Source organism: Euleptes europaea, chromosome 3, assembly GCF_029931775.1.
Source record: "Euleptes europaea isolate rEulEur1 chromosome 3, rEulEur1.hap1, whole genome shotgun sequence".
In the NCBI taxonomy this organism is placed as follows: domain Eukaryota; kingdom Metazoa; phylum Chordata; class Lepidosauria; order Squamata; family Sphaerodactylidae; genus Euleptes; species Euleptes europaea.
The window spans coordinates 37,108,073-37,252,251 of NC_079314.1; the positions used below are offsets into that span (position 1 = coordinate 37,108,073).

General features: G+C 46.3%; 1 protein-coding gene across 1 annotated transcript; it reads left to right on the top strand.

Annotated features, from left to right (window-relative positions):
- Positions 1-27,027: 27,027 nt before the first annotated feature.
- LOC130475505 (mitochondrial peptide methionine sulfoxide reductase-like) lies at positions 27,028-92,387 on the top strand. The gene is made up of 6 exons (XM_056847291.1): positions 27,028-27,108; positions 54,945-55,013; positions 56,420-56,539; positions 67,127-67,231; positions 74,323-74,429; positions 92,070-92,387. Exons 1-6 carry the CDS (start codon positions 27,036-27,038, stop codon positions 92,238-92,240), a joined length of 645 nt encoding a protein of 214 aa, XP_056703269.1. The 5' UTR covers positions 27,028-27,035; the 3' UTR covers positions 92,241-92,387.
- The last annotated feature ends 51,792 nt before the right edge of the window (positions 92,388-144,179 follow it).

A 144,179-nucleotide genomic window follows, 5' to 3' on the forward strand; every position in this document is an offset into this window, starting at 1 on the left:
AGGGTATAATGCCATAGAGTCCACCTCCAAAGCAGCAATTTTATCCAGGGGAACTGATATCTTTTGTCTGGAGATCAGCTGTAACAGCGGGAGATCTCTAGGTGCCACCTGGGGGTTGGCAACCCTATATACATTGCAGAATATTTACAGGTGGTAACATACATTATTCTGGGAAACTCTCAATCACCCTTCCTCCAAGGAGCTCAGGGCAGAATATAGGATTGCCTATGTGCAGGGAAGGGCATCTTGATAGGGTTGCCAACCTCCAGGTACTAGCTGGAGATCTGCTATTACAACTGATCTCCAGCCAATAGAGATCAGTTCCCCTGGAAAAAATGGCTGCTTTGGCAATTGCACTCTATGGCATTGAAGTCCCTCCCCAAACCCCACCCTCCTCAGGCTCCACCCCCCAAAACCTCCCACCGGTGGCAAAGAGGGACCTGGCAACCCTACATCTTGATCAAGATCCACCCCTACCCCAAAACCTAGAGCTGTCCCTAACCTAGGTTTTTTTTTGCCTCATCAAAGTTTCTAAACACACTGCTGGCTTTGCTATTTTGTACACATTTTGTACACACAAACACACACACATTTCTATCAACCATATCTCTAATGGAAGGCGAGGCAGCTCCTGCTTTTCCCACCAGCCACTTTTGACTTCCTGCCTGCATTTCCGAGAGATTTGCCTGGGGACTCCCTACAAAATAACCACTCAATTGTTAATGGAATGGCTTGATGGGATGTCAGTGGCTTCAATAATTTCTCTCTGCAGCTCTCTGTTTCTTCCATTTGTTGCAAACCCTACAGCAGAGGAGTTAAAATGAAGGTTTTATTCCAAAGTTGCAATGTATGTACATTTGTCTTTAATGCTCAGGGAAAGGAACCAAAGCAACTTTTCTTAGAAAGAAAGAAAGAAAGAAAGAAAGAAAGAAAGAAAGAAAGAAAGAAAGAAAGAAAGAAAGAAAGAAAGAAAGAAAGAAAGAAAGAAAGAAAGAAAGAAAGAAAGAACTCCATTCCATTTAGAACCTCCTTGCTTGGGAGAATGGAACAAGTTTTGTTTTCAGGCATAACTGATCAAAGTATTTACTAGATTTAGCAAGCTTCTCTCTGGTTAGAACCACTTAGGAGAAGAATGAATGCAAGATGCCCCATTCAAAGAAGCCAGTAATTGGAGTATATTGGAACTTGCATTGTCTGAAACCCACTTATATGTTATCTTGAATGATTCAATCACCTTGGGGCACAGGAATGCCAGAGGAGAGGCTCCCACTTCCATCCAACTAGAAAGAGACTGGCTTGGCCAGATTAGGACCTGTTGCCATAAAAGACAGGGTATCATTATTTCTGCCTTTCCTGCATACCTTGAATTTCTAATTGAAATGTTTCTGTCCTGCTTTTCTCCCTAGTGGGAAACTCCAAGTGGTATACATTTAAAAAAAAAAGACAACTTAGACAAAGGGGTAGGGTTGCCAAGTCCCTCTTCGCAACCAGTGGGAGGTTTTTGGGGAGGAGCCTGAGGAGGGCGGGGTTTGGGGAGGGGAGGGACTTCAATGCCATAGATTCAATTGCCAAAGCGGCCATTTTTTCCAGGTGAACTGATCTCTGCTGGCTGGAGATCAGTTGTAATAATGGGAAATCTCCAGCTAGTACCTGGAGGTTGGCAGCCCTATAAAGGGGAAAATAATGTTACTTCAACATGTGGGATGGCTGGCTCAGGGCTATGGGCCAAGAGACAAGGAAGGGCCTTTTGGCTGTTTTTTTATTACTTTAGTTTTGTTGCTTTGATTTATATCCTACATTATCTAGATATGTTCAGAGTAAGTTTGCTAACTGGCAAGTTTTCCCCTGCCATGACTGGTCCTATTCCTCCCCCATCTTTTCTGCATGGTTGACAGATCAGGGGTTGTATAAAAATGGAAGGAATAGGGTGTTTTTTTGACTGGTGGAAAAGGGTGGCCATGGGGTGGGCTGTGGGAAGGACCCTTTCTAGACCAGAGGAGAGGACTTCACAGAAGAGATCCCCCCCAACGGTTCTCCAAATGTCCCCCATTTCCTTATTGAACCACATTAAAAGAGGGGTTTCTTCTCCTGATTTGCTCTCCTCCCCCCATTTTTCATGCTTCTGTTTATGACCAACTTTGCTTAAGGATTTGTTTGCCTAATATATATATAAAGATGGTGATGAACGGAGTGAGTTATTGATTTCAAGGGAGAAAGATTGGCAGGGAGAGAGCAACCTGTTGTACAATACAAGGGAATAGATCAGAGCCCCTTTGAAAATGTTTCTTTCCCTCCCTCCCTCCCTCCCTCCCTCCCTCTTTCTTTCTTTCTTTCTTTCTTTCTTTCTTTCTTTCTTTCTTTCTTTCTTTCTTTCTTTCTTTCTTTCTTTCTTTCTTTCTTTCTTTCTTTCTTTCTTTCTTTCTTTCTTTCTCTCTCTCTCTCTCTCTCTCTCTCTCTCTCTCTCTCTTTCTCTCTCTCTCTTAAACCTGCTTCCCGCTGCTTCCAGATTTAGGTCAGGCTCGCTCACTGTCTGATGCCCACAGCAAATCCTGCTTTCAGACCTATTCGATTAAAAATGCAGGAAAGGCGGGGGGGATTATGCCATTGGCTTCCCTGAATCCCTCTTTCCCCCATCCAGCTGCATAACTGCACATCTGGTGTTTGCCACGAAAAGAGCCTGAACTCAGTCCAACCTGGCAAGAGGAGGCAGAGTTGGACTAGCTGCGAAGGCATTCCCGACATTTGCCAACAGCAATTTCCCTGCTTCTGCACTTTTGAAACTCTAGGTCTTCGGGGACAAGATCTGCAGATGCGGCGAGGCTGCAAATGGTGATCCTAGCTGACGCACCTCTACTGCAATGGTAGCCTCCCACTCTGGTTTTAGATCATTGCCAAAGTCTGCATTTGGCCCCCAGATCCTCTGAACAGCTGTAGCAAAAAAAAAAAAAAATGCTTCGGAGACTTTGTACTCTGAAGCATCTTCGGGTCAGTGAACTGGAAGGCTGCATCCTGATTGGCTGCCGGTGATGTCATGGCTCTGCTCATGTTCTGCCAGAGTTCTAGGGCTCTCGCTGTTATTTCTGTGCAGGCCCTTGGTCGTAGAGAGCTGCCTCCTCTCTTTCCTTAGCATGGTGCCACGTTTGGGTGGACTGCAGGTGCTCTTCTGCCACCTTAGATCATGTTTCTTCCCTATGGGACACGTTCAGAGCCCAGGGCTGGGAAGGACTCTTCTGCTTGCAGAGGCTAGTTGGAGAATATGCAGGACAATCACTGCTAAAGGCTGAGAAACCAGGCAGGGATGCCTGGGTTTGGCTTCCTAGTAGCATTGAGAAGTTATTTGCATGCACCCACCCCTCCCTACAGTGACATCCAGTGCATTGTATGCTGCTGGAAGGAATCGATTTTAAAATGTCTTTGTCTTTAAGGTGTAGTTTAAATGGGGAAAGGAGCCCCGTGGCGCAGAGTGGTAATCTGCAGTACTGCAGTCCAAGCTCTGCTCATGACCTGAGTTCGATCCCGACGGAAGTTGGTTTCAAGGTGCCGGCTCAAGGTTGACTCAGCCTCCATCCTTCCGAGGTGGGTAAAATGAGTACCCAGCTTGCTGGGGGTAAAGGGAAGATGACTGGGGAAGGCACTGGCAAACCACCCCATAGAAACAAAGTCTGCCTAGTAAACGTCAAGATGTGATGTCACCCCATGGGTCAGGAATGACCCAGTGCTTGCACAGGGGACTACCTTTACCTTTAAACAGGGAGGGGAATTAAAGTGGTGACATGCTGAAGTGGAAGTGGGCTGTGACTTGTGAAAGCTCATATGGAAATAAATGTTAGTCTTTAAGGTGCCACTGGATTTTTGTTTTATTTTGCTCCTCGGCTAACTGCAGGTGGCAGATTCCCATTTGGAACACTTCTTTGCAGACAGAATTTCTTGCAAGAAAGCTGGCAGAGCAGAAAGAAAGCTTTAACTCCCCACTCCCCCGCCTCCGCCTTTGCTTCCTGTGCTGGTTTTATTTCTGCAGGGAGTTTTTAACATAAAGGAATGATCCAACAACATGTGATCTTCTACTCATAGTCTGACATGGTATAGTCCATTCCACCCTTGCATGGGTATACCAGGCCTTAAGGGGCAGTTTCTCCACACAAAGAGCCGAATGGTGTCGTGCAGGCTGAACCCCTGCTCAAGAGCAACTGTGGAGTCATCTAAATGAATAAATAATGGCCATTTATGTTCTGCTTTTCTCCCCGCTGGGGACTCACGGTGGCTTACACTGTTCTCCTCTCCTCCATGCTATCCGCACAACAACCCTGTGGGTAGGTTAGGCTGAAAGAGTGTGCCTGGCCCAGGGTCACCTGGTGAGCTTCCATGGCAGACTGGGGATTGAAACCTGGGTCTTCCAGACTCTAGTTTGATGCTCTAACCACTACACCGTGCTGGTTCTTTGCCTGCTATGTGGCTCTGCTTGAGAAACAGCTATCTTATACTGGGCTATGGCTCATTATCTCATTACAGCCACAATGATGTGATGGTTGACATTGGGTGAAAACCAGGAAGAGCCAGGTTCAAATCTCCACTCAGCCTGTTGGGAAGGAACCTGCAACGACAGAGGTGTGCCTCATGGGGACAGCCAATTTGGTGTAGTGGTTTGAATGTCAGATGAGGCTCCTGGAGACCCAGATTCGAATCCCCTCTCTGCTATGGAAGCCTTCTGGGTGACCTTGAGACAATCACTACTTCTCCTCTCAAACATCACGTTTATTTCTATCGCAGTTGCCATATGGGGTGTGGTTGTGTGAGTGTGATGTGCACCTAATGAGCATATTTTGTGATACAATTAATGATGTCCAAGCACAGAGGCTCCTGCCATGTTGTGCATCTTGTTAGTTGTGTGTGTCGTTAGCAACCTATTTGGCTTTCTCCTTTCTTTGGAGACCTTTTGTGATTCTTTTTTAAAGATGTATGCATGTGTAGCTTTTAATTATATTACACAGTCTATGGTCATATTTGAAGCCATTTTGCAAAAAAGGCGGGAAGGCATAGTTTAAATGAATAATGGTACACAATTTGGAAATGTTAATAAATGGAGAGTTCCTGATGCATCAGAAATAAAGCCAGACAATTCAGTACTCCCAAAAAACATGGAGACATTTGGATTAGGAGAATTTCAGAAGCATCTTTAACACAAAACAAAACAAAAAACCCTCTTTCCAGCCACAGATATCCTTTTGCAAGGTTCCAAAGATGCACTTATACTAAACCCTTCACCAGACCCCACTTCTCCACTATTTCAAAGGCTATCTCCAAATAGTCAGCAGCTGCAAGCCTGTACCCCAGTGCTGATTCTCATCTTTCAGGGGTCCTCTGAACTTTTAAACCCCAAACTGGCTTGTTCTCCTCTGCTGGACAGTGATCTCCCTAAAGCGGGAGAAACACCAAGGGGCTATCAAGTAATAGGGGAGCTTATAAGTGCCGTTGCTCATGTATCGAAAAGGGCTGACCTAATTCTTCAGCCCTAGCTTCGATGGGATCTAAAGTAGCTTTGTAAAACGATTCCCCTTGACAGATGACATGTTTGTCTGTTTTGCATTGGTGATGGTTGAGAAGTGGAAACTTTCAGGGTAGTGTTCAAGGTCAGGGCTAAGAATAGCCCAAAATAATAGAAAATCCTCTTTGTTCTGAAGAAAAGCAGCAAGTAATCCTGAACTGGAAGCCTAAGCTCTTTGACCTTGACCATCACCAGAATTCGAAGACCGTTGCCTCCACTTTCACACACGACCCAGCTCTGTTGTCTCCAAAGGACGGGTTCCAAAGAGGGCTGGGCCAGAACCGGGCACCTGGAGGACTGGAACTGGACTGGAGGACCTATTCTCTCTAGTATCAGAGGAGCATGCCTATTATATTGGGTGCGGTGGAACACAGGCAGGATGGTGCTGCTGTAGTCGTCTTGTTTGGGGGCTTCCTAGAGGCACCTGGTTGGCCACTGTGTGGACTTGATGGGCCTTGGTCTGATCCAGCAGGGCCTTTCTTATGTTCTTATGAACTCCTCCCTTTGTGCTACTGGGTAGGGGTTTCTGTTCCAGAATGACTTTGGGGATCTCAGCCAGAGTGGCTTCTCCAATGCCCTTGATCATGTTATGTGAAAGGAGTGGGACTGCAAGACTGGGACTAAGTTTTTGTGCAATTGGAGCATGTGGAGTTTCAGAGGAAGTCGGGCTGCTTCTTAAAAATAAACAGATGAGGAAAAGTAGAAAAAGAGCAAGAGTCCAGTCGTACCTGAAAGACTAACAAAATTTCTGACAGGGTATGAGCTGTGGCTCACGAAAGCTCACACCCTGCCAGAAACTTTGTTAGTCTTTCAGGTGCAACTGGACTCTTGCTCTTTTTCTACTGCTACAGACAGACTAACACAGCTACCCATCGAGACAAGAAAAAGGAAGGCTAATAAACAGAAAATGAAGAACACTCTCACTTGCTTTGTCTTTCCTTCCTCTGTGCTGTTCTCCGTCATTTCCCTTTCCTTTACTCTGTCTTCCTTCCTTCCATCCATTTAGAAAAAGGTCTAGCCTGTGTGCTCAATCAATCATTTATTTTACAGTCATTTCTCCAAAAAAAGAACAGATCTAATCAGAAATAACAGAAATTTACAATAAAAACAGTATCAATCAGTCAAAGAATGCACAAAGTAAAATATATCAATAAAATCCCATAACTAAAAAGACAAATACGCTAGTTTCTAAAACTAGCCTGTGTGCTCATGGGTTGGTGAAGAAGGCAATGGCTGTGAGAACAGCGAGCAAATAAAGGTTAGAGCGGACCCTGGTTTGGGCTGACTGTGAAGCAGACATGGCATGAGAGCCACGTTCCCTCTGATTCTCCGGGCCAGTTGGTCAAGGTAGCTCTACACAATCTTTCTGGCCCAGGCTGCCTCCGTGCCACTATTCCCTGGGCCCCACATCCATCTATCTCTGATCTGGAGTGACCCCTTTGCTCCTGGCCTTGGAGTTTCTCTGGCTCTGTATGCCTGCCCTACTGTACTGAGTGCTTCCCTGTTTTCTGGCACTTTTTGGCTTCCTGAACAATAAAGTCAGCTTGCTGCTGAAAACGAATGGTAATGTGGTGGACCTCCAAGATCTGATTCAGCTTCCTGTGTATTTCCCCCCTCAGTGCCATGCTCCCAACAAATGAAGAACTACGTGTCACATTCAGTTCCCTGATCATTTTGTTTTCTTTTTCCAAATGCTGCTGCCGGGGCTGCATTTTGGTACAGATGATGACAGGCAGGGGAGGGGAGAGAGAAATACCATCTATACCATGGGTTTTCAACAAGGGGGAATTCCCCCCGAGGGGGGTTTTTGGGTTCCGGGGTGGGGGAATTGGGAGTACAGCAAAATGTGATGTCCTGTAGATGATGTACAATCTGAAAAATTGTAGTTTTTTTTAATCTTGGGAAGGGGGGAATAATATTCTGAACAATGGTGAAAGGGGGGAATGGAGCAAAAAAGGTTGAGAACCACGGATGTACAGTAAAAAAAGGTAAAGGTCCCCTGTGCAAGCACTGGGTCATTCCTGACCCATGGGGTGACGTCACATCCCAATGTTTACTAGGCAGACTTTGTTTACGGGGTGGTTTGCCAGTGCCTTCCCCAGTCATCTTCCCTTTACTCCCAGCAATCTGGGTACTCATTTTACCGACCTCGGAAGGATGGAAGGCCGAGTCAACCTTGACTGGCTACTTGAAACCAACTTCTGTCGGGATCGAACTCAGGTCGTGAGCAGAGCTTGGTCTGCAGTACTGTACCCACATTTGGTTTCCTGATGTGGGGGGTAAAAGCAGTTCAGGAATGCATTTGTCATTGGGAAGGTAGTAGGAGAGGTGAGCATCACATTTTATTGGTGTAATTATTTATTTTTTCTACAACGGGAACCCAAAGTGGCTTACTGCACAGTTCTGCTCTCTTTCATTTTGTCCTCACACAAACAACCCTGTGAGGTTGGTTAGGCTGTGTGTGACTGGCTCAAGGTCACCCAGCCAGCTTCCATGGCAAAGTGGGGATTTGAACTTGAGTCTCCCATATCTTAGACTGACACTCTAACCCTACACTATACAGTGACTGCATTTTGAAGATGGGAAAAAATATTTTTTTAAAGATTGTGGAATTAAATGTAAGGTGCAGTTGTCAGGGTTGCAACTTGGAAGAACCTAAGTGAACTCGCTGTGTGAGTGAATTCTTTAGCATTGATTTTATTTTGTTTTGCCATCAAGTCGCCGCTGACTTATGGCAATCCTGTAGGGTTTTAAAGGCAAGAGACATTCAAAAGTGGTTTGCCATTGCCTGCCTCTTGGTATTCCTTGGTTGTCTCCATTCCAAATACTTGCCAAGGTCGACCTTGCTTAGCTTCTGAGAGTTGATGAGAGTTGATGGGTTATCCAGGTCAGGGCATCAATTTGATGGTCCCCTATTAATCTTTAAGGGTACTTATAAAATATGAGGTTGAAAGTTTACTGTGACTCTACAGGAATGTGGAGAGGCCAGTGTGATGTGCATCTGGGATCAGAATCCAACATCCTGCAGCTTTCATTTAAATACAGAAAAGCAACTCTAGCATTTATGGTTCTGAAACTATGTGGAGCAATACCTGGTGAAATTGCAGAAGTCTGAAGAGATGCCAAATAAAAGTTCCACCAGTTGGCAGGCATGGCAGACACCTTCAGTGTTCTGTATTGTGCTTACCCATCTATGAAACCAATGGAATCAGAACACACAAATTATGCAGATGTGCTTGATTTACACAATCTATGCAGGATGCAAAATCCTGTTTTTCTTTTTGCAGAATTTGTACTACTCATTTAGAATTTTAATTTTAAAAATGCATATACTGCATAGGTGTTGGAGTATCCCTAAGAAAAGGATCCTACTTATCTGACTGTACCCATGATGCCCCCTCCTACCCTCCCTCCCTCTCCCCCTCTCCCTCTCTCTCCCTTCCTTCCTCCCTCTCTCCCTTCCAATATATTACAATGATAAAGCTGCATGTGGAAGGAAGGACAGCTTGGCCTGTGGATTGAGGGGTTGGTTGTGAGCTATGAAAAGGGGATAGAAGTAGGGTTTCCAACTCCAACTTGATAAATTACTGGATACCAGGGAGGGAGATCAGTGGGGATATGATGCCATGGACTCCACCCTCCACAGCTGCCACTTATTCCAGGAGAACTAAGATATGTAGCCTGGAGATCATTTGCAATTCTAGGAGAACTCCAGGGCCAATCTGGAGGTTGACAAACCTAGAAAGAATTCATAAGAATATGTCTTCCACTAAGATCAAGTTGTTCGGTCCGGCTGACCCAGTATTTACTCTGATCTGGCATGACCTCTGGCAAAAAGAAGTTATTTTAATAGGAGAGATCAAGGATTGAACCTGGGGCCTCTGGCATGCATGTTATTACTGAACTACATCACCCCCCCAGGCTGCCTTTTCTGGAGCCCCAAAATGTCTTCTAAGGGGCCTGCCAAGCCTCAACAATAGGAGTAGAGTGATTCTACTCCCAAAAGCAAGAAAAGGCTTTAACTGGACTTTGTGCAGCACCTACGGTGTTCAGACAAATGGAAGTGTTGCGTAATCTCACTTTTTATCCCTTTTCTCTGAGATTGCCAAGTATTATTAGCAGAGAACAGTCACAGGAGGTGAGGACAGAAGGTCAGCCAGGGCCAGGGTGTGGCTTTTCTGCTTAGCTGGCACACTGCTGGTATGGAGGAAGGCAGGCATAGGAGAGTCAGAAAGTAGGTCTTGCTGCTTAGAGCTGCTGCTTCCAAACAGAATACAACAATTCTACACATATATAATCAATGCAACTTTTGATCTAACCTACCCCTCAAGGAGCAAAGGGCAGCGTGCACAGCTCTCCCTTCCTCATCAGAGTTTCACAACAACCCTGTGAGGCAGGTTAGGCTGAGAGGTAGTAACTGGCCCATGGTCACCCAATGTGTTTCATGGCAGAGTGGAGGATAAGAACATAAGAAAGCCCTGCTGGATCAGACCAAGGCCCATCAAGTCCAGCAGTCTGTTCACACAGTGGCCAACCAGTTGCCTCTAGGAAGCCCCCAAACAAGATGACTGCAGCAGCACCATCCTGCCTGTATTCCACAGCACCTAATATATTCGGCATGCTCCTCTGATCCTGGAGAGAATAGGTATGCATCATGACTAGTCTCCACTTTTACTATTAGCCATGAATATTAGGATTTGAACCTAGATCTTTCCACTATGGTATTACACTACACTTGCTCTGAACAATAGGGTGATCTTTGTCCACAAGGTGGGAAGGGCAGATGTCCAAGTTCCCCTTTGGGACACAATGCAGGAAGCTTGAAAAGAGTATGTGTAACTTCTGTTTCACATGAGAAGCCACTCTGAGTTTAAGGAGTGTCTCTGGGGGATGGGAGATGATTTTTAATTATTTAGTGATTAAATTTATGTCCCACCGTTCCGCTTTTTAAAAGCACTCATGCCAGCAGCTTAAAAACCATGAAAACTAAAATTCCGGTAAATATATATATATATATCTGGGTTGAAGGAAAAGCAAGAGTATTAACAGGAGCTCTCCATGGTGCTGAAGTACCTGAGCCAGTTATAAAGTTTTTGTCTGCTCGGGGCAGGGATAAATGAGTGCTGAGAACCTGCCCTGCACTCGAGAGAAGGTCAGAGAAGCAGAAATAATGATTTTTGGATGAAGGGAACAATGTCACCCAGATTCCCATTCATACTTGCATGTTTTAGAGAACATTTTATTGCGAAAAGCCAGGTAGTTGATCTAGTAAAGGATATCTTCTCAGTTGTAGAAGAAGAGTTGGTTTTTATATGCTGACTTTCTCTGCCACTTAAGGAAGAATCAAACTGGCTTACAATCACCTTCCCTTCCCCTCCCCACAGCAGACACCTTGTGAGGTGGGAGCGGCTGAGAGAGCTGTGACTGGCCTAAGGTCGCCCAGCTGGCTTAGTGTGTAGGAGTGGAGAAACAAATCCAGTTCATCAGATTAGCCTCTGCTGTTCATGTGGAGGAGTGGGGAATCAAACCCAGTTCAGATCACAATACACTGCTCCAAACCACCGCTCTTAACCACTACACCATGCTGGTGTTAGGTATTCTGCCTCTATCAAATGATCAGCATTAATATTACAGGGAAAAATATTGCAGAATTTTCCTGCATAGAGCTGCTCTACTTTACATCATGTCTTTTCAAATTCTCATCTGCTCATTTACTTTTCTAAGACAGAAAAGAAGTCAGGACTCTTGTGTAGGATATTGAGGGACATTTGTTTGTACATAAATCAAATCATTACAAAAAGATGAAAACCCTTATGTCCTCTGAATTTTAGAGATGCTTCAGAGGTTATCTTTTTGGGAGAGGGGTATACTCAGGGCAGAAATAGAGTTGATCTTCATGAGGGGGAATTCAAAAGCAGTACTAACTGCTATACCACATTGGATCTTCAGTGTGAACCCATAAAATACAAGGCCAGAAAGGCTCTTGATGCAGTCACAATTCAATGCAATCCTCTTTGAGTCTCAGTGAGAAAGGAGGACTATAAATAAATAAAGCGATGTTCCTGATTTCATAAATAAATAAAGTGATTGTTCCTGAGGGTAGGGGCTGTGGCTCCATGCTTGGCATGCAGAAGGTCCCAGGCTCAATCCCTGGCATCTCCAGTTAAAGGGACTAGGCAAGTAGGTGATGTGAAAGACCTCTACCTGAGACCCTGGAGAGCCACCCCCGGTCTGAATAGACAATACTGACTTTGATGGACCAAGGGTCTGTTTCAGGATAAGGCAGCTTCATGTGTTCATTGCATGTGGGCACATCAGTAATGCAGACAAAGTGAAGCACATGAATCAAAGGAATGTAAAGAGTGAGCAAGTGGCACAAGATCCAATTCTAGAATGACTTTTGGAATGGCAGAATCAAGGAAGTGCAGAATCCAATGCAAATTCTGGAGCAATCAAATAATGAAAGCAGAGCATCCTTAACATGTTCTTGTTTGCAGTACTAGCCACAGATTCACTGGTGTGGAGAAAAGTACACATGGCTCCACGGTGGGCCACAAATCCCTTGTCCGACTGACTTGTCAAATGTTGGGGAGATGTCAGTTGTAAATAATGCTCAGATGTTTAAAGCATCAATTGATTGGAACTGTAACTGAGCGATGCACACAGGCTAATAATCAAATATCAATTAAGTGATTAGGAAATGGTATTCTAAAACCATTGTAATCATTAGTATAACTAAAATGTGGCACAGGTTAAAATTAAAGGAGCAGTATTCAAAAAATGGTGCTCCACTTTCATCTGAGGATGCCAGCTGCAGAACTTCTAAAAGAAAAGCATAGAGCAATTGAGACAAAGATAATTTTAAAATGCTGTTAGGTTATATTGAAGGGAAACATTGATTGAACATGGATTCCTGCAAGGCTGGGCTGTGGGAAAGGGGGACATAATGTGTTTTCACTACCAGATGATTCACAAAATAATTAAGAAGCCATCACTAACACATTGCTTTTCACTATATCTAGTAGTAAATTGACTGGCTCCTTTGTGAATGCTGAAAGCAGTAAAAGTAGGGCCACCCATAGACAAGTTCTGGGGCTCTACCTTGCCTCCTAGATCTGAGTGATAAACTAAGTCATCTGTAATTTCAAATGTCTTCTGAAATAGATGCATTTTCAAGTAATTTTCAATAGGGGTTTTAAGGCAAAAGACTAACAGAGGTGGATTGTCTGGTCAGCAAAAAATATTTACTTGATTTATACCTTGCCTTTCTTTCCAGTGGAGACCTAATGCAGTTTGCATTGTTCTCTTCTCCTCCATTTTATCCTCACAACAACCCTATGAAGTAGGCTAGGCTGAGAATGTGCAACTGGCCCAAGGTCACCCAGCAAGCTTTCATGGAAGAGCGGGGATTCGAACCTGGAGGCAGCCTGTGTGCATGTCAAGTGCCATCGAGTTGCAGCTGACTTAGGGCAACCCAGTGGGGGTTTCAAGGCAAGAGACTAACAGAGGTGGTTTGCCATTGCTTTCCTTTGCATAGTGGCCCTGGTATTCCATGGTGGTCTCCCATCCAAGTTCTAGCCAGGACCAACCCTGCTTAGTTTCTGAGATCTGACGAGATCAGGCTAGCCGGGCAGTCTACGCCTTGTAAATTCCTTGCAGTGGTCAGATTCAAGCTTCTTGACTTGTGGCCAAAAAGGGACCATCTCCTTGAACTGGTGGTGAGTCCAACAACTTCTCCTGTATAATGCAGTTCAGTATAATGCAGTTCTCTGCTTTGGTTAGACCCTGAGAAGAGAGGCACAGCTCTTAAGGTTTTCCATCCCCACTGTGCATCGGTTCTTTATAATTAGTAAAGTAGGAATAGCACCTTTTCTATTTTGCTCATCTGTTGAACACTACTTTGGTCATGTATGGTTGTTTTTTAAAGGCAGGAAGTTGTGCAAAAACCCTCCCCAGACCTCATCCCACCCCCACTCCATGTACACACTCTGGGGAGTCTATTTTGACTCTTTACTTAATGTGGAATTTGCACATGGAGATGTGCCATGAGGAGTTTTCACAGCTCTTTAGACTCGAGAGGCTGGAGCTGGACAACTTTGACAATAGGGACTGCTCCTCCTATGCAGCATCTGGACCATAGAGCACAGAGGCAGGCAGCAGTTTGATCATGGCAGGGCCTGTGTGGCTGTGTGATGCAGGCTTTGAGCTCCCCCCCCCCCACAGGTCAGTTTTCTCAGCAGAGCTGTCTCTTTAAGTAGACTTGCCACTGCCTGACAAAGATGAGCAGAAAGAAAATGGAGGTTCCTCTGCAAAGCGACATCTTCTGGGCGGGCTCAGGGTCCCTTGGCCTCCTTCATGTGTTGCAGGAACAATTTTTTAAAAATCTGACCATCATGACTTTGCTTTTAAAAATAGGCGGTCATTGTCAAGCCAGAGTTAAGAACTGAAGAAGGGGCCCCTTTAACAAATGACTGCAAAACCTGAAAATGCATGTCCCCCCAATTCAAACTGCCATTAGCCTATCACCCACCATGTTGCATTAAAACACCAACACACAACCGCGAATTTATGATATTGAGTCTGTGGGTACAGGGCTAGAGTAAGACAGATGACGGATTGTATGCAGAATGGGACAAGGAATGATCACAGAAGGGGAGGACGGTGCAGCGCTTCTGGATCGTGATCTAGAGCACGAGGGAAGAACACTAAAAAATGGCACTGACAAAAGGGGAAGAGGAATCTCAGTTGTAGTGGGTTCCTCAGCATGCATGAGACAGTAAAGCCTGCAAAAAAGGAGTGGGCTCAGAAAGCACAGGAAGCCCCACAGAGGGGACGGGAATGGGAAGGATCTGCTGCACAAATGTGTGGGACTTCCGTCACATCAGAGAGGGGGGCAAATAAAGAGTGGCTGTGCAGACACACCTCAGCACACCCATCCGAATGAAAGAATCAAAGCTGGACTGAAGACAGGGTCACAGTGCATGCAGCAGGGAGAGAAAAAAAAAGCCCTCTGTCTGGGAGAACTGATCCAGCATGTTTAGAGACGCTGCTATAGGTGTGTCTCTCTGGAGGTATGTGGCGACCCCAGCCATATACAAAAGAAACCTATAGCCAGATAGTGCCTCGATGGCCCATTTGTCACTTGGCGCCAGCTCCGACCCCACTGAAGTACCGGCACACATTTCCCCCCTCCCCCTCCAACCCCTCCCCCCCATCCCCCCATTTGTACTTGAAACAATAGGGCATTCATTAAGGACAGTGTATAGCCATTTCTCCCAACTCCCTTCCTTTTGCTCTCACTCCCCCGCCTCCCCCCACCCCAACCCCCCCTGCATCATAATTACCTTAATGTTTGAACTGCAGAACACTCCAAGCTGTTTCTTCTTGGTGGAGAGGGAGCAAGAGAAAGAGAAAGAGAGAAGGGAGGGAGGGAGGAGACAGCGACTCACAGACAAATAAAACCCAAGTGAGAGAATGATCTTAGCAGTGAGCTGATGGGTGACACCCAGGGTGTCAATGTCGCCTTTCCAACCAGAATGAGGCCACTACCCCTGTTAGGTATTCTCCCCCCCCCCATGTGTGTATAGTTTTAACCCTTGTGTGACAAGGCTCCGAAAGCATCTTTTGCCAGCTTATGCCAAGGTGGACTGAGATGACCCTTGAGGTCCTGGAAAGGGGAGAAGGAAACCCCCAAGATGCTGAGGACATTTTGATTGGCTTGCAAGCCAGTGTAGTGGTTAAGAGCGGTGGTTTGGAGCGGTGGATTCTGATCGGGAGAACCGAGTTTGATTCCCCACTCCTCCGTGTGAGTGATTGACGCTAATCTGGTGAACTGGATTTGTTTCCCCAACTCCTACACATGAAGCAAGGTGGGTGACCTTGGGCTAGTCACACTCTCTCAGCCCCACCTACCTCACAGAGTGTCTGTTGTTGGGAGGGGAAGGGAGGGTGATTGTAAGCCAGTTTGATTCTTCCTTAAGTGGTGGAGAAAGTCGGCCTATAAAAACAAACTGTTCTTCTTCTTCTTCATCCATAGCTCAGGGTTATTATGACATGCACCGTGCACTCTCCAGGGCAGCAGGGCTTTTGGGACATCCAGTGTATCTGTTGTCTGACAAAAGGGGCTGTGTTGAGAAAGCTTGTTAGCTAGTGAATGCAGCTGTTATTATGAATAATGTTATAGTAATACCAACAGCCTTGGTGCTGAGTGACTCAGAGAAACAGTTCAAGGCCATGTAATCCTTGAGTGATGTGTGGAAGGTTTATTCATACCATCTTTCAAAACATACATGAAAGGTGGGAACGACACAGCAACGAGCAGTGAAAATAATCCAGGGTGGGGAAAGGTTGCAACTATGAGTGAAACACAGTAAAACTGTGAGATTGTGGCTTGATAACAAACAGATTTCACATAAAGGAAGCAATTCTTCGTTTAAACATGTTCAGACAACACGGTGACATACATTTGGCAAGGCCCATTTTAAAACTGCGTGCCTCCTCAGCATTATGCACAGGAATCTTGGCCTGATACGTCTCTCCCCTCCACACCCACACCCCTCACCCATAACATTCAGCCTGATGAAGAGTTCTGTTGAACTCAAAAATTCGCACACTATTTTGTATCATTTTGGTTGGTCATCATAAAAGGTGTTCCATGGATTGTGTACATGGTTGTTGTGGTGAGGATACAATGGAGTTGGAGAGGCTGATGTTGTAGACTGCTTTGGATCCGTATTAGGCAGGAAAGCAAAGTCTAAATATCTGAATAAAAATAATAAATACGATTATAAACTGTGAAAAGCACAAATCCATTCCTTTCAACTGTAGTAAGCTTACAAGTCAGTTTCTATGAGACATAAAAAGGGAATGACAGCCAATGCTCTATTTAAAATGCACACTGGATTGAATCCAGTGCAAAAGTTCTGCTTGCACTAGAGCTCTTGCACAAGTACATTTAGCCTGGAGAGGAGATGTGATATGATAGCCATCTTCAAGTATTTGAAGGGCTGTCATATAGAGGATGGTGCAGAGTTGTTTTTTGTTGCCCCAGAAAGTTGGACTAGAACCAGCATGTTTGAAATTAAATCAAAAGAGTTTTTGGCTAAACATTAGGGAGAACTTCCTGACAGAGCGGTTCCTCAGTGGAACAGGCTTCCTCGGAAGGTGGTGGGCTCTCCTTCTTTGGCGGTTTTCAAGCAGAGGCTAGATGACCATCTGTCAGCAATGCTGATTCTGTGAACTTAAGCAGTTCATGAGAGGGAGGGCAGGAAGGGTTGCGTCAATGTTTGGCTCTCGTGGCCCTTTCTTACATGCCCAGGGTAATACTGATCACCACTTTGGGGACAGGAAGGAATTTTCCTCTACGCCGGAGTGGTCAGGGATGTTGTCTGCCTTCCTCTGGGCATACAGCGGGGGTGGGAGGTAGCTGTGAATTTCCTGCATTGTGCAGGGGGTTGGACTAGAGGACCCTTGAGGTCCCATCCAGCTCTATGTTTCTAAGTGGAAACACAAGGAAAAGACCACAATAGCTGCTTACACTGTCAGACTTATTGTATCTCCACTTGCAGAAGATCTTGTGCAACCAGTTTCTGGGCATGTAAGTAGGAAAGTACTAGGTGTTGCATACAGTCTTGCCCAAATGGAACCGCACTAAGTCCACTTATGTTTCTGCTTGTGCATTGCTGGGTCCGAGCTATTTTTCTCTTGCAATATAATCTGGAAGATAGAGAAAAGCTGGCTTTGTTGCAATGGAGTGAAAACCGGCACCATGTACTAGTAGTTGGAGTGTCAGAATAGGGCAGGGGTGGGGAACCTTTTTTCTGCCAAGGGCCATTTGGATATTTATAACATCATTCATGGGCCATACAAAATTATCCACTTAAAAATTAGCCGACCAAGCCCCAAGCAGGCAGCTGCCCCAGATGACCCCCCTTGTGCGGGCAAGCAGGCAGGCACCCAACCGGTGGCGCACTCGCCCACCTGTGGCACAGGATGGTCTGTTGTACCAGCCGGATGTAGCCATCCAGCTGCACGCCGGAGTTGCTCCTGCTCCTCATGGTCGGGGCAGGATTCTACAGCTGGCTTCTGCTACCTCCGCCTGCAGGGGTGAATTGAGGACACACTGGCTAAGAACTTCCCTCCCCCCCCCCGCGGGCATTCTGGCCCTGCTTCTGTGGAAGACCCAGATTCAAGTCCCCACTCTACCACAGGAACTTGATGAGGACCCTCGGGGCAGTCACACACTCTCAGCCTAACCTACCTCACAGGGTTTGTTATGAAGATAAAATGGAGGAGAGAAGAATGATGTAAGCTGCTTTGGGTGCCCATTGGGTGTCCTTGGGAAGGACAGGTGGGGTATACATAAAGTAAATTAATTAATTTCTGTGCATGAAATGAATTAGGGGAACCTTCCTTTGGCTCAATTGCAAAACAACTGTTAAATCAAAATTACCCCCAAACCTCTGGCTTAGGGTTGTCAGGTCCCTCTTTGCCATCGGCGGGAGGTTCATATCATAAAATTTTATTGCGGTCTTTGACCAGTATAACAAAAGTTATAACAAAAATTTAACAAAGTTCCAGATTTAAAACAATGATTCAAAACAATGGAAGAATAAAAGTCTACAGCTTTACAACGGCTTTACTATCATTCCCCAAGTCTTATGTATCCCGAGGCAAAATTTAGCAACCCCAGTGATTTTTATCGGACAATACGTTTTCCAATTTAATATCATTGGATTTGTCCAGAAAGCCATCAAGCACAGGATGAAGATATTTTAATCTGGCCTCCTTGTGATGTGGGCATCTCAGAATAATATGCTCATCGGGAGGAGGTTTTGGGGGCAGAGCCTGTGGAGGGTGGGGTTTGGGGAGGGGAGGGACTTCAATGCCATAGAGTCCAATTGCCAAAGCGGCCATTTTCTCTATCGGCTGGAGATCAATTGTAATAGCAGATCTCCAGCTAGTGCCTGGAGGCTGGCAACCCTACTCTGCCTTGATTATCCATGCATTCTCCACAGTCTCGATTCCGAAAAGGAAAACAAAAACCAAACCCAGTGCATAGCTACATTTGCTGAGCACGCCCAAAATATGTGTTGCCATGACAACTGGATTAATGAGCATTGAAGCAAAGGAGAGGTCCAACTACAGACTTTTGGGATGGAGGGAGAATCTGGAGCATGATTCTGAAGTCATCTGCAGGCAGCAAGACCCCTTGCACCTTTGCTGGAATTTGGATTTGGCTCTACTATTATAAAAAAGAGGTGAACCCTCCTTTCTTTCCTGGTGCCTGTAGCAGGCCAGGATGGAGGCACTGAATAACTCCTGTGTAATATAGTTAACGGGTATTTTCTATGGCAGCATGTTCAGATTTGTAGTTGCTTGAGAATGTGGATTCTGTACTAGGACTAGGGTTGCCAACCTCCAGGTACTAGCTGGATAGCTCCTGCTATTACAACTGATCTCCAGCTGATAGAGATCCGTTCACCTGGAGAAAATGGCTGCTTTGGCAATTGGACTCTGTGGCATTGAAGTCCCTCCCCTCTCCAAACCCTGCCCTCCTAGGCTCTGTCCCCAAAATCTCCAGGCATTTCCCACCCCGGAGCTGGCAACCCTACTGAGGGTAGCAATAACGCACAGTACATGGAAGAAGTTACAATTTAAAATTGCTTATTGTTAGACCAAAATCATCTGGACAACGCGTGATCACTTCCCATATATGAACAGAAGGATGTGCATGTGTGCTTATAATAAAACAACCAAATAAGGCTAAAAGAAGGTGGACTTTTGTGACCCTTTTGTGAACGTTGTATAAAAGACCTGAGAGGGTGGATGTTTGTAGCAATTCGGGTGTTTATAACCCTGACTTCACCTTTGTTCGAATAAAGCATTTTTTAAAACCTTTTTTCTTTATTTCTGGAATCCAGCTGGTTGTGTAAATTGGGAGTGACACACGCCAGGCCAGGAGCCTAGCTTATTTGGACTACACACAGAAAGAATTGCCTGCAGCCAGGGTGGAGTGTGGACCCCTCTAGTTACTACTCACTACCTTCAAAGCAGTCGAAGTTGCGGAGAAGACACTGTGGATACATGCCAGTCATGTGAAGAAGGCAGCCCTGCTGCCTGATGCTGAATCAACAAAGGGAATCCCAGGCCCTAAATCTTAGGGTTGCCAGATCCCTCTTTGCCACCGGTGTGAGGTTTTTGTGGCGGAGCCTGAGGAGGGTGGGGTTTGGGAAGGGGAGGGACTTCAAGGCCATAGAGTCCAATGGCCAAAGTGGCCATTTTCTCCAGGTGAACTGATCTCTATCAGCTGGAGATCAGTTGTAATAGCGGGAGATCTCCAGCTAGTACCTGGAGGTTTAGTAAATGAAACAGCACTTGGCCACAAGCGTATAAAAAATCACAAAAGGTACTGAATACTAAACATATATTGTACCTGGAGGTTGGCAACCCTAGGGAGGCAGCATTTTCTGGATTCTAATTAAACTTTTCTCCTTGCGGTTACTTTGCTAGATACTGTCTACCGCTTGTCTACTTGAACACTGAATCTTAACTTCTGCACAATGGGTAGGCTTGCCAGGCCCTGTAGCTCCACCGGTGGGAGCTTTATGGGGCCACAGCCATGGTGCGCAATGCGCCCACACGCCTTGAGCGGCACATGTGCACACACACCACGATGTGCCTACATCACTTCCAGGTTTACCCGGAAGCGACACGGACGCTCTAGCGATCTCGGCCGAAACTCTATGGTTTCCATAGAGTTTTAGCTGAGGTTGCCAGAGTGTCCGCGTTGCTTCCGGGTAAACCTGGAAGTGACGCGCGTGCACAGTGCGCGCGCCTGCATGAATTGCTCGCCAGCCCTCAGCTGGTTGGCAGGCAGCCCAGTGGATTTGTGGGATTTTACCCGCCACCACCGGGCACTTGGCAACCCTAACAATGGAACCAGATCTGGACAGCATTATGCACATAGAGATTTCTTCCCTTTGCATGATCCTTGCCATTTGTCATGTAAGGCATGTGGTGTTTTTAAGCCCCATACAGGAGAAGAATGTGCTAGATTTCCAGTGCAAGACAACGAGATAAATAAATGAACAAACGAATGAATGAATAAATAAATAGTTAGTTAATGCCAATAACACACACAGTGCTATAGAGACCTGTAAGGAGAAATGAGAGAATGCACAAAGATAATCAAAAGAGCAAGAATCCGCTTTTTTTATTAAGATCCTAAATCAATGCACTATATCCCTATTTTCCACCCACTGAGTGACAAATCTCTGTTGGAGCTTAGTGGTCCCCCCCCCACCAAAAAAAGAAACCCCAGTTGTTTCCTCTATATTACACTTTGAGCATGTTGGTTTGTGACCTAAATTGCTTGTGCCGGGATTTTAATTCATTCTCAGCTGCAGTAATCACTTGAATTTAAGATTCTCTTCCCCCTCCCCTCCCTGAGCAAGCAGTTTTACCCTGCAATTTAATCCACAATACCATTTCCCCCGTTGATGGATCCTTTTAATGAGACAGGCACTCCCACTACAAAGCACCCCTTCCTCCCCCATGGAGTTTCCTTTTATGTTTTCCATGCCGTTTTCATATTATTGGAGACCCTAATGAACAGGGAGCTGTCTGGCTCGGCTGCCATTTTGTGGGCCACAAAGGAGAGTTTCATTCCTTCATCTCCGCAGTCCTTGTAAATGTTTTTCTTTGTGGATTTATCTGATTTATTTTCCCCACCTCTGCTTTTCTTCTAGGTCTGATTGGTTATTCTGTCTTTGAGGAAGAAGAGAAAAGGGAAGGGCCATGGGCTGGGTGGCAGAGCATCTGCTTGGCATGCAGAAGGTGCCAGGCTCAACCCTCGGCATCTCCAACAAAAAGGATCGGGTAGGAACTGATGAGAAAGACCCCTACCCTGAGACTCTGGAGAATTGCTCCTGGTCAGAGTAAGCAGTACTGATCCCGACAGACCAAGGGTCAGACTCCATAGAAGGCAGTCTTGAGAGTTCATGTGAAAAGAAACTGGCTGAGTCATTGGGGAGGGGCTGTGCCTCAGTGGTAGAGCATCTGCTTGGCATGCAGAAGGTCCCAGGTTCAATCCCTGGCATCTCCAGCTGAAGGGACTAGGCAAGTAGGTGATGTGAAAGACCTCTGCCTGAGACCCTGGAGAGCCGCTGCCGGTCTTAGACAATACTGACTTTGATGGACCAAGGGCAGCTTCATGTGTTCATTGCAATTAAGGCTATTGAGGCCCACAGATTAACAAGGGTTAACTCTGCCCTCTCACTGCCATCCAGACCCACCCAATCCAACCATTGTATGAAAGCAAATCTCATGAGTTGGCAAGATCCATGGGCCCCCAGGGTGATCAAGAAATCTGATGCAGACCTTCATTGGACATGTGGTATGATTGCTTGGTCTCCCAGGTCTGTCTCATTAAAGACTGTGATTGCATTTACTTGGCCGTTCCCCCTTCCCACACCCAACACTAATCATAATGCTTGCACAGAGTCTGAAACCTAGGTGCATGTTAAGCAGAAATCATGCAATGTAAGAGCAGGTGTGCTGTAGGGGTTAGAGTGGTGGGTTAAGTGTTGGAGACTCTGGCTGGAATCCCTGCTCTGCCACAGACACTTGTTGGGTGACCACGGGCTATTCACACACTCTCAGCCTAACTTACCTCACAGGGTTGTTGTGAGGATAGAATGGAGGAGAGGATGATGATGTACGCTGTTTTGAGTCCCTGTTAGGGAGAAAGGTGGGGCATAAATGAAGGAAATAAGTAAATACAGTAAATGGACCAGAACCCATCAGTTCTGTGGCCTACAAATCATGCCCTCCATTGGCATCATCATGGATTCTCCACCTAGAGGCCCTCACTCACATACCTGGGTGATGCCAGATCCTTGCCCAAGCATCTCCAGTGCGTTCTTTCCTGGATGCAAAGCACATGAAGAGTTGTACCCACCCCAAGACTATTTCTGGCCCACTCTCTCTATCTGGTAGCTGTGGGCTGTTGAGTTCTTTTAGATTTCACCCCCCCCCCCTTCAAGGGAAAAAAATCCATCAAAACAAAGGAGCGATGTGCATAATTAATAGGCCAAATGGAAGTGGGGGAGGAGAAACGAGAAAGCTGCGAGAAGGGGGGGTCTCCCTTTTTTCTGTGTGCTGACAAGAGTGTTATTAAGCACTCACAAAGAATCCTTATTAAATGCCTTTTGACATCAAGTAGGAAATTATAGGACGTGTGCTTTCATTCACTCAGGTGACAATTGAGCACAGGCTGCTACATGACTCTCTCTGTGTAGTGGGGGAGGGGATTGTAAAAAGGCAGTGAAAGGAAAGCCAGAGATGGCAGCCTTGTCAGGCTCCAGGCTGTGGTTCAGTGGCAGAGGGCATGTTTTGCATGGAAAGGGCGGCATGGTCAATACCCGGCATCTCCATTCAAAGCGGGGGTCAGCAACCTGTTGGTACCAAAGGGTTAAAGTATCTCAAAATTCAGAGCAAGCGATCAACCGAGATCCAGTGTAAGAAAGCCTGTTTGCACATCGGAACTATACAGTGTAGCATTACTGATAAATGACATGTGGGTTCCTAATCCATCAAGTTTGCACAACCCAACCTGGATGTCGCAGGTCCTTTGTTAAGAAGGGGCACACATGAGGTCTCACATGAGGGGCTGTGGCTCAGTGGTAGAGCATCTGCTTGGCATGCAGAAGGTCCCAGGTTCAATTCCCAGCATCTCCAGTTAAAGGGACTAGGCAAGTAGGTGATGCAAAAGACCTCTGCCAGAGACCCTGGAGAGCCGCTGTGGGTCGGAGTAGGCAATACTGACTTTGATGGACCAAGGGTCTGATTCAGTATAAGGCAGCTTCATGTGTTCATGTGTTCAAGTCATAAATATACATAGGAGCACCCTGCACAATTGTTTTAGTGCGCTGGCACAACTCTGCACTTGGATTCCTGGCAACTCACCACCAGTAGCATTTCCCTTTCTGTAAAACATCTCTATGAAGTCCTTTAGAATCATAGAGTTGGAAAGGGCCATACAGGCCATCTAGTCCAGCCCCCTGATTAATGCAGGATCAGCCTAGACTAGAGCATCCCTGACGAATGTTTGTCCAGCCTCTGCTTAAAGACTGCCAGTGAGGGGGAGCTTACCACCTCCTGAGGTAGCGGATTCCACTGTCGAACAACTCTTGCTGTAAAAAACTTTTTTCCTACTATCCAGCCGGTACCTCTCCGCCTGCAGTTTAAACCCATTATTATGAGTCCTGTCCCCTGCTAAACAAAACTGGCAGGTTACAAAATAAGCAGTGCAAAAAATCTATCCAAGAAACTAAATACAAATGCTGCTACAACAATACACATCCACAGTGACATACAATAAATATGCTATTACAACAATTATTGATCTATTCATATTCCTTCATTTTTCCAGTAAGGCAAAGAAAGTTCATAGCATTGAGGGGGAAAAGGGCTTCACAAAGAACAGTTTCGTTAATGAGCCCGAGGTGAGTTTAATATACAAAGTTAGTGGTTAAGGGTTCGTGTAATCCTCTTATCTCTATTGCAGGAAAGTTATCCACAAAAGCTGTGTATTGGAGACAGAAGACGACTTGGCCATCTAAATTGGAGTTGTTTTGCCACGCCCACGAGTTCCTGGCTTTTCAGTTCTCCTCCAATGCAAAAATTGTTTACATTCATAAATTCCTCAGAGTCTCAACATTTTACTGCTTCTCCATTGCCAGAGTTCTGGTCCTCCTCTTCTCCAGACTAAACATTCCCAACTCTCTCAGCCTTTCCTCATAGGGCTTGGTCTTCAAGCCCATCAGAATTTTTACCTGACATTCCCTTCACATCCTGGTTGTCCCAGCGTCCCACCTACCCTTCCAAGAGTCCTTAACTTAAAGATTTGCTTCTCTTTTTAAAAAGAGCTCTATTTGGTTCCATAAAAAGACACACCGGGCCCTACAGCCATAGGCTGCAAACCTCTGTCTGAAAGCATTTTGAGGGCTGCAGAAGACTCTTCCTTTTGGAGAGCTGCTGCCAGTTCAAACACGCAGTACTGCAGTCGGCCGACTGATGGTCTGCTTCAGTACAAGGACATTTTATGTGTGGGGAAGGGGCAGTGACGATGGGAGACTTCATGCAGAAGGTGCCAGATTCAATCCCTGACATCTCTAGTGAAAGATCTCAAGAGAAAGCAAAGACCTTTCTCTGCCCAAGACTCTGGAGAGGTGCTGCCAGTCACAGTGGTTAGACTGTAGAACCAGGACTTGGGTGACCCAGCTTCAAATCCTACTAATCATAAAACTCACTGGGTGACCTTGGGCCAGTCAACTGTCTGGGCTTAGCCTACCTTGCAGGGTTGCTGTGAGGATAAAATGGAGGAAGGAAGAGAATCCTATACATTGCCTGGAGTTCCTTGGAGGAAGGGCAGGATAAAAATGTACCAAATAAATAAGTAAATGATATTGAGCTACCTGAACCGCTGATCTGACTGTGTATGAGATGATGTTAAACATTCACCACTGGACTTATGAAGCATGTTCCTAAAATTCCTTTTTTTGGGCAATGAAATAAATCCATTAAAAGTGCTTTTCAGCCAGTGTTGGTTGCGTATGTGAAAAACAGAAAGACTCAAACATGCTCAAACATGAAGTTTCTGACATGAAGTACAGGAATGCCCTTTTCAGACACTGAAGGTGGGTAGAACAGATGCAGGGGAGGAGCAAGATTTGAGTGGCAAGCCCTGACTTGATCAATGTGTGGTCCAGACTGTTCAGAGAGAGTCCTACATACGCATGCTTGTATGCACAGATTCTGCTTCCTTCATTCCCGTGAATGTGGATCCCCTGTTCGGCTTTCATTCTACCACACTGCATGTGTGAAAAGGCAGTTCTGAATGCACCAGGTTCCCGAATCAGCCCATGGCCATATGGGACATGGTGATGTAGAACTGCACCCCCATCCACCCTGCACCCTGTGATGCTTGTGTGATTCCCTTCTTAGAGTTGAAATGTGAGGTGTGAGAAAAAGACAGAGATATCTAATGCACTTTTAAAAATCCCTCTCTTCAAGGAGCTCAGGGATGCGTATATGGCTCTTACTTTCTCCATTTTGCCTACACCACAACCCTGTGAGGTACAGACATCTATTTAGCTGGCCCAAGGTGACACAGAGAAGAAGAGTTGGTTTTTATATGCTGACTTTCTCTACCAATTAAGGGAGACTCAAACCGGCTTACAATCACCTCCCCTTCCCCTCCCCATAACAGACACCCTCTGAGGTAGGTGGGGCTGAGAGACTGTGACTAGCCCAAGGTCACCCAGCTGGCTTTGTGTGTAAGGAGTGGGGAAACAAATTCAGTTCCCCAGATTAGCCTCCGCCGCTCAAGTGGAGGAGCAGGGAATCAAACCCGGTTCTCCAGTTCAGACTCCACCTCTCCAAACCACCGCTCTTAACCACTACACCACACTGGCTCTCTCGTGGCTGCATGGGGATTTGAATTGGGTCTCCTAGCCTGGCATATTTTTGTTGGTTCTAATAAAAAAGTAAAGGGGGGGGGCTGTGGCTCAGTAGTAGAGCATCTGCTCTGCATGCAGAAGGTCCCAGGTTCATTCTCCACTCTAAAGGGATTAGGTGTTAGGTGAGGTGAAAGAACTCTTCTGGAGGCCCCTGATAGCGACCCGGACAGACTCCGTATAAGGCAATTCCATGTGGTTTTATATTCCAGAGACAGGCAGATATAGGATAATTCCTGACCAGCAGAGAGGCTGAATGCTCCGATCTCTCTGAACATAGGGTTGCCAATCTCCAGGTATTAGCTGGAGATCTCTTGCTATTACAACTGATCCCCAGCCGATAGTGATCAGTTCACCTGGAGAAAATGGCCACTTTGACAATTGGGCTCTATGGCATTGAAGTCCCTTCCCTCCCCAAACCCCGCCCTCCTCAGCCTCCGCCCAAAAAACCTCCTGCTGGTGGCAAAGAGAGACTTGGCAACCCTATTTATTTGGAAGGGCCACTCTCGGAGTTCAATGGGGGAGGAAAGGTGCCTATGGCCATTGATGCATGGGAGGTTTTGCCTTCGACTTGAGGTTCTCTAGATGCACATTTCCCCCATCCACTTTCTCATAACTCAACAATAAGCCCCCAGGCAGAGTTTTGAGAATCCGGATGGGGAAAACGCGCATCTAGAGAGCGGCAAATCCAAGGCAAAACCTCCCGTGCGTAAATGACCTGGGATTCCAGCTTGAACGTCCCGCCCGCGTGGAAAGGCGGCTGGTCAATTTCCAAGTCGCCACTCTCCGCCCTCTCCCAAGCTCCATCCGCCCCCCCAATGTGATCTGGAAGCAAGCCCCGCCTCCCGCACTGACGTCAGAAATGCCCCGCCCACCGCGGGACTCTCTGCCTGTAGCCGGCGCCGAAGGGGGGAAGAGGCGAGCTTGTTGCACGTGGAAGGCGGCAAAGGGGTGCCTGGCTGATCTTCGCGGCGATGCCCAGCAAAACGGACCTGCCCAGCCGGGAGGAAGCTCTGCCGGGCAGATCCGAGGCGGTCGTAGTGTCAGGTACTCGCCACGCAGGCTCTGCTTCGGTGTGGCGGAGCGCTTGGGTGTATCGCGAGGCGGGCTTCGGGGTTCGCTTTTCTGTCCTTTCCGCCCTTGCAGTCCGTGCATCCCGCAAGCCTCTGGCCCACGGGCGGGGGAGAGGTCCCCTGGAATGACTTCGGAGCAAACGAGCCCGGGATCGAGCTGCGCGTCGAGCCCAGTTTGGCTGGAAACACGACTTTCTCTTGCACTCGGGGTGAAAACGCCTGGGAGGTTTTGCTTTGGGTTTGTCGCTCTCTAGATGCCCATTTCCCCCCATCTGAATTCTCCAAACTCTGCATGGGGGCTTATTGTTGAGTTTTCAGAGTTTGGATGGGGGAAAATGTGCATTTAGCGAGGGGCAAATCCAAGGCAAAACCTCCCGTGCGTTTTCGCCCTGAGTGCAAGAGAAAGTCGTGTTTCCAGCCAAATCGAGACAAACAAACAAAAAAAGGCGCCTGTAACCTACAGAATTGTTGCTATGCAGCTTAGAAGATCTGGGGAAGGGGAAGGTTTTCTGCAAAGTCGTCCTTGTTTTCTGGAGCCTTCAAAAGTTGACCTTTGGAGCTATTCACAACTGGGAACGCCAATAATTTTTTAATGTGCCTTTCAGTTGCAAAAAAAAGAGGCTAAAGGGCAAAGCTCTGTGTCATCCTTCTCTCTGCCTAAGTGTGGTTAAGTCAGTGTGGTCTAGTGGTTAAGAGCAGTGGACTCTAATCTGGGGATCCTGGTTCGATTCCCCGCTCCTCCACATGAGTGGCAGACTCTAATCTGATGAACCGGGTTGGTTTCCCCACTCCTACACACGAAGCCAGCTGGGTGACCTTGGGCGAGTCACAGCTCTCTTAGAGCTCTCTCAGCCTCACCTACCTCACAGGGTCTCTGTTGTGGGGAGGGGGAGGAAAGGTGATTGTAAGCCGGTGTGATTTTTCTTAAAAAGAGAGAAAATTGGCATATAAAAACCAAGTCGTCCTCCTTTGAGATGCGCAGAGGTCAAAGTTCGCACACATTGATCTTTTGTTCACACCAATAACAGGAGTTCCATTTCAGACTGGGGGTGGGATTCTGAGCAGGGCCAGCTCTATAGATGGAGGAATGGAGAACCAGATATGTAAGCCGGAGTTCCTTGAAGGGAGGGTGGGATAGGCAGGCTGGCAAACGTGGTATGGTAATTAGCGTGTCAGACTTGGATCTGAGAAACCCAAGCTGAAATCCTCAATTGGCCGTGGAAGCTGACTGGATGATGGGCCAGTCACACGCTGTCTCAGCCTCACCTGCCTCACAGGATGGTGGTTGTGAAGATAAAATGAAGGAGGGGAGAATGGTGTTGTAAAGCCACTGGGGAGATAAGCAGGGTATAAAGGAAGAAAACATGTTAATTAAAACAAAGGGCTTAGTAGAAGCAGTTGGGCCCTGGCAGTGGTAGTGATCCAGAATCCGGTGAGTTATGGGGGCAAAAACAAAGAGAGAAATGGCTCATGCCTCACATGAACACATGAAGCTGCCTAATACTGAATCAGACCATCAAGGTCCATCAAAGTCAGTATTGTCTACTCAGACCGGCAGCAGCTCTCCAGGGTCTCAGGCAGGGGTCTTTCACATCACCTACCTGCCTAGTCCCTTTAACTGGAGATGCCGGGGATTGAACCTGGGACCGTCTGCATTCCAAGCAGATGCTCTACCACTGAGTCACAGCCCCTCCCAAACCACAGCCTCACTTTGTCATCCTACCTTGATAACAGCCAGATTTAACCATGTAATCCTAACCAGAATTACACCCGTCAGTGAGGTTAGAAGCGTGTAGCTTGGTTCAGGATTGCACAGTTAAGTGTGACTGAGCAGTTCTGTGATCGGGGCAGAAGGTACTGAGTGAAGGGTTTCACTGATATGGATGAAACTTTTAAAGACACTATTAGGGTTGTCCCCCCAAAAAATTCAGTAAATTTCGAGTTTGGGTTTATTGGGCTCGATTTTTTCAGTAAATCTGGAATAAGCCAAATACCCATACTGGTAAAGGGTATTTCAACTTTATGGGTTTACTGAAAAAAATTGTGTCCATTTTAGTCTATGGGGATTTTTTTGAAGCTCCTGTGGGGGCATTTTTGAAGGTAGAGTCACCAAATTTACAGCATAGCTGTAAGGGACTCTCCTTAAATGGACACCGAAGTTTGGTGAACGTTGGGACAGGGGGTCCAATTTTATGGGCCTGCGAAGGGGTCACACCCATCCTCCAGGCATTTGCGAGCTGAGCTATCCATCGGTTTTTAGGTTCAGAAGTTCAGTGTTGCTGAGGACTGGCGGAAAGAGCCAATTGGCAGGCTGGCACCTCAAAGTCTGGGGGCTCCTTTCCTATCTGGGGTGCATAGCATGATGTCCATGCAAGTTACCTTCCAAACTGAAGTAAACAGTTTAAACGCAAGAAGATTAAGGCACGGAAAACATTTCTTTTGGTGGCAAATGACATCCTGTGAACAGTCCTTTATATAGTAATCAAAAATCTGATTTCAAGAGATGGTCACAGTGCGGGGAAACGAAGATTCTACTCAGGGTGACCTTCAGTTTGAGAGCAAGTTTTCGGAGTGGGGGTGATATCAGAGCCAGCTGAAGGCATGACCAAGGCAGCTCTTGTGAAGATTGCTCATCTGCGTGGGTGAGGAGTCTTCTTCAGAAGCCTGGTGGTCAGCAGCTGTAGAAGCTGGCATTTTTTAGTCGGAGGGTATATCCATCCAGATGGGACTGGGTGAGCCCCGTCTTTTAAAATGACCCTTCCAGAATAGTTTTGTAAGACCAAGTTGGCTCCGGTTACACGACCCTTACCTCAAAACCAGTCAAAGATAGAAAAATGGGAGAAAGCACAGAGCTGTGCATTTGAGCTAAGGCGAATAGCCGAAATCCAAGAAAGCCGAATATCTATTTGGCTTTTTCGGGAGGTGTGTATTCGGCTTTGGGCAGATTCCCAGGTTTTGGTATTTGGTCTACCCAAAACCTGAATATTGCCGAAACGGCTAATTTTGGGTTTATTTTCTGTTTGGGTCTATCGATATGCACAACCCTAGACATTATGAATCACAAGCTACAAAAGCAACTCAATACATGTATTATGTTTGGACTGAGCTGCCATCAATATGTGGATGTGTTTTACATGGGGCTGGCCTTGAAGATTGTCCAGAAGCTACAGCTGGTACAATACGTTGTGGCCAGAAGGTTGACTGGAGTGGGTCATAGGGACCACATCACTCCACTCTTGTTCCATTTACACTGGCTCTCAATTTTCTTCTGGGCCCAATTCAAGGTGCTGGTATTGACCTTTATAGCCCTGTATGGTAAGGGGCCAGCATGCCTTAAGGACCGTCTTCTCCCATATGAACCTACCCCTCAACTCCGGTTATCTTTGGAGGCCCTGCTTTGGGTGCCCCTGCTAGATGAGTGGCAACCTAAGAAAGGGCCTTCTTGGTTGTGGCACCAAAACTTTGAACTTCCCTCTCCAGCAAGAATCGCTTGTCACCCTCTATTATTGTCTTCTGCCAGTGGGTGAAGACTTTTATTTTCTTTTGTTTGAACAGTTAGATTAGAGTCCAGTAGCTCCTTAGAGACCAACATCATTTTTGGGGTATACGCTTTTGAGAGTCAATTCTCCTTTAATCAGATACAAGTCCGAATGGAAAGTCCTTATATGCCAGTCAGAAGGTGGGAGGGGGTGTTGCAGAGGTGGAACTCAGGATGTAGAGGTCCAATAAACATTGTAATCAGCTTGATTAGAGCAGAGGAGAAATGCTTAGGGGCAAAAAATTATTGTCTGTAGTGAGAGAAGAAATCTGTGTCCCTGTTCAGCCCTGGCAGGTCCATTGTTCTGAATTTGTGAATGTACTCAAGGTTGGCAATGTCACGCTTTAATCTCCCTTTGAAACTTCTCTGTTTGGGGACCGCTGTTCTTTTTTCAGGTATGGAATGATCTGGAAGATAAAAAGATGTTGTCCCAATGATTTTTGAGTGCTGTGTTTTTAAAATAATAGATTTATACTCATTTATTCTTTTGTGGAGGGACTGACGTGTTGGTCAAATGAAACTATAACTCTGTTTTCACCTAATTGTTTATTTTATATATACTTCATTTTAAATACTGTTTTAATGCTGAAATGTTTTGGTATTTGCTGCCTTGGGCACCCTGATTGCGTGGTAAGGTGGCATAGAAATGTTTTAAATCAATAATAAAGGAAGTCAAGGAAACAGGACAAAGATATATACATTTTAAAGGGTTCAATCACATGAAAGAGCACTAGATACATGAATAAAGAATGGTTTCTGCAAAAGCCTTGTTACTAGTCCTCATGAGAAGACATGAGGGCAGGGAAGGGTGCATTGCAAAGCCAGTTAGAGGAAAATACCTACAGCAAAAACCTTACTAAAATATTTAGCAAATAAATGGCCTTAGAGGAATTTCCACCATCTCATCTTCTTACTGGTTTCCTAACACCCAGTATTAGTCATGATGGCAATATGGAACCTCCATGCTCAGAGGCAGTGTACCAGTTTCTGAGGGCATCTGTGGCCAAAGAGCATTGCGTGAACCCTGCTTGTGGGCTTCCGGGAGGCATCTGGTTGGCCTCTATGGGGAAGAAGAAGAGTTGGTTTTTATATGCCGACTTTCTCTACCACTTAAGGAAGAATCAAACTGGCTTACAATCACCTTCCCCTCCCCACAGCAGACACCCTGTGAGGTAGGTGGGGCTGAGAGACTGTGACTAGCCCAAGGTCACCCAGCTGGCTTCATGTGTAGGAGTGGGGAAATCAATCCAGTTCACCAGATTAGCCTCCGCCACTCATGTGGAGGAGTGGGGAATCAAACCCAGTTCTCCAGATCAGAGTCCACCACTCCAAACCACTGCTCTTAACCACTACACCACTCTGGGAACAGGGGAGTGAACTAGATGCACTTTTGATCTGATCCAGCAGGAAACTTCTTGTGAGTTGGCTGTCTTCAGTTAAAATTGTTCTTGGTTCTCTTCTTCACATCATGCATACAATTTATGGAATTCACTGTTGTGATGGCTGCTAGTTTAGATGGATAAACGGGGCAAGAGAAATTCCCGGAGCTATGTGGCCATGAAAGCTGAACGGGACTTCCAGGATGGGCTTTTCATCTGATCTAGAAGTTCTCTTTGCGTTCTTAATTCAGCCAGGGCTTTCAGGCAGTCACTTGGAATTGATTCTTTCACAGGCTAATTCTGTGTCCCAGTTTGAGATCTGATAGAGGAGGCTCTTCTAGTAAAGCTTCCGGTTTCTTCTAACCTTGCTCATAATGACCTAACTTTTCATTATCTGTTGAGTCTTAAGAGCATGCGTGCAGCTCTGTACAAGCGATAGGGATGCTAATAGTCATTGTGAGATCCACATAACTTCAGATCTCAGAGGCACAAAGAAGTAGCATATGCTCCCTTCTGGTGATAGGTATGTATGTTTTACTTGCTAAGTGATGTTTACAACAACTTGACCTTGAGTTTATGTTCTGCGCATTGCAGGTCACTACCATTGGCCATCAGATATCACTATGGGAGAGCTCTATCTTTATGTTTTTTTTTTTTTGCACTGTATGCTTCCTGTATTCTTGCTCTGGATCCAGTGGGTAAGTGGCTGTATGTGTGGCAAGGTGGGAGTGTGTGGAGGCTGCATGCTGATTTTCCAGCTGTTCTTCCCCAAGAGAGTGTCATCCCTGTTTAGATTCTGAACATGTGCCAAGGGCCTGTGCTGTGGAATGATGCCCTAGCTCCCTGTGTGCTGATTGGGGATGGGGTATGCTGCACTCTCCATGGCAACAGATAGCGTTGCTAGGAGACAGCAGATGAATAAAAGACTGGGAGGGATGCCCGGCGGCCTTCCTACCCTCTCCTCCTCCTCCTCCTCTTTGACTCTCTCCCTCCCCAAGTGTTTTTAGAGCATAGATTATTCCTGAAAACATAGAAAAAAAGAATTGCAGGCGTTCTATAGCAGCACCAGGCGATGGAGGATTTGGGAGACATTTGGAAGGAGAGGATATTCTTCTTTTCCCCCCACATCTGTTGTGTAAATGAGGGATTCACTATTTGATGCCCTTCTGCCAAGAGAAACAGAGCCTAGTGGTAAGGCAGCCTGCTTGGCTCAGATTCAGGGGGCAATCCAGATGAAGATGCATGAATATTCTCTTATTCAAGCACTGAGTTGAGTTAAGATAACTGACTGATAGGTTTGGCTACAATTTTCTGGGGGAAAGTGCCTGGGTGAACCGTACACCCAAATCTATGCTCCATACTCTTTGTGAAAAGGTACTTGCACTAGAATGGGACTGAGGGCAGAAGACCACATGAAGCTACCTTCTGCTGTGTCCGGCCTTTGGCCTGTCAATGTCAATATTGTCTGCTCTGACTGGCAGCTGTTTTTGAGGGTCTTTTGCAACACTTGTTACCTAGCCCTTTTCACTGGAGATGCTGGGAATTGAACCCAGGGTTTCTGCATGCAAAGCAGATGCTCTGCCACTGAGCCACAGACCTTCACTGGAACTGAGAACCCTCAGGGTGCCCTGGAGAGCTGTGTAGAACCAGTCTATAGACTGGATTAGTGGTGCATCTACTAACAATGACAACAGTATAGGCTTCCCCAAAGTCATGCATTCATATTGAGCGCAAACATTTTAATTCTGCTTCAGGGAGTTTAGAGCATGCATAGTCCTCGTGCACAGCCAGTGTGGTGTAGTGGTTAAGAGCAGTGGTTTGAAATGGTGGACTCTGATCTGGAGAACTGGGTTTGATCCCCCACTCCTCCACGTGAGCAGTGGGTGCTAATCTGGTGAACCGGGTTGGTTTCCCCACCCCTACACACGAAGCCAGCTGGGTGACAGCTCTCTTAGAGCTCTCTTAGCCCCACCTACCTCACAGGGTGTCTGTTGTGGGGAGGCGAAGGGAAGGTGATTGTAAGCTGGTGTGACTCTTCTTTGTGGTAGAGAAAGCTGGCATATAAAAACCAACTCTTCTTCTTTTTTATTTTTCTTCTTCTTCTCTTCTCACAAGAACCCTGAGAGGTAGTTTAGGCTGTGTGAAAATGACTGGCCCAAGATGACCCTCACATAGCTGCTTTTTAAAAAAACGGGTAAGCAATACAGTCCGGCCCTGTGTGTATTTTTCAGAGAAAGGGGGTACAGACTACATACAAGATCTTTCTTTGTGCATGCATTCAGTAACTTTTATGTTTCATTCAATACGTATACAATTAAATGTGTGATTTATCACATGTTTCATCCATGAAGATAGTTTCAGAGGATAGCTGTGTTGATCTGCAGTTGAACCGTTAGATTTGAGTCCAGCAGCGCCTTAGAGACCCACAAGATTTTCAGGGGATGAGCTTTCCAAAGAGCTTTGACTGTTGAAAGCTGATCCCCAGAAAATCTTGTTGGTCTCTAAGGTTCTGCTGGATTTGAATCTAAACCTTTTATCCAGGTACTGTCCTCAGTGTTCTTTTTAAAGTGGACACATGTTGGTTCCTTCTTACAAACAGATGTCTGTGTGTACCCACATAATGAGAGGTCGTTGCTCAGAGGCATCCGCTTTGCATGCAGAAGGTCCCAGGTTCAATCCCCGGTACATCTAGTAAAAAGGATCAGGAAGCAGGTGATGGGAACCAGGGGTGGTTTTAAGTAATGGGCAACAGGGACAGCTTTCCTGGGCTGCTTGCTGGGAGGAATGACACCCCACACACACACACACACACACACACAGCCCTGCTGCTCTGATGGAGGAGGGTAGCCAGCTTGGCAGCAGCAGCTCCCACCCACCTTACAAGGGGTAGAAGAAGAAGAGTTGGTTTTTATATGCCGACTTTCTCTACCACTTAAGGGAGACTCAAACCAGCTTACAATCACTTGTTGCCTCTGCCTGGAGCAGTACCATCTGGAAAAGGACCCAGAGTTTCTGGCATACATGGACTGATGTACAGGACTGGACAGAAAGGAGTGTGCAGGACTGAAGTAGAACCTTTCCATAGGCATGCAGTGCTGGATGTCAAGGACAGGAAGTGCCCTAGACTCCATCTTAGAAGAAGTCTCACTCCACTGGAGAAAAGAACCTCTTCTCTTCACCTTGCCACCCCCAGAGCTGTGGAAGGACGACACCTACTCAAACAATAGAAGGACTTTGCTACGTTTTGCATAGCCATCAAGTTGGCTCCTCTGTCAAGATCTGCCTGACAACTGGAGAGAGAACAATGACTGTTCCCTCTCACCCCTTGCATTCCTTTCCTGGGACAGCCTGACAGCTGGCTAATCCCATCTTGTAGATCCTCTCCCCGCCCTTACTTACACCCAGCTAATCAATGGCTGATATCAACTGGCCATCAAATCTCTATGGCCCCAGCTCCTGTCTTTTCTTTCTATAATATTCCAATACTTGAGAAGCAACCAAACCTTTGTTTGAGTGGCAATGACCAGTCATTCTCAGCCATCATTAGGCGTTGCCAACTGCAGGGAGACCATACCTCCTGCTCCTCCTTTCATTGGATATAAAATATCTCCTTTTGCCACAGTAGCTGGCTGCCATTTACACAAAATGTAAGCTCTGTACCTGGAGTGCAGTCCTTTTTCCCCTTCCCCCTCGTGCAGCTGCCATTCTGGAACCTCGTTCTGCAGGAAAGGTGACTATGAACCACTTGTGAATCTCAAACCTTTACTTTCTTAGCTCTGTGTGTGTGTTTTTACCCTATTTGATTACTTTTAATAAAACCCTTAAAATTCATAAAAGCCGCCTCATTATTGGGTTGCTCGCCATCTGGCTAGCTCACCTAGGGGCAGAATTGGTTAAAAGGTCCCCTCGCTAGCCTCTTGCATAGCTCTATCTAGTCTCCAGCTAATTTCCCCAAATAAAGGAGACCCCCTGTGTCTGGCGTAACAGGGAAACTCAAACCGGCTTACAATCCCCTTCCCCTCCCCACAACAGACACCCTGTGAGGTAGGTGGGGCTGAGAGAGCTCTAAAAGAGCTGTAACTTTCCCAAGGCCACCCAGCTGGCTTTGTGTGGAGGAGTGGAGAAACAAATCCAGTTCTCCAGATTAGACTCTGCCGCTCCAAACCACTGCTCTTAACCACTACACCACACAGCCAACCATCATAGGGCAATCAACCATCATAGGGGAGGGGCTGTGGCTCAGTGGTAGAGCATCTGCTTGGCATGCAGAAGGTCCCAGGTTCAATCCCCAGCATCTCCAGTTAAAGGGACTAGGCAAGTAGGTGATGGGAAAGACCTCTGCCTGAGACCCTGGAGAGCTGCTGCCAGTCTGAGTAGACAATACTGACTTTGATGGACCAAGGGTCTGATTCAGTAGAAGGCAGGTTCATGTGAAGCCTTGGTTTGTGGCCTGCTAGGCCCTTGAGAATTCCCTTGTTTTTGTGGTCCTGTGGGCGGGCAGGAAAAAGGAGGGAGGTTGTGAACCATTAAAGCTAGCTCAGAACTGAGCTCAGAGAAAATGAACTATTCTCCATCCCCAAATCACCAAATTGCTTAGTTGATTCAAAACCCTGTTTCCCAGCTCTTAAATTGTTAGATTCCATAGCCCCCTTTCCCTGCACCTAGCCTCATCAAACCTCAGATTCTACTTTGACAGTGTCTGAGGCATCTCAGTATATCCTGCCAAAGGGAGTCCATTGAGGACCTCATAGCTCAGAGTGCCAAGACAAGGCATGCACATTATGCTAATACTTTCTACTTGCATGATGTTCATTTATCTTCATCTGTGGTATCATTCCCAGATACATCACTGGTTGGATAGGCAGTGATGTTGTAAGCTATCCCAATAATAACAAAAAAAAATTAAAACCCTGAATGTTAATGTAGCACTGGAAGGGCAGGTCAGTGTTGCCAGCTTTACATGTGAGCTCTGTTTATTTTGCAAGTTTATGTGTTACCTGTGACACCCCTTGGGAGGCAGAGGAACATCACAGCCATCACCTTCCATAAGGATAAGGTAGCCCCCTAGCCCTCTCTCTCAGGCTGTGAGGGCTTCTTGTTGGGATTCATACCAACTTCACATATACACTGATGGGATCTGTGCTGCCAGTGACAGACCAAGAAAGGGATCTTGGGGTGGTAGTGGATAACTCAATGAAGATGTCAACCCAGTGTGCAGCTGCTGTGAAAAAGCCAAGTTCCATGCCAACTGTATTTAGACAAGGAATAGAGAGTAAAACTGCTGCTATGATACTGCCCTTGTACAAATCTATGGACCACACTTGGAATACTGTGTAGAGTTCTGGTCACCACTCAAAAAGGATATTGCAGAGCCTGAGAAGGTGCAGAAAAGAGCAACCAAAATAATTAGGGGACTAGAGCAACTGCCTTACGAGGCGCGGTTTAAACGCTTAGGGCTGTTTAGCTTGGAAAGAAGGCGGTTAAGGGGGGAGACATGATAGAGATCTATAAAATTAGGCATGATATGGAGAGAGTGGACAGGGAGAAGCTTTTCTCCCTGTCTCATAATACTAGAACGTGGGGTCATCTGCTGAAGCTGGAGGGTGGGAGATTCAAATCAGATAAAAGGAAGTAAGTTAAACTGTGGAACTCCTTGACCCAGGATGATGTGATGGATGCCAACTTGGAAGGCTTTAAGAGGGGAATGGATATGGTAACAGAGGAGAGGGCTATTCATGGCTACGAGTAAAAATGGGTACTAGTCATGATGCATACCTATTCTCTCCAGGATCAGAGGAGCATTATATTAGGTGCTGTGGAACACAGGCAGGATAATGCTGCTGCAGCCGTCTTGTTTGTGGGCTTCCTAGAGGCACCTGGTTGGCCGTTGTGTGAACAGACTGCTGGACTTGATGGACCTTGGTCTTATCCAGCATGGCCTTTTCTTACGTTCTTATGTCTAATACCCCCCCCCCGACCCATCTCCTCCTTTGGGCTTTCAAGCTGCCCTGTGGCCTCTTGCTTGGCGCCTTCCAGTCTGGACTAATTAGGCTGACATTAAAGAAATGTGGGTGCTGACCTTGTCGTCCTCAGGTGGCATGGGCAGAAGGGGTGACGGCCGCAAGTCCTCGGCTCTTGCTTGGGGTTCCCCAGACCTGCAAAGCGCGTCTTGTCTTGCTGAAGCAGGATCAGGTCTCTGGTTTGAGGGGGGGGGGGTCACTGTCCCACCGCCTCTCCAAAGACCTGCTCAAGGCAGCTGCTCAAGGAAAACGTGGGAAATAGCGTGAAGGGCTTTACGGTTGGCAAACCATCAAGAACCCCGGGTTCATACAGCCTGTTTAGCAACTTTCAGTCAACCGTCAGCAATATTTGTGGCAGCCGTTGGTGATGGGTGAGAAGAAGGTTGCCCGTTGACGGCTGCACCCTGGGCCTGGTGCTCTGCCAAACTCACCACCCCAGTTGGCTGGCTGGCTTGCCCCTAAACTTGGGCTTTGGAGTGTGTGTCAATACAGAGTACTTATACCTGTAGGGAGATGAAGGACTTTGGCCTCTGCTGCAGGAAGTTCTTCCTGTTTCAGACTTGGATGCACCCCAAAAATGCCAAGACCCCATCAAGGGATGGGCTGATGCCCTTGGAACAAGGTGCTCTGCATCTCACAAATTTTATGAATTATGTGACTTGGCTTGCCCAGAACTGGTTGCTTCAATAAGGCGAACACACCTTTTGTTTTCCCAGAGCAGGGCTGTGAAATAATGGGGAATTAACTAGCTTAGCTTCAGCTAGAACAGAATGTGCTTCAACTGCATGGTGTACATTGCTAGCAATTTATAAAATGAGAAAACAATATGTTGTTTATAAGGCGTGTGTACTCATATATATAAAAAATACAACGGAAACGGAAAAATTCTTAAAAACCTGGTGTGAATTCATGTAGCCACAAATTTAAGGTAACTTGGTAATATGGCCCTGAACGGTGTTGATTTAAAAAAAAAAAACACCCTCATAACCCTCCTTCGTGGATCAGATCAAACATCATTCCAGTCCAGTATTCCTTCCTCACAACAGCCAGCCAGATACTCTTAGAAATCCAGCTTGGTGTAGTGGTTAGAGTGTCAGACTGTGATCAGTAGGGTTGCCAAGTGCCCGGTGGTGGCGGGTAAAATCCCACCAAACCAGTGGGCTGTCTGCCCGCCAACCACCTGAGGGCTGGCGGGCAACGCGTGCATGCGCACCTGCGCAATGCGTCCACATCACTTTTGGTTTTACCTGCAAGTGACGCGGATGCTCTAGTAACCTCCGCCGAAACTCTATGGAAACCATGAAGAGCTCCCGCTGGTGGAGCGAAGAGACCTGGTAAGCCTAGTGATCAGGGAGATCCAGGTTCAAACCCCCGCCCTGCCATGGAAGTTCCCTGGGTGGCCTTAGGCCAGTCGCATGCGAACACAGAACATAAGAAAGGCCCTGCTGGATCAGACCAAGGTCCATCAAGTCCAGCAGTCTGTTCACACAGAGGCCAACCAGGTGCCTCTAGGAAGCCCACAAACAAGACGAGTGCAGCAGCACCATCCTGCCTGTGTTCCACCACACCCAAATAATAGGCATGCTCCTCTGATACTAGAGAGAATAGGTATGCAGCATGACTAGTATCCATTCCAACTAACAGCCATGAATACCCCTCTCCTCCATGAATATGTCCATTCCCCTCTTAAAGCCCTCCAAGCTGGCAGCCATCACCACATCCTGGGGCAGGGAGTTCCACAATTTAATTATGCGTTGTGTGAAAAAATGTTTCCTTTTATCTGTTTTGAATCTCTCGCCCTCTGCTTTACCTACCTCACAGGGTTGTCATGAGGATAAACTGGAGGTGGGGAAAATGATGTACACCTCCTTGAGCTCCTTGAAGGAGTGACAGGATAAAAGTGTACTATAATAAACTTGCAGAAGCAGGAATGTAGACCAAATACTTTAAAGATGAAAATTTTGTTAAACAAATAATTCGTTTAAACTATCAGAAATTTTAATTTTTTAAACATTCGCAACCATGTCCAGCCTACATACATATTCTTACATGTTAAGTAAAATTACCTGTGGGACCTCCTCTCCCGATACACCGCCAAAGAACACTTAGCTCTGCTGGAGAGACCCTATTGGTGATCCGTGGCCCAGAAAGTATCTGGCTGATCTCAACCAGGGCCAGGGCCTTTTCAGCCCTGGCCCCAGCCTTGTGGAACGCTATGCCTAGTGAGATCAGGGCCCTGTGGAATTTAAAACAGTTCTGCAGGGACTGTAAGACTGAGCCACCAGGCATATGGTTGAGGGCAGTGATGGTTTCCATCCTGCTGTTCTCTCTCTCTCTCTCCTTTTTTCTTTTGATTGGGAGTTGCTTTTATTTGGTTGAGATCTCCCTCTGAATGGCTGCCTGACACTGTTTATACTGCTTATAGTTCAATAGCGGCGGTTTTTAAAATGATGTAAATTGATATTTAACTGTATTTATTATATGGTTTTTTTATTGTATTGTATCTTCTTGTGAGCCCCTCATAGTCAGGGATTCCTGGTCAGGAATGGGTGGCATACAAATCTAATAAGTAAAAAATAAAATAAATCAAAAAACATGTTCTGTTGTAAGTCTTGTGTGCGGATAATTAACAATAAGACCAGCACATAATCCTGGAATGCACAGGTGACCCTTCGCTGCTTTTCCAAACCTTGGGAAACATTGACACGTTTACAGCAAACAAATCCTTTATCATTTTAAACATTTGATGTTTTACATTCCTAAAAGCCTTCATGAAAGCTCTGTGGTTGCTTGCCCCAGCAGCTAGTATCCAGAGGTGGACTATTCTTGAGCATGGAGGTCCAATTTAGTCAGCATGGCTAATAGTTGTTGATGGACCTGTCCTCCATGAATTTGGCTCATCCCTTTTCGGGCCATCTAAGCTAGTGACCATTGCTTGATTTTGTGCCAGTGAATTCCGTAAGCATGTCTTGTCTGAAGAAGTGCTTTTGTCTGTCCTGAATCTACTGCCCAGTCAACTGGAAGTGAATTATGGGAGAGAGAGAAAAGGTTCTGCCTGACTCTTCTCTTTCTCTGTACTGTGCACATTTTTATAAATCTCTGTCATGCCCTCCCCCTTAATTGTCTGTTCCAAACGGAAAATCTTTAAACTCTTTAGCTTTTCCCCTTAGGGAAGGTATGCCAACGACTTGTTTGTTTTTGTTGCCTTTTTGTGCCCTCTTTCTTCCTCTTTACGGCACTCACATCATTTTTGGTGGGTAATTCACATACAAGCATACTTTGGAGATATTGCGGGTTTGGTTCCAAACCAACACAATAAAGCAGATATCGCAATAAAGTGAGTCGCATGAATTTTTTTGTTTCCTGGTGCATATAAAAGTTACATTTACACTATATTGTAGTCTATTACAGGTGTAATAGCATGACGTCTAAAAAAAAGGTACTGTAATAATAATTTAAAAGTTTGAAATAATGTGTGAATTACCAAAATGTGGCACAGAGACACGAAGTGAACGCATGGTATTGGGAAAATGGCTCTGATAAACTTGCTTGAAGATGTAATATCTGCAACGCGCAATAAAGCGAAGTGCAATAAAACGAGGTATGCCTATACCAAATGGGCTCATAACAAGTTTTCGTGATGTCGTTCTTTTTAAGCCAGTCATACAGACATGCCCTCAGTTATACTTGGGGAAGGCCAGTACCATGTGAACTTCATTCATGTGACTCTTGAGAGACCTTTTCTGTTGAAGCAGCATATCCAAGGACAGCAACGAATCCCTTTCAACCCCATTCCTAATATGACTCCTTCAGTCAGGCAAAGGGATGCTTGAGCCTTGGCAAGTTTAAGAGAATCCTCCTGCCGTTGCATATTTATTTATAATCCGCTTTTACTTCTTGCTTTCCCACCAGAGTCTACAAAACAGCGATGTTTGTAAACTGTTTATGGGGGATGGGGCTCACTGCCTGACCAGGTTTTTCTAGTGGCCACTATTTAGGATTATTGAATACCATCCTGGTTTATTAATATACGGAGTACAGAGTTTTAATGAAGTTTTAAAGTATGTTTGAATCAATGATTTATGATCGCATTGTTGTAACCAGCCCTGAGCCTGGCTTTCTGGGAATGAGGGCGGGCTATAAATATAAGGACTAAACAAATAAAGAAATAAGTAAAAGGCAACATGGTGTTAAAAACCAAGTTTTTTTTTTTAAGTTTAGAAACCATAGCATAAATGGACCTGTGAGAAGAGAGGTGGATCGGGAGAGACAGAACAGAATGGAAAGCATCATTTTAAAAGACTGAACTCAAAAACAAACAGAATTCAGAAACAAAATATAAATTAAAATGGTGAAAAGCAAAAAGCAACCCCCCAAAAAACCTTCTCACAAATGAACATAAGGGACAGGGGATGTAGAAGGAATGAGGAGCAGATGGGTGAATACACGAAGGTACCTTAGAGTGTTGGTCCATCGAGGTCCGTCTTGTCTATTCTGACTGGCCAGGGGTTCTCCAAGGTCTCACGCAGGGGTCTTTAACATCACCTCCTACCTGATCCTTTTAACTGGACATGCCAGGGATTGAATGGCCCCTACCCAGTGGAAGCCAGGATAAATGTTGCCTACAATTTGCTTTTGAGGTCCGTGGGTGTGGAAGTGAGGCCAGCAAAAATCTGAAAACTACACCATTAGTCTATTTCTTCCTTGTTCTGTTAGTCAACACAACTCCACTTTGGGAGGGTCCATGGCTCAGCGGCAGAGCATCTGCTCTGCATGCCGAAAGTCCCAGGTTCAGTCCCTGGCATCTCCAGAGAGGATCTCAGGTAGGATGTGTTGAGGAAGACACTTTTCTGTCTGAGACCCTGAGGAACCATCTCTGATGGATAATACTGAGCTTGATGGATGAACAGTTTGTCTTGATATAAATCAGCAGATATTCCTGAACACCAGATATAGTTCCAAACATCTTTCTTGGCCGGGGCATGGTGCAGTGGTAAATCACATGCTATGCATGCAGAAGGCCTCATGTTCAGTTCCTGATCTCAAGCAGAATGTGGTGGGAAAGATCTTTCTCTTCCAAGACCCCTGGAGAGCTACCTCCGCTCAGCTGTAGCAGGGAAACTGTTGACAGGGGTCTCATCTTGGCTCATAAATCCTCCCATTATTGTCCCATTCATAACACCCCATTCAGAATAGAAAAGTTCTGGTCCTCTTCTGAACTGTCTGCTATTGAATACAAGTGGACTTCTTACAGGTGAGACCCAAAGTTACGGGGCCACAACAGAAATGGCCCTGCTTTGATAACTGAATCTTGAGCAAGGGCTCATTACTGTTGTCTTGGGGTTGCTAGTGGCCATTATGCCTCTCCCACAATTTTTGGTTTCCATAGTTGTAGCTTTTGTCCTTCTCCCAGACGTATCAGTGATTTGTATGGAGAAAGGAGGTGAGTCCGCATTCAGGCAAACCCACTGCAGAGGGGGCAAACTTGTCACCGATGCACAAGGCCTGTTGAAAAGTGACTGTCCTAAGGAGGAGGCCACATATTAGTTTGTGAGTCAGCATTCATGTATGTGTATTTCGAGATGAGAAGAGCTTTGATGAGAGAACAAGGTTCTGGCTCTTTTATTACCTAGCTCGTAGCAGCTTCTCGCCCTTCCCACTTAGCTTATTCTGAAAGCTCAAATTTTGAGTGCCAGCTCTGAACTCCTGTTTCTTGTGTGTGTGTGTGTGTTTTACAAGAAGCCTCAAAACGGCATACTGAGAAGACACGTGTGTTTGCTGTCTCTTCATACCTTGCCATTTACTGCCTCTGTCTTTCATTCTCCCTCCTCCCTTCTTTCTCTCTCTGTCCCATGATGCTTTGCACCTCAGCAAGCTGATGCCATATAAAAAGAGCGGCTGTTCTGCTACCCGCCACGTTCTCCTGATGGCAGAAGGGGAAAAGAACCTGGCACCCTTTGGAGACGTAAGACGCCAGGCTTCTGGCAGCTTCCACCTTGTCTTGTCTTCTCTCTCTTTCTTTTTCTCCCCTCCTTTCTTGACATCCAGAACCTCCTGAGGGTAGAGGGCATGAGGCGGACATCCACGAGGGTTCGGGCGGGTGCTGGCCTGAAGGAAACAGGGAGCCGCGCACCAAAGGGGGTAAGCTCTTCCTTGTCCTGTTCCTTTATTTTTAAAAAATAATAATAAACTAGTTGCTCTGAATGTTCGGGTCTGGCTACTTCTTTGTTGGCTTGCTTTCTGGTTCTGCCAGGCAGGCGAAGCTGCCAGTGAAAGAGGAGGGGCGGGAGAGGGGTAGCGTAGAGACACTACAGTTGGGATGGAGGTTGGCAGGGAAGCCGTGAGACAGAGGGGGAGAGAGAATAAAGCTGGCATAGGCTGGAGGTCTGCCAAGGATGCTTGGCAGACATGCCATGGAAGGCTGGGGCAGTGTGAACGTGGCACTGTGTATTGGGGAGGGAGGTGGGGAATTGCGAAATGCAGAAGGGTCGAGGTTGGGAGTCGATTGTAGACTACTAAATTTTGTGTTTGTTTTTTTAAGATGGCAAATCATTTCATTTTTGATTTTCCTCCCCTTGTGGATATTGCTAGGTTCTGTTTGTTGCTTTATTTTCGGTGGAGCGGGGAGTTGCATTTGGGGGAGCGCGGCAGTGCCTATGCTGATTGAATTGAATCCGGGCCAAGGAAATTATGTTGCCTGCTTGTCGCTCAGAAAAAGGGGGGAGAGAGAGAGAGAGACTTAGAAGAATCGTCTGTGAGCTGCCAAGCTGCCTGGCCACCTTGGCAACGAAACCTCGAGCGGATCCAAGCGGGCCTCCACACCTTTTGTCTCCTCTTGGGTATCTGATTTTTTTTTGTCCCCCCGGTTCCCTGCGTGCCTTCGGCTTATTCATTTGGGGGCTCCGTAATGGTGCAGCTTGCAGAGTCGGCCATAGGTAGCTCGAGACAGGTAGGAAAACTAAGCCAGCAACCTCTGTTCTGGGTCTTGATCATCTCAACTGAGCTTTTATTGTTGATGCTTGTGCATCGCAACCTTTGTGATTCTGTTGAAGGGGTGTGTTTGGGGTGTGAGTTCTATGTGGGGCTTGGCTATCACTGAGTCCTACTTGACAAATGCTACCTTAAAACCTGCTTTGTTCTATCTTGGGCAGCATTACCTCCTTCCCAGGTTTCCAGACTTCTGCACGGGGGGGATGTGTGCATGCTTTGCTACTGCAGAGCTTTTGAATTCGGTATCATGACTCCATTTCTGTGTAAATCTCCATTCGGCAGGCCCCGGTTTTGCACCTTTCCCTTTTGACTTGGGAATGCCAAGGCTAGGGAGTTGGGCAAGGCAGAGCCGCAAACATGGCTGTTATCTTTGCAGTTTCGAGATTGCCAGTGTGTTTGCAAATGGTGTCGAGTGGGTGTGGTCCAGGAGGCCAGAGCAGGAGCTGAGAAGGGGCTCGCCGATAGAGGGCACCTCACACAGGCTGGGACTCTTGAATGCAGGCTTGTGGTACAGGGAACTAGGAGAGGAGAAGGGAGGCAGGGCTGTGCCTTTAAACTTTGCTGCTGGCGGTGGCTCACTCTGGAGCTGGGTGTGCAGCGGCTAGTTGGCTTGCTAGAGTGTGCAAACGCTATCCTGTGAGAAGAAGCTGAGATGATTTAGAAGGATGATTTCTCTTCCTACCAAGCTTGGTTTTAAGGGTTATGGAGAGGCTAAGTTTTTAGGGTTACGGAGAGGCTAAGGCGGTCCTTGAGGCTAATCAAGGACCTCCTTGATTTCCTGGTGTTTCTTTAACTCTGGTAAACTATTATCCTGGCTTTGACATCCTTGGGGGACTACCTAAGTATGCAGAAACTGACACCTAAAAAATGGTCTTCTGAGGACACGTGTTTTGGGAAACACCGATTGTTGAGAGCAGTCAGGTGTCCAGTAAAGGAAGGTGGGCAATTGGTGTGCTCGAGGCTGTGAGAGTTTATATAATTTTGGAGGTGGGGGGAGATGGGTAGGTGAAACGTTTTCCACAGTATTAATTCTTACCCCCTGCAATTCAGCCAAAGGAGGAACAAAAACACCCTTTTTGCATTTAAATAATATAACTAGGCCAAGCTCAACCAATTTACCTGTCCAAACACAAAATAATCCCAATGGAGTAGCCATGTTAGTGTATTGTAGCAAAACAAAACAGAAGTCCAGGGGCACCTGGACTGATGACTTTTATTCCAAATACAAGCATACTGTGCATACTCCAGTACAGTTTGCATCTAGTGGTGATTAATTTGTTCCTTAAAAACATTTTAATGGAAATTTTTAAGGACAGTTATCTTAATGCCTTGTTTTGAAAGCCTGCGGCCCCGCTGCTGCAGGCTAAAATGAATACCCTGTACCACTAGTGGAGAGGAGTTTCTAGTAATGTGAAACTGGGTGGGTGTTCCGGTGGGGAAGGAGGGAGCTCAGGCTGTGATTCTCGGTGTGAGCAAGGGCTGTTGCTAGGACAGAGCTGTGGACAGGTATGGGCCAACAGGCTGATCCTGGTTGCAAGAGCCACAGCAGAATTTAAGTTTCCCTGTTCAAATCCAGTATGCCCATTGCGCAAGATATAATTAGAGCCCTTAATTTGCATTTTTTCTTTAAAAAATATAGACTTTGTGCCATTTCCGAGGACTAGCAGAGAGAGAGAACAGGGGTAAGGCCCTTAGGATATTCGATGTAGAGCTGAGTAGATTCTGTTCAGGAATCAGGATTTCCAGGGTGTATCCAAATTGGTGCCAAAGTACCATCCCCAACCCACTGCTTCAGATGTGGCATTGTCTGTGCTGCATCCTGAGGTCAACAAGATTTCTTGTTTTCCTGTTTGTTGCTTCACATATGAGATTGAATCCAGCCAGATTCTTTACTCAATTTCACCCAGTTCCCTTCTGTACTATAGCCTCATATGGCTTTTGTACATGGAGATAGCATGATTCTCAGCAAAGACTTTTTGGAGGGTCAAAGATAATTCCTTCTTACTTTTTCACCAGCAAAAAAGCTTGTTGGATCCAGCCCCACAGAGTTTTCTTTTTTGTCAGTAAAGCAAAAGCGGGGACCTCGTTCGAGAGATTCAGAAGCCCTTACAAAACCACGTAGACGTTCCAGTGACACTAATAAAATATATTCCACCATTTGCTTTCATGCTGAATTCTTGTTCGAAGTTCATTTGGAAGAAAACAGTGAGTTGGATCCAGCACAACATTACTGACAGCATAAGGACTTTTGCTGGGGAAGTTCAAATTTCCTAGCTCACACCTCCAGTGGTAACCTGAAATGCCCCTTGGAATCCTGTTCCCAGCTAGGGATGCCAGCCTCCAGGTGGGACCTGGGGATCCCCTGGAATTAGAGCTAATCTCCGGACTACAGAGTTCAGTTCCCCTGGAGAAAATGGCTGCCTTGGAGGGTGGGCTCTATGGCATTGTACCCCACTGAGGTCCCTGACCTCCCCAGGCTCCATCCCCAAATCTCCAGAAGTTTCCCAACCTGGATCTGGCAACCCTATCTCCCCCCCCCCCCCGGTGACCAAGGGGGACCTGCCAACCCTGGCCGTTTACGCATGGGAGTTTTACCTGAGATTTGTTGCTCTCTGGACTCACACTTCCCTGTTGGCAATCTATGCACCAGCAGTCTCCAAACTCAAATCAAGTCCCTGACCTTTTAAATGCTGCTTTGTAATTGGCTTACTTTGTAGTGCTTACTGTGAGAGAAAATCCCCCCAACCCAATTGCTGCATAAAAACGCATTTTAAAAACAAAAACAAAAAAACAAAAAACAGAGCAATCTGAAAGGGGTGAGGAGAAATCCAAGCCTCAGTTTTAAAAAGCCTTTCTTCTGCTTGGAAAGAACTCCCAGGAAGCATTTGAATCCCCGCCTCTTTACACGCTAATTTGTAATTAGCTGTGAGAGAAACCAAGCTTTCATGTCCTGAGCTTTGCCTAATGCATGGAGATTTCACCTGGGCTATGCTCAGGTAAGATGGAAGAAATGGGTTAACAGAGGAATGGGAAGTCCCAGGATTTGGGAGGGCTGGCAGCGAGGTCATCTCTAATGGACGGAAAACTCATGTGTAACTCCAAGGGACAGCCAAGACAGACCAGGGGTGAATGTGAGTGAAAGTACCCATGCATAAACAACCACTATTCCAAGGAGAGAGGGAAACCCCAAAAACAGGACTTGGAGGGGGTACGCATTCAAGGCGGCCAAGGGAGGGGGGAGCTGAGGATGTTACACCCTGTGAGCACGTTCTTGCATGCACAGAAACACTGCACTAGATCCAACCCAATATCAGAGCAGAAATTTTCTTCCTTCTCCACCCCCCCCCCCTCGGCCTCTGCTTTACCCTTCTTCCTGTGCTATTAGATACTTTTTTGTTTCTTTTTAAAATGCTGAATTTGTGCAATGGTATTTATTCATAATCAATATACAGCTTGTTAATTCTGCCCATTTCTTTCAGCGTGTGTTCACGTAGCGACCTTGTGAATTCACCTCAAGGTTCTTCCCCCCCAGCACATTTTCCAGAATATTGCACAACTTGCAAGGTTGTATATAGGCCCTTGTTTGCAACTGTACAAATTCAGCATTAATATGGAGGGGGGGTGTAAGGAGAGGAGCGAATGGTTGGATCACATGGGTTCATTTTGCTAACAGCACTGCTTTCCTCTAATGTAAAGATCCTTCCACTGATACCGGAGGCCCTTTCTTCTGTATCAACCTGCCTGTTCCCCGAAACCAATGAACGGGGCTCTCTTGCAGCTCTCTTACCTTGTCTGAAATAAGATTGTTGGTGACTCAGGGAAGGTCTTTGCAGCTGCTATCCCTGGTTTGGGAACGGCCTTTCTCAGAAAGTGGGACTAATGCCCTCTCAGACCTTTTGGAGAAAATTGAAAAGAAATCTTTTGTTGTTGTTGTTGGTGGTGGTGGTGGTGGTGTGTGTGTGTGTGTATGTGTGTGTGTGTGTATGTATGTGTGGGGAGAAACTGCGAATTCAGTTACCAAAAGAGGCAGGAAGCTAAGGAAATGGTGTGGGAAAGTATGCCAATGAACTAAGTTTCTTGCTTTCCAATATTGACCCTTTTGTTTCCCGGAAAATGGCACTTTATGACCTTGCGGCCAGGGAAATCAGGGCAAAGAAATGAGGAAAGGAACCAAACTGGTGTGTTTTAGTCTTACGACTTTTAATGGTTTTATATATATATATATTTTAAGTTGTTGCAATATTGATTGTAAAGGCCTATGGCCATGCACAGTAAACATGACTGTCTGACTGGTGTTGAGAAGTTATGAATTTGGGTGGTCAATTGGAAATGATTTTAGGATCCTTAATGTTTTTGTAATGAAACCGTTTATCCGTGGAAAAAAAATTAAGCCAGCAGTAGCCTCCAAGCAGCAGCATAGTACTAATCCCCAAAGTTGTTATGCCACAGAGAAAAACAGGACTGGAGATGCCTCAGGAGCATCGTCACTATGTCTTCCCAAGCAGTGGTAGCTAAGCTATTTAGAGGTTCCAGCCTTCCAGGTATATGATGTAGTTCTGCAGGAGCTTAGGAAAGTGCTGAATGTTAAATTTCAACTCCCTGACAATCTCAACGTCCAGTTTTTTGAATAAAGATGAGGACAGCTGTAGCTGCAGCTATGTCCAGTGGTTGTCTGTGCCCTGAGTATGTTTTTTGCCTTTCCCCATGACTTAATGAAATCGGAATGAATTATGCAAAATAAGAATGAGCATGGAGCTCTTACAAATTTGCATAATTTAGGAAGGCACAGAACTTGGATGGCCTTTGTGTTGAACAGCATACACAGTTCTCTCTTCCCTCATTCTATCCTTGCAACGACCCTGTGATGTTGGTAGGTTAGGCTGAATGAGAGTGACTGGCCCATGGTCACCCAGGGAGATGCGTGGGGTAGTGGGAATAGTATCTGGTTTGCACTGGCTAACCCGCCCAGTGGCTTTTGCCATTTTGCCATGTGGTAACTCTTAACATTTAAAGAATGCTAGAGGCATCAGATGACTGCTCAAGTCGGCGCACCAGAAAACTGCATTGTGCTGAATTGTGGCTGCACTGTGGCTGAAAAACATAATAAAACTGCATTGTGGCTGAAAAGCATCATAAAAGAAGTGGGAAATGTAACATGCCTGCTGACTTGGCAGCCACCACTTGGAAACTGCTTTGTGGTTCAGGTCAGCATTTGGATGTGGAGTTTTGGATAGGGTCCCTGAATCACTGGCAGAGCATTTGCATGCAGAAGGTCTTAGGTTCAATCCCCAGCATCTCCAGTTAAGGAGAAGGAACTTGACTAGAGGACCTGGAGAGCCACTGCTGGTCAGAGTAGACAATATTGACCTTGGCCTGACTTAGTATAAGTCACCCTGCTATGGCTCAAAGATAGATTATATGTTTTGCACACAGAAGGTCATAGGCTTAATCCAAGGTATCACCAGTGAATAAGGTCAGGTAGTAGATGATCTGGAAGTCCCTGGAGAGCAGCTGCCAATCAGAGTAAACTGTATTGACCTTGATGGGCTCATGGGCGGCTTCAAGTATATTCAATAAGCATAAAGGTAGAAATAGAAGTGTTTTTCGGTTTGATTGGGGAATCCCATTGACCTCTGTCTGATCTGCTTTCTGGGTGGCCCACCAGCCAAAAGAGAGGGAGGGTGGCACAGTATGATGGGTGGGGCTGGCCACAGTGGGTGGGGCCTGCTGTAAATAGGATTGGCAACCTCCAGGTACTAGCTGGAGATCTCCTGCTATTACAACTGATCTCCAGCTGATAGAGGTCAGTTCACCTGAAGAAAATGGCTGCTTTGGCAATTGGACTCTATGGCATTGAAGTCCCTCCCCTTTCCAAACCCCGCTCTCCTCAGGCTACACCCCAAAAACCTCCTGCCAGTGGCAAAGAGAGACATGGGAACCCTAACTGTAAATCTGGCAAAGCTCCTAATTTAGACCTATATATAGTGCTATATATAGTGCCCCATGGCGCAGAGTGGTAAGCTGTAGTACTGCAGTCAAAAGCTCTGCTCACGACCTGAGTTTGATCCCGACGGGAGTCGGTTTCAAGTAGCCAACTCAAGGTTGACTCAGCCTTCCATCCTTTCGAGGTCGGTCAAATGAGTACCCAGCTTGCTGGGGGTAAAGGGAAGATGACTGGGGAAGGCACTGGCAAACCACCCCGTAAACAAAAGTCTGCCTAGTAAACATCGGGATGTGACGTCACCCCATGGGTCAAGAATGACCCGGTGCTTGCACAGGGGACCTTTACCTTTTTTATAGTGCTGTCAAGTGTTTAATGTGCTGGACTTTCATGATGATGTTGCTGTAATCTTTCCAACAACCCTGCTAATTAGATCAATATGATTATTCCCATATTGCAAATGGGGTGTCTGTGTTTTGGTGGCTGAGAGGAAGCAGCTGGCCTAAGATCATGCAGTAAGTCTGTGGCGGAACCAGGTACTTTTGGATTCGTAGCCACCGAATGAGGCCAGTTCTCCTCTGCAAAGTGCTTCCTGATCCTACCTCCTTGGCTCTTCTTATGTCTCCTTCCCCCCCTCCATTAAGTTTTCCCCAGTTGGTTCTGTTCCCATTGCTCCATTAGCCTCTGGAAAAAAAATACCCTTGCTTCCTGCTGCACATGCAATCGTTCTGCCTCTGGAATTAGCCTCTCTCTGCTGATCCATAATGAGCTGCGGCGCTTAAGGACATTAGAAGAAACGGGAACATCCGAGGCTCTCTGGACACGTTTACGGCTTATGTGCAATCATTCCCCTTTAGCCCGCTTGAGCTCTTCCAAGCTAATCTTCAAGGGCAGTTTGGTGCACCCCCTCTGCCCCACCCTTCACCTCTGGAAGTCCCGCCTGCCGTGCTACAGCCAGAGTATCTATACACGTAGCCAGATCCATCTGTTGGGGTTGGGAGCAGGGGAGGGGGAGGTGCCTGAGCAAGCTGTCCTCACACGTGATATTGGGAAGATGCTTAAAATAGAGATCTATAGAGAAAAGGGGGGAGAAAAGACAGAGAACAGCCTTAATCTGTGAGAGGGAGGAACATTGTGTAAGTTTGGTGGATGTCCAGTGATGTTTGTTTGTGGATGCGTTTCTGCAGGAAGGCTGAATTTCTGGGTTGAACTGGCTGCTCAGCTATGGTTTTGGAATATCCTGCTCCATAAAGACAGATTCAAGATCCACACCTTAGAGCCTGCATTGTATAACGTTATCAGTTGCTGTCTTCTCTCCCTTAGTGCAAGAGTTGCCAACCTCCAGGTACTAGCAGGGGATCTCCTGCTATTACAACTGAACTCCAGCCGATAGAGGTCAGTTCCCCTGGAGAAAATGGCTGCTTTGGCCACTGGACTCTATGGCATTGAAGTCCTTTCCCTCTCCAAACCTCGCTCTCCTCAGGCTCCACCCCAAAAACCTTCCGCCGGTGGCAAAGAGGGATCTGGCAACCCAAATTAGTGCCCCAATTTCTCCCACCTAAAGTAGGCTTTAAGATCTATGGGCAGGGATTTTTTTTTATCACTTCTGTATTCTGTACAATACATAAGTATCTTTCTACCATTCTGAAAATCAAATATTAGTGGTTGACCATGCTGTGCCTTCTGGGGAAAAGAGGTAACAAAGGGATATCTTTTTAAGCCTGCATTCAAACATCTTCTCTGGCCCCAGCATCTGATCATCAGGAGTCTACTGCCTCTGAAGAAAAAGTTTCCATTTTGACCTAATAACTAGGGTTGCCAACAGGCCTGGGGGAAAATGTCCTGTCCTTTTATTAGTGGTTTTAAAGTGTGGAAATGGGCAGCTGAAGCTTGTCATGGCATGGAGGTCAATAACACTGTGTGGTAAACAACATCCTATTAAGCCTCTTTTAAAAGGACAGGAGGACATTTTTTCTCCAGGGAGTTGGCAGCCTTACTGATAGCTATTGACAAGTTGTGGCCTGTGAAGAATGGGAGAGGGGTAAGCAACTGGGAAAATCCCTTCCAGCCTAAATGTCACATGAACACACGAAGCTGCCGTATACTGAATCGGACCCTTGGTCCATCAAAGTCAGTATTGTCTACTCAGACCAGCAGGGTCTCAGGTTGAGGTCTTTCACATCACCTACTTGCCTAGTCCCTTTAAGTGGAGATGCTGGGGATTGAACCTGGGACCTTCTGCATGCCAAGCAGATGCTCTACCACTGAGCCACTGCCCGTCCCCTAAAATTGATGCAGCTCTTGAATTTTTTTTTTTTTTTGGCTGTCAAGATACAGCCAACTTACAGCAACCCCATAGGGTTTTCAAGCAAGAGACATTCACATATGAGGGGTTACCGCACTTGTATTCCCAGCAATGTATTAAGAGGTTGAAAATGTTATAAAAAATACTGTTCGCACTTTGTTTGGCCCCTTTAGCTGTGAAGACGTCTTCCAATCATTTATAAGCCATGGTATCCAAAAACCCGTTTAAAGCGATGTTTTTTATAACATTTTCAAACTCTTAATACGTTGCTGGGAATACAAAGTGCGGTAACCCCCATGGTTTGCCATTTGCCTGCCTCTGCATAGCAACCCTGGGCTTTCTTGGTGGTCTCCCATCCAAATACTTACCAGGGCCAACCTTGCTTAGCTTCTGAGACCTGACGAGATTGGGATAGCCTGACCCTTTTCAATGTAGGCGCTTAAGCAGGCCAATTTCTCCATGTCCCTCCTTTTCTTTTACCACTTCATCTGACTCTTGGCTGTCCTCAAATTCTGAGGGCTATGAGCATGCTCAGTCCTAAGCAGGCCTTTTAAAAAGGAGGTTCTTTAATTAGAAACTGATTTCCCCCCCTTGCAGTAACCCTGATTTTGTCTGTAGATAAGCTCTTTTACTGCATGTGGTGATGGACATTGGCAATGACACTGGTAGGAGTAAGCTGCTGGGACGAAAGAAAAAAGTTGGAAAATGTCCACCCAGATCTTCCCTTCCAGTATTCCAGTCAGTTCTGAGTTCAATGCCCCTTCTCTTCACACACCCCTTTCTCAGCTGCGCTCCACATCCGGTGCCTCCTGGCGCATGGTCAGTCCTCCTCAGGCCATTTTGTATTTTCCCCCATTGGGTTAATTAGCAATTATTATTTTTTTTGCATACCCAAGGAATTTTGCAAGTATGTAGCAGTCTCTTTCTTCTCTGTGGTTAGCTTGGTTTTTCTGCTTTCATAGGTGGCAAAAGCTAGCTACTTGGTTATGAAATGTAGTAAAATAAAACAACGGTTGTCCTGTTCCAGTCCTGTGGCAATGAATTCTGTTAGTCAACTTCTTTTTGTTTGTCCGGAATGATACTTTGGGGGAAAACAATGTTCTCTGTTCAGTGGGCCATTCATAATTTTATTTTAACCTGTTCCTTTATTGCAAAGGACAAAAGGGGTCGGGTCACAGCGGGAACAGAATTTAGGGACGAGCAGATATGGCTATTTTTGTGTCTTTTTCAATTTTGTTCAGATCTGTCTGTGTAATGAACAGGGAAAGGCTAGTCCTAAGCACTTGGGGGCCCAAGGTTAGAAGGTGGATGAGGGGACTACTGTTTGGGGGGGAACTCCCAGAAGTCATAAGGCTGCTGCTGATCTTATTGTTCTAAAGGCTCCTACGAAATGTGGTGCCTTATACCCGGGCTTGAAGCTGTCTTCTTGCTAGCTGACTCCCCTTCTTTTCCAGCTGACTCCTCTTTTCAACTGACTCTCCTATGCATTTTTTTTGTCCCCAAAACACCTTTCCCGTGGCTTAATGTTCCACTGACCCACTGCAAATTTCCATGGCGGGATTAGTTAGGAGATGTTGTGATATTCAATCTCTAGAAGACTTGGCAAAGGGGTTTATGAATCTTTCTTCTCCTTTCAGCCAATCATGCTGCCAACAGAAATCCGATGTACCCACCATTCCCAGAAGGAATGCAGATGGTGATGTTTGGTGCGTGGCTTGTTCTTGCTTTGTGGCCAACTTTGAATATGATTCCACCCCCCAGCTGAGTTACATTACTGACTGTCCTGGATTCTTGGCCTTGAACAGAAAGTAAATTCATTCTGGCCACTCATGGACAGAAAATTGATCAGGATAGACATTTTCTGATTGATGATCTCTGTATTGGACATAGGCTGTATTGGATCATGATTCTCTCCTGTTGATTTTTTTTTAAAAGGTTCCCATTTTTTGTCTAATGGTGACTATATGTCTACAGTGATGGTGACTAGCTGAAATCAGTGTCTTATTTATTTAGATATATTTATACCCCACTTTTCTCCCAAAGAGGGCCCCAAAGCAACATCAGTCCTCCATTTTATACTCATAACAGCTCCCCTGTGAGGTGGATCAGGCTGAGAGAGGAAGCCCAAGGTCCCTCAGCAAGCTTCCATGGCAGAGTGGGGATTTGAACCTGGGTCTCCCAGATCCTAATCTTACACACTAACCAGTACACATGCCGCTTCGCTCAACCAATGAGAAACGGTACTTAGGCTAACACCAAGAGATGATGGTGCATTATAGCAGCCACTGATAATTCTTTTCATTTCCTTACAGTACCCTAATAAACGGAGAAATAGTTATGTTTCATTGTAGAAAACTACCCCAAGTGAACACTGCCCTTTGGCTATAATATAAGATGTACGAGGATTTTGTGTCCAGTGCCAGAGCATGTATGTTGCACGCAGTGTGTCTCGGGTCTGGCCTACAGTGCAAGGAAGATCTTTCTATGACTGATACCAAGGAGAGCTTTTTCCAGTCAGGATAGACAGTACCAAGCTAGATAGACCACTTGGTTCATATAGACTTTGTCCATGTGATTGGAAGAGAGCTGACACACCATTTCATATGTTGGAATGTACCCGATATGATTCTTATCACTATCAATGGATTACCCCTATTTTAATCAAATTACCTGCCCCTGTAACAAAAGATTACATAACAGTCCCCTTTTTGCTGGTGGATCAAGATCCAAGAACAACATTGGTGGTGGCCAAGTATCTCTCCACCATATTTTCCTTAAAGAAATAAAGGTTCCCCATTTCCTGCTCAAGACCTTTGGTGCATGGGAGCTTGAAAAGGAAAGGAAGGATAGACCAATTTGGTATAAGGCAGCTTTGTATGGACTACTCTACATTTGGTTTTTCCGATTTAATTAATTTTAATTGCTTAGCAGTAAACAAAAGTTTATTGATACGGAAGAGGTAGACACCCCCCTCCATTTTACAATGAAAATGTTTCATTAAAATTAGGGACAGTCCCAGGTGATATATATTCCCAGCAATTCAGAATCTGTGAGCTTCTCCGTAACCACTTTACACTAAATGTATGTTTCCTTTATCCACTGTTCTTCCCAGGCATGGGATGTTTCTGGGGAGCAGAGAGAAAGTTCTGGCAGATGTCAGGAGTCTTCTCTACACAGGTGGGCTTCTCAGGAGGCTTCACCCCCAATCCCACTTACAAAGAAGTTTGCACTGGTAAGTATTTTCTGTCTTCCTTGGGGAAGGTTCTGGGATGTGAGTTTCTCCCTCAGGTTATCTATGAGGTAGCACCTCACCTTGTGAAGGCTTGCTTGCAAGATCGTTAGTATGATGTTCAAATGGAGGCAGTGTACCTCTGAATGCGAGTTCTTGGGAGGACAAGAAAGAGCAGGTTTGTCCTTCATACCCAGCTTGTTGGCCTTCCAGAGACAACTCGTTGTCAACTGTAGGTAACAGGATGTTGGACTAGATGGCTCCTGAATCTGATCCAGCAGGGCTCTTCTTAAGTACATGCGTTTGGTATGGTCAAGGCTCCATGGCCTTGTTGGGTGCTATCTGAGCTTTCCTATTTGGATGTGGAGCATCTACAAGAAAGTGGGGGAGAGGAACATTGGCTGATGTAAGGCAGCATGGCCTTGTGTTAGCATCAGAGTGGCACATGGCTGCCCCATTTACTTCAGCTTGCTAATGCATTTATGGGTGATGTTAATTCCGCCCCCAACCTGGATCCCTCAGAAATAAGAACAGACGGTTTTGCAGCTTATCTGCAAAAACATTTTGAGTGCGGGTGCAGGGGATTATCTGTCTGCAAGAAATATTATCTTTGTTTGTTGTCTATGTTCTGGGTATTAACACAGTTCAGCTGGGGAAGGGACTCAATCTCTCTCTTTCACACAAATGCACTCATAATTTTTTAAAAAAATGAAACAGAGTAATCTGAACAGGCTTGACTTGCCTCCTGGTGGATTTTGCATCCATGGTGCTGTTGGATGCGGCCATTTTATATTTCATGTGTTTTGAGCACATGAATTTCCTGGGGGTCCTTCATTGGTTGCTGGTGAACAGTGCCTCCCCCTCAAGAAACCACCACATGGGAGCAGTTCACGAGAGGCTGACTTTTCCTTCCAATGCCTACATGATAAAACATTCATGTGAAAACACTGCTCTGTATTTAAATCACTAGTTAGTGTGTTGTAGGGGGGAATACTAGTAGTTGTTCAATCTTACCAATACCACAGAGTTTGAGAGCCAGCATGGTATAGTGGTTAAGAATGGTGGTTTGGAGCTGTGGACTCTGATCTGGAGAACCGGATTTGATTCCCCACTCCTCCACATGAGCAGCGGAGGCTAATCTGGTGAACTGGATTTGTTTCCCTACTCCTTAACATGAAGCCAGCTTGGTGACCTTGGGTTAGTCACACTCTCTGAACCCCACCTACCTCACAGGGTGTCTGTTATGGGGAGGGGAAGGTGATTGTAAGCCTGTTTGATTCTTCCTTAAGTGGTAGAGAAAGTCGGCATATAAAAGCCTCCTCTTCCTCCTTTTCAAGATCATTTCACTGCCATTGTGTGAGGGGCCTGCTGATTCTTCTTTCTCAGACATTTTTTATTTATAAAACTTCTGTCCACGAATCAGCCCTTCATGCCTTCTTCCTAGGTAGCAGGGTAGTGGAAAGTTTTATAGGTCCCAAGAGGCTCACTTGGGCAGACATACATCAGAGGTCCAAATTAGGAGTTGTTCTTACTTGTGAGAGAATGATGTGGCAGGACCCTAAGGTAGGTGCATGGACCGTACCACTTCAGATGGCTAGCAATGAATTTCAACTCCAAACATTCCTTTGCGTAAAAAACAACAACTCCATGCTAACTGAAAACTAACACAGCAGTGAGAGAGGTTCTTATCCCCTCTCTTCACTTTCTGTTTTGCTTCATTTATTCAACAGAAATAAAATAAAAGCATTGCAAACCATGAGCATACCCATGCAAAACCTACAAGAGCTAACTGGAGGGAAAGGGAGGAAGTTTAGATAGAGTTTAGGGAAGGGTGATATTTACCAGTCTTGAAGAGACGTCAGCGCCGAGGAGGGAAAACAACCAGGGTTCTCAGCGAAAACAAACAAACAAAAGAAGGTCCCCAACTTTCATTTTGTCAATGGTGAGCCAGTAGTGGGAGCCCATTGCATAACTGGGGACCCAACAGCTGGAACAAAACCTGAGATTCTTGGGGATAACTTTACACCCAAAAAGTGTACAGACAGAAGAAATAAGATGCTTCTCGAAGCAGATTGGGCTGCAGTGAAACGATTCACGATCTGATTAGTTGATCAGTAAGATAACAAGGATGGGGGGAGTTGGGGGTATTGGTTACCCCTTTGACAAAGTTTATGGCCCACTAGAATAACAAGCTTAGTTATAGGATGCCCATTTGTTTGGGTCTTAATTCCTGAGGAGACACAGTGAGGGAAATAAATGTATCAAACTCCGCAGATCCTGTTACTGTTTGTGGAAGGCCGAATGTAATTCCCTGAGAGTGTTATTGCCTTAGGATTGGGGTGGGTGGGCGTTGAGCTCACATTTATTTCCCCCCCCCCAAGCATGGTCTCTCTTTGAAGTATTGTGAGATGGCTGTGCAGTGTGTCCTCTCCCCCCCCCTTACAGAATGCACCCTAATTTACTATTTCCAACTTTGGTAGAGGCCAACTTTAAGCAATAACATAAAACAGGATGTATAGCTCCCTCTGGAGCCTCAGTGAAGGGATCCCAGCTATGCATTATTGATGCATGGTCAGTTTAGCCTCCTTCATTCCCTGTTTCAGCCAGGGTCAAGTTTTTGAAAATACACTTTCTCAAAGTATTTTTCTTCCCAAAAAAGGAAAATAAATTCCTTTTCGGCTCAACCCCGTTTCAACCTTAAACAAACTCGGCTTTTCCCATTCCTCTTCTTACCCGAGTCCAACCGTCTTTCCTGGGTCAAACCAGATTGAAAGAGCGTGCATAATGCCTGCCTCGCGTTGAGCTTCCCACCCCCCTTTCCAAACCCCTCTTCTGTTCTGTTTGCTGACAGCCATATAAGGGAAGCATAGAAGATTGGCTTCTCTCACAACCAATCACGAAGAAGTGTGTAAAGAGGCAGGGAGGGATTCAAGTGCTTCCTTTTAAAACGAGGCTTGGATTTCGCCCGCCCACCCCCGCTCTTTCAAATGGCTCTGTTTTTTGTTCTTAAAACTCTTTTTTATGCAGCAGTTGGGTCTGGGGGGAAGGAAATGAGCCAATAACGAGGTGAGCCAATTACAGAGCAGCAATGAAAGGGGTGGGACTTGATTTGAATTTGGGAGACTGCTTTTCCCGCTCTGAAGGAAGGCCATCTTGATCTTTGGGTGTTTCTCGCCCATTGCTAGGGGTAGGCGGGACTAAACTAACAACTTCCTGTCTCCTGGCGAGGAACGCCTCCCCTTCCAGTTCTTCTCCTGCCTTCGCTGGGGTGAGAGCGTTGCAGCCATAGCTGCTGCCTAGATCTAGTGAAATTAGGTTAGAATAGATCATTTTCCTTACCTTGTCGTATCCAATCGCTTTTTAAATTTAAGCTCCTGGCTGAGCCGCGGGAGAAGAGCTAAGCCGTGGGAAAGAGGCGGCAAACGAAATGGCTGCTGGAGAAGCTGCATCGGAGGACATTGAGCTCCTTTCTGATGCAGATCAAGAATTGGCCTTAAAATCGGATCCCGCCGTTAGCCGGCCTGGCGGACTATCGGAGAGGGAGACCGAAAAGTCGCCGCTGCCATCTACTTCAGCTGGAAAATTGCTGAAGAAAAACAAGTCTAATGGCGGGGGGAAAGGCAGCAGCCGCAAGCGCCAGCTTAAGCAGAGTTCTTCTTTGACCTCTAAGGTCCCCGCCGGATTCTTCTGTGCCTTTGGATGTGGAGCCCAGGATACCTACAGAGGGTAAAGTAACCTCAGAAGGGGGATCCTGCAAGAACCCCACGCTTGAACAGGTATATAATATGATAGAGGGCTCCATGGAAAGACATGTTCAAAGGCTCCAGTCTCTGGAAGATAAGGGCGGAGAGAGCGGAAGTCTTCCTGATTGCTCCCACCAGCCGTGGCCTGATTGGCCACACCAGCTGTGGTTTCCGGCACTCATGGGGCTCTCCACCAGGGCACCTTGACAGATTCCGACATCCTCGGATCTCCTTCTACAGTGACCAATGATTCATCCAGGATGGTTTCAATTGACCGCTTGGATGTGGAAAGGGCAAGGCTCTTAGCCCTTGGTCTTTCCGTGGAGGTGGTGGGGACCAGCCAGACGTCCTTCTACTACAAGGGTATATCAATACACCTGGAAAGTCTTCTCCAGGTGGTGTCACCGGAAGACAATCAACCCTATCTCTCCTAAGCTACCTCAGTTACTGGACCTTTTACAGAATGGTGCGCAGCAGGGCCTTAGAGCGGCAACCTTACAAACGCAAGTTACTGGACCTTTTACAGAATGGTGCACAGCAGGGCCTTAGAGCGGCAACCTTACAAACGCAAGTGTCTGCTATTGCCTCAGTCTGTCTGGATATTGATGGGATTCCTCTGTCGTTGTATCCTCAGGTTAAGACTTTTATTAAAGGAGTAGCTCAATCTACCCTTCCGGTGACTCACCGCTTCCCTACCTGGAGACTGAACACTGTACTTTCTGCTCTAACCAAAAGTCCCTTCAAATCTATGAGGGAAGTTCCCTTATGATTAGTAAGGATGAAGACCTTATTTTTAGTTGCCATAACCTCTGCCAGGAGGGTTTCGGAATTGGGTGCCCTCTCTATTCGCAAGGACATGTATCTTTCACAAAGATAAAGTCGTTCTACATACTGATCCCTCGTTTACCCCCAAAGTGGGTTCCCGGTTTCATCAGTCTCAGGGGCTTCACCTTCCTTCCTTTTGTCTTAATCCTTCTACTCCCAGAGAGTGGAGTTGGCACACCTTGGACTTGCGTAGAGCTATTCATATTTATATATCTAGAACTGAATCCATTAGGAAAACAGAATTATGTTTATCTCCATTTCTGCACCCAACAAGGGACTTCGCATGTCCCAACCATCTATCAGCATGTCCATTAGACAATGCATCAGAGAAGCCTACCTAGCCAGTGGTCTCCAAGTTCCGAATGGGATCACAGCCCATTCACTACGAAGCGCAGCAACGTCGGCCGCATTTTTCAAACAAGCCTCAACCAAGAGATCTGTAAAGTGGCTACTTGGTCCAATGTGACTACTTTCATTAGACATTATCGAATCAATACTATGGCATCCGCTGACGCAGCATTCGGCAGACGTATTTTACAGCATGTGGTGGAAGATGATGAGGACTGAGTTCCCACCCGTTATATCATTGCTCTTGGAGATCCCAAAGATCAAGATGCCCTTCCTTCAGAGCGGGAAAGGTATATTGTTTACTCACTGAGAAGGTCCTTTCCGCTCTGAAGTAGAAGGGCATCTTGCCCACCCAGAGATGGCAACATCATCTTATAAGGGTGGACTGAAGCACACCAAACTAGCCTACGGATTCGTTTGGCCTAATAATATTGTAGCAATACATATAGATTGGTTCTAAGTTTATCGTTCAGTTTATTGTTGTTTGTACTCCTTGTCTGTGAGTGCTTTCCCCTGTCTCTTTAGCTTGCTGTAGAATAACTGGAAGGGGAGGTGTTCCTCGCCAGGAGACAGGAAGTTGTTAGTTTAGTCCTGCCTATCCTTAGCAATGGGTGAGAAACACCCAAAGATCAAGATGCCCTTCTACTTCAGAGCAGAAAGGACCTTCTCGGTGAGTAAACAATGTACCTTTCTATTCATGCCTCCATTAGCACAGGATTTTATCCCTGATCATTCCAGCCAATGCATACAGTTTGACCCAACCCGGGTTACTTTGATCCTGGCTGAAACAGGGAATGAAGGAGGCTAAACCGACCGTGCATAAATGATCAATATCTGATCCGAGACCCCCTGCTCATGGGGTAATAATCCCACCCACCCCCCACATGAGACAAAACAATTCATTGTTTTTTGTCTCATAAAACACAACTAATTAGGGTTGAGGATCAGCACCCCAACTCTATTTGTCTCAGGGCTATTGTATGATTAAAATCCCTCAAGCGTACTTTTGGGAGTTGAGATGTGTGGTGCAAGGGAAAAGAATAAAAGAAGAAAAACAAGAAGAAAAATGAAAACTATTTAACCCAAAGAGAAAACGTGTGATGTAATTGAACAGGGAGAAGGAAGTATGAGGAAGTGCGGACAAGAGTCTGCCTCCTCTTTTGCTGTTTCTTTGTATTGACTCCTCTTTTGTTATGACAGCGATGCTGGCATTGATATAGAAAAGGAAAAGGATCCATTTTCCTGAGATGGGACCTAGTTAAAAAGAGAGTGATGGAGGGGTTGGCAACAAGTTCTCCTTGCCTGCTTTTATTGTAAAGTGGGCAGAGGAAAGGAAAAGAAAAACCACTATGTCGAAACTAAGCCCCCTTTTTAACTGTTTACTGTCTGTTGGAAAGAACATGAGATTTATGGGTAAAAGGAAAGAGGTTTTCAAGTGTTCCTTACAACTCTAACAATTATGTCCTAAAAGATTGTCCTAAAATAAAATGGGAAGAGCCCCATAGCACAGAGAGATAAGCTGCAGTACTAGCTCTGCTCACAACCTGAGTTCAATCCTGACGGAAGTCGATTTTCAGGTAGCCAGCTCAAGGTTGATTCAGCCTTCCATCCTTCCTAGGTCAGTAAAATGAGTACCCAGCTTGCTGGGGGTAAAGTGTAGATGACTGAGGAAGGCAATGGCAAACCACCCCATCTGCCTAGTAAACATCGGGATGTGACATCACCCTATGGGTCAGTAATGACCTGGTGCTTGCACAAGGGACTACCTTTACAATAAAATGGTAAGTATTTACCATTTACCTTCAAGTATTTGAAGGGCTGTCATATAGAGAAGGGTGCCAAGTTGTTTTCTGTTGCCCCAGAAGGTTGGGCCAGAACCAATGGGTTGAAATTAAATCAAAAGAGTTTCCAACAGTTAGAGCGGTTCCTCAGTGGAAAAGGCTTCCTCGGGAGGTGTTGACTCTCCTTCCTTGGAGGTTCTTAAGCAGAGGCTAGATGGCCATCTGTCAGCAATGCTGATTCTATGACCTTAAGCAGATGATGAGAGGGAGGGCATCTTGGCCTCCCTTTTGGGCATGGAGGGTGGGGGGAGGTAATTGTGAATTTCCTGCATTGTGCAGGGGGTTGGACTAGATGACTCTGGTAGTTCCTTCCAACTCTATGATTCGATTATTCTAAATACACACAGGGAAAATTGTGCCTGATCTTGGCAAGATGCAAGAGGAATGACGGTTAGTGTGGCTACTTGCCGCATGATCAGATTAAGTCATAGCCAGTGAGCTCTGTTCATTTTTTCGGGGGTCGGGGGAGAGATTACACCTTTGCCTTTCCCACACTTCTTCATGTATTCATTAGGAATCTGTCTGGCAATACTCGGATGTCTCTCATCCTGCCAATGAAACAGATATTTTATTTAATAGAGTCGAATGGCCTTGTGAGATATCTGGGGCAACAGCCCTTTCTGCATGGTTTTGCTGCATTCTCTTCCCCACAGAGTCTTTCTCCTCCCCGCTCTCCAGTTGGTTGGCTGAAGATAACAGGAGGCAGCAGACTTCTCTATGCACATACTGTGCCGGCCTAAAAACTGCAGCAGAGATGCATCTAATTATAACCCCTTTCTGGGATTAACCCTTCCCTGTCTTGGCTGAGACTCAACACACAGGCAAGCCAGCCGCCACCCTCTTGCTTTTCAGACTGGGTTGGAGTTGGGAGATATTGTTCCTTACCTAGGCACCGCCTTCTCTTTTTAAGGCAGTTTGCGGTGGGATTGTGGGAAAGGCTGTATTGCTAGGACCCGTTTGCATCATAGGAAGGGGGACCCGGTTGTGGTCATATTGAAGCCACTGTTAAACCTACAAAGCTGCCTTCTACTGAGTCAGATCGTTGGTCTATCGAATTTAGTACAGTCTGTATGTTGCTCAGTATTGGCTGTCCAGGGTCTCAGGCAGAGAAAGACATTTCACAACACCTGGTACCTAAGAGCCTTTAATTGGAGCTCAACCTGGGACCTTCTGTGGGTGAAACATGTGGAGGAGGAGGAGGAGTTCATTTTGATACCCCGCTTTTCTCTAAGTTAAGGAGTCTCAAACCAACTTACAATCACCTTCCCTTCCACTCCCCACAACAGACACCCTGTGTGGTAGGTGGGGCTGAGAGAGTTCGGAGAGAACTATGACTGGCCCAAGGTCACGCAGCAGGCTTCATGTGGAGGAGTGGGGAAAACAAACCTGGTCCACCAGATTAGAGTCCGCCACTCATGTGGAGGAGCGGGGAATCAAACCACTTTCTCCAGATGAGAGTCCACCATTCTCAACCACTAGACCACGCTGGCTCTCAGACAGAGTCTCTGTCTCTAATCTGAATCCCCAGCACAGGGTGAGCTTCCCCTTTCGGCAAGGTGCTATAAGGGCACACAGGACTGATTTCCATGTTACGACAAGAGGACAGATGCATTGTTAGAAACCAGTACCCCACAGCATCTCCTGGTTACTGGTACATCAGCCATAAGGGATTCTGTCTCATTCAGAGGCATGGTTGATGATTCTGCTTCATCCACGTGCATGGCTGTTTTGATCCCTGCAAAATGTTCCAGGGAAGTTTATCACCCAGGTGCTGGTAAGATGGGGAATCAGGGGGAACCTCTAGGTCTCTTTCTGCAGCGCAGTGCATTAAGTTACTGTCTGTCGAGCCTCTGCTTCAGGGCACATTTTGGTCTCTCTGATAAGCAGCTTCTGAGAAAGACGGCCAGAAGAGTGGAACGGGCTCAGATCCAGAGTGTATGAATGACGCTGAATCTATTCTGTACTCTCCGTTTCCAGATCCTTGGCTTTGGCTCTACACAGCAGCGTAGGGCTGGCCCAGGGCCTCTGCCACCCTGGTATGCAGTTCCTCCTCAGGTTCAGCAGAGGGCAGGAATGCACAGCTGTCCTGAGTCGGTGCATCGGGCTTACCGAAGCAGGCCTATTTGGGACTGCAGCTGCAAATCTCTCTGCCGCAGGGGAGCGTGATTTTTTTCCAGGGCTCATCTGGCACATGGGTGGGGTGGGGTGCAGGGCACATTACGCGCACCTCAACGCTTTGCAGTCGGTCGGGGGGGGGGGCTTTCTCGAGAGCCTGCGAGCTCCGCTTGGGTGGCCCTCTGCCCCTTCTTCTGCCTTGCAGTACCTGAGCTGGGGAGGCAGGCAAGGACTGGCTTGGCTCTCTGTGTTCTGCCATTGGTTTCCCCCCCCTTGGTGAAACATCCTGCAGCCCTGGCTGTCCCCTCCTTCCTCCATCCCCCCTCCCCACATAGTATACATATAGGACACTTCACAGCAGGCACCACTGGATGCTCATCAAGGCGCACTCTCTCCCCCTACCCTGTTGCCCTCTTTTCTCCCTAATTACTGCGCGAGGGCCGGTGCATTGGCTTGAGCAAAATTAACTAGAACGCTCCAGGGAGATGCTTCGGCAAGACATATCTCCAGTTCAGTGGTGGGATTGCTAGCGTGGAAATAGTTCTCCCTTCCCCCCCCCTTCTCCCCCATAGCGGAGATGCAGCAGAAGCAGCCAATCAGAGATGAGACTCTGGGTTAACCCTTCCAGTGCCGTCTGCAGTGGGTCGCAGCCCAGCTCGGAAGTGTCGTTCAGAGAATCTGTTCCAAAATGCTAAGATAGTGTTGCAGGGGTTTCTGGTTTTTAAACACATTGGTTTGAAACAATCACTATCTAACCTTTTAAGCAGTTCAGAGTCTTGACTAAGGTAATACTGACAAGGACCTTGTTATACATGCCTGTATGAATCCCATTTTAGGGATGTGTGAGACTGATCCGAGCATGTGCAAGAGAGAGGGAGAGCTGTTTTCTCAGTGGTCTGTGGCTGAGATGGATGCTTTTGATATCCGGATCTGGCTCAGTAGTTTGGGTCTGAGTCTTTTAGTCCTAGTCCTAAATAGGTAGGGAATGGCCAAGCAGTTCATTACAGGAGAGATATCCCAGAGGTTTTCTTTAAAAGCAGTTATGGGATTTGGATTGTTGCTGCAGCTTTTTAAAAAATTCTCTACTCCTGTCTCCCACATTTTCTCCCCTACATCTGGGTTCTGAACAAAGCAAAGACAGATACAATATGGAGCAATTTCTGTTGGGGGAAGCATCATGAGGGAGAAGGGTTTGAACTGAGGCAGTCTCCTCATGCCTTGATCCAAATTGGGAGCCCACCTTCCCCCCACCAGGAGATCATTTCAGAGCTCTCACTCGAAAGGTCTACAGTAGTGCAGCTACCTTAGTTTTGATGGGACTTACCTTCAATTTTGTGTGCCCTTAGGGTTGTTGTCTTCATTTGGTAGGCCATATTGGTCCTCTGTGTGGCATAACTGAGTTGCTGAGAGCATGCATTCAAAAGTGAGAGCCTTAACGACATGTGATGTTTTCCCCAGGGACATCCGCAGGTTGGGCTGAGAGATGTGCTCTGGAGTTCCATGCTTCATGGGTGCACTCAAATCCAGAATAAAATAAAATCCAGAATCAAGAATGGCAACTGAGCAAAAGAACCAGATTTGGCCTGCCTCTTCTGATTCCAACAGAGATGGAAAGAATGACGTATCTCGCTATTCAAAGGGCATACGGAAATATCTGGCTCCCTAAATGTTAGGATATCAGCTAATTACCATCTCCTTTCTCCACTCCCAATTCCCAGGGATGACTGGACATACCGAAGTAGTCAGGATTGTGTTTGACCCACAGACCATCAGCTACGAGGACCTTCTCCAAGTTTTCTGGGAGAGCCATGACCCCACTCAAGGTAAGACCTAGCAGCAATGGAAGAGCCTCTCTGCCTAGGCTAGATCCATGTGAATGTCAGTCATCAATGGTTACACTAGGATATTAAAGGAGAGGAAACTGAATCTCATTATTGGGGCATCGCTGGCTTTGGTTTCCTGCTCTGCCTCATGTACCAGACATAACGCAAAACCCTGACTGCTTAGTGTGTCTAACCAGGATGCAGCTTGCAGACGGTCACTCAAACCTCGGTTTGCCTCCACAAATGGTGGTTTCATTGCCGGTTCCCTGTAGCCGGAGAAGGCAGTGTTGTGAAACTGCATTCACAAGACCACCAATAAGATTATATTGGTGGGAGATGGGGCTCTTAAATGTACCATCAAAGCTCTCTTCCATTCCCCAAGGGAAAACAGCAGTTCCCTGGAATATACATATAGTATTCCGATGATGTATCGAATTTCATTTTTGAAATGCCATGGCATGTTGAAGATGCCAGCTGGGCAATGCAGTTTTGCACTGTGTTAAAAGGAAAAGTAGTTCCCTGTGCAAGCAACTGGGTTGACGTCACATCACGACATTGATGGGGTGGTTTGCCAGTGCCTTCCCCAGTCATCTACACTTTACCTCCAGCAAATTGGGTACTCATTTTACCAACCTCAGAAGGATGGAAGGCTGAGTCAACCTTGAGTCGGCTACCTGAAACCGACTTATGTCGGGATCAAATTCAGTTTGTGAGTAGCGCTTTGACTGCAGTACTGCAGCTTACCACTCTGTGCTATGGGGCTCTTTGTGCTGTATTACTCCAGTGTAAACCTATTGAATTCAATGGGTTTAGTCACTTTGTATATAGAGCCCCGTGGCGCAGAGTGGTAAGCTGCAGTACTGCAGCCCAAGCTCTGCTCACAACCTGACTTGGATCCCGACGGAAGTTGGTTTCAGGTAGCCGGCTAAAGGTTGACTCAGCCTTCCATCCTTCCGAGGTCGGTAAAATGAGTACCCAGCTTGTTGGGGGTAAAGGGAAGATGACTGGGGAAGGCACTGGCAAACCACCCAGTAAACAAAGTCTGCCTAGGAAACGTCGGGATGTGACTTCACCCCATGGGTCAGGAATGACCCGGTGCTTGCACAGGGGACCTTTACCATTTATATGATTTCACTGTGAGTCTTCAGTAGCGTCTGCTCTGACCAGCAGCAGCTTTCCAAGGACTTCAGGGGGAAAAACCCTTCCAACCTCTGCTTTTAGAGATCCTTTTAACTGAAGGCACCTGAAATTGAACTGGGACTTGGCAAGTGCAAAGCGTGTGTCCTGTCATGCTACCAGCATGTCGGAACTGTCAATGTTGCCCGGTTAGCGTGCTCTCTTCCCCCTCCCGCGTGGCGTCCCCAGCAAAGGCCAGCCAGACCTCACCTTGCCCTGTAACAACAGCACATTTCTTTCTTGGGGGTTGCCTTGTGCGGAGGACAGCTGAAGCTCTCAAGGAGAGGGTGCTTCAGTTAATCCCTCTTCTTGGTGTTTCTGGACGCCGCCCTCCGAAGCCTGTGGTTCCCCCTTTAAATGGCTTCCACCGCCACTCTGAAATGCGGAGCCCAGCATGGTAAGAACGGGGTCTCTCATATGGGAGAGGGGGGATCAGTATCAAAGGGAGAAGACGTTGGAGGGTTTTTTTTTTTAAATAACCAGGAGTTGGAGGGGGTGAGGGAGGGAAGTCTGTTTGAAACCCGCCTCACGTCAGTGCTGAGTGACAGTGGGGGAGGGTCGGCAGCCTGGGGAAGGCTGAGCTTTTATAATGAAGTGTAATTTTAATGAGGAGATTAGCATTCCGCGTGTGTCACTGGCAGGGCACTCCTCTGGGCTTGTAATTGTGTGGTTGCGTTTTAATGAGTAACGTGTGTCTGCGGAGATGACTTATTGGTGTGTGTGTGGGGGGAAGCATTAAATTTGGGCCGAGCCACTGAGAGACGTTGCAGGCTTGGAGGGGTTTTTCTCTTGCCTCCCCCCCCTTCCCAAACTGTCTCATATCCTGAACGGAAAGTATACCTAATAGAGGGGAATTACAGCAATCCCCTTTTTTCCAATTTAAACATGACTCCGATGCACAAGAAGAGCATGCCCGTATGATGTTGTGCGTACTGTCTCATTTAAACTGGGCCTCTATGCACGTAATTGCGTGCCGCATGCGTCCTTAGCATGCCTGCAAGAATGGCTGCCTAGGCTGTGTGGCTCTTTGGCATGATAATGCCATGCGTGGAGTGGCTGAAAGCCTGGTTTAACCGAGACGTTGGATGTGAGCTCCGTCATGCAGGTGAGTTCTCCCGGCACAGCATGGTTAGATCTGGCCTTACATTGTTTAGATCTGGCCTTACCCATTGTTTCACCAGGTTGATAATTGCACACATCTTATATGGGAGACATATACAGCCCAGCAGAACAACTAGACAATCTTACCAGATGTTTGTATAATTGATAATATATTATACATCCCTTACATGTCTGGTCTGTTTTATATTGTCTGTATATGTATTTTTATCTGTAAATGTGTGTATGGTTTACATGGGTTTCAAATAGGCCATATAGGCCAAAATGCGTCTGGCATGTGGTTATGGATATCAACCTTAGGAAATGCCATTGTGCTGTTTTAACGTTTTTAAATAATTTTAATATTGACATAGCGCTTCTAATAAATTATATTTTCATTATTTATATATTTTTTCACCCCATCCAACCTGGGGTACCCACCTAGATCTGGCCTTAGCCATCCAGCCCTGACGAGGCAAGCACACACATCAGTTTGGACTTTTGGTTTCACAGATCCTGCTCTAAGACACTTAAAATTTGAATGTAAAATGACATTTGGGGGGTGGGGGACGGGACACGTGGTTATCTGCCTCCAAACCACTAGGCTGCGCTGCAGCAGTGGAGGTGCAGGCTCTCTGGGCTTGCAGATAAGCCCACCCCCTTGTGCCTTGGTGCCAAAAGCCCAGGAATGGCTGACAATCTATTAATAAGTGGCTTATTGAATACTCACTGTGCAGGGACATTGCTATATTGGAGCGCTTTGTGCATCTGCTGTCTCAGAGCCTTTAACTAGAGGTATTGGGGATTGAGCCTGGGACCTTCTATATGCCAAAGCATTGAGTCAGATGCTGTACAATGGTCTGCACATGCAAAGGGGGCAATTCCCCCTTCCCGTGGCATCCCTCCCCCTCCTGTTGCTCCTGGGGGGGGGGTCCCCATCCTCCAGGAACAGCGTTTCATGAGACATTTGGAGCTGCTGGGGGGGCAGGGGCAGAATTACGCTTCTGTGGACAGAATGTAGACAGGATCCAACCCGTTGTGCTTTCTCGAGTATGTTTTTATCCCTCCAGGAGCTCGATGCTGTACCTGGTTGTCCCTTCTTCCTTTTATCCTCATAACAACCCTGCGAGGGAGATTGACTGGCTTGAGGTCACCCAGCAAGCTTCATGGCAGAACCGGGCTATGAACCCAGCTGTCCCAGATCCTAGTCTGACACTCTATCCTACATTGGCTTTACCACTGAGCTGCAGAGCCTCAGTCCCTTTCCCCACCCCCAGTAACTTTTGGCCCCTTCCTTGCCTTCCCCCACTCCAGTACCTTTTCTAGCGTGGTGTAATGGTTAAGAGCAGTGGTTTGGAGCAGCGGACTCTAATCTGGAGAACCGGATTTGATTCCCTACTCCTACACATGAAGCCATCTTGGTGACCTTGGGCTCTTCAGAGCTCTCTCAGCCCCACCTACCTCACAGGGTGTCTGTTGTGGGGAGGGGAAGGGAAGGTGATTGTAAGCTGGTTTGTTTCTTCCTTAGGTGGTAGAGAAAGCCGGCATATAAAAACCAACTCCTCTTCTTCTAGTCTCAGGCTCGGCTCCATTCTTTTCCAAACGTAGGCCCTGTAATGAATTCACGCTACACAGACAGCTGGGGTGATGGGTTGCGTAGCTTAGATTTGTCATGCCGGGGTGATTAACAGCCTGTCCCGTGAGAGGCACAGCAGTTGTTTGTGGCTGGGAGGAGAAACAAGAGGGGGAAGTGTTTATAGAGGTTCATGTAGACACAGATCAAGCCAGTCTTTGCTGTGCGCCGTTCCTAGTTTAGCTTTCCGAACCAGGAATGACGGTCCTTGCCGAACCATTGTTGTCAGAACTGTCCTTACCTGCACTGGCTCCTGAACAGTGGGATGGGAGCTTGGGGGTGGACAAGATGGACCCTGGGTCTGAACCAGCCGAGGGGGTCTGAACCAGCTGCTTCCCTTTGGGCTGGATCATCCTCAAACCTCATGCCCGAAATCACAGGCTTCCGAGGCCGACTGTCCACCCCCGACATCCAGGAACGGGGAGACTCCAGCCAGGTGCTAATACAGGAGGTCTTAGGCAGCGCGCCCGAGCCAGAGCCCGCGCCAGAGCCACTCGGCTTCTCCCCCACCGGCTTGTCCTTCTTGGAGTCAGGATCGGGCTCGCCCGGCTGCACCGTCTTGTCCTCCTCCTTCTTGTCGTCTCCATTCCCCGCCATAGCCACCCGCACGTTGGGATGGGAGTGGAGACCACAGCAAAGAGGATTAGCAGCTTAATGTGAGGTTCTTCAGCTGCCCTCAGCAATCCCAATAAGTCACTTGCTCAAACAGGTAAATCAGAAGCAGGTAAATGTTTATTGAAGAGCATGTAGGCATACAGCATGAGTAATCCACGAAGTCAAGGCTGCTAATGGCAAACCAAACTACAAAGCATAACTTTAAGCACAGAGTCATCCCAGGTGCAGCAGCAAGCTGCCTGGGAATTAGGTGATAACGAAGCCTAGCAGGAAGGAGGAAGGGAGTAAGCCATAATACTGAAGGTGCCTACTAGAAGCTCAAGGCCAGAGCAGAGGGAGGGGGAAGGAGTGGGGCAGCTTGACCCGTTCAGAGAAACAAAACAAAAGAATAACATTTGCAAAGGAATTGGCCTAACTCATGTCAAGAGCCTGCCTGGACTCCTGGCAGGCTGAACAGCATAACGAATAGATACACGTGAACAGAAAGAAGCATGACCCCTGGCATGAAACTTCACACTTGAACAAAACCAGGTAGGATTCCAGTCAGGACTCTGACAATGACGCACCATTGAAACCTGCATGTCATATTCAAAGAAGAAGAGTTGGTTTTTATATGCTGACTTTATCACTTCAGGAAGAATCCAACCGGGTTATAATCACCTTCCTTTCCCCTCCCAACAGACACCCTGTGAGGTAGGTGAGGCTGAGGGAGCTGTGACTAGCCCAAGGTCACTCAGCTGACTTCATGTGTAGGAGTGGGGAAACAAATCCAGTTCACCAGATTGGCCTCTGCCGCTCCTGTGGAGGAGTGGGGAATCAAACCTGGTTCTCCAGATTAGAGTCCGCCGCTCCAAACCACTGCTCTTAACCACTACACCACACTGGCTGCAGAGGACTGCAGTCACTGCCTTTACCTGGCACCTGACAGACAACCAAGGTGGTGCTGGACAAATGTATTTGGAGAAGTCATGTCATAAATGGGTCCTCGCCCACTTCATTTCTAAAGGCACCCAGAGCAGAGTCTTAGAAGCAGAGTTTATGGAGCAGACAAATCCATGCATTTCCCAACCGGTGCTTTGCACTTCACGATAAAGATGGAATCCTTCTCTCAGCGTCTTGTTTGCCAGAGTGGCCAGTTGGGTGCCCTGGAAGACCTACCAGCAGGGCTGGTCCAAAACTGCCACCTCCTGCTGTTGTGCCCCTGTAACTGCCTCTGCCCATGGAGGTTCTGTTTTGCTATTGTGGCTAATAACCATTGATGGGCCCTCCCCTATATGGATCAGTCCAGTCCCCTTTTCAAGCCACCTAAGCCAGGAGCCATCACTACGTTTTGCAGCAAATATGTGCGGTGGGAAGGAGGACTTCTGTCTTGAGTGTGTTGATTTAGATCAGGGGTGGGGAACCTTTTTTCCACCAAGGGCCATTTGGATATTTAAAACATCATTCGCGGACCATACAAAATTGTGTGTGTGTAAAGTGCCGTCAAGTCACAGCCGACTTATGGTGACCCCTTATGGGGTTTTCAAGGCAAGAGACGAACAGAGATGGTTTGCCAGTGCCTTTGTCTGCATATCAGCCCTGGTATTCCTTGGTGGTCTCCCATCCAAATACTAACCAGGGCTGACCCTGCTTAGCTTCTGAGATCTGACGAGATCGGGCTATACCATGTTGCCTTCCCTCCTCGTACAAAATTATCAACTTAAAAATTAGCTGGCCAAGCCCCAAGCAGGCAGCTGCCCTAGATGACCCCCCCCCCGGTGTGGGCAAGCAGGCAGGCATCCAACCGGTGGTGCACTCGCCCACCTGGTGGCACAGGATGGTCTGTTGCACCAGTTGGGTGTAGCCGTCCAGCCACATGCTGGAGTTGCTCCTGCTCCGCATGGACGGAGCCAGATTCTACAGCCAACTCATGCTACCTCCGCCTGCAGGGATGAAATGAGGACACACTGGCTAAGAACTCTCCCCCCCCCTGCATTCTGGCCCTGCCCCCTTTAACCCCTCCATTGTCGCCCCCAGCCCTCTTGTAGTATAGAGGAAATACGTTTCTCCACTGCCCGGATGAGAAAGGGTAAATACAGTTTCTTGGGCGGTCCTAGCAGCTCCATTGCTAACGACTCTTCTGCAAGGGGGAAAAAGGTTCCTTTTCTCAGCAAAACAAACTCACAGCCACCTTGAATAGAGGCTATTCCTGTTTGCGGGAGGGGGCAGATCACCAGTCTTAGACCCTTCTGAGCTAGAGATCTGCCAGGACCCATGGCCAGACCAAATGATTTTGCGGGCCTTAAATGGCCCCCGGGCCTGAGGTCCCCCACCCCTGATTTAGTTATTCATACCCTATTTTTCTCCCCACTGGGGACCCAAAGTGGCTTATAACATCGTTTTTCCCTCCTCTGTTTTATCTTTACAGCAACCTCACTGAGGGATAGGTGGGGCTGAGAGTGTGTGACGGGCCTGAGGTCACCCAGTGATCTTCCACGGTACAGTGGGGATTCGAGACTGGGCCTCCCAGATCTTCGTGGGGCATTCGGTTTCCTGCAGTCATTAATGTTGTGATTCTTTCTTTATTCAGGCATGAAGCAGCACATAGATATTGGCACGCAGTACCGTTCCGCCATCTATGTCTTTGGAACTGAACAACTGGAACTTGCCCTGAGGACCAAGACAATATATGAACAGGTACACAAGGAGGGAAGGATGGGGAGAAAGGGGAGGGGCTGTGGCTCAGTGGTAGAGCCTCTGCTTGGCATGCAGAAGGTCCCAGGTTCAATCCCCACCATCTTCAGTTAAAGGGACTAGGCAAGCAGGTGATGTGAAAGACCTTTCTCTGCCTGAGACCCTGGAGAGCTGCTGCCGGTCTGAGTTGACAATACTGACTTTGATGGACCAAGGGTCTGATTCAGTATAAGGCAGCTTCATGTGTGTTTATGTGAGGAGGGGGGGAGAGAGAGCATGTGACTGGTTCTTCAACATTACTCAAAAAGTTAATCAACAAATCTGATTCTTCATGTTTGTACCCTCAAGTCTCTGACTGTTCTTCATTGGTGATGTGTAGCACTGAGGACACTTTTGTGATCTAGTGCAGCTTTCAGTTCTATAGAACCAAAGGGGGGAAAAATGCAAAGGCTCAGGACTGCAGTTTCTTATATAAGTCAGCTTTTTTTAAAAAAAGGAAAAGTTGCTAGCTCATATGAATCTACAAAAATGTGTCAGTAATGCCTGATGAAATTTCTGGAGCTGAAAATTAGAGTCCAATAAAACTTCCACGGTGAGGATTTGAGTTCTCTGTGCTTTTAACTTGCTCCTCCTCATAGGTAGCAAAAGCTGAACCCATAATGCAATATAGTTAAAATGCAGAAAATTATGCCACCTTCGGAGCCGTGGTGTATATTTGAATAATGTATACAGGAAATATTTCAGCATCTCTTGTGCCCAGATTGAGGCACTCTTGGTATTAAATTTTATGAGTTTACTTAAAAATAGCAAAGTGCAGCAAGCTCTGTCCAGGACAGATACCCTGAAGCCTGAATGGACTCTGAGACCCAAACTACGTATTACAGCATGGTTATAAGGCGTTAAAGGCCGAAAACTTGAGTTCAGATCCTCACTCATCCTCCAATATATTCAGTCGCTCTTGGTCTAACCAGCCTCCTGAGGTTGTTGTTAAGGCTAAGCAGGTGGGGCAGGCACTATGGATGTTATTACGAGTTATTTGATGGTAGGGCAGAGTAAACCAAAAAAATCACATAATAAAGAGATGCATGGCTCACTTCTCCCCAGAATTTAATCTGAGAAAATGTTGGGAGATTCTAAGCCAAGTGTCCTTCTATGATGGGGGCAGATTTCTGTAGACACTAAGTTCCTTGTAGATACAAAGTTCCTTGTAGTTCCTTGTAGACGCAAAGGCTTGCCTCCCAGACTCTTCTAAAGTACTTCCAGCTCCAATGAGATGGATGAAAGCCAGAACTGGCTTTTTACTTTGGGAGTAGGGTCCCTTGTGTGCGTCAGGAAACACACTGGAGACACCATGTTGGTGATCACTGGTCTATGGATCCCTGTATGTCTCTGTCAAGGGGAGCAGGCAAGATCAGAGAAATGGTGCTGTTAAAAGGGTTGGATTCTCTTTCTCAGCTCTGCTGCCTTGATCCAAACACCCCACCTGTGGGTGCTCGCTGCACTTGAAAGCAACAGCCAGTAGTCTGTTCATGAATCTCATGCCACTTCTAGTTTTTCCTCGCACAAATGGACATACCTCTTTAAAAACAGTACTTGTGGAGTTTTATATGTGTCATTTTAGAAATCTGCCTGATTAATCAGGGGTGCTTTTGTAATCCAACAGATCCCCCCCCCCTTTTAAATGGACGAATCTCACTGATAGATCATCAAAACATCACCGCCTTCGTTTCCCCTGCCCTTATGGTATTATCCTTTCCATTTTGCATCGTGAGCTGCTTTTGAAATATGCACCGAAAGGCACGCCAGAAGCTTAATTAATTCAATTAATTATGGGATTAATTAGGGAAGGAAAACCTCATCCCAAGGCACAGATGCATCCCTCATTCAAGATGCCACCGTTCCAAATTTTGGTAGCATGGCCTTAACTGAAATACGAACAGGCCTGTCTCACTCACGTGGGTGCAATTTAAGGAGATCCCGTCTTGTTCCTCTCTGGCGAACAGGGCCTGCCCCCTAAGCCTTGCCCCATAACAAAGGCAGGCTAAGCGAAGATAGATAATTACTCCTTCAAGGCCATACATGTATTCTCAAATAGAAAATAGGGATGTGCGCATGTGTGTGTGTGTGTGGGGGGGGGTTTGTTGGTTTCCTTGGCAACTTGCCATCAAAGCAATTGGCAGCTCGGGAGCAAAGGTCACTGGCAGAGACAGGTGCAGCAACTCCCCACCCCTTTCAAGATGATTCATTGCCATAAGCGGTCTCTCTCCCCCCCACCCCGCCCGCCATCATGGGGACAATTAAGGGCAGCCCAGGTTAAAACTGGCACGTGCTGGGCAGACGTCAGCGTGTGGCTGAGGGGGAAGGGAGGGAGCGTGGGACGTTGGGGGGGCGGGGCTAGGCAAGCAGCATGAATGGCAGCTCTGGGCTGCAGAAAAAAATGGCTTTGCAGACTGTTGGAGAGGTGAAATCGAGGGCACGCAGCATGGCTCTTCCCGGGTGGGAGTGCCCCAAGCTGCTCCTAGACTAAGCTACAAGCATTGATATCCCCTGGGGGCTTTAGTTTTGGTGGGAAGCATCGCCCTGGGAATGAGGAGAGATGCATTTATTCCCAGCCCTCCCCCAAAAAAGAAACACATTTCATTGTGGCATGTATGGGAGAAAGTATCTGAAGTAGCAACACCCCCTCCCCCCCCGCCCCAATGTCATGATGTTCATCAGAGCTGCATTATGGCCACCTATCTGTAGACCTTCCCAATGGTTGCTGGGACCATGGCTCTGCTGAAGCACATAACACATGCATGGAGGTGGAGTGAGTTTTGGCGCCCCCTTTTGGCAGCAAGGCCTGACTGCATTGCATGCTGAAATAATATCACCCTACAAAACTCTTAGGACTGTTTAGCTTGGAAATAAGGTGATTAAGGGGAGACATGATAGAGGTCTATAAAATTATACATGGTATGGAGAGAGTGGACAGGGAGAAGCTTTTCTCCCTCTCATAATACTAGAACGCGGGGTCATCTGCTGAAGCTGGAGGGTGAGAGATTCAAAACAGATAAAAGGAAGTATTTCTTCACACAACACATAGTTAACTTGTGGAACTCCCTGCTCCAGGATGTGGTGATGGCTTCCAACTTGGAAGGCTTTAAGAGGGGAGTGGACATGTTCATTGAGGAGAGGGCTTTTCATGGCTTCTAGTCAAAATGGTTACTAGACATGATGTATACCTATTCTCTCCAGAATCAGAGGAGCATGCCTATTATATTAGGTGCTTTGGAACACAGGCAGGACAATGGTGCTGCAGTTGTCTTGTTTGTGGGCTTCCTAGAGGCACCTGGTTGGCCGCTGTGTGAACAGACTGCTGGACTTGATGGGCCTTGGTCTGATCCAATATCGAAACAGTCTTTGATTGGGTGAACATACCATTTAATTTTCTATTCTAAATATAATATTGATACCAATATAATCTTTATCTAAGCAAATTATCTCTACATATACTTTGCTCCTGAGTACTCATTCTAGCCAGGATTAAATACTATCACAAGTATAGTATAATGCTTTTGAAATTTTCATGTAATAATTGACTAACATATACAAAATACGGTTCCCGTTTTTGTTGAAACTCTTCACTGGATCTTTTGTTTACTTGATTTGTCAGCTTTGCCATCACTGCATACTCTGCTAATTTATTTTTCCAGTCTTCAGTGTCTGGACATTCGTCTAACTTCTACTTTGCTACAATAACAACTCTTGCTGCTGGGATCATGTATCTAGCCAGCTCCTCTTTAGGCTTCATGATAGTGGATGGTGGGATTCCTAACAGCATAGTTTTAGGATCCATTGTGAATTTCACCTTTAAAATTTTTGCATTTCGGTGTGAACTTCTGTCCAGAACTTTAAAAAATCTTCTTACATGTCCACTATGTATGATAGAATGTCCCATCAGTCTCCTTACATTTCCAACAATGACCATTTGACTCCTCATTCGTTTTCTGAATATCCTTTGGTGTGATATACCAGCAGAAGAACAGTTTATACTCAGAGCTTGATTTGCTGTAAATTTAATTGATTTAGTCCATAGCTCCTCCCACTGTTGCATCGTGAATCTCCTCTCCAAAATTCTGCATCCATTTCACCATACAAGGCTTAACTTGTTCAGGTTCTGTGTCATATTTAATAGTTTATAAATCCTTCCCAATAAATGATCTTTATTCTTGGTGTAGTGGTTTAGAGCAGTGGTTTGGAGTGGTGGACTCTGATCTGGAGAACTGGGTTTGATTCCCCACTCCTCCACATGAGCGGCGGAGGCTAATCTGGTGAAGTTGAACTGGATTTGTTTCTCCACTCCTACACACGAAGCCAGCTGGGTGACCTTGGGCAAGTTACAGCTCTGTTAGAGCTTCCTCTTCTTCTTCCTCTGTCAGGTCTCTCAATTTGCCAGTCTTTTCTTTTTTGAAAAAAATTGTTATAGCTGTACAATGTATACAGGTTAAAAACACTAAAATGGGTTCTTACAATCAACAAGCACACATGGCAGTAAATGAAAAAGCAAAAAAATAATCCTCTTTATACTACCATGGAAGTTTTGAATTTACTTTTAGGACAGATCTACATTTTGCTGTCCTTCCTACTATGCAGAACCTCGTCATCTCCTTTGAAGGCATGCTAAAAAAGCTCAAAGGCTCAGACCACATAAGGGGTTTGGGGGACATAACTACATGTAAAGACCGAGACAAAAGTTTTAGATGTTGCAATTAAATTTAATTGATTTTAGTCCACAGCTGCTCCCACTGTGGCATCATGATCTCCTCTACAAAATTCTGCATCCTTTTCACCAATAGGCAATATGTAATCCGTTGTATATTTTTATTCTGCTCCTTGATTATCTGCCGCGTTTTGATTTTTCCATGTACGTTGATCATTTCCTGATATGTTATGTTACGATTTCTTTTTCTTTTTGTGCCGTTATAGTATGCTTCTATTGGAGACATCAGTGGTGACGGTGTGGGACTTAGCCTCTTTTTATTTGTCATCAAATTCTCAACAGACTATCATTAATTATATGTTCCGTTTTCTGCCTTGCCCAGTAAGACATCCGCCTTCCTAACCAGCATCACTTCTGTCTTGACTGGGTTTCGTTTCAATTTATTTGCTTTTAGCCATTGGACTGCAACAGAGGCAGCAGCTCAGGATCTCTACTGGATCACCTGGGGGTTTCGAGAGAGTTGTAAACCGGATGTCATCCGCATATTGATGACATTCAGTTTCGCAGCTACAAAGGATTTCTCCTAAAGGCTTTACATAGAGGTTGACTAAAAGGAAGTATTTCTTCACGCAACACATAGTTAAATTGTGGAGCTCCCTGCCCCAGGATGTGGCAATGGCTACCAACTTGGAAGGCTTTAAGAAGGGTAGTGGACATGTTCATGGAGGACAGGGGATTTCATGGCTACTAGTTAAAATGGATACTAGTCATGATGCATACCTATTATCTCCTGGATCAGAGGAGCATGCCGAATATATTAGGTACTGTGTAACACAGGCAGGATGGTGCTGCTGCAGTCGTCTTGTTTGTGGGCTTCCTAGAGGCACTGTGTGAACAGACTGCTAGACTTGATGGGCCTTGGTCTGATCCAGCAGGGCTTTTCTTATGTTCTTAATAACACGGGGGATATGATGACACCATGGGGAACTCCACGAGATAACTCCCAAACCGAAGATAGCTGGTCTCCAACTGCAACCCCTTGAGTCCAATTCATAAGGAATGATTTAAACCATTCCGAGGCACATCCCCTGATACCTACTTCTGCCTCAAAAATGCCTCAATAGGATGGTCTGGTCTACTATGTCAAAGGCTGCAGACAGATCCAGGAGCAGCAGCAGAGAAGCATGACCTTTGTCTACCTTCAGGCAGAGGCTTTCCAAGGAGGAGTGAAAACTACAAAGCCTTGTGTCAGGAAGAGGGAAAGAAGGCCCTTACGAATCCCTGCGTTCCCTATTCAGAGAAAGCAGATTGTCACAACGTATGCCCATGGCTTAGCCTGATGTCCTGCTTGGGTCCATGCTCCCGACAGGAAGGCTTAAGGAATTTTCCTCATCACAATTTCCCAGAGAATTTTGGGGTTCCAGATGCCAGTGCAAATGCCTTATGAATGAAGCTTTCACCTGCTGTGATGTCTGGGGTCTTCTTTACCCCACGCTTTCTCTAAGGAGTGTAGGACAGTGTGCGAAGATCCTAGTTTGGAAAGCCAGTGTGGTGTAGTGGTTAAGAGTAGTGGTTTGGAGTGGTGGACTTTAATCTGGAGAATCGGGTTTGATTCCCCACTCCTCCATCTGAGTGGCAGATGCTAATCTGGTGAACCGGGTTGGTTTCTCCACTCCTGCACATGAAGCCAGCTGGGTGACCTTGGGCTAGTCACAGCTCTCTTAGAGCTCTCAAGGTGTCTGTTGTGGGGAGGGGAAGGTAAGGCGATTGTAAGCTGGTTTAATTCTACCTTGATTGGTAGAGAAAGTCGGCATATAGAAACCAAGTCTTCTTCTTATCCCCAGAACAACCCTTTGAGGAAGGTTTGGCTGAGAGAATGACTGGCCCAAGGTGGCAGTTTGAAACCTGGGTCTCCTAGATCCTAGTCCAGCGTGGTCCCTGACTCCCTTCTACAACACACTGGTTCCCAGGTGCCCTCTGCAGAAGGAACTGCAGATGTTACAATCAATGTGCGTAGAGAGGGAACAGGTCCGGGTGCTCCGTCCTCACTCCCTGACTGTGTGCAGTTGTCAGCTTATGAGCACAATTGTCTGTGTAAATACAAAGAGATGTGATCAGGAACATTAGAAAAGTAGCATTCCTGATCACTGGAACAGAGCTTTTCTGCTTATACTTTGTACTGAATAAGATGCCATGCTCAGGAGCCAGTGATCTTATGCTCATGCCTGCTCCCCCCTCTGTACACATCACTTCAATGCATGTAATGTCAGCTAGAGAGAGCTAGAGATTGCTGTGCATGAATCATTTGCTGTGCATGTGTCATTTGCTGTACCTTTAATTGACTTTATTCCATTACCATTCCATGTACTTTAGTTGGGCATGCAAGTACTTCTGTGCACTGGTAATGAGTACAGGAAAAAGGACCCTGGATATGTCCGAGGGTACTCATCTGCTTGTGTCATTTTAATGCTCTGGTTTTCAGGTTTTGATTGGGTGCATCAGTATGTTTTTGCGGGGGGGGGTGTGGGCGGGGCAGGAAAGGGCGGACTATAAATCCATAAAAATAAATCCATGTGTTGGAAGGAAAAGACGAGAATAAACAGATGGGAACTGCGCAAGTCCTAGTACAAAAATTAATTGTAGACATTCTGCATGTGACATCTAGGAAGGCAGAGAGCAGAGTGATTGAAAAACCATGGAAAATAGGAAAGCAGAACAAGGGGAAATTGGCCCATATCAAATTACCCTGGGCTGGGACCCTTAGGTGAGTTGCCAGAGCCCCACCCTCTGGATTGCCAGCCCCTATAAAGCTGCCTTTTCTCCCCTGCTGCTACTGCATGTGGGGGGAGAGCACGGGCCCCATGCTTGCCTCTCTTTGCATGCATGCTGCGTTGAGTAGCAAGATGGCAAGGTGAGCACACATGAACACATGACGCTGCCCTATACTGAATCAGACCCTTGGTACATCGAAGTCAGTATTGTCTACTCAGACCGGCAGCGGCTCTCCAGGGTCTCAGGCAGAGGTCTTTCACATCACCTACTCACCTAGTCCCTTTAATTGGAGACACCAGGGATTGAACATGGGACCTTCTGCATGCCAAGCAGATGCTCTACCACTGAGCCACAGCCCCTCCCCTAAAGGTGAGGCTACTTGGCGGCAGAGAGGATCCCTACTCAGCACGAGCAGGTTCAGAGATTGTCTCCTCTTCTTGTTAGGCGGCTTTGACGTCACTCCTGATGCCTTGTGGCTTGCAGAGCACTTGGCTATCTGGTGGGTAAACGGTCTGGAAGCAGAGTACCATCAATGGCCTATCCGAGAGTTTGTATATGACAGGTATCCTCGATGAATAATTAAATCTCCTGCGCAAGCTCTGTCCTGAGTGACCCTGTAGGATTTTCTTTTCCCAGTCTGTTGACCGGCTCTGTTTCTCTGCTGTGTTTCTAAGGGCACTTTCACACATGCCAAATAATGCACTTTCAATCCACTTTCAATGCACGTTGCTGCTGGATTTTACTGTGTGAAATGGCAAAATCCAACAATCATTAAAGTGCATTGAAAGTAGCAGAAGAAGAAGAGTTGGATTTTATATGCCGACTTTCTCTACCACTTAAGGGAGACTCAAACCGGCTTACAATCACCTTCCCTTCCCCACAACAGAACCCCTGTGAGGCAGGCGGGGCTGAGAGAGGTCTAATAGAACTGTGACTTGCCCAAGGACACCCAGCTGTCTTCGTGTGTAGGAGTGGGGAAACAAATCCAGTTCACCAGATTAGCCTCCACCGTTCATGTGGAGGAGTGGGGAATCAAACCCAGATCTCCAGATCAGACTCCGCCGCTCCAAACCACTGCTCTAAACCACTACACCACGCTTGAAAATGCATTATTGAAAGTGCATTATTCAGTCTGTGTGAAAATGCCCTAAGTGTTGAAGGTCTGCATTCGGTTGGCCCTCCTTCCTCAAACACACATCTGGAGTAACTCCTCTTTGTCGTCTTTGAGGGGTTATCTCTGCCTCTGCGGCATAACGGAGATCGGAATCCATCTCTGTCCTGGGAACTCGGATGACACGTCCCACAGCTCCTCGCTGGCAGGCCTGCTTCCACTGGCCCATTAGACATGCAAAGATATTCCCTCCAGGGAGAACATATTCAATCTCCTTCATCCCAGAGGGCAGGGGGACAGCATGCTGCCTCTAGGATCAATCTGTTATTTATATATTCTGTTCTTTCGCAGAGCCTCAGTACTAGGCCCTTGCTCTGGGCTCCCTGGAGAGGTTCCGGAGAGCTTAGCTCATCCCTGGCCTGCCTGCAGCAGAAGAAATATCTTGGCATTTATTAATAGTTCCAAGGGGAGCTTAGCCTCCTTGCAGGCCAGAACCACCTGGGATCCATCTTGATAGCTTAACAGCGTTTGCTTCTTCTGGATACATCCAGAGCATCAGATTAGAATAAGAGCCAAAACAGTTATAGTCTAGGGTGTGACTTGTGTTCAAGCCCTGGGTTCAAAGTTAACCTTCTGTGAAAGATGGAGAGAGTGTTTCTCTTGGCTTTAACTGAAAACTGGGTATTTGGAGGATGTTCATGATGCATATCTATTCTCTCCAGTATTAAAGGATTATTATGTTAGCACCTATTATGTTAGGTGCTGTGGAACACAGGCAGGATGGTGCTGCTGCAGTCGTTTGTGGGCTTCCTAGAGGCATCTGGTTGGCCACTGTGTGAACAGACAGCTGGACTTGATGGGCCTTGGTCTGATCCAGCATGGCCTTTCTTATGCTCTTACGTTCATATGGTGGTACACAGATTAAGAGTTCATGAAAGCCGCTATAAAATCTTCCCCCCTCCCATCGCCTGCTCTTTATTTCACACTGGATCATGCCAGTGGTCTACCAGTGTCAGTATTGCCTCCTCTGACTGGCAGCAGCTCTCCAGGGTCTCAGTTAAGGTCCTTTACATCACTTCCTACTGATAATTTTAACTGGAGATCCTGGGTATCGTACCTGGGATCTTCTGCATGCATAGCAGTGCTCTGCCACTGAGCCACGGCCCATACCCTCAGTTTTCCAGATTTGGGAAATCCAAAATGGTGGCTTACTCTCCCCATTTGCCTTCCTTCAGAAATCAGATAGAGAAGAGCCATGAGAAGGTTGGAGCTCAGCCGCCATTTTGAATTCCTTGAATCAAAGATATTTGTTGATGAAGAGGCTGCCATTCTAAAATAGCTTTCTTCATCCCTTTGTTTCTCCTGCTGTCACTCCTTTTTCCATGTATATCCATTTATTTCTGTATCTATTAAAATGTTCTCGCCCTGGTCTTCAGTTTAACCCCTCAAAAAACATTTTATAATAACATCAGAAACCTAAATTGCAAAATATAAAATACAAAAAAGTCCCACCCACAATCACTACACGATACAAACAAGATCAAATCAGCAATTGGGAAATCCCCAGCCTACCTTTTATCAGCCTTCCATCTTCAGCTATATTTCCTTCTTTATTTACCGTACTTCATTTATACTGCACCTTTCTCCACAGTGGGGACCAAAGCAGCTTACATTGTTCTCCTCTCCTTTTTGTCCGCACAACAACCACGTGACAGAGGTTAGGCTGAAAGTATGTGATTGGCCCCAAATCACCCAGTGAGCTTTCACCTGGGTATCCTAGATCCTGCTCTGAAGCTATACTACTCTGGCTTTCATAGAGTGGCTGCTGTTGAAGCATAGCAAGTAGCCAGGCTTGGGTGAGTCCTGCAAGTCAGGTGGTATCCATTCACCCAGTGGTGGGCCTGTATCCCAATGAGTCCTCCCTCAATGGCTAGGCTGCTGATCCATATTGGACCTCCCAGTGGCTGTTTTTAGGGTCAAAATACCAATGATGGAGCTCTCAACATTACAGGACAGTCAGACAGAGGTCTTTCCCAGCCTGGCTACCTGAGATCCATTTTAAACAGGAGAGGCCAGGACTGACACTCTCTGCAGGCAAAGCTTGCAGGGAAGGGGCCATGGTTCAGTGGTAGAGCCTCTGCTTGGCATGCAGAAGGTCCCAGGTTCAACCCCGGCATTTCCAATTAAAGGGACTAGGCGAGTAGGTGATGTGAAAGACCTCTGTCTGAGACCCTGGAGAGCCGCTGCCAGTCTGAGTAGACAATACTGACTTCAATGGAGCCAGGGTCTGATTCAGTATAAGGCAGCTTCATGTGTTCAAAGCTTGGATTCTGTTTCTTCCCTGTTTTTTCCTGTGTTCAGAGAACCACTTCGCCAGATGGCCTATAGTACCCTTTCTACTCTGGTGATACTGACTTACTTATCAAAGTATTTTTTCTTGCAGCAGGCAGCATGGTTGAGTGGGGCATTGCTCTTCCTCTGGGGCCTGGAGGGGTTGCAACTTATTGCAGTGCATTTTCTGTTAACCCCGCACATGCTTTTCCTGCTGGTGGGGAGAGTTTTTTTTTGGGGGGGGGGCCTTTGGATGTGTGGCCCAGTACATAGAAGCCGTGTTTACCAGTTTATAGTGGAGGCATGTACAGCTGAACATGCGATTGAAACTGCACATTTATCCCGGTCCTGGTTTCATTTGTAAAGTGAATGCACGTTGGTTGTTTATTATAAATAGATGCAGGCACGAACAGGCAGGTTGTACATGCCTTCACTGTGACAGGTGAACAGGGCTTCTGTGTACAGTGTACACTTGGTTGTTTTTAATATGTACATCGAGTAATTGTCATGTTACATTCATCACATGTACTGCTGAATGTGTGATATGAACCTCTGAGTTATCCAGGGACTGGTCCCTGATTTCCATTGCAAAGTGAATGCAAGTTGGCTGTTTCTTACAAACAGATCTATGTCTGTATATACAGTGCATTCATTGGCTTCTGGGTACAGTGTATCCTTGGTTTTTCTGTTTAAACAGGCATTGAGTCATTCTTACGTTCCGTTCAATTCATGTATAGCAGAAGTGTTATTTAAACCACATATTTACCCAGGTGCTAGTCCCTGGTTTCATTTGCAAAGTGAACGTGTGTTGGCTCTTTCTTGCATGCATGCAGGATATACATGCATTCACTTTAACATGAGCAGGGCTATATACATATTGCCAGCAAACACACACACACACACACTTTCACTGCTCTTTTGCTGCTGCGGCTGTCCTGCCAACTCCAGGCCCAGCTGGGTTCCAGTTAATTAACTGTGTTGTCTTATCGGCTCTCTTGCACACACTATCCATGCTGCATGTGAATTAACTCTGCTGCCGATAAGCCTCATTGTTCTGAGCCCTAGAGACCCACACGCCTTCTCTTTCACCCCCCTTCCCCAAACACGCCTTCTCTTTCACACACACCCCCCATATGCGCAATCCAGTTTTCTTGGCTGGAAAAACCTCTAGAGCTGGCAGTTCTTTAGAAGTGGGCCAGCATTGTTAATTGCGTGGTTTGAAAATCTGGGCGCGTTTCTCTCCCTTCCCCACCTTCCTTTAAGCCAACCACTTGGGTCCTTTTCCTACCTTCATTTCTCTTGGTAAAGGCCACAAGTAATGGTGGAACGTGTTTATCGTTCAGTGTATCTATTTCCGCAAGGAAACGTAATGATGACTTCATTGATTAAGGTAATGCAAGCAAATGAAAAGAACTGGCTGCGACTCCTACAATGGAGAGTCAGCTTTTGGTGTGTGCCTCAGTACTGTTTCTAATCAGTCGAGGGACCCAGCATGATATAATGGGAGGGGCTGTGGCTCAGCAGCAGAGCATCTGCTTGGCATGCAGAAGGTCCCAGGTTCAATCCCCGGCATCTCCAGTTAAAGGGACTAGTCAACGTGATGTGAATGACCTGTAACTGAGACCCTGGAGAGCCGCTGCCGGTCTGAGTAGACAATACTGACTTCGATGGACTAAGGGTCTGATTCGGTATAAGGCAGCTTCATGTGTTCATGTCAGACTAGGGTCTGGGAGACCCAGGTTCCCCAATGCTCCCATGGAAGTTCCCTGGATGCCCCAGGGCCAGTTTCTCAGCCAAACCTACTTCACAATGTTGTAATATGCTTTGGTTCCTCACTGAGAAGAAAAACAGGGCATGTAAATATTTAAATAAATAAAATATTATTAGCGAGAACAATAATAATTTAATTTAAATATGTATTCTCCGCCTTTCAAGGGCTCTCAAGGGTGGCTTGTTACTAACCATCCTAAGAGCAGTAATTGAATTAAATAGTTTGTAGCCCACCTTTTCCCAAGTCTTCAAGATGGCTTACACCTAAGTTAAAACCAACCCAAGAAAACGAATGGCCCGACAAGGAAATAAAAACTGACCTACCGTCCTCCGTGAATTTTTCTAATTCCCTATGAAAGCCAACTAGTGGTCATCACTATATCACGTGACAGTGAGTTCCACGGTTTAATGTTATGTCACATGACAAAGTATGTCCTGAATCTCCTGCTTGTCAACTTCGCCAGAGGCTAGATGGCCATCTGTCAGCAGTGCTGATTCTACGACCTTAGGCAGATCATGAGTGGGAGGGTATCTTGGCCATCTTCTGGGCATGGAGTATGGGTCACTGGGGATGTGGGGGGCGAGGTAGTTGTGAAATTCCTGCATTGTGCAGGGGGTTGGACTAGATGACCCTGGTGGTCCCTTCCAACTCTATGATTCTATGCTCCTCCAAGTCCAAGTGTTTCGAGAGAGGGAGAAATGTTCTCTGTGTGTGTGTGTCTCTTTCCATTTTCTCCACACTGTGCATCATTTTATTAACTTCTCTCGTGTTAATTGGCCTGGCTCACTCCTCTATATTTCTTTCCATCTGGGATTCCAGAAGACCGCCTTTCATTTCCTTGACATTCTTTAGGGTCAGGAAGCAGTGCCAATGACAATGCAGGGCTGAATGGGGATCTTGGTAGCCCTCCTGTGGTCACTTTAGGCACTGCAGACCTAGCTCCTTGCGGTTCTGTATAACATTGGGATCAAAAGCGATAGCCCCCTCCTCCCACAAGCTGCCTGTTTGGTTAGTTAGAGAAAGATGGCTGGCTTTTAAAATCCTGAAAAAAGTAGATGTGTGTCCCAGGTAAATGGCGAAGCCTAAATACCAAATGTCCTCTGCTTGCCTCATTGCATGGTTTTGGTTCTGGATTGGGCACCGTGTCTGTAATTGGAAAAAAGGTCCTGGGTGTTGTTTGCACAAGATACAAATTGAGTTCATTTCATAATACATGCCAATGTATGAAGGTAGGTATTGATTTGTTTTAAACATTGGTGTTCTGTCTTTCCATTCCTAAAAATGTGGAAGTTCTCTCCCTAAATAATAAGATGTTCTGTTCTAAGCTGAGTTTTGAAACACTGCCATGAAGCAGCGTTTCTGTATATCTGCATTGGAAATGGAAGTCTAACCCTTTCCCTTGAAAATGGCATTCATACATAGTCACACTAAGGCGAGTATAGTACCTATTGAAATAACAGGACCGGGGGGGCACATCTGCACAGAATCTCACATCTGCATAAAAGCTCATCTTAGATCCAGTGAAAGTTACCAGTGCATTGCTGCATGAATCAAACAATTAAAAAAAAAAAAAAAGCTGAAGTCAACATGGTCCAGTGCCAAAAAGGCCACATACAACAGAATAAGTTTGTAGGATGCCAAATCGGCAGGATGCTCTTGTGCCACTGCCCTTTTGGAATCCCCCAGTTTTTTGTTTTTTTTTTAAAACCTCTCTGTGGATCAAAAATTAGCACACCAGGAAGAAAAGATCACAATCCCATCAAGCTGCCTCAATGTGGGTTCCCCTTCCCCCAGCACTTATTTGCACTCTGCATCAGCCTGTGTAGGAGGGGCCAACAGAAAACAAGGGGCAAAAGCCAACAAAAGGAAGCAAATAAATAAACTGGAGGTGCCGTGGTGTTAAAAGGTAAAGGTAGTCCCATGTGCAAGCACTGGGTCATTACTGACCCATGGGGTGACGTCACATCCCGAAATTTACTAGGCGGACTATGTTTACGGGGTGGTTTGCCAGTGCCTTCCCCTGTCGTCTACACTTTTACCCCTAACAAGCTGGGTACTCATTTTACCGACCTCAGAAGGACGGAAGGCTGAGTCAACCTTGAGCTGGCTACCTGAACCCGACTTCCGTCAGGATCGAACTCAGGTTGTGGGCAGAGCTTTTGACTGCAGTACTGCAGCTTATCACTCTGCGCTACGAGGCTGTGGTGTAGACCTTTTCAAAGAAAAGCTTTGCAGGGCCTTTGAAGGAAGGGCCCCATATATTTGTTCACATCATTTACTCAGCCTTTTGTGAGGCTTGAGGAAGAAATGGGAATTCTTGCAAGGAAACTGACAGTCTCACTCGATCAGTGGAGATCCTCCTCAGCCCTCTCTGCTTCTGAAATCCCCTCATTGGTTGCCTGCTTGTTTTCCGTTCTAATTCCACAGTCATAAGGAGTTGAAACTTGCTTTGTTTTTAAAAGGTTTGTTTCGAAAAGGACTGTCACTTTAGGCTGTTATTTATTCATCACTATCCAGGTGCCTAGCGCTTCATAGAATGCAAGAGATCCCTGCCCCGAAGAGCTTACAGTTTTAATGTTAACATCAAGGGGGGAGGAGTGGGGGAGATGAACAGGGTAGAATATGCTCTAATTCCATTTATACATGTTTTCAGTTCATTTCAGTAGAGAACGGGGGTAGTGCCTGAATAAAAAGGTAAAGGTCCCCTGTACAAGCACCGGGTCATTCCTGACCCATGGGGTGATGTCACATCCCGATGATTCCTAGGCAGACTTTGTTTACGGGGTAGTTTGCCAGTGCCTTCCCCAGTCATCTTCCCTTTACCCCCAGCAAGCTGGGTACTTATTTTACCGACCTCGGAAGGATGGAAGGCTGAATCAACCTTGAGCCAGCTACCTGAAACCGACTTCCGTCGGGATTGAACTCAGGTCGTGAGCAGAGTTTGGTCTGCAGTACTGCAGCTTACCACTCTGCGCCACGGGGCTCAGTGCCTGAATGCTGTTATCTAAAACCAAACTTCCAGTACTGGCTGGCACAGGAGATGAACATTCTAGGAGGTCTAACCTATTTTTATCCCATTTTTCCTCCATGGAACACTAGATGGCATACATGGATCTTGCCTCACAACAATCCTGTTAGGTAGGGAAGGCTGAAAGAGAGGGTCTGGCTTAAGATTACTCAGTGAATTTCATGCCTGAGCAGGGAATTGAACCTGGGTCTTTCCAGGCATGGTCTGACACTCTAACCACGGTATCATCCCATTCATTAGGAGGGTGCATTACTTAAAACAGGTGCCTAGAAACCAAAAGTCTCTTTGACTGTTCTGAAGCAATGCACTAACTTCTAAATCAGTAGGTTGTGTGAAGCATGATGAATTTCTCCAGTGATCACTTAGTACGGGTACCAGTCTTCTGATGGAAGAGAGGTCAGAAGTTTATATATTTCAGGTCTTTGTAAAAACCTCAGTGTTGTCTTTTAAGAACTTGATTTAAAACCAATCTAGTTGTTCTTGAACTGACTAAATAAACAAGAATCACAAAAATACAGAAAACACTACCATATGTAAACGAGATTATAAATAAAAGGCATACATGTCATCCCATCTTTTAGCTCACCTGCACTTCAAGATATAATGCAATTCCTAACATTTCTTACCGATCCTTTGCAGATAAGATTTTAAGTGTGCCTTTCTTATAGAGATACAATTACGTGAGCTTCAAATGATTTTGTTATTCCATCTCATTTGTTTCCTCTGAAGCCAGGATGTAGAACTCCTCTGAGCATCCCAACGAATCATTATGGTCAACTGAATTCCACTTGTTCTGGGATTTATTCTGGGCATAAAGCCATTTATTCATAAGTTATCCTTCAAAGCTGGTTTCAGAGGGTAGCCATGTTGGCCTGTAGTAGAACAGCTAGATTTGAGTCCAAGTAGCACCTTAGAGACCAACAAGATTTGTGTGTGTGTGTGGGGGGGGGGGGGGTATAAGCTTTTGAGAGCCAAAGCTCCCTTGCCAGATCCCTTCAAAGTTGAAAACTGCAAGTTAGCTAGAACAGTGAAAAATGCATGTTTGCAAGTTTGCAGAAGAGCCAAACAACAAACTCGTAGGCCTACTGTGTCATAACATAAAATCTGCAACAGCACGTTGGTTAGGGTTTGCAACCGGTGGGAGGTTTTTGGGGCGGAGCCTGAGGAGGGCGGGGTTTGGGGAGGGACTTCAATGCCATAGAGTCCAATTGCCAAAGCGGCCATTTTCTCCAGGGGAACTGATCTCTATCGGCTGGAGATCAGTTGTAATAGCTGGAGATCTCCAGCTTCAGAAAGCTCTTTGCAGCGAAAGCGTACACGCATGCTCCTTTGACTTGAGGAAGGCTGACAACAGTGAAGTTGCCAGTGGAAGTCATTTAACTGAAGAAGCCACAAGCGTGGTGAAAACGCTGACACATTCCAGAAGGCGCATTTCTTCCCTCCCCCTGCTCGGGAGTTGGACTGCTATTTTGTCAGCAAAAGAACTGACGAGTTACCTTTGCAACCCTGATAAAATGCTAGTTGTTCAAGTTTATTGAAACAGAGGATCTGTATGTACTTATTTCTTTTATTTTGTATTGTTGTAAGAGTAGGTTTTCTTATGTGTATAGTATGTTTATAGGTTGTATGTTGTAAGTGTTTGCACATTGTAAGATATACAATACATGCTGAGAGGTTTAGTCTAGTGCTGGTTTATATTTGTTGCAGTACCTGGAGGTTGGCAACCCTAACGCTGGCTCACCACTGACATGGACTGAAGCTTAGTTTTTCCTTGCCATCCCAAGCAGGTTTACATCTGTCTTAAGTCCATTGGCTTCTACATACTGAGACAGGCGTAACTCTTCTTAAGACTATGCAGTTGACTCCCCCCTTCATCTCTCCCGCGTACTTCTCTGACCTGCTTTCCTAATTCTGTCATCCTCTGGCAGGAGCTGGCTAAGAAGCAACTGGGGCCGATCACCACTGAGATCCGGCAGGCTGACACCTTCTACTATGCCGAAGACTACCACCAGCAGTACCTACACAAAATCCCGGATGGCTATTGTGGCTTGCAAGGCACTGGCGTTGCTTGCCCCATTGCCGATGGAGAAGAGCCCTAAGGGGAGCCTTCCTGGGAGCCATGGCGATCGGAATCTGGATGCGGTCGCCATGGAAACTGGAGCAGCCAAGCATCCTCTTTTAATTCAACCGTAATTGGACATGTGTAGCCTTTGTTTCCTTCTTTATGACTGTGTGGGAGTGGGAGGCCCACTGGAAGTCCTTCCTGTGCCTTTGGTGTGTGTAGACACGGGTGGTGCTTTCCACCCAACAGCTGCAGATCATGTGGAATTCAACAATGTGTCAAAGGTGTGTTTCTGGCCGTAGCCCCATCCCCGGTTCAGTTCTGACTTATAGGGGAGATCCCAGGCCTGTGGTGTGGTTGGGATGGAGTGTGGTTCAATTGCCCCTTCCCTCCATCACTTGTTTTACTTATGTCATTGTGACTGATGGAAAAGCTGCCCAGAAACATGTCAAGTTACTCTATGACCTCCTGGAGGGTTTCCACCTCTGTGGCTTGTGCTGAAAGCCAAGGCCTTCTTTTCCCTGCCCACCAAGTCTTCTGGAATATTCAGGGCACTTCAGGCCAGTTTCTCCTGGTCCTCCCCGCTGCCTCCTCCTTCACAACCAAGGTGACCAAATGACTCCCATCACAGACAAAATGGCTTCTTTACAACACTGTTGGATATCTGGCAGAGGTTTTGATTATGTGCTTTTTGCTTTTTAATGCGCATGTCTAGAATGTATACTACTTTCTCAAGCTTGAAACTGTAATCCAGGAGTCTATTGATTAGGAATGTACTGGGCTAGAATGGGTTAAATGGGCACTGCTGCAAGCAGGTAAGGAAACACTTTTTAGAAACGGGAAAGAATTATGGTTAAGGAGAGACTGTCGGGGGTGTACTGGCCCACAGTGAAGACAAATATAGTCATCAAGTTGCAACCAACGTACACTGACCCTGTAGGGTTTTCACGGCAAGAGATGTTCAGAGATGTTTGGCCATTGTCTGCCTCTGTATAGCTACCTGGGTATTCCTTGGTGGTCTCCCATCCAAATACTAACCAGGGCCAGCCCTGCTTAGCTTCCGATGAGGTTGGGCTATCCTACTGGACATAAGTGGTTACAACTTACAGTTTAGGGTATGTTAGCCTCTCAGAGTGCCCGAGGAGGACGTAGAAGCTTGCATGTTAACTTTGGAATCAACCCACTTCCTCAAATTGCCAAAGAATTTAATAATCATACAAATAGGGATATTTTCCATATGATGGAGATGCTTCATAATAAATTGTTTCCGGGTGCTTCATAATAAATTGTTTCTTTTTTAAAGATGTCAGTTAAGAGTATCATGTTAACCTCCCACATACAAGGTAACTGGACAGAAATCAGTCTGTCCCTGAACTGAAAGGATTTTTTTAATATGGGGAGTTCACAGTCAGCGTTAGTGAAGCTGAGCCTGTGCGCTCAGAGGGACACTGAAAAGAGAAATTCTAAGTGGCGGCAGTGGAAGTCAAGGTAGTTGGTGGGGTAGGAGCCAGTGAAGCAGCACCTGGATCCACCAGGAGAGCCAACGTGGTGTAGTGGTTAAGAGGACTCGAATCTGGGTTTGATTCCCCATTCCTCCACATGAGCGGCAGATGCTAACCTGGTGAACTGGGGGGTTTCCCCACTCCTACACACAAAGCCAGCTGGGTGACCTTGGGCCAGTCACAGTTCTTTCCGAACTCTCTCAGTCTCACCTACCTCACAAGGTGTCTGTTGTGGGGAGAGGAAGGGAAGGTGATTGTCAGCCAGTTTGATTCTCCTTTAAAGAGGTAGAGAAAATCGGCATATAAAAACCAAGTCTTCTTCTGGGTGTTACCCCCCCCCCCCTGACAGCCCGAAACACAAAGTAAAATAGCAGCTGAACCTCCCCTTCCAGTTCCTTACAGTGATCAGGTCCGACACCTGGTGCAGTGCCTGCGCAGGAATGTAACAAGGGTTTGCTTCCTGTGTAGTTCTCTCTGCTAGCAGGGAAGCCTGCCTGGATGAATGGCTCATGATTGGACAGCCCAGTTTGAACTGAGGCAGCAGAACAGGTTTTAGGATCTGGCGGCTTGCATGGGAGAAGACAAAGGGGGAGCTCTCCCCTGCCATTGTTTCTGAACCAAGCGAAGAAAGTGGGGACTGGGGCAGGTGGAGCTGAGAAAACCAATGGGGGTTCTTCCCCCTTCATTAAAAAGGTAAAGGGAGCCCCCTGTGCACTGGGTCAAGCACTGGGTCATTACTGACACATGGGGTGATGTCACATCACAATGTTTACTAGGCACAGGCTATGTTTTACGGGATCTCGGAAGGATGGAAGGCTGAGTCAACCTTGAGCCGGCTACCTGAAACTGACTTCCGTCGGGATCGAACTCAGGTCGTGAGCAGAGCTTGGACTGCAGTACTGGTGCTTACCACTCTGCACCATGGGGCTCCTCCTCCATTGCAGGAGTTAATTGGGAATTTGGAGGAGGAGGTAAATTGGGGTGGGGAGTCTGGGCCTTCCCAATGCCTGCAAACACAGGTGTGGCATAAACACGACAGCCATCTTCTCTGAGTTTCTGGTATTCAGAGGAATACTGCCTCTAAATACGCAGGTTCCCTTGAGCAATCATGTCTGAACAGAGGTTCTTCTCTGGGTGGAACCAGGATGGAGCTCTTTGGTTGGATGGAGTTGAAGGGCAATTTGGTGGTGTGAGTGGGGCTTCACTTCTGCTGCTGTCATTGAGACCCTGGTGTAAGTGGGTGGTATGAATGCCCAGTGAGGGCTGCCTGTGCATGAATGCTGGATCAGTCTGAAGGTCGACACATGAAGCTGCATCATACTGAATCAGACCACTGGTTTATCAAGATCTACTCTGACTGGCAGTGGCTCTGCAGGGTCTTAGGCAGAGGTCTTTCACATCACCTACTACCTGTTTTCTGTTGCTCAAGGTCGGACCAGAACCAACAGTCTGAAATTAAATCAAAAGAGTTTCCGTCTAGACATTAGGAAGAATTTTCTAACAGAGCAGTTCCTCAGTGGAACAGGCTTCCTCGGGAGGTGGTAAGCTCTCCTTCCCTGAAGGTTTTTAAGAAGAGGTTAGATGGCCATCTGTCAGCAATGCTGATTCTGTGACCTTAGGCAGATGATGAGAGGGAGGGCATCTTGGCCATCTTCTGGTCACTAGGGGTGTGGAGGGGGGAGGTAGTTGTGAATTTCCTGCATTGTGCAGGGGGTTGGACTTGATGTCCCTGGTGGTCCCTTCCAATTCTATGATTCTATGATCCTTAAAAAATAATGATGATGACATGCTGGGGATTTAACCTAGAACCTTCTACGTGTAAATCAGATGCTCTGCCACTGAGGTCAATCTACTCTAGCATCCTGTTTCCCACAGTGGCCAGTCTACAAGCAAGTATACTAAGCCCTTCACTTCTGCTTTCCAGTAATACTCAAGCTCTTGGGGAGGGGCTGTGGCTCAGTGGAAGAGCCTCTGTTTTGCATGCAGAAGGTCCCAGGTTCAATCCCTGGCAACTCCAGTTAAAAGAATCAGGTGAGAGGTGATGTGAAAGACCTCAGCCTGAGACCCTGGAGACCTGTTGCCAGTCTGGGTAGATGCAGAAGAGTTGTTTTTTCTCTACCACTTAAGGAAGAATCAAACTGGCTTACAATCACTTTCCCTTCCCCGCCTCACCACAGATACCCTGTCAGGTAGGTGGGGCTGAAAGAGCTCTAAGAGAACTGTGACTAGCCCAAGGTCACACAGCTGGCTTCATGTGGAGGCGTGGGGAATCGAACCAGGCTCCCCAGATTAGAGTCCACTGCTCTTAACCACTAGACCATACTGGCTTAACCACGCTGAGGCAGAGAGAAGGCTGACACAGAGCTTTGCACTTCAGCCTCTTTTTTTGCAGCTGAAAGGCACATTAAAAAATCATTGGCATTCCCAGTTGCGAATAGCTCCAAAGGTCAACTTTTGAAGGCTCCAGAAAACACCAGATTAGCATCCACCACTCGTGGAGGAGTGGGGAATCAAACCTGGTTCTCCAGATCAGAGTCCACCACTCCACTGCTCTTAACCACTACAACACACTGGCTCTCAACACTACACTGGTGTTGAGAGCCAGTAGACAATACTGGTGTTGAGAGTAGGTAGACAATACTGACCTTGATGGACTGATAGTCTGATTCAATATAAGGCAGCTTCATGTATTCATGCATTGTTCTCTTTGACAGTGTTGAAATGAGAAAATCAGATCACTGAGTCTGGATCGAATCACAGAAAACCTTTTCTGCAAACAGCGTTACAGAGTACTCTTGGCTAGCAAGGCGCTTTCCGAGGTGGTTGCCTGTACCAGAAAGGATTTTTTTTAAAGCTTGAGCAATTTCTCATTTGCATATGCTAATAGTATTGCAATCCTTTCACCTGTGAAATGGTTCCAGCATTTTCAATAACAGCCAGCTGGTCCATGTGTCAACATTACTGTGATAAATGCCTTTCGTGGAGGAAGAGGCTGTCAGCTACCAAACTTGCATGCGCTTGCTCAAGCGTGAGCCCGGTTGGAAACACTCTTTACCTTTTGTCCTTCCCGCCATTCAGAACCTTCCTTTCATCAATCATGGAATTCGAGGGGCTTAAAGGTGGCCCAGGAGGTCTCCACTCTTGCCGCTAACCTGACCCAGACTTCTTGAGTTGCTGTATCTTGCATGGAAGGCGTCAAATGCATGTCTTGCGTGTAGAAATACCCTGATTCATCCGTCAGCTAAAGGATCTCAGTCAGCAGGTAATAGGAAAGATGCTTCTTTGCCCAAGAGACTGGAGACTCACTGCCAGTCCAAGTAAACAATACTGAACTAGAGAAATCAATGGCCCAGCTGGCCAGCTTCATCGGTGTGACTTCAGAAGGAACTGTGGTTCAGCAGCAGAGCACATGGGAATCTCTCCCATATTCATCTCCTAATGTCTTCGGTTGAAGGAGCCCAGAGTGTAGGTTTGGGGAAAGGTCATAGAATCATAGAGCTGGAAGGGACCACCAGGGTCATCTAGTCCAACCCCCTGCACAATGCAGGAAATTTACAACTACCTCCCCCCCACGCCCCCAGTGACCATGCCCAGAAGATGCCCAGTATGCCCTGAGCATCTGCGACCCTGAGCAGAGACCTGCAACCTAAGGAGCCAAATGTGGCTCTTTAAAAAAGAAATATGAAGCCTTTAAGCCAGAGGTTCCCAAACTGCTCCAAGGAGCATTTGGTGCTCCGCGAAACATCTCCTAGCTCTGTGAAGAGATTGGAAAGAAAAATACTACTGTCATTCAGTTTCATTTACAGGTGCTAGGTGAAAATTAGTGCTCCACGACGAATGTCTGTCCTTCAAAGTGCTCCATGACTCAAAAAGTTTGGGAAACTCTGCTTTAAGCTAAGGTCTATTGGAAGGGTAGGTGAAAAGGGGCTGTGGCTCAGTGGTAGAGCATCTGCTTGGCATGCAGAAGGTCCCAGGTTCAATCCCCAGCATCTCCAGTTAAAGTGACTAGGCAGGTAGGTGATGTGAAAGACTCCTGCCTGAGACCCTGGAGAGCTGCTGCCTGTCTTAATAGACAATACTGACTTTGATGGACCTTGATGGTCTGATTCAGTATAAGGCAGCTTCATATATTCATGTGAATGCTAGAATAAGCAGTGTGGGAAGGGTTTCTGAGAGATACTTTATGGAAAGGGAAATGATGAAGGAGAATAGTTGCTGGGAATCCGAGTGGGAACCATATATAGATTTATGTCAGTGCACTGAAACTATTGCATAGGGTACTCTTGGGTGTATTTATTACTTATTGTGAGACCTCATGACTTGCAACAACCTGTGTTGGGGCTGTGGAAACTTGATGGGTTATTAACATGCCATTGCCAATTAGCATTCATGTTGAGTAATTTCAGTTGTGCAGCCTGGCTTTCTTCTACTGGGCTCTTTGATGAGCTCTTGCTCTGACTTTTGACATAGTTTGGCTCTTTCATTGTAAAAGGCTGCTGACCCCTGATCTAGAGGGTCACTACCACTCATAAGAGGCTCACTATAAAAATGTACCATATGTCCAAATCATCTTTCTAATCATATGTCCAGGTAAAATGTGTGTAGGATTTGGCTGCAATCCTAGGCACTTGTCCATCTGAGCAAGGGGTTGGGGTGTGCATCCAGACATACCTAAGCAGAAAACTAGCCATTTTGGTCCAGATATATCCAAACAGAAACACTCCTGGGATTCTGAGAGTAATGAAAAGTTATCTTCCAGAACTTCGGGAGTCCTTTGGGTTTAAGGGAACAGAAAGGAGAGAGACAGCGAGCTAAAGGAATGAGGTCTGAACCTGAAAATTCTACCTGAAAATAATGGTTAAAATGACAACACTCCTCCCCTGAAATTCTGGCATAATGAAAAATGTGCCCTGCAGAAAGCCTGAACCCCTAATTTAAATGGATTTTTTCCTGCATGCAGCCCTACTCTGTGGGGCTTCCTTTTGAGCACACGTATAGGGGTGTGACGGATAAGGGGGTTAACCAGCAGCAAGAGCTGACAGGCGAAGAGTGGGCCGAGCCAGAGAGCTGACTCTCTGAGCTGAGAGAGACGGAGAAAGCATTCGAAGCTTGGGACCCAGCCTGACAGGGGGGCTGTGACGGGATTCGAAGCGTGGAACCAGCCTGAGAGGAGGCTGAGAAAGTAGAGGAAGCTTGAGACCAGCCAGAGAGGGCTGTGTGAGATTCAGAGCTTGGTGGCAAGACCGAGCGGAAGCCGGACTACACTCTGTGAACCTGAGGGGTTCTGTGAAAGCCGAAGCTATCGACACACACAACCTGTGGGAGTGACAGGAGTGAGAACACTCAAGTCACAAGGGGAATTAGTCTCTGAGGTAGAGCTATTCCAGTAGCAGGGAGGTGTGGAGGATTACAGCCACTTAGGTGGGGTAGTCGGAGAGAGCTAGGCTGGGGACAGAGTTTTGGCAGTCTGAAGCTGCCTGGCAGTTTTGAAAGCGGAATCTGAATATTAGTTCTAAGGGATAGAACTAAATGCGTATAATAGTTCTGAGAGGTAGAACTAAGCTTGAGAACTGAAAGTAACTCGAGTAAAGGGAACATCTAAGCTATTTCTCTGAAGCAATCTTGCTTGTCTCAATCTAACTCTGAGTTTCCCCTCCAAAATATTCTGCCTTTTCCTTGAAAACCAATCTCTGTGAGTTCTCTTTAATAAACTTCCCTGTTTTCTCTGTTTAAGTCGAAAAGCCTCTTGTCTCCTATTTCTCACTGAGGTAACTACAGGTGTGGGACTGGAGGAGAAGAAGGAAAATAATTCTCCTCACAAATATACTCAGGCCAACGCCTTTTCCCCTCAACATATACGGCCGGGCTGAGTGAGTGGGATATTTGAAGTGGTTGGAAGGGGGGGGGGTCTTCCAACTCTATGACTCTAAGTGGTAGCTGGAGGTCTCTTGCCATTATAACTGATATCCAGGTGACAGAGATCTGTTCACCGGAAGAATATGGCTACTTTGGAAGGTGGACTCTATGGCATTATACCGAATTGAAGTCCCTTCCCTCCCCAAACCCTATCCTCCCCAGGCTCCACCCCCCCTCAAATCTCCAGGTATTTCCCAACTCAGAGCTGGAAACCCTTCTGTTACATGTGAAAAGGTGGAAGCATGAGTAATACACATGGATCCCCCATGCCTTGATCTGAGAGGCAGAGCCGGGCATTATTTCTTTAGGCCTGGTTTAAACTCCCCCCTCCTCCAATCCCACCTTATGCATATAACTATGAGTCCTGAAAACAAAGTGTCTAATTACTGAAATGAAATAAATAGACCCTATCATAAGATTGAGCTTACCTCCTGAACTTGGCCCTCCCCATCTCCAGATCTCAATGGGGTGATTCCACCCACCCCCACTGCCCACATCTTGCACCTTCCCAGAAATGTTATAGTTTTGTACCTTAGAGTTGTACTTTTTCAGACTGCCAGCTGGGGGTGCTGCTACATTAATCAAGCCTTTGATTGAAATGAACCAGAAAGGAATAGCCAAACCTGTCCATTCTGGTTAACAGTTGTTGGGCATGTTTGAATTGGGAGGAGAAGGAAGCCTGAGCGGTGGACCATTCTGTGCAGAGTTTGTGGAATGAAGGCGTATCATGCTCAGTCATGATCGGAAGCATCTGTAAAATGTCAATGATCAAAAGGGTGGGCCATAAGCAAAAGGGTCCTCTGGCACCCGACACGCAGTGCCACGAGACATTTCTGATCAGATCCCAGTGCATATCAAAGGGGTCTAGAGCAGTGGTTCTCAACCTTTTTCCGACCGTGGCCCCCTTCGGACTTTGTTTCCTGTGCCCCCCGCCGCCCCCGTCCTACTGGCAAAAGGTAGCTGTTTCAATGTTCTGTTTGTAAATAGCCAAGGAACAAAGAAGCATAAACAGCCACACAAAATGCACGCGTGCAGTTCTTGTTGGGAAGCTGAAATTTACAAAAAAATACCCCACAAAAAGGGAATGCAAGACGCTAACAAACAACAATGTTCACATACAAGGGAGAAAAAAGCCTCTACCACCATTGCACAAGATTACAGAGATACAAAAATCCACAGTTGCAAACGATGCATAGAAGTGCAATGAAGAAAGTCATGTGTTAGGTTTTCATGTGTTCCTGTTTTCTTCACTTCCCACTTCCCTCTGTGGCCCCTTAGTCTTGTGCCGTGGCCCCCCATTTATGCAATTTTCACCTGTGGCCCCCTTGGAATATCCTGGGGGTCCCGTGGGGCCATACGGCCCCAGGTTGAGAACCACTGGTCTAGAGGCCAGCAGCCTTGCAATTAAACTGCAAAGCACCATTACTGCAGGAACGAGGTACTCATGCTAGACAGAAAAAATGCCAATGATTAATGGCACTGTTTATCGGATTCATTTATTCCCCACCCTAATCCCCAATGGGGGCTCAAAGCAGTTTACATCGTTCTGCTCCGTTTTTATTCTCTCAGTAACCCTGTGAGGTAGGTTAGCCTGAGAGAGAGAGTGACCGGCTTAAGATCACCCAGCATGTTGCCATGGCAGCATGGGGATTTGAACTTGGTCTCCCAAATAGGGTTGCCAGGTCTCTCTTTGCCACCGGCAGGAGGTTTTTGGGGCAGAGCCTGAGGAGGGTGGGGTTTGGGGAGGGGAAGGACTTCAATACCATAGAGTCCAATTGCCAAAGCGGCCATTTTCTCCAGGTGAACAGATCTCCATCGGCTGAAGATCAGTTGTAATAGCAGGAGATCTCCAACTAGTACCTGGAGGTTGGCAACCCTACTCCCAAATCTTAGTCTGATACTCTAACCACTATACCACCCAGGATCACAGATACTACAGGGTTTGTGGTATCTATAGGTACCAAAATAAAACTCTTGAGTTGAACAGTTTATTGTAATATGTATCCAGACACATTATGCAGGGGTAAAAAAAAATTGTGCAGTAGGAACTAAAGTTTTGTCTTGTTGCAGTTGGGCATGTTGTGTTATTATTTTTCCCTCTCCCATCATACTAGAACTCAAGGCTGAGAGCACCCAATGAAGCGGATGGACAATAGTTTCAAGATGAACAAAAGGAAGGACTTATTTATGCAATGAGTCATTAAATTGTGACGTAGACTGCCGGTGATGTAGTGATGGCCATGAGGACAGATGGACTGAAAAGGGTGTTAGAGCCAGCTTGGTGTAATAGTTAAGAGCAGTGATTTGGAGTGGTGGACTCTGATCTGGAGAGCCAGGTTTAATTCCCCACTCCTCCACATGAGTGGAACTCCCTGCCCCAGGATGTGGTGATGGCTGCCAGCTTGGAGGGCTTTAAGAGAAGACATATTCATGGAGGAAAGGGGTATTCATGGCTATTAGTTAGAATGGATACTAGTCATGCTGCATACCTATTCTCTCTAGGATCAGAGGAGCATGCCTATTATATTGGGTGCAGTGGAACACAGGCAGGATGGTGCTGCTGCACTTGTCTTGTTAGTGGCTTCCTAGAGGCACCTGGTTGGCCACTGTGTGAACAGACTGCTGGACTTGATGGGCCTTGGTCTGATCCAGCAGGGCCTTTCTTATGTTCTTATGTTACGTTCTTATGAGTGGTGGAGGCTAATCTGGTGAACTGGATTTATTTCCCCACTCCTACACATGAAGCCTGCTGGGTGACCTTGGGCTAGTCACACACTGGGCTAGTCACACAGTCTCAGCCCCACCTACCTCACAGGGTGTCTATTGTGGGGAGGGGAAGGTAATTGTAAGCCAGTTCAATTCTTCCTTAAGTGGAGAAGAAAGTCGGCATATAAAACCCAACTCTTCTTCTGCTGCTGCTTCACCAGTGGAGGAGAGGTTCATCGGTGGCTACTAGTCATGGTGATGAAAGGGGACCTCCACGTTCAGAGGTGGCAGACCTCTGAATACCAGTGCTAGGGGGCAACACCAGGGCAGGCCTTGGCCTCTGGCCCCATTTGTTGGCCTTCTGGGGCAGCTGGCAGGCCGCCAGGTGAAACAGGATCATTGGCCTGATCCAGCAGGACTCTTCTTGTGTTCTAATAAGGAGCTAGGATGCTTTGTTAAATAGTTGAGCAAAAAAAGATTTAAAAAACAGAAGACTGAGGTAGACGGAACAAAGCAATGCTTCACACAGTTGCTAGCTCCCTTGTGGCACTCACTGCAATCTAGAGATGCCAGCCTCCAGGTGGGACCTGGAGATGCTCTGGAATTACAGCTCATCTCCAGACTACAGAGATCAGTCCCAGTGGAGAAATGGATGCTTTGGAGGGTGGACCATGTAGCATTGTACCCCACTGAGGTCTCTGACTTACCCAGGCTCCATCCCCAAATATCCAGGAGTTTCCCAACCTGGATCTGGCAGCCCTACCCTCTCATCCCCAGCCGGTGGCCAGTGGGGGACCTGGCAGCCCTACTGCCACCAGATGCTACTGGCCTAGATGGCTTTAAAGGGTGGTTGATCTGATTTATGGCAACCCATGGTGGGGTTTTCAAGGCAAGAGACATTCAGAGGTGGTTTGCCATTGCCTGCCTCCGCGTCATGACCCTAATATTCCTTGGAGGTCGCCCATCCAAATACTTGCCAGGGTCGACCCTGCTTAGCTTCTGAGATCTGACAAGATCAGGCTAGCCTGGGCTATCCAGGTCAAGGTGCTGCACCTTTAACAGAGCTTAATGTGTGGAAACAGGCAATTGAAGCTTTTCACACCGGGGAGGTAAACAACATCCCATTAGAGGAACAGAACATTTCTTGTTCAGGTTGTTGGCAACTCTACCAGGTACAGGTTAGCATTCTGGGTGAGATGTGGGGGAGGGAATTTGCAAGTCTTCACCTCTGTTTCCCCAGTATGTTGTCTCTTTGGTGCTCTCTCTCTCTCTCTTTCTGGCTTCTGTTTTTCCTTCCTGGCTTATTCAATCATTCCAGCCAATCAGGGATCACATAGGGATCAGCATGACTATCCAATTCAGCTATGTGACAATGTCTTTGAGACCAAGAGAGGTTACAGTTTGTGAGTAAGCAAGGGTTTTGTTTTTGCTGAACAATCACTCAAAGGGGGAAGCATTTTCTAGATGCAGATGTTTGTGGAAGAACTGAGCATTCAGAGCTGTTAGTTTTAGAGGTGCGGCAGGTGTTGCAGCTGCTCATTCGGCTGAAGGTGGTCTTCTCATGATAAGCCTCTTTGAGCCCCATTGAGCAAAAAGGCATAGTATAAATGAAGAAAACAAATAAATACTTTTTTTTTTTTTTTGCAAGCCAGTGTGGTGCAGTGGCTAGAATGTCAGCCTAGGCTATGGAAGACCCAGGTTCAAATCCCTTCTCTTTCATGGAGGGCTCACTGAGTGACCTTGGACTGATCACACACACTCAGCCTAACCTACCTTACACGGTTATTGTGAGGATAAGATGGAGGAGAGGAGAACAATGTAAGCTGCCTTGGGTCCCCATTGGGGAGAAAGGTGGGATATAAAGGTCTTTAATAAAATAGGTTACCAGTTAAAAGAGGAGTGAAACAAGGATGCATTCTAGCTCCTCTGCTCTTTAACTTTTATGTAAACTCTATGGTACGATGCCTATCCAACCCTAACTTCCATCCACCCAACATGGCAAACAGACCAATCTCCACACTCTTGTATGCAGATGACACAGTAATCTTAGCGCATGCAGAGGTAGGAGCCCTTAGAAGAGTCCTTAGAGCTCTGGCATACTATTGCAAAGAGGAGCACTTATTAATTAACTTCACGAAGACCAAAATCATGGTCTTCTCTCACAAGACCATAAAACGTAAGTGGCAGATAGATGGTCATGAGATCGACCAAGTCAAGGTGTTTTGATACCTTGGCATAACATTTCAAGCCTCTGGCTCATGGTCAGCTCAGTTGTCCCAAGTGTCTGAGACATCTCAGAAGACTGCTATGGCAACTCTGAGATTTTTCCTTACAAAAGGGGGTGCCCACATACCTTCTGCCATGAAAGTCTTCCAGGGAAAAGTGATTCCTCAACTCATGTTTGGGTCGAAGATATGCCTCTATAATAGTTTTTACAAATTAGAAGTAGTCCAGTCTAAGTTCCTCAGATCCCTATTTGGAGTCCCACAATGTATTTCAAACGCACTGATTAGATTGGAAGCAGGGATTGTAACATTAGAAACACATGCTTGTTACCATGCCATTTCTTATTGGTTAAAGTTGAAGCTCACCTCATCTGGTTTAACTCCCCTAATCTTTGCAGATAACTTCTCCTCAAGATAGATTCAATTAATTGAGGACAAACTCCAACGTTCAGGTTTATCAAGTACAACCCTATTAAATCTTGGATGTCAAGGAGCAAAAACAACAGCCAAACAGAGGCTTTGGGACATTGCCCTTCAAGATGATAGATCAAGGGCTCACTCGGTCCCAGTAGTGAAGAACCGTATTAAATTTTTGGTTCCCCCAAATTATCTTTATGCCTTAGATCCCCCTAAATATCAGAGAGCCTTCACTTTAGCCCGTTTTAATGCCCTTCCATCTGCTTTTCTTGATGGGAGATATGCCCGTCTCCTTACGAATTCCGCCTCTGTCTATGTCAATCTGGAATGGTGGAAACAGTTGAACATGTTCTATTACACTGCCGATTTTATCAAGACATACGTAAAACGCTCATTGATCCAGTTTTGTCTAGCTTCCCAGATAGAGACAGAGTTAGCTATACTACTTTATTATTAGATGATTCTGTTAAAGATATTACCTATCAGGTTGTGAGATTCTGTGCCAAGGCATGCACTATAAGGCAGAAGAAGCTGTTATAATGATTTTTCATGTTAAACATACTATTTTACCCTAGCCTCTCCCCCCTCCACCGGGAGATCTACACCTGGTATGGCCCCCAAATGATGTTATAAATGTGCAAATGGCCCTTGGCAGGAAAAAGGTTCCCCACCCCTGAGTTAAAGGGACCAGGCAAGTTGGTGATGTGAAAGACCCTGGAGAGCCGCTGCCAGTCTGAGTAGACAATACTGACTTTGATGGACCAAGGGTCTGAGTCAGTATAAGGCAGCTTCATGTGTTCATAAACAAAATAAATAAATTTTTCCACCTCAGCTGTAATGTGTGGAAGAACTCATAGCGGATCAGGTCTATCATGGTGGAAGTCTCCATGGTAGAAGTCTCCATCAGGTCTATCATGCTGGAAGTCTCCTAAACAGTGCATGGCAGTGACCTTGCAACTCTAATGTTCACAGAGCATACCACCAATTGTGACTGGCTCCACCCACCATGCTGTTTCCCTTTAAGCTTGCATGCTGCTGAAAGCAAGGTGGCCTCTCCAAGCAGGTTACTTGTGTGGATTCCCCCAATCAAGCAAGAAACCAAGGTGTAGCTCTCATACCTCTCTATGTACTCCCACACTCTGCATCCAAACTTCAAAGCCATCTGTTCTTGGAGGCAACCCAGTCCGTAGGTGTTAACACCAACCTCACCTCCTAAGGAGGTACATGTTTGATTTGTTTCTGGGGTGTGCTTTTAAGCTACAGTGCAGCAGAAGGGATTCTGGGTGAGCTGTCGAAGTCAGAAGTAGCGTTTCATTTCCAGGCTCCAACACCCATCGGACGCAACTTCAGGCATACTCCTTTGTTTGTAAAGTCCAGAGGAATTCAAGAGCAGGTGATTCACAACAACAAAAGAAGGTGTGTTGAAAACAGGTGCAAGAGGGCGGTGCATGATACTGGTGCAGCTTGAGTCAAGGAGGGAGGAAGTTGAGTCCCAGCTGTGAGCTCTCCCCATCTCTGAAGACAGCCTGTGGCTTCTTTTGAGAACTACATAAACATTCCTTCGCCTCCAAACTTTGCTCCTGTAGAACATTCTTGTATCTGTGTAAAGTTCCATCAAGTTGCACCTGACTTATGGTGACGCCTTATGGAGTTTTCAAGGCAAGAGACTAACAGAGGTGGTTTGCCGTTGCCTTCCTCTGCATAGCAACCCCAGTATTCCTTGGTGGTCTCCCACCCAAATACTAACTAGATCTGACCCTGCTTAGCTTCCAAGATCTGATGAGATCACGGTATACCATGCTGCCTTCCATCCCAGAATCCTGGCACCTCTTGGCAGTGAAGGAGGTGGCAAAAACCCCTAGTAGATCTCCCCATGAGATTGGCTCTTTGGTTCTTCGTGGCAGTGTGGCTTTCTTTACTGCCTGCCCATCTGGTTCCTGGCACAATTGAAAGTGTCGGCTCTTCTAGGGCTGCAAACTCCATACTGGCAAATTGCTAGAGATTAGGGGGCAGTGCCTGGAGAGGACAGAGTTTGGGAGGAGAGACAGATCGGTGGTGCTGTGATGCTATACAATCCACACTCTAAAGCTACCATTCCTTCCATGGAAACTGGTCTCTGTAGTCTGGACCAGGTTAGCTCTACGACATTGGCAGTGCCAACAGGCATCACCCTCAGAAAGACCTAGGTGGCTAAATTTAGCAGGATACCAATATACTTGTAAAAAAAAATTTTTTAAAAAAAAAAACAATGAATAAACCTTTAGCTGTATAAACCTTTAGTTGTAAATCCAGAGTAGGCGATTTAAGGGATGTAAGAGCATTTTGCCATTGCAACAAGTGGATTGGAATATTCACTTCCAAGTTCCACTGGGAATGGGCGCAATCTAGATTGTGTTTGGTTTGGTTTCTTCAAAAATGTATACGATGAGAGTATGTCTAAGAAGGATTTCTGAGGACTGGGGTAGAGAAAGAGGGGGTTGTTTTCCAAAGCTTGAGAAGCCTCAGGACCAAAAACTGAGTTTAGACAATGCTTTAGCTGAACATATTGTCAACAAGCTGTAGCTGAAAGATTGACCTCTGTGAGCAGAGTGTTGAAGAGTTTGCAATGATCATTTGTTACAACCACCTGAGACAAGAGCATTAGACCACTAGCCATCCTGTTTCCCAAAACCTCCCTTGTTCCCTATCTTAATTTTAGGATTTTTCCAAATAGTTAGATCATTGTGTATTAATGGGACGAAGGCCAACTGAGTGCCAACCATCTGCCAGGCCAACCTAGAAGTCTCAATTACAGGAGAATACGCCTGGGGATGCTTTAAGTGTCTAAAGCCCAAGGCTGCCCACTTACGTATGGGATAGAGCTAGGCCATTTCTAGATGAGCTCATTCATGTGTTTCCTGCTCAAGAGTCCAGACTTCAGAGAGCAAGAAGGCTGAGTGATATTGGCATAGATTAGGAAGACTAAAGCCCTTTCTTCTACTGGGAGCTGAAGCTTTGTGTACACAATCCTAGGCTTGCCTGAGGGATTCGGGTGTCCAGGCAGGTTCCTACAGGCTCATCTGGTTCCTTTAGATCACCTGGTTTCAGTTGGGTTAGGGTTTTATTGGGCCAGCACCAGCGCTTTGCATTGAACCCACAGACAGTGGTGTGCAAATTCTTCTTGTCTATATCCCTGCTGCAGTATAGGGTTGCCAACCTCCAGGTGGTAGCTGGAGATCTCCTGCTATTACAACTGATCTCCAGCCAATAGAGATCAGTGCACATGGAGAAAATGGATGCTTTGGCAATTGGACTCTATGGCAATGAAGTCCCTCCCCTCCCCAAACCCCACCCTCCTTAGGCTGTAACCCAAAAACCTCCTGCCGGTGGCAAAGAGGGACCTGGCAATCCTACTGAAGTATCAGCTGAAGTTTCCATACCTTTTCCAAAGTCTACCTTGCATAGAATGTGTTAACGTGAGTCACATGACCAGAAATGAAAGCTTTGCTATATGAAAGAAGGAGCATCAAAATGGGCCTTGAAGAGCAAACTTCTCGCCTGGGTCCACAGGTGCCTTCCACATAGCTTTTAGGTTTCCAACTCCAACTTGGATCATCCTTGGAGATTTGGTGGCACTTCAGACAGCCAACAGAGAGTCACATTTTGGACATAAATTGTTTTAGAGTGTTACCTGCTCCGAGCCTGGCTTTGGCCAGGAAAGGGCAGCCTATAAATCAAATCAATTAATCAAATCAATGTAGCTTTTCTTTGAATTTTTTGACACTACTGATGGTTTTAGTGTTATTTTCTTTTTCTTTTCTAACTTCTATCAGCATAGGAGTTCTCTCTTTTTTAATGGGGTGTAACTATTTTAAATAGACAAATAAATAATGTTCTTTGACTGCGAACATTTGCTCTTCCCCATCAGACCTTGTCATCTGAAGATCGTGCAGTTCAGTTGTCAACATCTGATGCTATCTCTCACACAGCAATCAGTATGAGGCAATATTTGGCAGCTGGCATACTAGAGCTCAGGAGACAATTGATGGTAGCCGAGAGATGACGTCTCATAGCAGGGAAAGCTTTAGCACTACTTGGTAGATGACGTGTAAAAGAAACTTAGAGTTGGATCCAGACTAAATCTGCTTTTTCCATTGAATCCCCCTTCCTGCTTAGGGTTGTCAACCTCCAGGTAGTAGCTGGAGATCTCCTGCTATTATAACTGATCTCCAGCTGATAGAGATCACATGGAGAAAATGGCCACTTTGGCAATTGGACTCTATGGTACTGAAGTCCCTCCCCAGACCCCGCCCTCCTCAGGCTCTACCCCAAAAAACTCCCACCGGTGGCAAAGAGGGACCTGGCAACCCTATTCCTGCTGCAGACCCTTCCCCATGTTGTTCTTCCGAGTCTCCTGATCCCCTCAGAAGCAGCATTTTGATCATTGGGATGCAGTGGGATGGGTGGGGTTGCCAGTTCCGGGTTAGGAAGTACCTGGAGATTTTGGGGGTACAGCCTGAGGAGGGCAGAGTTTGGAGTGGGGAGGGACTTCAGTTGGGTATAATGCCATTGAGCCCACCTTCCAAAGCGGCCATTTTCTCCAGGGGCACTGATCTCTGTTGCCTGGAGATCAGTTGTGATCCCAGAAGGTCTCAAGCTGCCATCTGGAGATTAACAACCCTAGGGATAGGGGAGGAATGAAAATTGTGCCCCCCTTTTTTGCTGATGGAAAATTAGGTCCGGATTCAACCCATAGTCAGTTTCATATTCTGTATTCATTTAGCCATTTTAAATGGTTGAACCTTGAACATCATGTTTTGATTATGGAATTCGCTTGTCATTTTTAGACACTGAAATGAGGATTTTACAAATATTGAACTGATCTGGTCACACACAGACAATGTGATTATAATTATTCATCTGGCCTTAATCAAAGATAATTAAATCTATATTTTGCTTTAGAATTTTATTTAGTAGTTAAATTGCCTGGATTTACACGTATTATTACTTTATTTCGATCTTCTAAAAACGGTTGGGCCTTATGTATAATACTTAAAATATTTTTTTTAACAAATCTGAATTGCAAAAGTCTGCTGAATTCTCAATTTTATCCCCCAACGACTTCAATGTTTGGGGGGAAAAGTTTTAAATATTGTTCATGAACTTTTGAGGCTATCATGGCTCTTCTAGGTAATTTCTGGTTTGACTCAGGGTCAAAGCAGATGAGACACTGGAAGATCTCAGAAAATGTTTATTGCTAAATACTCATGAAGACATGAAACCTCTATATAGTGAGTCAGAGGAGCATCCATGTATCAAGGGCAGTCTTGTCTACTCTGGCAGCAACCCGCCACAGTCTCATGCTGAAGTAACTCACATGGACCTGATCCTTTTACCTGAAAAGGGTGGGGTTTGAACTTGGGACCTTCTGCATGCCAAGCAGATGTTCCACCACCGAGCCACATCACCTTGAGAGCAGAGCGGCCTTGAGAGCAGAGTTGCCAGCAGACCTAGAGAAATATGCCCTGTCCGTTTAATAGAGGCTTAATGTGTGGAAATGAGTAGTAAAGCTTTTCATAGCAAGGAGATAACAACACCTAGTAAATATCATCCCCCTGAGTCTCTACTAAAGGGACAGGGCATCCCCCCCCTTCAAGCAGGTGGCAAGCCTAGCTGCAGTCAATACTTAGGATGAAGATACAGGCAAAGCCCAGCACAGAAAATATGAAGATACACTGATGCACTCAAGTTTTGATCTCTCCATCTTTTCTAGGGTCGTGCAAAAAAAAAAAAAAAAAGACCTCGGTAAATTTCGGGTTAGGTTTATTGGGCCCAATTTTTTTGTAAACTCGAAATATTTTCAGGTTTACCAAAAAAATTCAGGCCCATTATAGTCTATGGGGATTCTTTTCAAAGCTCCTGTGGAGCATTTTTAGAGGTAGAGTCACCAAATTTGCAGCAGGGCTGCAAGGGACTCTCCTTAGATGGTCACCAAAGTTTGGTCAACTTTGGGACAGGGGGTCCAATTTTATAGGCCAGCAAAGGGGTTGCCCCCACCCTCCAGGCATTTGCGAGCTGAACTGTCTATTGGTTTTCAGGTTCAGAAGTTCAGCATTGCCGAGGACTGGTGGAAAGAGCCGGTTGGCTCTATTATTCAGCTTTTTCAGGAATCGCCTATTCGGCTTCGGGCAGATTCCCAGGTTTTGGTAATTGGTCAACCCAAAACCCGAAAATTGCCAAAACAACTACTTTCGGGTTTATTTTCAGTTCAGGTATATCAATATGCACAACCCTAATCTTTTCCAGTTGTATCCCACACTTCCTCTAAGGAACTCAGGATGGTGTACATTCACTCCTCCTCCTCTATTATCTATTCAGAACAACTCTATGAGAGTGTTGCATAGTGGTTAGTGTGTTGAACTAAGACTAGGAAGACCTGGGTTCCAATCCCCACTCTGCCCTAAACAACCAGGGACCAGTTGTTTTCCCTCAGACTAGCCTACTTCGCAGGGTTCTTGCAAGGATGGAATGGAGCGAGGGAGAATCACATAACCACACCACCCCCGAGCTCCTTGGAGGAAGAGCCAGGTAAAAAGGCACTAACAAAACTTCAGCTGCGCCCACATGGCAGCAAATGGAATGGGAACGGAATTAGCCATCCTAATTTCTATGTGGGAAGTGGCTTAAATGAGATAGGCCAGGTTGAGAGAGGGCGCCTTTCGCCTCCCCATTTCCAGGCCCAATTTTCATGTTTATTCCAGCCATGCAGCAGAGAGTTAGCCAGTCACGACTGCCCCCCTGCCCCCCAATAATTGGCTCATACCACGTTGCCACAACAGAAGACAAGCCTGGCACATGCTCAATCCAAGTAAGCAGAGGCGAGTTTTTAACTCTAAGGGAATCCACTGTCTCAGGCTCTTGCTGGATTTTGATGTTGAAACTATTTCTTAATTGGGTCTGAAAATAGTCACTCTAGGAGCCCTTTGGGAGGGCTTGTTTTAAAGATTCGGGTTGGGGCTGACAGACACAGCGCTAAAGCCAGACATCCCCCCCCCCACACACACACACACACACTCCTGGCAGATGAAGTTGGGACTAATCAAATACATTGGAATTCTGCTGACCTAACCTTTTGCTATGCACAACGCACGTGAAACATTCCCCTGGTCACAGCGGGCACCTGGCAGCCCTCAGCTGGGAGAGTTGAGCTCCTATCTCCTACTTGAACCTGGAGGCCACTCAGAAGGTCTGATTAATTGGGAGGAATCTACTGATAGCTCAATCCACCCATTGCCTTTGGTTTACTAAAGATGTCGACAGAAACAGACAGAAAAGCAGATGATTCCATTGGAATCTGAAAGAAACGACCTTCGATCCTGTTACCCAGCTCTCCCAAAAGCAGAACAAAAGGCCAACAGATTAAGCGTTGAAGGATAACTTTTGAGGTCAGTCTGCTGCGAGCAATTATACCAGTGCTCAGTTAAGTTCTCTGAAGTCTCCCCCATTTGGCTCCCCCATAGGGCCAGTTGTATTCTTCCAGCCAAACCTACCTCGCAGGATTGTTGTGAGGGTACAATAAAGGACAGGGGACCATGCAGGATGATATGAGGCCCTTAGAGGAAAGGAGGGCGAAAAATGCAGTTGACTGAGGTTGCTCAGACAGGAGTTTGTGTCCTGCTTTCCGAAGGCAGCATTGCCATTCCCAGTAGCACCTGTTCTTGAAGGGCTCCTGTTTCTCTTGACTATTTTGGCTTGCGTGCCTATGGCCTAGTCCAAACACGCAGCAGAATGAGGCAACCGAATTAATCAATCTGGGTATTGCTTTATCATTACCCTGTCACAATCATTAGCAACTAAATTTCCCTGTGTGGACAAGACAATCCAGTTGCAAATTATTGCTATAGTGCAACGATTACATAACATCCAGTGTTGTTTGGATGCAGGCTGTGTGATTTCTGCTACCTCGGACTGAGAACACATGTGACTGAATGCTCCTCCATATTAAAATAAATAAATTAATAAAAATGCTGCACGTGGAAAGCATGTCAGTGAAAGGCATTCTGGTCTAGGCGCCTGTCTCCCTGGAATGCTAGTTTTTTATGTGCAGGGAACGTTGTATGGAGGAGTTTTATATCACATGAGCTGCAGCCTGAAACTATAAATGTGGTTTTTAAGGTAAGGACCAGTTCTGATTGAGAGTGGGAGGCTGGGCCTAAATGGGCAACTGATCCAAGCAGGAAGTGGCAGACTCCTGAAGTGGCAGAATGTACTGTATTGCAGGTGGTGGTGGTGGTGGGGAATCACATTTTTTAAAAAATGCTCGCTCAGCTGAAGAAAGCGCATGTGGTGTGATGTTTATAGCTTCTTGGGTTTCGAAGGGGGAGACCTGAGTTCGTTCCTACTCAGTCAATACACCTTGTTGGGTGAGCATCTGTTCTCAGCCTAATCCACATCGGAGAGCCAGTGTGGCGTAGTGGTTACGAGCGGTGGTTTGGAGCGGTGGACTCTGATCTGGAGAACCGGGTTTGATTCCCCGCTCCTCCATGTGAGTGGCGGAGGCTGATCTGGGGAACTGGATTTGTTTCCCCACTCCTACACACAAAGCCAGCTGGGTGACCTTGGGCTAGTCACAGCTCTCTCAGCCCCTCACACTTAACAAGGTGTCTGTTGTGGGGAGGGGAAGGGAAGGTGATTGTAAGCGGGTTTGATTCTCCGTTAAGTGATAGAGAAAGTCGGCATATAAAAACCAATTCTTCTTCTTCATCATCATAGGGCTGTTGCAAGGATAACCCTCAGAAGGAAAGGCAGAATATGTGGGAATAATAGTAAAGAAGGGGAAATTTCTTACAGGTTGAAAATTAGTACAGCAAGAAAAGGATCCCCTTTCTCTTGACATGCTAGCTTTGTAATTGCAGGGGTGTTATTCAAAAACTATATCCCCATGTGCAACAGTCAAGTTTTTTCCCCTACAGCCTCATTTGACTGCAGGCCTAGACTTGGGCACACTGTCTCTTTGTGGAAAGTTTGTGGAAAGTGCCATCAAGTGGCAGCTGATTTATGGCAACCCAGTAGGGCAAGAGACATTCAAAGATGGCTTGCCATTGCCTTCCTCCCCATCACACCCCTGGTATTCCTTGGAGGTCTCCCATCCATGGTCAACCCTGCTTAGTTTCTGAGATCTGATGAGATCAGGCTAGCCTGGGCCATCTGGGTCAGGGTGCACACTATCTGCAGAATATATTTTTATCCCAACCTTACCCCAAGCATTTGAGAGACAGCAACTGGCTGGCCCAAAGTCATCCAGTGAGCTTTACAAGATGGTGGTAATCTGACACCCCCATCTCCCCGAGCCTAGTCCAACATTCTAACCACTACACTACACTGTCTCTCTGTCCCTGCAAGATACAGCCCCATGACTTGCAGCACATCCCATAAACTAACTGCTAGGACAGGATCATCTCAGGAAAGATAAGCTATTTTCCAACCCCATGTGACCTTCTTTAGCCATTCGTCCTGTGCTTCTCTTTCTGTGCAACTGGGGTGCCGGGTCAGGTGGGTGAGCGTTAATGAGGAAACAACAGGAAGCCTGGGTCTTTTATTAGCTGCTGCTGTGCCACACAGCTGGAGGTGAATAATCTGATCTTTGCGGTGTCCTGTTTGCTGCTCCTGCAAGCCACCCGTCCCTGCATCACCTGGGGCTGGAGGAGCCTGCAGCGGCACCCTGATGTTGACACCCAGGCCGCCCTTCCTCTCCGCCCACGTTCCCCTTTGTCGTTGACGAGAAAGAAGCCACCACTTCCAGCACAAAAGGATTAGTTGCCGCACATCTCTGCCACCTACTCATGTCTTGTCTTAAGAAGCAACTTCCCATCTTGGGTGCTTCTCTGGTTTGTTATAGTTAGTCTTAACTTTGCCTAGATCTTCCAGCAGTCCCTTTTCATGGGGGACAGTCCCTCCTTTCTGGGACTTATTTGTAGTAAAGCTTGATCTCCGTTTAGATCTGGGGTCGGGATTTGAAGAGTTTTCAGATATGTCAGGTTTCCTTCTATGGTGGTAGTAAGCCACACCTAACAGTATTTTGTTTATTTAATTTTAGGCAACCTTTTCTACTCAAAGGAGAGCCAGCATGGTGTAGTGGTTAAGAGCAATGGTTAGGAGTGATGGATGCGAATCTGGAGAACACAGGCAGGATAATGCAGCTGCAGTCGTCTTGTTTGTGGGCTTCCTAGAGGCACCTGGTTGGCCACTGTGTGAACAGACTGCTGGACTTGATGGGCCTTGGTCTGATCCGGCATGGCTTTTCTTATATTCTTATGTTCTTAACTGGGTTTGATTCCCCACTCCCCCACATGAACCAGGTTGGTTTCCCCACTCCTACACATGGCCAGCTGGGTGACCTTGGGCTGGTTACAGTGCTCTTAGAGCTCTCTCGGCCCTACCTACCTCACAGGGTGTCTGTTGTGGGGAGGGGAAGGGAAGGTGAATGTAAGCTGGTTTGATTCTTCCTTAAGTGGTAGAGGGGAGGGACTTCAATGCTATAGAGTCCAATTGCCAAAGCAGCCATTTTCTCCAGGGGAACTGATCTCTATCAGCTGGAGATCAGTTGTAATAGCAGGAGATCTCCAGCTAATACCTGGAAGTTGACAACACTACTGGGGATGAAGCTCAGAAGGGATGTGATGCCATAGAGCCCACACTCCGAAGAAGAGGAGGATGAGTCTATCAATGGCTACTAGCCATGGTGAGTAACAGGAACCTTGACGTTCTTAGGCAGTCAATCTCTGACTAGCAGTGCTAGGAGGCATCATCATCAGAAGACCTTGGACCCTGAGCTGTTTGTTGGCCCTCCAGGGCAACTGGTGGGCCACTGAGCAAAACAGGGTACTGGATGGATACACTGATCCGATCCAGCAGGGCTCTTATGTCCTTAAGAGGCCATTTCCTCCTGGAGAATTGACTGCTGTCAGCTGAAGATCAATTATAATTCCTGGAGAGCTCTAGGCCTCAATAGAACAACAAAAAAGTGGTGTGGGGGGGAACTCAACCAAATATGTGGAGAGAACTTACAAGGTTGAGCTACAAACTATACACTATAACAAAATAATTACATTTATTGCAAGGTGTACACTAGAAAATTGCTAAAAACACAGAGCCTGGAATACAATCTACATATAAAAATATCAGTTATAAAATTCTTACATCCAGTTGATATACAATCAATGTAAATAACCAATGCTAGACCAGACACATTTCACCCTGAATAAGCCTTCCTCAGTGATCATAAATAAAGTTATAAAAAACACATCTGGAAATAAACCTTATGAGATATTTTAATCTAATATTTGGTGTATCTTGATGTAAACTCTTAGCCCAAATCTTGGGTCTTGCCACATGGAAAGTTGCTCACTCAGAATTAACAGTGCTTCCAGATGTGTGTACATCAACCTGTGATAAATATGATTGGCCTTTCCAGGATCTCTAAAACACTGACGTTGACCTACTTAACACCCTGGAGCGCTGCCACCAGCTACAAGTCAGCATCATGTGCATGTGCTTCATAAGACCACCATACTTGTGAGCATGGACTGAGAAGCTTGTGTGTTGAAGACAAGCTACATAGGGCTGCTGAGAGAGTGTGTGGGGCATGAAGTGCTCACATGAATCTGCCTTCTATGGAATCACTCTTGGTCGGCATTGTCTATTCTGAACAGGAGCAACTCTCCAGTCTCAGGTGGAAGACTTTCACATCACTTCAATTGGAGGTACCAGGGACTGAATGGGGTTATATTGTTGGACAATTACACTTTCTACTGTATCTCTAAACCAAAAGAACACCTTTCCTTTTTTAAAGCCCTGCAAAGTAATTGAATACGGGTGAGGTGGGCCTTCCAGCAACATTGATCAAGGTGGCTCAGTCAGCCTTCCTTGAAATGAGAACTGGGGGGTAACACTCTTGTCCCCAATTACCTCTTTGCAATGCTGGAGGGTATGAGATACAACTAGATGGCAGATGATCTAGGAAGAAAAAGTTCCGATCAGTTCATTTCCTAGTAATTCAGTTGGTGATTTGTAGACACGTACATGAATTAGCATATGCAAATGAGAAATGGCTGGGGGGTTTCCTCCCTGGGAGAGGCTGAAAAATGATGTTGCCTAGTGGAAAGGTCAAGCTAGTTCAGGGAGCTGACTCACAGAGGAAGTGGGCCCATCGCTGTGATTCATCAGCCCAAGGGTGTTGTTGCTTCTACCTCAGGCCTTTCCTGCTTCAGCTCGATTTGCCTGCAAAATGTCACCCTTACCGCCTTGCCCTGACCAGTGCTGCCGAGAGTCAACAGCTGCTGTAGAGGCCTGCTGTTGTGTATGTATATAGTTGGGTGGTAGGCAAGGGGAGACTGAGGAGCTTGAGTTCTGCACGAAGGAGCCTAGCCCCTGCTCGCCCTGTTGGTTGAGCAAACGGACCCCATTGGCTCTAAGCCAACATGTACCATTGGTCACCAGGAAGTTATGTTCCCCCTATCACGGATCAAGGGGGGAGTGGCCGCAGGTGGCCAGGGGGGCATATAAACAGGGTTTGCTCGTTGCGTTAACCAGTTCTGTGCTGAGATACAATAAAGTGGTGGTTGTTGAACTCCGTCTCCGACCTCATGAATCCTTCCCACGCGGACTTAACACCTAGAATCTGAAGAGGCCTTCTGGACTGGCCACTTAGGGTTGCCAGCTAGGGTTGCCAATCTCCAGGTGGTGGCTGAAGATCTCCCGCTATTACAACTGTTCTCCAGGTGACAGAGATTAGTTCCCCTGGAGAAAATGGCTGCTTTGGCAATTGGACTCTATGGCATTGAAATCCCTCCCCTCCCCAAATCCCACCCTCCCCAGGCTCCGCCCCCAAAATCTCCAGGTATTTCCCAATCTGGAGCTGGCAACTTAATTGCCAGCTCCAGATTGGGAAATACCTGGAGATTTTGGGGGTGGAGCCTGAGGAGAATGAGGTTTGGGGAGGGGAGGGACTTAATTAGGGTATAATGCCATAGAGTCCACCTTCCAAAGAAGACATTTTCTCCAGGTGAATTGATGTGGGTCACCTGGGGATCAGTTGTACTAGATCTCCAGTTGGAAGGTGAACTCTATGGCATTATGCCCTATTGAAGTCCTTCCCCTCCCCAAACCTCGCCCTCCTCAAGCTCTACCCCCAAAACCTCCAGGTATTTTCCCACCCAGAGCAGACAACCCTACTCCCCGCAGACTATTTCATGTCAGGAAAAGAGCATGGGGTCTCTACTCACCATGTCCCCAATCCCAATCAGCTCCTACATGCCTGGGAATTAGGGCTGCCATCTCCAGGTACTAGCTGGAGATCTCCTGCTATTACAACTGATCTCCAGCAACTGGACCCTACGGCACTGAAGTCCCTCCCCTTCCCAAACCCCACTCTCCTCAGGCTCTGCCCCAAAAAACTTCCTGCTGGTTGCGAAGAAGGACCTGGCAACCCTACCCTATTGGGAATTGAATTCTGAGAACAGAACTCACAATGCACATCTGATCACCAGGACCTGGGGAGGTCTCAAGAAAAAAACATAACAAATCTGGTCTTACCTGGGAGTCCCGGATTCAATTCTCACTGTTATTTATTTATAGCCTGCCTCTCTTGCTGAAGCTCAAGGCAAATCACAGAATAATAATAATAAAAAAAATTGCAATCACACAGTGGAAGAAATCCAGTGAACCAAGCAGTAGGACTAGGGTTATAGAATTAATAGCAATGGAAACCACAGCTGACTAGGTAAGGTACACTGGAATCACAAAAGCAGAAGACAATCTAGTAAAAACTAGATGATCCCTAGAAAAATCTCTGTCGTGTGCTACAATCCTTTTCCATTATCAAGGCACCTTCTGGACTATTCTATTCGACTACAGTTCTAATCCCTTTATGAAAAAAAGGCTTTCTGAGCATTTCTGTTTTGCTCCTCTTCTGGCACTAACCACTGCACTAGACTGTCTCTCCTGGAGACCTCTGGTGGGTTGATTGTTGTCGGAGACATAGAGTGCTGATCTACATAAGCAACATTTGATCCAGCAAAAATCATTCTTTCATTTGCAGGGGTCTCTTGAGGATGAAGAAGCATTGTAAAGTTTCTGTGTGCTTTTTAAAAAGAGGCTGTAGTAAATAACCCTAGCAACAATCAGGATAATTATTTCTGCCTGAAAACACAGCCTTTGTCTTTTTTTTTTTAAATGACATGCCAGCGCTATCCACCGTCACTTCCTTGCCATGAGGATGATTAATAATCAGAATAACAGCAATACAAATACCCCCTTTCTGTAGATTCAGGGTAGACAGCAATACTGTCTCAGGCCTGTCCCAAATCTACCAAAAAATGAAGGGCAGTGAACTAAGACAAGAGAGAATCTTTCATGTGATTCATAACTTGAAGAACTCACTGCTACAAAATGGGGGTCCTCTATGCCAATAATTCTCTGTTAACTGTGAAACTACCACAACATTCAAAAGGCTAGGATAGAAGCTTTCTCCCTCAATGTGATTCGAGGGGCGTAATTAAAGTAATTAAATCTTGGAATTCACCGCCAGTGGACATAGTGATAACCATGACAGACCCCTTTAAAGAAGGATTAGACAGATTCATGGAGGAGAGGTATATCAGTGGCCAGTAGCTATGGTGACCAAAGGGAGCCTCCATAGTCAGAGGCAGCAAAGCTCTAAATACCAGTACTCGGAGGTAACCTAAGGGAAAGGCCTTAGCCTTTCTGCCATGCTTGTTGACCTTCCAGGGAATGTGGTTGGCCACTGTGAGAAACAGGATGCTGGACTAAGGGAACCTCTCATCTGATCCAGCAGGGCTCTTATATGGGTGTGATTTATGAATACGACCCTCCTCCCTCATAGTCTGAAGTGGTAAGGCCCCTTTTATCATTTCTACCTGCTTTAAATGGGGACTTGACAAATTTCAGGAGGATAATGCCTATTAGCCATGATGGCTAAATGGAACCTCCATATTCAAAGGCAATGTACCTCTGAATACCAGTTGCTGGGAGGCAGGAAGAAGGGGAGGGCTGTTGCCTTAGTAACCTGTTACATGCTTCATATCAACCAGAAACATCTGGTTTGCCACTGGGGGGGAAAGAATGCTGGACTAGATGTATTCTAAGTCTGATGCAGCACCACTCTTTTTACAGCTGCTATTAGCCAGAACTTTTCTTTTTTTGCAAAATTGCCTTGAGCGTTTAAGAAAGTAGACTGATACGGTAAATAAAGTAGTCTGATAAATGAAGTCAAACTCATAGTTATTGAAGCCTTCATGTGCACCTACCTTTGAATACCAGGTATTGGGACAAACAGGGAGGATCATTTATGACCGTGCCCTGCTTGTGGTTTTCCCAGGGGCATTGGGATGGCTAAGGTAGGAAATGGAATATGGATTAAATGGATCTTTGGCATGATTCAGCAGTGCTGCTTGTATGTTTTACAACAATTTATTAGATGTCTCATCCTACCGATTGCATCGATTTACACTGTGTCATCCACCTTGAGTCTGAGTGAGAAAGGTGGGTTATAAATATAGTAAATAAATCATTTTTGTTGCTGGTGTAAAGAACTGTGGGTACAATTCCCAGGTTTTCATTTACAGGGAAAGGCTCTGTTTTTTCTTTTCTTTAAAGAAATACATTACAGAGCAGCCCAAATGCTACAGGTGAAGCTTTTCCCCTCAGAGCATCCCCTTGCCTAGAAAAAAAAAACCTTCATTGCTCAGTTTCGACTTGTGCTGCAATTGTTGAAAGCAAAGAGCTTCCATCCCTCAGAAGAACACCAGTCCTACCTATTATTAGGTGCTTTCGTGGCATGCACAAATTTATAGCAGCATCTCAGGTCCCTCCTTCCAAGTGGAGGCTGCCTCTGGCTGCTGTACCCAAAGCGGGATTTGGGGGTGGGGAAACAGAAGCACACAAAGAACTGAAACTCACAAATTGGCAACTCAGCTGCTTTCCCAAGGGAGAAGCAGCCAACCTGCATTCCCTTCCTCTCCCTGCACTTTCCCTTTCAAGGTTCTCAGGTTAATTAGTACTTTGTTAACGGCACACCTTTTATGCCCAGGTGCAAGGAAGCGATTGCTCACTGCTGCTGCTGCTGAGGCCGAGGCCATGTCCCCACAAGCCAAGGGGAAATGGGCGGATGTGCTAAAGGTCAGAGGGAAAGATCTGACTATCAGGTCCAGGCCGTGGCATTTTCCTCCACCTGAGTCCAGAACATCATGTGCCGTCTGCCTCACAGCGTGTGCATCTCTGCAGAAACTTGCCATGCATGGCTGGTGAGCTGTGTTTGGCTTGGCAGGTCGCTTCTCTGTTCTGCCAGGGACCTGGGGCCAGAATGCTAGCTCAACCTAACCTACCACCTGTCCCCCCCTTCCCCATGGTTCTGTGGGGATGAGCGAATGATGGAGGGACAGTGGCGGTCGACTGAAGCTAAATCCAAGCAAGTCTGACCGCTTCCTGTCCTCCGAGTGTTTCCAACTCCAGATTGAGAAATTCCTGGAGATTTGAGGGTGGAGCCTGGGGAGGGCAGAGTTTGGGGTGCTCGGCAGGGGTGTGATGCCATTCTGTCCACCCCCCAAAGCTGCCATTTTCTCCAAGTCTACAGATCAGTTGCAATTCCAGAAGAATTCCCCCACCTGGAGGTTGGCAACCCCATGCCCTTCTTCTGAGGGTCCCACCAACAGCAGTGGAGATTTAGGGCTCTTTATCTTTTAGAGTTCTGCTGAAGAAGAGCACACGGGCTGAAAAACTCTTCACTGCAGCCTAGGGTTGCCAGGTCCCTCTTCACCACTGGCGGGAGGTTTTTGGGGCGGAGCCTGAGGAGGGCAGGGTTTGGCGAGGGGAGGGGCTTCAATGCCATAGAATCCAATTGCCAAAGCAGCCGTTTCCTCCAAGGGAACTGATCTCTATCAGCTGGAGATCAGCTGTAATAGCAGGAGCTCTTCAGCTAGTACCTGGAGGTTGGCAACACTAATGCAGCCTTAGATGGCCATTTTATTCTTTACTTTTTTTTGCTTTCCAGGTTAGGCAGGCCTGCTCTCGAGCAACCATTGCTAAACATCAACTAGGTAGGGGGTGGTGGGGTAGGGGTCAGGAGACAGCCTTCTGGCCTGTTCATCTGAGGCAGTGATAAAGGGCGAAAACGCACGGTCGCTTTAGCCTCCTTTCTTCCCTGTTCCAGCCAGGATTTATTCTGGAAAAGGTTATTCTTTGAAACCTGGTATCATGGATGTCGATATATGATTGCATGCATTGCATCTTTTGAAGAACTGATGAAGAACTGAGCCTTTGTGCTCCGAAACGATCGTATTCTCCTTGACTGTTCATCTTGCAGCATCTGTTTTGAGAAAAGACTAAGATAGTTATTTCAAAGGACTTATTTGATACTTACCTGATGGAATTCAAATGAGCTGTGGAAATTTTGTACATCCACTGTTGTACAAATCCTGGCTGGGACAGGGAAGAAAGGAGGCTAAAGCGACCGTGCGTTTTCGCCCAAAGTTGAGGCCGCCACCCCCCCCCAAAAAAAACACAGCAGCAGCTTTTCTGGATGACCCTTCCAAAATATAGAACTCCTGCCCCAGTTCTTCTCATGTGTCTCATGCTTGGCTGAACCGCATTGTGTCCCAGCCTTTCCACTAGAGGCCTCCCTAATAACAGCACTTGGAGTATGGGAAGCTTCACTCCATGGCGGTAGGGAAGCGGCTAAGGACACAGGACCTCTTGGAGAGTGTTGGCCTGCAGAGGGCATCGGGCAGCAAAATGAAATGGAGACATGGAAAGGGCCGGGCTAGCTGTGCCATTTCATCCGCTCTAGAGACAGTGTGGTGAGCGGTTACAGTATCTGACTAGGATCTGGGACTGGGACACTCAGGTTCGAGTTCCCTGGTCAGCCATGGAAGCTCGCTGGGTGACCTTGGGCCAGTCACACTCTCAGCCAAACCTACCTCACAGGGTTGCTGTGAGGATAGAATGAAGGAGAGGAGAATGAGGCAAGCTGCTTTGGATCGCCATCAGTGAGAAAGGCAGGGTATACATTAAGCAAATGAATATTTTTTAGAGCCATTCCCAGCCTCCCATAACTTACTCTGTCAGGCACTTGAGGTTGTTTTGTCAGTTAATTTTCAAAATTTCGTTTTGTTTTGTGATCCATCCCCGCAAAAAAACCTCCTGCAAGGTTGATTTACCATCCTTGGGTTGGATTTGAGTCTTCGTGGTTGTATGCAAGCTTTTCGTTGGTGGCTCTGTCTCTCTGGAACAGCCTCCCGAGGATGGAAGGCCAATTTTCAGAAAGTGCTATGGGGCTATTCCTCAACAGAGAGCTTCTTGCTGGCTAGAATGATGGACAGTTACTATATTGAGGGAAAGTTGGTGGTTTTGGCAATCAATTATGGGTATTTGTGGTGGGGTCTGATTTGTTCAAAATCTCTTTTATTATTAGGGTTACCAACTTCCAGGTACTAGCTGGAGATCTCCTGCTATTACAATTGATCTCCAGCTGATAGAGATCAGTTCACCTGGAGAAAATGGATGCTTTGGCAATTGGACCCTATGGCACTAAAGTCCCTCCCCTCCCCAAACCCTGCCCTCCTCAGGCTCTGCCCCCAGAAACCACCCACCGGTGGCAAAGAGAGACCTGGCAACCCTATTTATTATTGGCATACCTGCATAGGTATTGTGATTCCCTTGGGACATTTTTTAGGGCAAAAGGTAAGGCTACATCTTTCAAATAATAAGTAATTCTTTTAAACTTGTTGACTTTTTTGTACTTTAGTATTTTTCATTAATGTGTATACTAGTGTGCTAATTAAAACAGTTTATAAATATAGTAATTATTTTTTTCAAAACACCATTGATGATACCTTGTATATGTTACTCTAGTAACTTTTATCAGTGGTCAGATTCAGTGGTGGCCTAGTGAGCCATCTAGGGTTGCCAACCTCCAGGTACTAGCTGGAGATCTCCCGTTATTACAACTGATCTCCAGCCGATAGAGATCAGTACGCCTGGAGAAAATGGCTGCTTTGGCAATTGGAGTCTATGGCATCGAGGTCCCTCCCCTCTCCAAACCCTGCCCTCCTCAGGCTCTGCCCCAAAAATCTCCTGCTGGTGGCGAAGAGGGACCTGGCAACCCTATTTATTATTGGCATACCTGCATAGGTACAGTAATTCCCTTGGGACCTTTTTTAGAGCAAATGGCAAGGTTACATCTTTCAAATAATAACTAATTCTTTTAAACTTGTTGACTTTTTTGTACTGTAGTATTTTTCATTAATGTGTATACTAATGGACTAATTAACACAGTTTATAAATATAGTAATTATTTTTTCAAATCACCATTGATGATACCCAGTATAAGTTACCCTAGTAACCCTAGAGCCATCCCTCATCTTGCTGAAGTGCAGGTGAGGTTTCAGTCTGAGTTAACATGGATTACAGTTTAGGTCTTAACTTGGTGATTTTGGGACAGCCAGTTGTGAACTAGACAGCAAAGCCATGAAGCCCCTCCTGATCAATCCTGGCATTGTTCATGCTCTCCAATCATGGCTGCGGTCCTAAGAACACATTTCTCGGGAGGAAGCCCCATTGTGGGACTTACTTGTGAACTGAGCTGCTTAGGATCGTTGCTTTTGCCGTTTTGCAGAAGAAATTCAAAAACGAATTGTTTTAGATCTTGGTCCTGTGCTTGTAATTTTCTCCCCCAGTTTTGGATGGGAGTAGGAGAGTGTTTGCAAACCGTGCAGGGCCAGTGTACAGGCCCCCTTGGAAGGGTAACATTCCAGGGGTAGATTCAGCTGCCTTTGATATGTGTTCCAGATGGTAGGGCAGACTTGCTGGAGTCAGGAGTGTGGAAGCTTCCAGGTGGAAGCTCTCAAACTTCCGTTGCCCTTAAATAAACCCTCCCCCCTACAACTGCATAGTGGACATGCAAGCTGTCATTTTGGATTGCTGTGAAAACAAACAAAAACCTCTTCCAGCAGATCTGGGGGGGGGGGTTACCGCACTTGTATTCCCAGCAATGTATTAAGAGTTTGAAAATGTTATAAAAAATACTGTTCGTACTTTCTATGTATTCCCACCGATGTATTAAGAGTTTGAAAACGTTATAAAAAATACTGTTCGCACTTTGTTTGGCCCCTTTAGCTGTGAAGACGTCTTCCAACCATTTATAAGCTGTGGTATCTAAAAACCCTTTTAAAGTGATGTTTTTTATAACATTTTCAAACTCTTAATACATCGCTGGGAATACAAAGTGCTGTACCCCCCTGGGTGGCTTGCAAAAGGGTTTGGGCACCAACAACTCAGAATAAGTTGGTTTACCTGATTCCTCTTTCCCAGTCAAATTGCAAGGAGAATGTACTAATCAGTTCTCTGCTGTGACCAAAGGAGTTAAAAACTAATATATATTGGAATGTGTGTGTGTAAAGTACCGTCAAGTTGCAGCCGACTTATGGCGACCCCTTTTTTGGGTTTTAATGGCAAGAGACTAACTGAGGTGGTTGCCAGTGCCTTCCTCTGCACAGCAACCCTGGACTTCCTTGGAGGTCTCCTATCTAAATACTAACCAGGGCTGACCCTGCTTAACTTCTGAGATCTGACGAGATCAGGCTAGCCTGGGCTATTGTCTCCCTATGGTAGTGTGCACACAATCTTGCTCTTCTCTACACGTGTTGTCTGTACACAATAGCCCTGTTCACAAATTATAGTAAACACACATACAATCCATGTACAGTGTATACTTTTCGTTCTTCGTATGTGCGTTGAGAAATTTTCATGTTACAGTCAATGCAGGTACAGCTAGGGTTGCCAACCTCCAGGTACTTAGCAAACATAAAACAGCAACAACTGCAAACAATATTTATACAATACTTATTTATGCTTCACAGAGCAGGTGAAGATACAACCAGTATCTAATACAACATGGACAGTGTCCAAAAGTCAAAATATGACCACAAGGCAAAGATAATATAGTCCTAGAATAGTAACTAGGAAAGTTTCCTTCTCTCCAAGAGGTAAGGTGATGAAACAATGCACAATGCTACAAAATTCCGGTTTTCTTTCTGTTTCGGCTTAAGATGACAGCCTTCCTCAAGGCTAGGACTATATTATCTTTGCCTTGTGGTCATATTTTGACTTTTGGACACTGTCCATGTTGTATTAGATACTGGTTGTATCTTTACCTGCTCTGTGAAGCATAAATAAGTATTGTATAAATATTGTTTGCAGTTGTTGCTGTTTTATGTTTGCTAATTATCTTACAGCACGCTAACTTTAGTTTACTAAACCTCCAGGTACTAGCTGGAGATCTCCTGCTATTACAACTGATCTCCAGTGTTTATCTGCTGGTCAAATGACTGTAAATAAATAAACTGAACTGATCTCCAGCCGACAGAGATCAGTTCACCTAGAGAAAATGGGTGCTTTGTCCATTGGACTCTATGGCATTGAAGTCCTGCCCCACCCCAAACCCCGCCCTCCTCAGGCTCAGCCTCCCAAAAACCTCCTGCTGGTGGCGAAGAGGGACCTGGCAACCATAGGTACAGGTGAATGAGTGATACAACCCCCACATCTATTGAGTACTGCTCCCTGGTATCATTTGTAAAGTGAATGCATGTCGGCTCTTTCATCAAACCAGGGTTGCCAGGTCCCCCTGGCCACCGGTGGGGGATAGGGTTGCCAGTTCCAGTTTGGGAAACTCCTGGAGTGGTCCTACCTGGATGCCGGCATCCCTACATCAAGCAGATGTAAGCACGTGCAGACAGGAGGTATGTACATTCACTGTAACATGTCAACAGGGCTAGTGTTTTACATCACGTGTCTAGTGTTAGAGTCTTGGCCCAAAGAAGGGCTCTTTCTGTGGCATACCCACTGTTACCAAAAGGTCTGCCCATTGAGATGGTGGCTGGATCATCTCGGTTAGCACTCTGAAAGGTGTGCAAAGCAGAGCCATTTAGGAGGGTCTGCCTTATACTTAGGGTTGCCAGGTCCCCCTTCACCACCAGCAGGAGGTTTTTTGGGAGGAGCCTGAGGAAGGCGGGGTTTGGGGAGTCCAATTGCGAAAGCAGCCATTTTCTCAAGGCGAACTGATCTCTATCGGCTAGAGATCAGTTGTAATAGCAGGAGATCTCCAGCTAGTACCTGGAGGTTGGCAACCCTACTTATACTGAGTCAGACCTTATACTGGTCTATTTATTGATTTGAAATAGCTACATACCCTCATTTCTCCAAGGCATTCCCAAGGCCAAATTCCATCCCCAGAGTTGCCAGATTACTTCATCAGATGCCTGATGTATTATCTCGTTAAATAAATATCAATGAAGGCCAGTTTTGTCCACTTTGGACCAGTAGCAGTTTTCTGGGTATCAGGCAGAAGTCTTTCCTATCACTGACTACCTGATCTTTTTAGCTGAAGATGCCAGGGATTGAACCCGAGACCTTCTGCCTACAAAGCAGATGCTCTGCCACTAAGCCATGGACCCTCCCAATTTCTGTTGTTGGTGGCATGATGGTTTGAACCTATCATTCAATTATTTAATCATGAGCCCTCCGAAAATGTGTTTGATTGTTCAGATGTTAGGGTAGTTGGATATTTTGACTGGATTCTGTCTGTAAACCTCTTTGAGCTTCTGGGGAAAGTGGTCTAAAAATATGTTAAATAAGGAAACCTTTGAAACCTAGCATTCCCAATTGTGCGCGTGAAGCCTGTGTGTTTATCTTTTGTATATGGGTAGGCTTTGTGCTGCTGTACAGCTGAATGTGTATAATCAAGGACAAGGACAAGAGATGTGATCCTGCACCCCCTATACACATTTTGCCTCTGTAACTCTGTAGATCTTCCTCCACACTACGGAGATTTTTTTTCCCTGGGGGGAAAATGGCAGCTCTAAAGGGTGGACTCTATGGTATGCCATAGAGTCTGGGTCCTATAGTGATATCACAACATGCCCGCCAAACTTCCTTCCCTCCCCATATCTCCAGGAATTTACCAAGCTGGAGCTGGCAACCCTAGGAAACAGCCATCTCTTAACCTTTGGAAAGAAAGGGATTGAGCCTAAGCTGCAACAGCCCTTGAGGGCATGTTGCCTTTCCATTTCCATCTTCATTTGTAGCAGATCAGGGACTCTTCCCTGTGGTGATTTCCGCTGGCATCTTTAGCATCACTAGATTGGTCTTAAACTGCTACAACCTCCCCTGATGGGCATCATCAAGAGAGAAGGATCGTGGCCTGGGGTAAGCTGCCTACTGGTGCCCCATTATGCATTTCCTTCCCATCAGCAGTTCAACAGCCCCAGCCTCATGGTGTGCTCTGTTGGTGAATGAATGGGGAAATGGCTCCTGCTTGATTTGAGGTGCCCCCTAAAACTCTGCACTCTCACAGCAAAGTGACACTATGAGAGCTATGAGGTTCCTGCCCTCCGTTTTAAAGCTCGTAAGGTCTATGGCAGGGGGAAATAAAGCAGGACTCCCATGGCACCGTAAAGATGAACCAGATTTATTCCTGCATTTATTTTGTTTTATTGACTTCATTTATAGTCCACCTTTCTCGCCAAACCATGCCATAAAAACAGTAGAGGATGTACACCCAACAGTGAATAGTATGGGGTTATGAAATGCAAGAACACTGTACTAAAACAGTATCGTGTATGCAATACAACCGTATAATGCATTATTTGTATGCAACAGAGCTGAATAGCAGAACTGGCTAACACTACGATAAACAGTGTAATAGGCACAAAGCTATGAAAATTGACTATATTTCACAAGCAATAACAACTTTCTTCCTTTTTACAAAAATGCATAAACTTTTGTGTCAGAGCGTACTTCAGCAGATGCATGAAGTATTCATGCATTAGTGAGGGATCTAATATATCTACCTAAAAAATGGATGAACACACACTGAATTTTTTTTAAACTAGAAAATAAGGGGAAGAAGGTCTATCCAAATCTTCTGCTTGCTGCTTTTCTCATTCCATGGTTTATTGTTTTGTTTTGTTTTTTAATATTGAGAGCTTTCAAAATGTGATTCCCCTCAATCACTGCAATTCGGTGCAGTCCATTCGACTATTTTATTTCCTTTTCCAGGGGACTTTTTTTTGTATAGACCGAGCCAGGAGCAAAAGCTGCAACAAAGAATCGGACCCTAGTTCCCCGCCGGCCGTTTTGCGTCTGGCAGAAGCCTCGTGCAGCTGTCTGTCTCGACCAGAGGTGCAGCTGCTTCATTTCAGTCCTAGGTTGCCTTCTCGAGATATTTCTGCAATTTTCTTTCCATCTTCCTCTTCCTCTGTTGTAGAGCATCACAGGTGCAGTGCAGTCAAGGGTAGCGACGGGATGCAGGTTAGGGCTGTGAGGAGGCACTGAGCTGCAACATACCCTCACAGGGCCAGATGCCACTGGAGTGGCCTTGAAGTGGTCTGTAGAGCAGATCTCATTTGCATTGACCGAGGCTCTTCCCCCCCCCCCGTGCTTCCCCGGTCAGTACATATGTGAGGTGACTAACCACCAGTCACAGATGTTCTGTGGTAGGGTGGGGGGAGGCCTTTGCCCTGGCTTGTGCCCAGGTCCTGGACCCTGCCCTCCATGCTTGCATGATGTATGTGTTCTGCTCTGCCTATTGGATAGTGTCCATGCCGTCACTGGAACAAGCAACACTTTCGTTTTGTAAATGTTTTAGGTAGAGAAATTTGAGCCAACATGTACTGCAAAGCGGGGGGGGGGGGAGGCAGGGAAGTAGCACTCCTTGCACACACGACTCTGCACCTACACAACAGGATGGAATTAGAGGGGCAAGTCAACATTTCTTTGTGTTGCTGTGCATTTTGTAAGTGGCTGATCATGTGGCAATTTGTATATTTTGCATTACACCTCCAATCTTTTTTCTCCTAATCTGCAGATTGTGAATTTTAGGCAGTGTTTTAAAGCCAACATGGTATTGCTTTTCTTTTTCTACATTGCCTAGGACATTTGTAATGGGAAAGCAAATCAGAAATCATGGAAATAGTTGAATAAGGTGCAGTAATGATGTAGAAGAAAAAGAAGAGTTGGTTTTTATATGCTGACTTTCTCTACCACTTAAGAAAGAATCAAGCCAGCTTACAATCACCTTCCCTTCCCCTCCCCACAACAGACACCCTGTGAGGTAGGTGGGACTGAGAGAGTGGGACTAGCCCAAGGTCACCCAACTGGCTTCATGTGTAGGAGTGGGGAAACCAACCCAGTTCACCAGATTAGCCTCTGTCGCTCATGTGGAGGAGTGGGGAATCAAACCCGGTTCTCCAGATCAGAGTCCACCAAACCACCGCTCTTAACCACTACACCACGCTGCCTCACCTGAGAACACATCTGCATGGTTCTTCCTCCTGGTAGAATCTAACAAGTTAAAACTCACCCAATATTTTGTCAATAGCTGTATTCCTGATGCTTCTGATAAACAGCTGGAGGAAGCCAACTGGTCTGAGACAAAACTCTTTCCTGCTCACAGAGTTAACAGAACCGAAAGTCCTGTGCTCTCTTTCATTGGTTGATCTAGATCCCTCTTGAACCCCTCGAAGCTCCTTTGGGCTGAAGCCACGATAAAAGATGTGTTCTGGATTTTGTCACCTCATATTTGTGTCCCCTTAACTATCAGCCCTGTCCCAATATACTGCCAGGATGGGTCACATCTCTAAGATCATTGCACAAATACAGGACACCTCTGGGGAACTGGATCTGTACTGCATGAGGAAGGAAAAACAACAACATCCCCATGCACACACACACACACACACCCTTCACCTGACACCTGTTCTGGGGTGGATGGAAAATTTGTTTCAGGAAGGAAATAGTGTCGTAGAGGACAGCAGCTTCTTTGCCTTGGGGAGGTTCCTAGAGCATTCAGCAGAGGTCTCCCTGTGGCACTGGAAAGGGTGACCGGATTCCACTGGGGACTGGCGCTTGTGGGCCTTTAATGGTGATTTAGTAGGAGAAATGTTGGCAGGTGTCAGTTCTTGTCACGGCATCAGGGCATTGCAGCGGTGAGCAAAAGGGGGACCTACCAATGGGTCCTCTTCTAGGACTAGGATCCAGGAAACCCAGGTTTGAATCCTCAGTCTGCCATGGAAGCTTGCTGGGTGACCTTGGGCCAGTCACACGCTCTCAGCCTAAGCTACCTCACAGGGTTGTTATGAGGATAAAACAGAGGAGAGGAGAATGATGTCAGCCGCCTTGGGTCCCCATTGAGGAGAAACTCAGGGTATAAATAAAGTAAATGAAAAAACAGAAACAAAGCAGTCTTCAAGGGGCTCCACGTTCTGCTCTGCTGAATCAGGCAATGGGAATCCTGCATCATTTTAGTCTTTGTCAGTGATTAGACTACCTCTGGCTCCAGTGGTTAAAGGAGTCGCCATCATGTTCTGAGGAATTTTCCTTTCTCTTTGTAAACAAGTTTTAATTCCCCCCCCTAACATCCAGCCTGATGAAGAGTTCTGTTGAACCCAAAAACTTGCCCTGTTTTGTGCCATTTGCTTGGTCCTAACAAAAGGTACTATGCAGATTGATTTTCTGAATTTTTTAAAATTTTGTTTTGGATTTTGTAATCGTTTATTTCAAGTGGCTACAACCCCTTCAGTACCATTGGAAAGAAAGCAGGATAGTGAGGCGCAAGAGGCTTGCTCGCTTGTGAGGCTAACGCTGAGAAACAATTAGCGCGATCCTAAGAACACTTTCCTGGGACTAAGCTGCATTGACTAGAGTGGGACTTACTTCTCAGTAGACCTGCTTAGGATTGCTCCCCATGCCTTATACCTCTCCGGCCAAAATATCGAAATTCAGATTTGTGCTAATTTTGCTGGTTTGTACTCAAAATACTTAAAAATGAATCAACAATATGAGTGCAAAATTTATTCACAAGGTTTCTGTTCCAGTACTAAGTAGATACACCCTCCTAAGTCCATTGAAGTCAGAGGGCTAGAAAGGTGCGACTCTGCTTCGGATTCCATTGTTAGCCTTGGATCCTCAGCTATATTTCCTTTCCTGCTGCATCCTCTTCTCTTGCAGATGGTGAGCCTTCACTGTGAAGCATTTCCTCCAGTAGATAGAGTTTCCCTTCACACAAGACCAGCGTCTTTCAATGAGCCATAGATGAGCCCCAGAGGATTGGAGTGCAGCCCCTATAACAAAGAGGGATGCAAATGGAAACTGGGCTTTGGATCTTCCCCTAAGGGCTTTTATCTGTTGGGGAACAATATGAGGAATCTGTATCACATGCGAGTTTTGCACCTCCCAAACAGATGCTGGCTCTTTTCTCTTTGCAGCCGCAGCACTGACTCAGGGAGAAGCGGCTACAGCCCCCCCCCCCACCCCCCATATACACACTGTTTTCCTTTCCTTTTATTTCAGGCTCATCTGACCAAAGGTACTGGGCACAACGTGCATACGATAAAATAATGTTAACATTATAAATTATTAAAATGTACAGCAGCAGTAACTTTACATTCTTAAAACACTTGAAACACTTTAAAATTAAAATAACAATCGCCAATAAATGAGCTATTTTATGGCATAACAACAACTACAATTATAATATCACCAGTTAACAATAGTTTAGCTTTGTCGTGCCTTTAAGGAAACTATTATTACCAGATATTTCGCGACACATTTGGTTATTTCTGGGTGGGCATCACCCAACAGAAATGGGACCGCCCAAGGAGTCAGCAGAAAGATGATATATTGGTAAAATGGGTGTGATCCAGGTGGCCCTGAGTGTAGCCTATAGATCACAAAATAACAGAAGGTGATCTATCGTCTCAATTGCTCCTGATGCACAGACACAGCCTATCTGAAATGGGATTGTATCAAACTGACCGCTCAGTTCAGCTGTCAGAAGGATAGTCTGGCGAGCATAAAAACTTGCCTATGGCTGGGAGTTGTAAGAAATCTTAAATATGAAGGGGGGGTCGTTGGTGGAAGAATTCCTAGAGCAGCAGTAGAGCACACTCACCTTGCCCTACTCAATGTACTCACTCGGTCAGGGTCTGACACCCTTGTGCTAAGTAACTTCATCGCTTCCTGAATACCCATGTTACTAAGGTTTGCAAGGGAGAGACCTAGAGTTTCAATCCTACTATCCACACATCGCCCTGACCTGGATGGCCCAGGCTAGCCTGATCTCGTCAGATCTCAGAAGCTAAGCAGGATCAGCCCTGGTTAGTACTTGGATGGGAGACCACCAAGGAAATCCAGGGTTGCTATACAGAGGAAGGCACTGGCAAACCACCTCTGTTAGTCTCTTGCCTTGAAAACCCCATAAGGGGTCGCCATAAGTCGGCTGTGACTTGACGGCACTTTACACACACACATCCACACATCTCATCCATTCACTCCTAAAGTTGTCTTCTTTTAGAAGATGTAAAAACCCACCGTGGGTATTTGCACACTGTTTTCACATCCACCAACTTCCCCATGGCTCTGGTGTAAAAATCAAGTTTCACAGCAGAGCCAATAGTTTGCAGACGTGAAAACAGTGTGGAGAAAGAAGCAGATTTTTCCCCTTCTCTAGTTTACCCTCACAACAGCCCTGTGAGGTAGATTAGGCTTAGAGACTGGCCCAAGGTGAATAAACCTTATGGGTAGGGTTACCAATTTAATTGTGGGGCCTGGAGTTTTCCTGGAATCACAGCTGATCTCTCAATTACAGAGATCAGTTTCCCTAGAGGGAACAGATTCAGAGAGGTCCTAGGACTGCCAGTTCTGGATCCTCATATATTTGCTGCCTTGAGTTCTATAATGGAAGAAAGGGTTTAAATAAAGCAGCTTACAATGCATATTTACATTCCATGTTCTTTCTTGGGGTCACCTTTACTATTGCAAAAAGCACTTAATGCAAATGTGGGAAATCTTTGAGATAGATTTCTCCAAGCACTTCTGCTTTATAACTCTATGATCTGCACGGTGTATGCCAAGAATTTTGGCCTTGAACCAGAGAAGTGAGGATTGACTGACACCTGTTGTCAGCATCCTTACAAAATGATAGCTCGATTTCTCACTGTGTTAATAAGTGGGCACAGTTTATCTGGAAGCTCATCTATATACTAAAAGCCAAGTTAGCTAACTCTGAGGATACTTAAAGCTGGAGACGACCTATGAAGGGCCAAGATGGATCTTACAACAAACCTGAAAAGTGCCTCAGGTTTGCAGAAAAATCTGAGATCTTAAAAAAAAAAAAGCATTGGGTGTTTAAAAACCCCAAAGTGATAAAAAGAATACCTGTGGCTTTAAGAAATGGATGCCCTCAGTGGCTGTTGCTAGGCAAAGACCAGAGTTTTGCCAGCATTCCAGGTTTCTATCAGTAAAGGTAGGGGGAAGGTCCAGGGTCTTTTCCAGGGCTGTTTTGATGTTTGGGGAAGGACTTATTGCAGCCAGTCCCAGCAGCAACCTCCAGGCAACTTGCTACCATAGGACTTGTGTGACTCACCCAGGCCTGGATGCTTGCTACTGCAACAGTAGCCCCTCCACAAAAGCCAGTGTGGTGTAGTGGTTACAGTTTCAGACTAGGATCTGGAGTCACAGGTGAGAATCCCCACTCTTCTATGGAAGCTCACTGGGTGACTTTGGTCCAGTCACACACACACACACTCAGCCTAACCTACCTCACAGGGTTGATGGGAGGATAAAATGGAGGAGAGAAGAATGATGTAAGTTGCTTTGGGTCCCCATTGTGGGAAAAGGTGGGGTATAAATGAAGTCAATAAAGAATAAATATAGCTGAAGATGGGGGGTAGATAAAAGGCAGGTTGCTGGGTGGGTGTGAAGAAGAGAAAAAAGAAGGGAAAAGCAAGGATTTGGGAGTTACTAGGGAATGTTAAAGACAAAATAGTACAGGGAGAGGATACAGGGGAAAGTGAAATCTCCTCCTCAGGTCCTTGCAGGTTCCCCACAGTGCAAATGGGCCCAGCTCAGCTGGAACCGCACAACTGGGGCACAGGCTTCCTGGGAACAGGAGGGGGGGTTAGAGAAAGAGGGAAAAGTGAAGACAGGGCAGATAAAGGTAGGCCACAATCTCTAATGGGCTCTCCCCTGCTTAAATCCCATTGAAGTAAAAGGGACTTACACAATAGGCTGTTAATTAACAGTGGGTGCAATATCTCCAAAGATGTTTTCCTCCCCACGCCTCCTTGAAATGAACTTGAGAATGCTTGCAAGGAATCTTGCACAGGAGAACTTCCTGCCAGACTTTGCCCCTCAGGGTGAGCAAAGTTTAGTTTTGATTTGCTTTTCAAACCTTCTCGAAGCCCTTAAGATCAGTTCTGGACATCTTAAACCCGTGCCCATTTAAGCCATGGCAGGAAGCCAGCCTGTGGCATGCAGATGCAAATGGAAAATAACTTTTTGACATGGTTTGTACCTTATCTAAAAATAAAAGTTGGTTATTAGATGCTGATAAAGGCTGAGATAAACCTGGCACTTTCTACCAACGGAGCTGCAACTTATGCAAAGCTGTCATTTAGCAACTGGCCATCATCAAAATGTTCTGTTAAGCAATCAAAATGCTCATTAAAGGGGGGGGGCATTGTTTTATATTCTGTTTGCTCTGCCTTGGCTGTTTCTCCGCACAGTAATTTCAGAGGGGTTTGCATTGGTGAACCAGTGTGGTGCAGTGGTTAGAATGTCAGAGTAGGCTCTGGGAGGGACCTTGGTTCAAATCCCCTGTTTACATGAAGCTTGCTGGGTGACCTTAGGCTCGCCACGCCCCCTGTAGGTTCCTAGAGAGGCAGCATTCTTTTCTAAATAAATAAACAAACAAACAAAAATAAAGACACTGGCCCAAGATCACCCAATGCGCTGCATAAGACTGGGGATGTGCGTCCCATCCTTAACAACCCAGTTCTCTAACCAGTACACCACACTGCCTTGAGTTAGGCTGTTTGGACATATGGCAAGCCTGTTCCTCCCCAGTTCCAAATCCAGTTCCTTGTGCCTCTTCCTGCTGCCAGTCCTTATCCTGAGGAGACTTGCGTTTCTTATCGCTGTGCTCCTATTTTATTAACTTTCACCTAAACTGGAATATGGACTCTACCAAAAACTTCCATTAAAAAATATATTCAAAACCAAATCCATGCACTTAAAAATGTCATAGAAACAGACAAAAAGGCCCAGCTTTCCAACATCATAATGTGTGTGTGTGTTATGTGCCGTCAAGTCGCTTCAGACTCATGATGGCTCTATGAATAGGGTTGCCAACCTCCAGGTGGTGTCTGGAGATCTCCCACTATTACAACTGAACTCCAGCCGATAGAGATCCGTTCACCTGGAGAAAATGGCTGCTTTGGCAATTGGACTCTAGGGCATTGAAGTCCTTCCCCTCTCCAAATCCTGCCCTCTTCAGGCTCCGCCCCCAAAATCTCCAGATATTTCCCAACCGGAGCTGGCAACCCTACCTATGAATCGATGTCCTCCAAAAGGTCCTATCATTAACAGCCTTGCTCAGGTGTTGCAAACTGAGGGCCATGGCTTCCTTTATAGAGTCAATCCATCTCATGTTGGGTCTTCCTCTTTTCCTGCTGCCTTCAGCTTTTCCTAGCATTATTGTCTTTTCCAGTGACTCTTCTGTTTTCATAATGTGACCAAAGTACGATAGCCTCAGTTGAGTCATTTAACTTCTAGGGACAGATCAGGCTTGATTTGATCTAGAACCCACTGATTTGTCATAATGCTCTCAGCCAAATGTCTCTTGCCTCCACCCCAGCAGTGACAATACCCAGTTCTGTGTAAACCCTCCTTCAAAGCACACATTTGGTTAGGGGGAAGCACCGTTTAGCAGTAGGGGTGAGGATCTGCAGGAAGAATACAGGTGTTCATTCATTCCCTCCAAATATTACTCACCCTAGACCTTTCAAAGAATGAAAATTCGCTGAAACTGCAAGAACAGGGCAACCAAGTTAAAAGAAATGATGCCGACGACAAGAATGCTTGCAAGTAGTGTTTAACCCTGCGGCTAATATTCCCCACCACCACCCCAATCCAAGTATCTGTTCTTCTGATTCAGGCTTAACAGCTTTCCCAGCCATGGTGGTTTTTATTTCTCCGCGGGTTTGTCAGACAGAACCACAGTGCTCCTCTCCAGCCCCACAACAGCACAGGAAGCACAACGCACATTCACAAACTTGAAAGCGCAAGAAAGACAGATATACTGGAGTCCGAAACGCTCAGTCCAGCCTTATAAACGCAGGCACAGACTCGGCCTGTAGACGGTGGCACAGCGAAGGCTCGAACTCTTATTTCAGAAGCCGCCAGGCCCCAAGCGTGGAACCTGAGAGGAGAGGATATCGTAGGAGGCTGGCTGCCAAAGCCACCACTGCTCCCGTCAGTGACTTTCTTCTGAGTCACCAGCGGGCCAGCACCTGTGTGTGACCTCAGGCGAGGAGCTGCAAATAGACTCGCTGAGGCTAACAAGCAAACACCTGCGGGCGCCTGGCATTTTCTCACTCTGCTGACACCAGAACCAATTAAAGGCAAACTAGAAATATGGAGGCTTTCTGCCTCTCCTTTGCAGCAATCTGTCTTCTTCTCCCCTTGACCTTATTCACCCAGGCAGGCTGACAGGGACGGTGGTGCAGACAGGGGGATGGAATGCATGCCACTGCGGGGCGGGGGGGGGGAACCCAAGGCCATGCACGATTGCAGTTCGGCGTACACATGCACCTCCCGTATGGTTTCTCAGATGGCACGCAGCAGGTTATCCCATTTTCTTTTACAACCACCCTGTGATGTAGGTCACAGCGTGGTGTAGCGATTAAGAACTGTGGTTTGGAGCAGTGGACTCTGATCTGGAGAACCGGGTTTGATTCCCCACTTCTCCACATGAACCGTGGAGGCTAATCTGGTGAACTGGATTTGTTTCCCCATTCCTACACATGAAGCCAGCTGGGTGACCTTGGGCTAGTCACAGCTCTCTCAGCCCCACCTACCTCACAGGGTGTCTGTTGTAGGGAGGGGAAGGGAAGGTGATTGTAAGCTAGTTTGATTCTTCCTTAAGTGGTACAGAAAGTCGGCATATAAAAACCAATTCTTATTCTTCTTTTTCTTATGCAGTTACTCCTACCTAAACCTTTTGAATTGCTCAGCTGCATTTGATATTATCAACTATCACAAGCTTCTAAACCATCTGGCCAGATGGAACCATTTTACAGCGGCTCAGACCTCCTTTTGGGGACATGGCCAAACGGCCATTGCCAAAGCGGCCATTTTCTCCAGGTGAACCGATCTCTGTCACCTGGAGATCAGTTGTAATCGTGGGAGATCTCCAGCCACCACCTGGAGGTTGGAAAAGATCCAAACAGCACTACAAAGTAATATCAACACAAGATAAATTTATAAAGGTGCAGGTAAGTGCAAGGAGTGAACATATGTACAGAAATTAAGGGAAACACAATCAGGATTTTTTTGCAATTAGCATAAATAGTCCAGCAAGATATGCAAAATAACAAAAGAAATTGTCCAATGGATCACATAAAAACAATATAGCTGTCCATGAAAGACTTTCCTTTACTTCTCGGTAGCTGGACACAAAATGTCAAGAATGAGGACCACAGCGAGGAGGTGCCAGAAGAGGTGCCCGGACGTGTCGTCTAGATCATGCACACGTTTCGCACATGGCTTCATCAGCTACACATATGTGGTCTAGGACCCTCGTATCTGTGGGACCGCCTCACCTGGTATCCCGCCCCCAGATAGGGTTGCCAACCTCCAGATACCAAAAATATAATTTCAAAACACCTTAGTAGGTAACATCTCCTTAGGGACCACCAACAGTGCCTATTCAGGTCTCCATTAGGACAGAATTGTCCTAATTCAGGTCTCCATTAGGACAGGCACTGTTGGTGGTCCCTAAGGAGATGTTACCTACTAAGGTGTTTTGAAATTATATTTTTGGTATCTGGAGGTTGGCAACCCTATCTGGGGGCGGGATACCAGGTGAGGCGGTCCCACAGATACGAGGGTCCTAGACCACATATGTGTAGCTGATGAAGCCATGTGCGAAACGTGTGCATGATCTAGACGACACGTCCGGGCACCTCTTCTGGCACCTCCTCGCTGTGGTCCTCATTCTTGACATTTTGTGTCCAGCTACCGAGAAGTAAAGGAAAGTCTTTCATGGACAGCTATATTGTTTTTATGTGATCCATTGGACAATTTCTTTTGTTATTTTGCATATCTTGCTGGACTATTTATGCTAATTGCAAAAAAATCCTGATTGTGTTTCCCTTAATTTCTGTACATATGTTCACTCCTTGCACTTACCTGCACCTTTATAAATTTATCTTGTGTTGATATTACTTTGTAGTGCTGTTTGGATCTTTTCCATCATCTATACAGCACTGAGCCTTCATTCTCTCCAGACCACCTGGAGGTTGGCAACCCAAAGTCCAGAGGTGGGCCCATTTGGAGGACCCTGTCATTAAAATGGCCTGAGAACACAGCCAAGCAAGCCCTGCAGGGGCTCCTCACCAGACTAGAGGACAACAAGTGAGTGGAACCTACCTGTCTCTTCCTCCTACATCACCATTAGCCAGGGCCCAGCTGAGTGGCCCCTGCTCTGGGTTGCTGGGTTGAGCTTGGCCTGCTAATAGAAGAAGAAGAGTTGGTTTTTATATGCCAACTTTCTCTACCACCTAAGGAAGAATCAAACCAGCTTACAGTCACCTTCCCTTCCCCTCCCCACAACAGACAGACAACCTGTGAGGTAGGTGGGGCTGAGAGAGCTCTAAGAGAGCTGTGACTAGCCCAAGGTCACCCAGCTGGCTTCATGTCTAGGAGTGGGGAAACCAACCTGGTTCTCCAGATTAGTGACTGCTGCTCATGTGGGGGAGTGGGGAATCAAGTCTAGTCCCCCAGATTAGAGTCCACCGCTCTAGACAGCCGCTTTTAACCACTACACTACGCTGGCTCACCAGGAAATTTCCCAAGGAATAAAATGGCCAATCTGCCACTGAATGCCCCTGCATCAAACCAGGACCAAGGAGTCCTACCCCATACAGTAGGGAGGAAGGTCTGACCCGGGTATAGGGTTGCCATCTCTTGGTTGGGAAATATTTGGAGATTTTGGGGTGGACCCTGAAGAAGGAAAGGTTTGTGGAGGGGTGGGACTTCATTGGGGTGTAATGCCATAGAGTCCACCTTCCAAAGTGGCTATTTTCTCCTGCTGTTTTTATGTTCACTGCCTTGTGGACCCTGATTGGGTGGAAAAGCACCATTAAAATGTTTTCAGAAAACAAACAAACAAACAAACATGTTATTATTTGCTATTATTTAGTGTATTTATATCCCATCATTCCTCCACCGAGCTCAGGGTGACATACACCAGTCTCACCTCCTTCATTTACCCTTCACAACAACTCTGCGAGGTGGATTAAACTGAGAGATTTTGTACGTGACTCACCCCACAAGCTTCCATGGCAGCATGGGGGATCTGAACCCATCTCTCTCACATCCCAGTCTAACCACTACACCAAGCTGGCTCGTAATAGGAAATAGTTCCCTACTCCAGGGTGACACATGTGACCCCCAACCAAGATCGGAAGAGGCAGAACATTCCCTCATGCACTAAACAACCGTAAGACATAAATATGAATGTGTGTGCCCAGGCTACATCAGGACAGCTGGTCTGAAGGATGGCAAAAACAGCCAAGAGTCAAGGGTGGGGTGGGGGAGAAAGAGGGCTATTTTGTGCTGTGGGTTTCTGGGCTGCTGTAAAGTGGTGGTTTCAAGGAGTCCAGCTGTCCCTCAGGCAGGTCGTGAGAAAGAAGGCACGGGCCAGTGTCCCGGTGCAGGAAACAGACCGCTCAGGAGGCTGAGGGGCTGGGGGGGGTGTGTGCTGGTACCACATCCTTCAAGATGAGCACATGAGATAGCCGCCTGCAGGAAGCAGCTGTCAGGGTGTCCCAACAACGGACGCTGGGAAAATCGGCCACCAGCTGCTAACATTTGTTCGACACTCCTCCGCCCACCCCTTCTTCTCCCTTCTGTTTTAACCAGGAAGAAGAAACATTGAGAGAGAGAGCATAGCTGTCTTCCTCTCTTTAGCCATTCCCCGATGGGTCCATCTGCATGTTGGTTTTTGATACGGCACATCTTCCAATCCCAGCAGGCAGAGCGGGGCCTTGAGATGCAGGGCAGGCCTGTGTATTAGATCCTGTGAACCACCTCTTTGCAGTACTGATAATTTCACATCCACCCCCCCCCCACGCACTCACCTTCCACCTTTACTTGTTTGGAAATGTCACCCTTGGTCTTGAGTTAGAGTTGCCAGGTCCCTCTTCGCCACCAGCGGGAGGTTTTTGGAGCCTGAGGAGGGCAGGGTTTGGGGAGGGGAGGGACTTCAATGCCATAGAGTCCAATTGCCAAAGCAGCCATTTGCTCCCGGTGAACTGATCTCTATTGGCTGGCAATCAGTTGTAACAGCAGGAGCTCTCCAGCTACTACCTGGAGGTTGGCAACCCTATCTTGAGTTGTTAGTAGTCAGTGATAAAAGTTCAAATGTTCCCACATGTTCGTCCAAAGAGCTGTTCAAGGACATGCAAGAAAGGTTTCCTAGTCCCTGCAGGGCTCATGTTCTAACACTATCCCTTTCTAAAAGCTTGCAGGGTCCACATGAGTTATCCCATGTCATTTTCACAACTGTCCTGTGAGGGAGGTTAGAGGGATCAACTGGCCCAATGTCACTCAGGGTTTCCAACGCTGAATTGGAAAATTCTGAAAGATTTCAGGGGTGGAACCTGGGAAGGGCAGGATTAGGGAAAGGGAGGGACCTCAACGGGATATAATGCCACAGAGACCACCCTCCGAAGTGGCCATTTTCTCCAGGGGGACATATCTCTGTGGTCTGGAGACCAGTTGTAATTCCAGGAAACCTCTGGAATTTGGACAACCCTAACTTCGAACGTAGGACTTTGAGCCAAGTCCAGTATGCTAACCCATTATATACCATTTATCTGTCTCTAGTATTTATAATATTTAGTACATTTTTATCCTGCTTTCTTCCAAGAAGCATACATTGTTGCTGGAGAGGGTGTGGTCATTTACCACGTGATGCTTTTAGACTTTGCTGCAAAGACTGGAGGCTGCCCCCACCTCTGTGAAAGTTGCTCATATGCATCCATATTGGTATCAACCAGAGCTGGGGCATAATCCGCTGTTGTAAACTGGAGATTCTGCTCAACCCCTTTTCCATTTCGCCAGTCCACTTTCACCTCTCATCTTTGCAAATGAATGGTTTGAAAATGAACTCATTTTCTTCTTTCATCAAAACTCTGGGTGCCAGATTCCATGTGCACATGTTTGCACAGGGTGTGCCACTGAGTCAGATTTGGGATAGTTAACAGAATTATGGTAAAGCATATGGTTTGCATGCAAAAATTGAGGTTGCCAGATGTCCGCCAGCAACCCTCGGGAGCTTTTAGGGGTTAGGCAGAGTGACATCACAGCACACGATACTGCAACATTGCTTCCAGCTTAGTACTCAGAAGTGACACTATGGTATTGTGATGCCACTCTAGGAATTTCCCAAATCTCTACGGTTTTTCCCATAGAGATTTTGGAAATTCCTAGAGGGTTGATGCAAAGCTGTGATGTATGCTGCTATTTTCTTTATTTTGTTCCCATGCTACCACCAAGCAGCAGTGGGAGCTCAGAGCCCGGGGAGACCTCGATGCCCGAAGAAAGTCCCAGGTTCAATCCTTGGCATCTCCAGTTAAAAGGATCAGGTAGCAGGTAAAGTGAATGACCTCTTCCTAGTGCGTAGGATAGCTGCTGCCAGTCTGAGTAGACAGTACTGAGCTTTGTAGACCAATTAGGGTTGCCAGCTCCGGGTTGGAAAATATCTGAAGATTTTGGGGGTGAAGTCTGAGGGAGGCAGGGTTTGGAGAGGGAAGGGACTTCAATGCCATAGAGTCCACTTGCCAAAGCGGCCATTTTCTCCAGGGGAACTGATCTCTGTCACCTGGAGATCAGTTGTAATAGCAGGAGATCTCCAGCTACCACCTGGAGGTTGGCAACCATAAGACCAAGGGTCTGACTCATTAGAAGGTACCTTCACATGTGGGTGGCTGTAAAAGAAAACAAAAGTCTAGTTGTTGTTTTTAAATTTTTATTTACATTATTTATAGTCAACCTTTCTCATTGAGATTCAGGGCAGATTACACAGTGTAAGCTGCTATGAGCCTGGCCTTGGCCTGGATAGAAAGTGGGATATATGTCAAATAAATAAATAAATAAATAAATAAATAAATAAATAAAGTCGGTGCAATCAACAAGATGGGATATCGCATCAGCACTGTAATAGAATTAGGACTGCAGAAATCTGAAACCAAGAAAAAATTTGAAACAAAGCAGAAACTAATTGTAAGTATTAACATTATATGTTAAACAATGCAGAAATTATATATTATATACAGCAACAGATAAGATACTCAAAATCCACAGTCCCTTTCCCTTTATTAAAGCAGTCCATGACAATATCACTCTATTAACTTTGTAAAAATGCCTTCCTGAATAATAATACAGTCTTTGCATGGTTTGTGGAATGCCAGGAGACTGGGAGCTTCTAATTAATTTATCGTAAGTCACCCATTAGTATTCATTCTGTTATTAGGCTTTTTATCAACCTTCTTGGTTACCAGCTTTTCTGGGTTGAATTTTTTCCCTTCCCCATTCTGTTGTGGTTTTGCAGCCCTCCTGACCTCATCAGGCAGGTCATTCCTTAAGGCAAGAGGCCACCACAGAAAATGCACATGTACAGACAAATCTTGCCCCTTTGCAGGGTGGCACCCGCAGAAGGCCCTGCTCAGATGAGTGAGGCTGTCACAGCAGAGCATAGGAGGAGAGGCAGTCCTGCAGGTATGAGGGTCTAAGGCCATGAAGGACTTGGCATATGGTAGCCAATACCTTGAACTGTAACCAGTAATTGACAGGCAGCCAATGGAGTAAATGCGGAATGGGAGTAATATGCATGATCTGCTAAAAGGTAAAGGTCCCCTGTGCAAGCACCGGGTCATTCCTGACCCATGGGGTAACATCACATCCCGATGTTTACTAGTCAGACTTTGTTTGCAGGGTGGTTTGCCAGTGCCTTCCCCAGTCATCTTCCCTTTACCCCCAGCAAGCTGGGTACTCATTTTACTGACCTCGGAAGGATGGAAGGCTGAGTCAACCTTG

What these genes read in the sequence shown, in the direction of transcription:
- LOC130475505 (XM_056847291.1), top strand. Translation starts at nt 27,036, where the DNA reads ATGCCCAGCAAAACGGACCTGCCCAGCCGGGAGGAAGCTCTGCCGGGC. An exon ending in TTACAAAGAAGTTTGCACTG is followed by an intron (nt 56,540 to 67,126) that starts GTAAGTATTTTC and finishes CCCAATTCCCAG; the next exon opens with GGATGACTGGACATACCGAA. An exon ending in CCAAGACAATATATGAACAG is followed by an intron (nt 74,430 to 92,069) that starts GTACACAAGGAG and finishes ATCCTCTGGCAG; the next exon opens with GAGCTGGCTAAGAAGCAACT.